This window comes from Anopheles cruzii, chromosome 3 (assembly GCF_943734635.1).
Source record: "Anopheles cruzii chromosome 3, idAnoCruzAS_RS32_06, whole genome shotgun sequence".
Lineage (NCBI taxonomy): Eukaryota > Metazoa > Arthropoda > Insecta > Diptera > Culicidae > Anopheles > Anopheles cruzii.
Window position 1 is genome coordinate 39,979,415 of NC_069145.1, and position 133,259 is coordinate 40,112,673.

At 47.7% G+C, this 133,259-nt stretch overlaps 26 protein-coding genes and 1 non-coding gene across 34 annotated transcripts in view; 15 read left to right on the top strand and 12 right to left on the bottom strand.

Moving 5' to 3' along the window:
* Positions 1-775: 775 nt before the first annotated feature.
* Positions 776-1,629, bottom strand: LOC128273665 (uncharacterized). Its single transcript, XM_053011687.1, has 2 exons — positions 1,315-1,629; positions 776-1,226 (listed from the first exon to the last, which is right to left on the bottom strand). Exons 1-2 carry the CDS (start codon positions 1,346-1,348, stop codon positions 997-999), a joined length of 264 nt encoding a protein of 87 aa, XP_052867647.1. The 5' UTR covers positions 1,349-1,629; the 3' UTR covers positions 776-996.
* A 1,515-nt stretch (positions 1,630-3,144) lies between these two features.
* On the bottom strand, positions 3,145-4,346 carry LOC128270387 (uncharacterized). Its single transcript, XM_053007786.1, has 2 exons — positions 3,530-4,346; positions 3,145-3,452 (listed from the first exon to the last, which is right to left on the bottom strand). The coding sequence occupies exons 1-2, from the start codon at positions 4,344-4,346 to the stop codon at positions 3,145-3,147; spliced, it is 1,125 nt and encodes a 374-aa protein (XP_052863746.1).
* Positions 4,347-5,787: 1,441 nt separating this feature from the next.
* LOC128274258 (protein apnoia) lies at positions 5,788-7,537 on the bottom strand. Its single transcript, XM_053012390.1, has 3 exons — positions 7,420-7,537; positions 6,856-6,989; positions 5,788-5,919 (listed from the first exon to the last, which is right to left on the bottom strand). The coding sequence occupies exons 1-3, from the start codon at positions 7,535-7,537 to the stop codon at positions 5,788-5,790; spliced, it is 384 nt and encodes a 127-aa protein (XP_052868350.1).
* A 2,979-nt stretch (positions 7,538-10,516) lies between these two features.
* On the top strand, positions 10,517-12,504 carry LOC128270388 (uncharacterized). The gene is made up of 3 exons (XM_053007787.1): positions 10,517-10,537; positions 10,620-10,836; positions 11,840-12,504. The coding sequence occupies exons 1-3, from the start codon at positions 10,517-10,519 to the stop codon at positions 12,502-12,504; spliced, it is 903 nt and encodes a 300-aa protein (XP_052863747.1).
* Positions 12,505-12,661: 157 nt separating this feature from the next.
* On the bottom strand, positions 12,662-17,471 carry LOC128272145 (acyl-CoA Delta-9 desaturase). The gene is made up of 4 exons (XM_053009895.1): positions 17,325-17,471; positions 17,085-17,250; positions 13,470-13,992; positions 12,662-13,394 (listed from the first exon to the last, which is right to left on the bottom strand). Exons 1-4 carry the CDS (start codon positions 17,469-17,471, stop codon positions 13,007-13,009), a joined length of 1,224 nt encoding a protein of 407 aa, XP_052865855.1. The 3' UTR covers positions 12,662-13,006.
* Positions 17,472-26,075: 8,604 nt separating this feature from the next.
* LOC128272587 (TBC1 domain family member 5) lies at positions 26,076-28,757 on the top strand. 2 transcript variants are annotated; one of them, XM_053010421.1, is made up of 7 exons: positions 26,076-26,158; positions 26,310-26,843; positions 26,911-26,961; positions 27,037-27,303; positions 27,375-27,517; positions 27,580-28,049; positions 28,136-28,757. In XM_053010421.1, exons 1-7 carry the CDS (start codon positions 26,076-26,078, stop codon positions 28,703-28,705), a joined length of 2,118 nt encoding a protein of 705 aa, XP_052866381.1. In that variant the 3' UTR covers positions 28,706-28,757. The 2 variants fall into 2 exon arrangements, with proteins under 2 accessions (XP_052866381.1, XP_052866382.1); XM_053010422.1 differs by having other exon boundaries at positions 26,080-26,152.
* Positions 28,758-30,772: 2,015 nt separating this feature from the next.
* LOC128273654 (probable prefoldin subunit 5) lies at positions 30,773-31,876 on the top strand. The gene is made up of 4 exons (XM_053011674.1): positions 30,773-31,027; positions 31,084-31,214; positions 31,287-31,365; positions 31,430-31,876. The coding sequence occupies exons 1-4, from the start codon at positions 30,926-30,928 to the stop codon at positions 31,607-31,609; spliced, it is 492 nt and encodes a 163-aa protein (XP_052867634.1). The 5' UTR covers positions 30,773-30,925; the 3' UTR covers positions 31,610-31,876.
* LOC128273653 (glutaredoxin 3) lies at positions 31,616-32,831 on the bottom strand. Of its 2 annotated transcripts, none has more exons than XM_053011671.1 (3): positions 32,683-32,831; positions 32,175-32,615; positions 31,616-32,101 (listed from the first exon to the last, which is right to left on the bottom strand). In XM_053011671.1, exons 1-3 carry the CDS (start codon positions 32,730-32,732, stop codon positions 31,924-31,926), a joined length of 669 nt encoding a protein of 222 aa, XP_052867631.1. In that variant the 5' UTR covers positions 32,733-32,831; the 3' UTR covers positions 31,616-31,923. The 2 variants fall into 2 exon arrangements, with proteins under 2 accessions (XP_052867631.1, XP_052867630.1); XM_053011670.1 differs by having other exon boundaries at positions 32,175-32,618.
* A 431-nt stretch (positions 32,832-33,262) lies between these two features.
* LOC128273652 (3-hydroxyacyl-CoA dehydrogenase type-2) lies at positions 33,263-34,458 on the top strand. Its single transcript, XM_053011669.1, has 2 exons — positions 33,263-33,286; positions 33,359-34,458. Exon 2 carries the CDS (start codon positions 33,431-33,433, stop codon positions 34,196-34,198), a length of 768 nt encoding a protein of 255 aa, XP_052867629.1. The 5' UTR covers positions 33,263-33,286; positions 33,359-33,430; the 3' UTR covers positions 34,199-34,458.
* LOC128273651 (alanyl-tRNA editing protein Aarsd1-A) lies at positions 34,422-35,690 on the bottom strand. Of its 2 annotated transcripts, XM_053011668.1 has the most exons (2): positions 35,344-35,690; positions 34,422-35,283 (listed from the first exon to the last, which is right to left on the bottom strand). In XM_053011668.1, the coding sequence occupies exons 1-2, from the start codon at positions 35,688-35,690 to the stop codon at positions 34,449-34,451; spliced, it is 1,182 nt and encodes a 393-aa protein (XP_052867628.1). In that variant the 3' UTR covers positions 34,422-34,448. The 2 variants fall into 2 exon arrangements, with proteins under 2 accessions (XP_052867628.1, XP_052867627.1); XM_053011667.1 differs by having other exon boundaries at positions 34,422-35,690.
* Positions 35,691-36,092: 402 nt separating this feature from the next.
* Positions 36,093-36,662, top strand: LOC128272552 (40S ribosomal protein S28). The gene is made up of 2 exons (XM_053010377.1): positions 36,093-36,420; positions 36,503-36,662. Exon 1 carries the CDS (start codon positions 36,168-36,170, stop codon positions 36,363-36,365), a length of 198 nt encoding a protein of 65 aa, XP_052866337.1. The 5' UTR covers positions 36,093-36,167; the 3' UTR covers positions 36,366-36,420; positions 36,503-36,662.
* Positions 36,663-37,433: 771 nt separating this feature from the next.
* Positions 37,434-38,711, top strand: LOC128270390 (WD repeat-containing protein 18). The gene has a single exon (XM_053007788.1). It carries the CDS (start codon positions 37,434-37,436, stop codon positions 38,709-38,711), a length of 1,278 nt encoding a protein of 425 aa, XP_052863748.1.
* A 219-nt stretch (positions 38,712-38,930) lies between these two features.
* Positions 38,931-40,226, bottom strand: LOC128273633 (nucleoporin Nup43). The gene is made up of 3 exons (XM_053011648.1): positions 39,850-40,226; positions 39,354-39,766; positions 38,931-39,286 (listed from the first exon to the last, which is right to left on the bottom strand). The coding sequence occupies exons 1-3, from the start codon at positions 40,157-40,159 to the stop codon at positions 38,942-38,944; spliced, it is 1,068 nt and encodes a 355-aa protein (XP_052867608.1). The 5' UTR covers positions 40,160-40,226; the 3' UTR covers positions 38,931-38,941.
* A 356-nt stretch (positions 40,227-40,582) lies between these two features.
* On the top strand, positions 40,583-41,632 carry LOC128273965 (uncharacterized). Its single transcript, XM_053012038.1, has 3 exons — positions 40,583-40,669; positions 40,728-41,189; positions 41,251-41,632. Exons 1-3 carry the CDS (start codon positions 40,638-40,640, stop codon positions 41,630-41,632), a joined length of 876 nt encoding a protein of 291 aa, XP_052867998.1. The 5' UTR covers positions 40,583-40,637.
* A 106-nt stretch (positions 41,633-41,738) lies between these two features.
* Positions 41,739-42,592, bottom strand: LOC128273451 (protein lin-37 homolog). Its single transcript, XM_053011418.1, has 2 exons — positions 42,488-42,592; positions 41,739-42,419 (listed from the first exon to the last, which is right to left on the bottom strand). The coding sequence occupies exons 1-2, from the start codon at positions 42,528-42,530 to the stop codon at positions 41,800-41,802; spliced, it is 663 nt and encodes a 220-aa protein (XP_052867378.1). The 5' UTR covers positions 42,531-42,592; the 3' UTR covers positions 41,739-41,799.
* A 339-nt stretch (positions 42,593-42,931) lies between these two features.
* Positions 42,932-47,932, top strand: LOC128274218 (transmembrane protein 245). Of its 3 annotated transcripts, XM_053012332.1 has the most exons (8): positions 42,932-44,588; positions 44,651-44,902; positions 44,964-45,142; positions 45,203-45,603; positions 45,670-45,831; positions 45,988-46,035; positions 46,655-46,694; positions 47,415-47,932. In XM_053012332.1, exons 1-8 carry the CDS (start codon positions 43,133-43,135, stop codon positions 47,586-47,588), a joined length of 2,712 nt encoding a protein of 903 aa, XP_052868292.1. In that variant the 5' UTR covers positions 42,932-43,132; the 3' UTR covers positions 47,589-47,932. The 3 variants fall into 3 exon arrangements, with proteins under 3 accessions (XP_052868292.1, XP_052868293.1, XP_052868294.1); XM_053012333.1 differs by lacking the exon at positions 46,655-46,694; XM_053012334.1 differs by lacking the exons at positions 45,988-46,035; positions 46,655-46,694.
* LOC128274219 (1,5-anhydro-D-fructose reductase) lies at positions 47,260-50,641 on the bottom strand. Its single transcript, XM_053012335.1, has 7 exons — positions 50,451-50,641; positions 50,185-50,365; positions 49,874-50,058; positions 48,587-48,703; positions 48,399-48,514; positions 48,061-48,312; positions 47,260-47,992 (listed from the first exon to the last, which is right to left on the bottom strand). Exons 1-7 carry the CDS (start codon positions 50,523-50,525, stop codon positions 47,962-47,964), a joined length of 957 nt encoding a protein of 318 aa, XP_052868295.1. The 5' UTR covers positions 50,526-50,641; the 3' UTR covers positions 47,260-47,961.
* A 3,391-nt stretch (positions 50,642-54,032) lies between these two features.
* On the bottom strand, positions 54,033-54,104 carry Trnaa-cgc (transfer RNA alanine (anticodon CGC)). Its single transcript has one exon. It is a non-coding gene; the product is annotated as a tRNA-Ala (tRNA).
* Positions 54,105-57,293: 3,189 nt separating this feature from the next.
* Positions 57,294-58,176, top strand: LOC128270391 (homeobox protein MSH-C). The gene is made up of 2 exons (XM_053007789.1): positions 57,294-57,657; positions 57,755-58,176. Exons 1-2 carry the CDS (start codon positions 57,294-57,296, stop codon positions 58,174-58,176), a joined length of 786 nt encoding a protein of 261 aa, XP_052863749.1.
* A 430-nt stretch (positions 58,177-58,606) lies between these two features.
* LOC128275339 (adenylosuccinate synthetase) lies at positions 58,607-67,870 on the bottom strand. 3 transcript variants are annotated; one of them, XM_053013807.1, is made up of 8 exons: positions 67,162-67,870; positions 64,862-64,964; positions 61,833-62,112; positions 61,641-61,715; positions 61,347-61,477; positions 61,087-61,241; positions 60,818-61,002; positions 58,607-60,732 (listed from the first exon to the last, which is right to left on the bottom strand). In XM_053013807.1, the coding sequence occupies exons 1-8, from the start codon at positions 67,372-67,374 to the stop codon at positions 60,489-60,491; spliced, it is 1,386 nt and encodes a 461-aa protein (XP_052869767.1). In that variant the 5' UTR covers positions 67,375-67,870; the 3' UTR covers positions 58,607-60,488. The 3 variants fall into 3 exon arrangements, with proteins under 3 accessions (XP_052869767.1, XP_052869769.1, XP_052869768.1); XM_053013809.1 differs by lacking the exon at positions 67,162-67,870 and adding an exon at positions 65,460-65,491; XM_053013808.1 differs by lacking the exon at positions 67,162-67,870 and adding an exon at positions 65,033-65,428 and having other exon boundaries at positions 64,862-64,978.
* Positions 67,871-68,444: 574 nt separating this feature from the next.
* Positions 68,445-69,279, top strand: LOC128275341 (uncharacterized). Its single transcript, XM_053013812.1, has 3 exons — positions 68,445-68,533; positions 68,594-68,721; positions 68,794-69,279. Exons 1-3 carry the CDS (start codon positions 68,524-68,526, stop codon positions 68,962-68,964), a joined length of 309 nt encoding a protein of 102 aa, XP_052869772.1. The 5' UTR covers positions 68,445-68,523; the 3' UTR covers positions 68,965-69,279.
* Positions 68,747-69,660, bottom strand: LOC128275340 (uncharacterized). Its single transcript, XM_053013811.1, has 3 exons — positions 69,280-69,660; positions 69,135-69,212; positions 68,747-69,056 (listed from the first exon to the last, which is right to left on the bottom strand). Exons 1-3 carry the CDS (start codon positions 69,658-69,660, stop codon positions 68,979-68,981), a joined length of 537 nt encoding a protein of 178 aa, XP_052869771.1. The 3' UTR covers positions 68,747-68,978.
* A 3,858-nt stretch (positions 69,661-73,518) lies between these two features.
* Positions 73,519-80,966, top strand: LOC128274835 (serine/threonine-protein phosphatase 4 regulatory subunit 3). Its single transcript, XM_053013158.1, has 9 exons — positions 73,519-73,630; positions 73,737-73,924; positions 74,002-74,943; positions 75,079-75,268; positions 75,358-75,613; positions 75,719-75,985; positions 76,072-76,217; positions 76,407-77,722; positions 77,851-80,966. Exons 1-9 carry the CDS (start codon positions 73,519-73,521, stop codon positions 77,938-77,940), a joined length of 3,507 nt encoding a protein of 1,168 aa, XP_052869118.1. The 3' UTR covers positions 77,941-80,966.
* A 528-nt stretch (positions 80,967-81,494) lies between these two features.
* On the top strand, positions 81,495-82,772 carry LOC128273813 (cilia- and flagella-associated protein 36). Its single transcript, XM_053011858.1, has 3 exons — positions 81,495-81,597; positions 81,676-82,367; positions 82,438-82,772. Exons 1-3 carry the CDS (start codon positions 81,495-81,497, stop codon positions 82,699-82,701), a joined length of 1,059 nt encoding a protein of 352 aa, XP_052867818.1. The 3' UTR covers positions 82,702-82,772.
* Positions 82,773-84,714: 1,942 nt separating this feature from the next.
* LOC128269713 (transient receptor potential cation channel protein painless) lies at positions 84,715-91,174 on the top strand. Its single transcript, XM_053007104.1, has 6 exons — positions 84,715-85,269; positions 85,351-85,536; positions 87,968-89,861; positions 90,038-90,168; positions 90,256-90,356; positions 90,450-91,174. Exons 1-6 carry the CDS (start codon positions 85,225-85,227, stop codon positions 90,877-90,879), a joined length of 2,787 nt encoding a protein of 928 aa, XP_052863064.1. The 5' UTR covers positions 84,715-85,224; the 3' UTR covers positions 90,880-91,174.
* A 13,649-nt stretch (positions 91,175-104,823) lies between these two features.
* LOC128270392 (uncharacterized) lies at positions 104,824-106,962 on the top strand (the record flags this gene model as incomplete). Its single annotated transcript, XM_053007790.1, has 1 exon — positions 104,824-106,962. A coding segment is annotated over one exon (1,983 nt), but the record flags the coding sequence as incomplete, so codon positions are not given.
* A 26,088-nt stretch (positions 106,963-133,050) lies between these two features.
* Positions 133,051-133,259, top strand: part of LOC128275578 (inositol-trisphosphate 3-kinase B-like) — an 11,771-nt gene continuing 11,562 nt past the window's right edge. Inside the window, exon 1 of the mRNA XM_053014129.1 lies at positions 133,051-133,259. This exon is cut by the window's right edge and continues 131 nt beyond it. The gene's annotated coding sequence lies outside the window, so the exon portion shown is untranslated.

The window sequence follows — 133,259 nt, forward strand, 5'->3', positions numbered from 1 at the left end:
GATTCTGTCGATTGCACAAAACGTTCCGTGCGACGTATTTGAAAATTCGAACTTTGATTTCTCTTCGAATTAACGGTTACGCTGGTGCGTCGGTTTAATTGCAGATGTAACGTAAGATGTACGAATTAAGTATTTATTCTCTTTTTGCTGACGCCTCTTCCATCAATTCTTTCATTTTGTTTGGTATATTTATTTTGTTTCAGATTGGTACTCGTTCAGGAGCTCATGCAAGTGCAGGAGGCTTTTGTAGGAGATCCCGAGGGCGTGCTTTTGGTACATGGTACACTCGAACTCCCGATTCAATCCTCGATCAAGCACAGGGCTTTGGTTTGAATTTTACCACTTCCGCCAATTTGGCTTCCGCCAGTGCTACGATGGTAGAACTCAGAATTTTGCTTTGCTGTGGGAGGAAAGCTTGCCTTGCCCGTTTTCTTGTACGGGTTTCATAGCTCGCCCCGTTGAGCTGTTCGTGCAATGCAGACATCACTTTGGGCAAATCACTCATCGACTTGATAACCTGATAACAGCCTATTAGTCACTATAAGCACGCTTAGATCGAACCATTGAGATACCATCGACGTGAATCTCCAAGTTCCGCTGCCAATAGCGGCCATGTGAGCATGAGCTACTTACTTGACTTGGTATGTGTGGCACACTTGGTCCACATACCACAGTTTGTGATTATAGCAAACGTTGCGATCTGTAGGCTAACGGAATTGGGAAGCAGCAGTTGGTTATCACCAAGATTGAACCGAACGTTGTGTTTGATGGGTCTCAAAATCGTTTGTCGTTTATTGTTCCGATTTTTTACTCCAGCGCAGTGCAACGCTTGCATCCACCGCCTCAACAGATTCACCTGACGACGAGATTTCCCCCGATCGCATGCTGCGCACGGTTCTCAACTAATTGTTAAGTTTCATAAAACAGGCACACGTATTTCGCTGTGTTCCCGCAAAATGTTACGCTGAAAGGATAAGTGTTCCCGGTTTGCAGATGTTAGCCTGATGCTGGTCCCGGTGGTGGCGCTACTGTCGTCGTAGTTTCCAAAGTAGTAGTAGTGGCCACCGTAGTCGTTGTCGCGCTCAACAGTTTGTCCAACTGTGCCCGGCACTCGTCCAAATCGGCTGCATTATTGTTGTTCGATACGGCCAACGCTATCACGGTGATCACGAACGCAAACAGGGCCACACTAAGGAATGTGACCAGCTTATTGTTCATAATCAACTCTGTAGAGAAGAAAACAATGGCCAACGTTAGTGCCATGGTCAGGATGCGGCCTGCGCAGGCTGCTCGAATTTATTGGTTTTCACTCACCGCCGACATTGCTCATACACTGGGCGCAGCTCATCTTGATGGTTTTAGTAGGTTGGAACACTGTGCAACGTTAGCTCACGGTTCCGTGTGGCGCCACCGACGTTTTGGTGACTTTTTCTTCACAGTACGGCGTTGACCACGGTTCAACCTTTTCACTCAGCTGACACACTAATGACTAGCAGCCAGCAGCATTACGGTACAGCCACGAATGCATAGCAAGTGTAGGGTGTATCATTATCGCCTTATACAAACTGATAAAACATCATATCGCACCGCGATAAGACACACTTATCGATCCGCCCCACGGGTCTTGGGTTACGCACAGAGATTTAGTAAGCGTGTCAGTACTTTGCGCCTGTAAAAGTGTTCTCTCCGCGACCAGCATAAAGTGGAATTCTTATGCGGAATGCTGCAATGTTATGGCAGTTCCCAGCTTTTAGAAGGCGTGCGATAAGCGAGTTATCGCTCACGATGCCAGCTTTCAAGGATGGCCTGGTTTTCTTTGCTTCGAGCACGCTGAGTCACCGAGTGTTGCAACACCAAGCAAGTCATTTGAAACTGTTCGAAGAAAGCGAACACTATCAATGACTGGGCCAGAGATAACGATTTTCCCTGACTCGTCCCCTTAAACCAACGGACGAAACGGGCTTTTCCTTGGCAGCCCACGTAGCCAGCTACCCGGGTAGTGCGCCTGAACGTATGCAAACCTGCAAGGCCGGGCAGAAGTCCGGGCGGTCATCGCTTTAAATGTTTCATTTTCTTTGATGTTTCGAGGCGATCTGATAACGTCCGATTGACCAATAAATTACCATATCTCAAGCGTTGTACTGTTTCCGGTGCAAATTGAACCCCAAAGGCCGACAATTCTCAATCGCAATCTGTCTGTGACAACATGAACACCATACAAGTGCCCATTGCTCTATTTCGGGGATCGCTGGAGCTGTTTTAATAGGAAGACCTTAGATTTAACACCGGAAATTGAGTACCAGTGTGATCCATCTAGTGTTTGGAGTTTACACTCTCGATTGCTTGACTTTTAAAACGTCAAACCGAAAGCTATACACTTGCAGAAAATCGGGAAAATTGGGAGAATGAATGTTGGCTGATTGGTTCTTCGGCGAAATTGAAGCTGACATCTTGGACGACATTTAGTTTCAACAGGACGGCAACTGCTATTTTGCGCCCTATCTTTGGAATCCAGACACTAGATTGACCCTATAGCAAAGCAGAACCAGAAGTTTAAAGGCAGTACTCTCGGATTAACCTGCCATTGTTTGCCCGCTGATCGATCCGCTCGTTGTTCGCAGTTTGAGACAACGACCAAACCCAATCGCCCAAACCAGGGAGTCGTCCTATCAGCAGGTGTTCTTGCAGTTGTTACCTCAACAAGATAACAACGCACGTGTTTCGGGGGCAACAGCGCACGCCTTGGACGGTGGTTGTCCCGTTTGGCCAGACGGTGATCGGGACTCTTGGAGGCACACACACATACACGAACGGTCATACCGTGCTACTAAACCCAAAAAACCGAAGAAAAACCAAGGCAAAATATGCATCATTCTCCCCCTCCCCCCCCCCCCCCCCCCCGAAGCGGTCAATTATTCTCTTCCGTTAAGTTCTTCCTCACCTGGCGGGCGCGCCATGCCATGCCGTGCCGTGCCCGGCGGTGCTTTTTATTGTTTGTACTGGCTCAGAGCCACTGTGCACCCCGGCGCTCGCTCCCTTACCATAATTATAAGATACTAAGGCTCTAACAGAATATAAGTAAACACGGCGTTCGCTCCGTTCGCTTCCCACGGTCCGCTCCGGGATGAGCTAAGCCCTCCCCTCCTAGTTAACCCAATTGCTCGGCCGGCCCTCGGACAGGTACGCGAAGCCTTCGCTCGACGGCTCGTACCGCCGGTCGGGCAGATCTTTCACGTACACATCGCGGTCCTTTTTGGTGAAGTTCTTGAACGCGCCCAGCAGCAGCAGGAAGATGGCCAGCTTGCCCGCCATCAGCGACTTGAGCAGGAACAGCTTCACGGCCGTCAGCATGAACGGTATGACGGCGGACTGGATCAGGAACGGCAGTATGAACAGCGGTAACACGTACCGCAGCATCTTCTTGCCCCCGATGCCACCGCCCTCGGCGCGCCCTGTCGAAAAGGGGAAGAAACACGAGATACGTCAGCCCGCTGGCCGTCTGGCATCTGGTGGGGGTCTGTGGTCTTACCGGTGTGCAGTATGTCCCGCACGAGCTCGTGGTTCAGCTTCACCGAAACGACGCTATTCGGTTCATCGATCGTCATGTTCAGCACCGGCGGAAACGTGTACTTCTTGACCGGTTCGTCCACATGCGGTGCTGCCTGGCCCTGGTGCTGTTGTTGCTCCTTTGCCCGCTCGTCGATCTCCTCCAGAAGATTCTCGATCAGATCTAGCTCGGTCCGGTTCTGCTGCCCGGTCGGATGCCCGTCCACACCGTGCCAAACGTCATCGTCGCCATCTTCCCCATCGTCATCGTCGTCATCCTGTACCGTCGCGTCATCCACTTGGATCTCGTCCATCCGGTGCTCCAGGTGTAACGGAACCGCCCGGTCCTGTGCTAACGGCTCTTCGGTGGTGACGGCCACCACGACCGGTGACCCGACTGGCTTGCTCCGCACTCGGCTACTGAATTGCGCGGACGCTTTGCGCACGACCGGCTCTTCCGGGCTCGCTGGAGCAGTCGTACTAGAACCCACCGCAGCCGTCGTTGAATCGAGGTTAGTGAAATCACTAGCGGGCAGCGGCGGCGACGGGAGGTGGCTGGTGAGCGTAACGGGTTCTGGGTCTGGCCGTTGGTCCGCCGCACCACGCACTTCACTAACCTCTTCGATCGCTTCCGGCGGCTTTGCACTGGGCCCTGGTTCCTCGGTCCGGCCTTCAGCCTTCAGCTGCCAGGATTTGCGCATCTCGCCCGACACCGAGACGGGACACCCCACACACACCAGCGCAACCAGCACCCACAGTAGTAGTCCGCAGCCGCAGCATCTTTTGGCCGCCATCGCCATCGTTAGCCAGGCAGATTGAGCACTGGTCCGGAGACTGGACCGAGAGAGCTGATCCCAAACCGAAAGAGCTGATCCCACCACTTCACTCAAGACGTGACCGGTGGCCGGGAAAACACTTTTCCTCCCGCAGAAGACGAGTGGTTGGTGCGCACGCGCGTGTCTCGACGGTCGTACCTCGCTCGGCGGACTGGTGGAAACCGTCCGCCCGGCGGTCGATTATATTTTATTGAAAATGTGCCCACAGTTTTCCTTTCCCTCGCGCTTTCTCTCTCCATCTCGCTCTCTCTCTTTCGCTCTTTCTCTGGTTCTCTTCCGCGCGATCCGGGGCCCACTTTTCCGCGGGGCCACCGGTCTCTTTCGCACACTCCTCATCGTTCCGGTATATTCTTTCCAGCCACACATATGTACCGAGCGCCCGACGAGTCTTGCGAACCTCGGTCTTGGCATCCCCCAAGACCGGGCCGGTTGCTGCTGTCACACTCTCGCCGGTGGCAGCGGCGGCGGATGTGGGTCGCACGCACACCTCGTCCCGGCCAAGAATCTGCATCTTCCACGCACTGCACTTGAGCCGCGTGGCGTGTTACCGTCATTTTTATGATAATTCCCTGGCCCGGCTTTCATTGCCAGTGCCGAGGAGCCGAATGACGAAAGTGAAAACCTCACCCAGAGCCCCCCCCGGGTGGGAATCCCTCCCACGGGGTTCGTTGACGTTGCGGTTGTGGACGCACAAAATTATCACGTATTCGCATTCAAAATTCACACTCTGGTAGATTTTCAAAATTTGCAGACAAAACGGCGAATTGGGGGCCAGGAGGGGTCCGTGTGTGGCGCGCGCTGCATCAAGTGACAGCGGTGGGATCGTGGCGAATGAGGCCGCCGCCCGGTCGGGTACCGGTACCGTTCCGTTCCAGATCTAGATCAGGTTCCCTTTTCTGGCGAGCTGGCTAGCCAGCCAGCCAGAGATGTCTCTTCCTCGTCGGCACCCGGAAAGACGACAACCGGGAACCGGGGGTGGCGGTGTCGTAGGAAATGGCACCGGACACTCGGGGGACACTTTCACGGTGGACCGGGCTAACCGTGATCGTGACCGGTAGGAACCTAAGGGGGCCCCAATCAGTCGGCGCCCAGCCGGCGGTGCTGAAGCGTTCTTTCGCCGAAAATAATGTGAAATTAAAGACACGACCGCGCACGTCCGACGGGACGGGACCAGAATTTGTAATTGTGGAGAAATTTATTCGGCACCAAACTTGCGGGGCTGTCTCCTCGATCGGAGGGCGCCCCGATTGGTATAGGTTTAACGATCTTTGGTGCGTGCTCGCCGGCCCATGGTCACGCCGGTCACGGCCGTATGTAAAATAAATAAATAAATAACTATCATAACGAACTAGAGCAGCGGTGCTGGCGGGCGCCACCGGGGCTCGGAGTCAGAGTCTCACACCCGTCACCAGTCCTTGTAGACGAGCGGAATGGGGGCCGGGGCGGGTGCACTGTAGGCCACCGGAAGTGGCGCGGGCAGCGGGGCAGGGAAGCTTCGGGCAATTACTTGCGAGATAGTAAGCACCAAAAGGATGACCTGTTCCGGAAAGTAGAAAGCACAGAATAAAACAAGGTACAACAAACTGGGTGACACTGCTCCGACTCTCCCTCCAGGTGTTGTGGCTTGTGTATGGCTTAATCTAAGTTAGAAGATAATCTTCAGAATAGGACTAATTGTCAACTAGTGTTTGGGTGCCGAAGAGTTAAAGTTTACAAAATATACAATATTTATTGGACGAACCTACAACTGACAGGTTCTCATACAAGTTTGACTTTGAAAGAAATCCATTATATTCTAGTTAGATGGCTGTAGTGATCGATATCTCGTAAAGGTCAAACAATTTCTAGTTTATGCTCGTTGTAAAGGGTCTACTTCACAATAAAAAGCTCAATGTTTAGGAGGCAATTGAATTTCCTTCTGCGAACGATCGTGATCTAAGCGTGGTGCAGCAGCACAAACGGTGCCCAAACTGGGACTAACGGGCCAGGAAGGTTCTACTGTGTATTTGGTGGGACTTGAAAGGAATAATTTATTATGCGTTGCTTCCACACCCTGCAAAACACTAAATTCAGATCTCCAATGTCAACTATTGGACCGTTTGAAGCGAGCGATTAACCAGAAACGGTCAGAATTGGCCAACAGAAGAGGTGTTGTGTTCCTTCAGGTCTTCTATAAGACAAGACACAGACTTCTATACCAACAAATTATGCAACAAAGCAGTCCATATTTAACGCGAATCGGACCATCGGAAACATTTTGAATAATGTTTTGAATTCTCGCAAAAATATTGCATTTCAGCCAAACTAATACTAAAGTTCTAAAAGGCAACCATAAGAAAGTATAATTTTATAAAACTAATACTAAAGTTCTAAAAGGCAACCATAGAAAAGTATATTTTTACGGTGTTTTGTGATCTTTCTATAAATCGTCTCCATATACCCAAAAAAAAACCTCTGATCTCCGAATACTTACGCCAACTCCGAGGCCCTTCATCGACACCACGGTCAGCGCGGACAGTAGCGTTGTGATGACGCCAACGATGAAAGCTGCCGGAATCATGGCGAAGCTGATGCGCTTCAGGAAGTGGTGCCCGAAGGTGCGTCCCTCTGCAAGGATGAGTTAGAGCTGGCGGTTAGTCAAACTGGCGATCGGAATCGGTTGGAGCCTAACGAGATCCGAATCCTAGTAGTTCAATTTCTTTTTCTCGGCCACGACATGACCCGGCCGCAGTTAAAAAAATTAGACCGAAAAGCTGTGGCGGCGTGTGTTTATCGACCGTTGTTGCGGCACGACCGGCAAGTCCTGCTGAGATATTGCGAACGTGCCACGTATAATGACAAGCCCCGGCGCACAATGAAGTGATAAATTTGTTCTGCCCCACCGAGCACGCGATGTGGCTGGGAAGTCGACCCATTTACGGATGAGTAGAACCGCCTGGGGTTAACTTTCGCGAACCATCCCGCAATTAACCGAACTTGCACTGCGGTCGTTGATTAGCCGTTAGCCGCGCACTGATCCGCCATGCGGCTCACTAACCTGTCAAATCACCATCGTTAAGGGCACCATCGCTCGTTTCGGCCCCGTAAGCCAGGTTCAGGATGGCACACACCAGCACAACACCAACCACGGCCGTACGGCGATCAAAGGCAACCATTTCGTTCGCGTTTTTGAAGAAGATTTGATCTCTCAACCACTGACGATCTCGCGCCGTTAGAACGTCTGTTTAATCGCGAACGGAAAACCTGCGCAAGAGGAACTGTACCGGACGGCCGCTGGAACACTGACTGTGCCGTTGAAAATCGGTTAGTTGGCATTTAAACGGTTGCCGGTCGTGGTCGTGGTCCCCAAAAAGCCAATCAACTCCCTGATGGCTGGTGGGTGGTAGGTGTCATACCTCCACATTCCAAGCACCCCAAAAAGCAAAGCAAAGACATTGGCGCACGACAACCGCACGCTGCACGATTCCATTGTGTACCGGGGACCGACTTTGATGGCGGCGCTGAAGAGTGATGTCCAGTCTGGGGTGCTCACATTCGGGCAACCACCCGTTCGTTCTCCCCATTTTGGGGGCGCGACTTCCCGCACGCGTGGCCAGCGAATCGGGAGGATCGATTTCACCCACCGCGCCATACCGAGCGATCGCGTCCGGAAAAACTCTCGCTTTCGGTCACTTTCCTCGCGAGCCCGTAAAAGGGAAAACCCTGCCCATGGACACGATGCTACCGGATGCCGGATGCAAATCGCCGATGACCCATTAGCTGGGTCGATTATGTCCGTCAATGTGAAGGTTGCGTCCGGACGGGGACGATCCAACCACGGCGGCCGTGCTGGACTGGAAACGGAGTCTCCACGGGAAAAAGGGCACAGAAAAACGCTCGGCTGGGCCATCCGCGAAATCGATAATCTGGATCGTGGCCGCGGCAATAATTGCAACACTGTGTGCGCAACCCCAGCGATTGTAGGCCCCGTGCTGCGATCGGGGTGGCCCCTTTCAAGGGCACAACTTTCCAGCGACGCCAGCTTGGTGCTAATGAGTGGGTTCTGCGGGTTTCCCTTTTCAATCCACATATTTCTCCCCGGTCGGACTCGGTCACGGGTGATGATGAACAATTTTCCATCATTACCGTGATCGATCGGCGGGGATGCTTGCGTTGTCAACTTACTGTTAAATTTGTACCTTGCTGTGTGTGTTCGCCCTGCGTTACAAATTAGATTCAATAGCCCTTTAATCTTCTCATTTAAAGAGCGCTTGAAAGGTAATTTGTTAGCCGTTGGGCCAGACATCGTATGGGGTAAATTGAATAAACTCCATGCGGCATTTGTTTGGTTTCTTGTATTATTCTTTTTATCGTGGGTCCAGTAAGAAGTCTTTGAGCATTTTGTCACCGATTGCACTTAAGTCACCATTTATCTGCCCACACTGCTTCTAATTTGATTTCTCGTTTTACCGAGAAGAGAAGCTGCTTGAACTGATTTCAAGGATATTCTTTAAATTAAATTCGTTTGGCAAACATTGTTATTCATGGTGTCCAATGTTGTATAAGTAGAAAATTGTTTGTTTTGCAGAAATTACGAAATTGAAGCCCAAACATTTGTTATAAAACATCTGAAACGCTGCGTAAATTTAGATATTTTTTTTTAATGTTATGGTTTAGATGCTGCATGCTGATAGCAGGATGCAGAAGCTTTTTCGACTGAAATTTCGATACCAAAGGTTGAACTAGGGTAGCGCACACTCTATGAGAAAGTAGCAAAAACTTCAATAATCGACCATATTATAGTCTGTAATCATAAGACTAGTGACGGTGTCTAGGAAAGTGTACTGCGTCTGATGAATTGATTGGGGCTGATCCATCGCCAGATGATACCACTTGGCCTGAGACCTAATTCTGAGGTGCACTACTCATCTACTATCACTCTCTAATCTTTACAACACTCGGAATTTATCAACAAAACACATTTTCGCTTTCTTCTGCATTACTGAATTACAGATCATGTAGAACAAAAAATAATCATATTATCATGTACCGATGTGCGCGATGCAACAAACTGTCCTTCGCTAGTGTTAACTATATTATACTATATTTTATTACATTGTATAGTATATTTTCCTATTAAGCCTGCTGGCCCGTAGGATGATTCTAATAAATAACAAATAGTGTAGATTAGTACTCTTTAAAGTATATCTCAAACGGCCTCCGAATAATCGTTTGCCTTGTTATGCTGTTTTCAAAACGGTAAAAAGCCTTGCAAACCTTTCGCAGCATAATTTACACGAAAATCGAGCGTCAAAAGTGTCATAATTGGCATCGCATCCACTATCGTCGCTCCGAATCGAAAACGGGTGCAAAGAAAGCAAATTGCTGTGTAACAGATCAGTTACCGTTAAGGTACGAGATCGCTTATCGTTCTGTCTGATCCATTTTTCCTACCCTTCCTTCGCTTCAATCTACTCTTCGATTTAACGCTGTCGCCGGCACCCGGTTCCTGCGAAGCGCATCAGCCCGCCAACGGTTAAGCTCCGACAACGGCTCCAAGTACCGTCAACCGACTCCAGCGTCACCTGGCAAGCGCATCGCAGGCGCGCTCCTCCAACGACCCCACGCGTCCCTAAGCCCCAGTCCTGTGCTCCGAAATAGACCACGGATCAGCGAGATTCCGCCCTGCCGCGCCGCCGAGTGCATCATCGAAGCCCGAAACGTCAAACCGAAGCACTCGCAGCCACCTGGAAGCGCGGCCATTAAAAAAACCTGTACAGACTTGATTGAATTAACTGTAACTGGTCATCTTCACCATTTCCCGGCAAGGGCTCGACGCGAAACTTCCCGACCCCGCTTCGTGCCTAGCCAGCGGTGGAACTTGTTTCGGCATTCGGCGTTCCGCCGCACTCAGGAGGAAATGGAACACAACGCCACGCGAAAATGCTGACCGACTGCCAAGACCTACATTTGTACCGGAAACAGGACACGTTCGGAACTCGGCTCCTTACCTTGCGAAACGGGATACGCCGTCGCGCGAAGGAAAGTGATCCACATTCTAGGCCCTCACAAATAGTCGCAAATGGAATCGGAGTCAATCGATCGATTTCACTGCCCAGCCGGCCAGCGACAAGCTTGCGAACCTCCGGATGGGCATGAGGCTGGCGCACCGGCCAGTAATAGACCGCCCAGTCTTGGCCCGGAAAAATTGCGGTACAACCAGTGGCAAGGAGTGGTTTTTCCACTTTCTTCGCACAGCCCACGGTGGCTGCCACGGAGCCGTGGACCGAGAACAAGGCCCCGGCGCTGGCCCCGGCGCTCGATCAGTCGCAATTGAGCTTCGCACCAGTCAAGAGCGCCGGCAGTTCTGCTCCGATCTGTGGCGCCGGTGCCGTATCTTTCTTCTTTGACGCGCGCGAAAACTGCGATCAGAAGCTCGTCACTCGCGGCAATAAGCTACTTCCGAAACTCGTGCGTGCGTGCTAGTGTGATAGGATTCGTTTGTTAGGGAGCCGTGTTTTTGTGAACTTCGTTGCCGGTTCCGGAAAAGCTGCGTGTTGTAGGAAAAACCGAAAATGCGTGTTCAAATTCTACTATTGCTGGTGATGGTAGCGACCTCTAGGTGTGAAACGCGCAAGCAATTTCACAGCAAATTCTCCAGCCGAGGCGCGCACCTTTTTCACCGGCCAGGTGAATCTCTTTCTCTTTTTCTCATTTCTCACTTTGACAATTGTGGCTCATTCTCACTCGCTCACTTACGAGGCCTGTTGTAAAAGTAATGATAATTTTGTGTTCTTTTCAAAAAGTATTTATTTATTTATGATTTTGTCCCCTTTAAAGAGATCCCCATCGGATATTATACACTTGTACCAGAGTTCAAAGACTCGAAGCACTTCAAAAAATCGTCGATACCGTCTCTATCTGCTCCATCGTAACGCAGCGTCGTCCTTTTATAAGCCTCTTCTGTTTCCGGAACAATATAAAGTCGTAGGATGCCAGATCTTGGGAATTTGGTGGCTGTGGCATCATTACACTGTTGTTTTGGCCAAAAAGTCTCGCAGAAGCAAGCAAAACCTAAACACTCGACAAAACTTGGCTCTTCGTTTTTTCGCATCTTCTCGGCCCTCTGAGAACATTTTGAACCACCGATAAACGCCGATTTGGACCAAAATAACTTCATCATAAGCCACAGTCAACATTTGAAATGCGTCCTCGTACTTAATTTTGTTTTTACACAAAATTTTATACAGCTTCTTTGCCATCCATTTGCTTGAGTAGAGAAAATTCGACGATGAGCCAAACCACGTCCAAGCAACCACAGCTGTCTAAAATTGTCTGATTGCTCAAAATGGCCGAACTTGTTACCGTAACTGGATGATATGAGTAGCAACATAACTAGCCACAACAAATCTAAAATCGAATATACGCAGTCCGCGTAAATACAAAATTATCATCTCGTACTTTATTACTCGCTTCAGAACTGCGAATCGAGACCGACGTCGTGTCGCGGGAATCGTACATCAAATCGATCCCACTGCGGGTGCTGAATTGCTTGGAACACGTGTCTGCCGTTGACTGCGGGAAACGGTATTTGTTGCAGAACATGGAATCGAAGAGCTACCGGTTCGCCAACACCGGCAACTTCACCCACGACGTTCAGCAGGTGCTGCTACCGGGCTACCGGTCCGCGGACAACAAGCTGTTCAGCGATCGGCTGCTCGCGCTGAACGGAAGTGACGTGAACGAGCGAATCGATCGCGGTCTGCGGTTGCTGTTCAACGAACGGATCGTCGATCTGCAGCTGGTGCCTGGGCTGGCCGTACGGTTAACACCGAGCGGCTCGGACCAGCTGGAGTTCTCCGTCAAGAAAGCCTTGGCCGTCGTGGACGGCGAAGTCGGTCGGGACAAGGCGAAGAAGGGCCTGAAAACGGTGTTGCAGCTGGGTGTACCGTTGATACTGCTACCGTCGATGCTACTGGCGGGCATCCTGCCCATGGTTTTGCCCGTCCTCAAGTTCGCTACCATTTTCTCGAGCATCGTGAACCACGCCGCCCTCGCCGCGGCAATAATGTACCTGGCGAAGCAGCACGCCGCCGAGCAGGAGAGCAAACAGACGGTGTACTTCAACGCGGGCTACAACTAGTGGCCGCGGAAAACACCCCCAGACAACGCAGAGGCTACGGGGCGTGGTGCAATAAGCGTGTGGCGCTCGGAGGAGACTCACCCAAGCCAAATACCTGCACCTGCACACCAATCCTGGCCACCAATGCCGAGACGCAACGGAACTGGTTCTGGTTTCTGGTACTTTATTTAATCCAAACTTAAGCTAGAGCTAAGGTAGAGATAGAACAATAAATAAACACGATGCGTTGTTGCGATGTGTTGCCCTCCTCTCGTCGCCATTGTGTTCTGTTCATCGTTGCCCCCGTTCCGGACGCCCTCTAGCGGGCAGTGCCGGTTGTCAGCATTGCCAGAGCTGCACTAGTGCTTAAGCCTACTACTACGGAAAGGAGTTTGCTCAAGAAGCAAGAAAGGACAGAGAGGCTCGGAGAAACTAAAAACAAACGTAACACCTTCTTTCCCGTATTTGTGTGTGTGTGTGTGTGCAAGCATCCCGCTAATGGTGTGTGTCACTTGGCCGCCGGTCAGTCGCTCCGGTTCTTGACGGTCGCGTCCAGCCGGTCCTGCTCGTTCATGTCCTGGTCGTCCCAGCCCCAGACGGCCTGCTCGGACTCGTGGTCCAACTGGTTCACGTAGTCGACCATCTTGGCCGTCAGCTCCTGCTCGCTGTAGGTGTGCGTGCCGTCGCCGGTGCGCAGGACCCGCTTCCGGATCAGGTCGTCCGACACCGACTTCAGGTCGTACGCCCAGCCGATGCGGGCGAAGAAGTCGATGGCGGCCGTCGTGAAGTTGGTGCTGTACGTGCCGAGCTCGGACGTTTTGTAGTCCCACGGGAACACGTGGTGGTAGTTGTGCCAGCCTTCACCGTACGCCGCCACCGCCACGAACGTGTTGTTCGTTGGCGAAATGTTGCTGCCGGGAGAGAGGTGAAAGAAAGGGTAGGTTAGCCGCCGGATCCTGCCGTTCCTGCTGCTCGGGATAACCTACCGATCGTACGGCTTCGTGCCCCAGATGTGCGCGGCACTGTTCACCAGCCAGGTCGCGTTCAGCGACAGCACGTACCGGAAGATGGCGACGACGTACCACGAGTTGGAGAACGTCTCGCCGAGGTAGTAGTACGCCAGGAAGGTCGGCACCACGAAGCAGAACAGCGGCATCAGCAGGGCGTAGTAGCGCTTCTGGAACATTACGATGGCGTCCTGCTCGAGGTCGCTCATGTCCACGGCCCGGCCGCGCGCCTTCACGTCCGGGTGCTTCTTCACCATCAGCCAGCCGATGTGCGAGAAGAAGAAGCCGCGGGTCGCGTTGTGCGGGTCGGCGTCGGTATCGGTGAACTTGTGGTGCACACGGTGGTCCCGCACCCACTCGAAGATGCTGTTCTGGAAGGCTAGCGTCTGCGCTAGCATCAGGAACAGGCGCAGCGGCCACTTCGCCTTGTACGCCTTGTGCGACCACAGCCGGTGCGCTCCGGCCGTGATGCCGAGGGCACCGCACGAACCCATCGCCAGTGCTGGGAAGGAAATTAGTCAGAGAAACGTCAGCACACAGAAAACCCACATGATCCATTTCACCGCAAATAATGTTTTGCAAACGATTGGTTTATGCTCATTGTAAAGGGGTCAGTTGTGAGTTACAGGTTGCTAACAATGGAAGGGAAAATTTAGTGCGTTTTACAGGTTTTCTTTGGCAATAGAGAAAATGCAAGCCAGGCCACTGAAATTTGGCTTTGTGTTTATGGATACTGTAGCCAATTCTGTAACAGCTAGTTGAGGGAAATTTTGGTTTCGTCGACCAATTCCGTCCTCCGACCAAAACCCGTCATCGAAAATGTTGATAAACTCACAGAAGTAATCAAAGTTTATCGGCATCGAATTTCCATCTGCGAACGATTGTAGTCTGATCGTGATCAACCGGTGGCCAAATTACGACTAACGACCAGGAAGGTTCTACTGTGTTTTTGGTGGGACTTGAAAGGCATAATTTATTCTGAGTTGCTTCGGTATGGACAAAAACTAAATTCAGATCTCTACTGTCAGGAATTGAAGACACGGCCCGAATCGGCCAACAAAAGGGGTATTCATCAGGACAACGCAAGGCCACACACATCTATAGTGTCTATCCAAAAACTCGGGAAACTTGGTTGGGAAGTTTTAATGCATCCAAACAATTATGACATTTTCCATACATTGCAAAACTTCCTGAGTGATGAGAAGTTGTGATCAAGAGACGATTGTAAAATAGAATGCTAAAGTCTTTCACCAATAAGGACCAAGACTGCATTATGAATCCGCCTTTAAAATAGCAACAAATTTCCAACAAAACCAGTACATGCTTGACGCAAATCAGACCATCGGAAACATTTTAAATAAAGGTTTGAAATGCACGCAAAAATAATGGTTTTCTTTTTAGCTAAACTTTTATCTCTCTCCGGCGCGTTCTCCCCCACGGCTGCCGGAGTAACGATCGGCCAAATTCACCTCGGCATATTAGCGACGATGATCCGCCACTCATCGGCGGCCATATCATTGGCATGATAGCGCCCGCGCACGATTCTTTGCGTGGTCGGCATGATCGCACAAGTTTTCGCAATTCACTGCAACTATCCCCATTTGAGCAGTGGGGACCCATCGGGTGAGAACGACCAATTTCCGCCCAAATTGCTCACTTGCGCACGGCGTCCCTCAAACACGCTCCCCGACCCCGGCGGAGGCCCAGAACCTATTAATCAATGGCGACCGGCCGACGGTAAAAAGTTAAACGAAAAGTATCGTTTGCATTAGCGCGCGCGCGCGCGTCTGCGGTATTCTAGACGAACCGATCTGCCTAATGATCTGCCATCGGTTCGCCCTTTCTTTCTACGTCAATCCCTTTTTCCCCCGTCCGTTCCACGCACCAAGTATTATTGATTTATGGCCTCGAGGCCGCCGCGCGCCCACAAAAACCGCGCGTTTCCGGCGATTAGGAAACAAAAACGAGTTAACAATTTCCACACACAGTCGGGGGGCGACATTGAGAGTGTCCTTGTCGACGGCGCGCTGACGTGTACCATCGGTGGCCATCGGTTGCGTGCGCTGCTGACTCACACGCAGCCTGTAGTACACACCCGCAACCGATATAACCCGTTGGATAATGTCATTATTGGCACCGAGTCTCGCCCAATTGGGCACTTCATTATCCCAACTAATTCCCAAGGCAATTGGCTAGTTAGTGATCAACTCTAGACCTGGAACAAGCGTGACGCACATGCGCCGGGTCCTTTGCCAGCTCGGCACCGGGACCGAAACGAACGCTCATACGTCATTAGCATGCGCCCCGACGGCGAAGACGATCCCGGCGCGCCCAATAATGGGTAACACACATTCTTAGGCCGCCGCCAAGCTGTGGCTGCCCTACTGACGTTCCGGCCGGCCGTGACGCTAACGCGACATGCGCAGAATACGGAATCACCTCCGAAACCGTTTCAACTCTCCAACTTGACTCCAAAGTTCCCGAGGGACTCTTCGCATATCGACGTATCGCGTGATGCCCGGCCATATGGTTTGGCTGGTCCCTTGCGTCACTCGCGTCGCGACAGTAATTACGACCTTAACGGCCTATCCATCCTGTCGTTTCGGGAATGGAAATTTGCCCACACATATCCCGCAAGCCGCCGCAGACAATCGATAGTTTGGCCGTCCTCCTCTGCTGCTGCGCGACGGCCTTCGCCATGTTATCTGCGCTTTCGCGAACGCGCCATTGAGGAATCGCGAACGCGCGCAACGGTGACTCGAGCCGCACGAGACGTTTGTATAAACAGCTGTGAGTGCAGGTTGCACTTTCTTTCCCGCATTTGTCCCGCACACAATGGCCGGACCCTTCGGGATGTGCACTTCAACCCTCTGCGCTCTCTGCATGTGTGTTTGGTCACTTTCCCCTTGCAGGCGGACTTGCAGAAATAGCGGACCGTACGGAGGGCTTTTGTATCGCTTCGGCATCCATCACACACACGCTGACCTTTGCCCACCAACCGGACCAACTTTCACTTTCGATCCGATCGCGCTAAGCCTTCCGGATCGGTGCAGTTTCCGGTTTGGGCCCTTCGGAAAAAGCACCCGTAACGCACGGTAACGCTGAGACCATTGACCACGGCGGTCCCGGGTCATGGGTCCCGGCTTCCCGGGCGAGCTCTACATTCGAGCACCCACCCAGAGACGGCTTTGTGCGAACGTGGGCCCGATGACACGTCCCGGTGTGGTTGATCGATCATTGTCGTCACGTCACGCCCGCGGCCCGGTGACACCCGCGGAATTAATCACGCGCGGCATCCGCCGGAGATCGTAACCGCTGTGGTGACCATTGATACCGACGATCGAAGGTTCGACGCGCGACACGGTCCTTCCAATCCTTTGAGCGTGAGCGTGTCAGGAAGTGGTCGTAAATTCCACATCAAATCACCCTTTTTGGCCGACCGATCGGTATGGCGCCGAAGGGCAATAAATCAAGAAAAGTCTCCCCCAGAAACTCGGTGCCTAGAATCCGAGTGCGGGTGTGGGCCCGGCCTTGGAATCTGCGCCGTTGGAAGAAAGGACCGGCCCGAAAGGACGCTGGACGGTTGCTACTTACCCATGCAGAAGGTAGTCCACTTGGCCGACGTCACCAGCAGATAGGCACCGTACAGGAATCCGAGATGGAGATAGATGAATGCGATAATGTTTCGCCACACGTAAACATTATTATACCGTCGCTTGGCGCTCGCTGGCTCCTTGGCTTCCTTCGTGGCACCGGTTTGCTGTGGATGTGGAGCGCAAGTGGGAAACATGAGCCTTCCGGACGATCTGCCGCTATGCTAGCTATTGTACCTACCTTTAGCTCTTCCACAATGGACGGTGGGCTCGGGGGTACGTTCAGCAGGGATTTGCTCTTGTAGAGCGGACCATTGTTGTTGCGATCTTCCGGCTCGATGCATGCTTCGGCAAGCAGCAACGAGTTGCCGAGGACGTTCGGTGCCATGGTTCGGTGACGCTGGGCGGAGCGAAGAAAAGAAACGAGAACCATCGTTACCGTGCGCGTAATTTCGATTTCGGTGAAATTCGCACGGCCCCAGGCCCTTCGGGGCCGTTGCGCAAGGATGCGATGAGAAGGCAAAGAGCAAGGATGGGCTGACCCGGACATCGACACCGGTGGAGAAAGCGTTCCGGCCGACCTCTGAACCGGTTATGCCTCCCGTTTTTTTTTTCGGCTGCTGGCGACGACTTGATCGTAGACGAACGGATGAATCCGCTTGACATGCTCGCAGCGAGCATTGATAAACAGTCTTCACAGCGTGGCGATCCTGGAATTCCGCGCGAAACGCACCGTACGTACCCTTTTCGGAGTGGGACCAAGTTAACCATTATAATCACGTCCCTTCCCGAGGGGTTTATCGTCGCGCTGCGCCATTGTGAGTACGGGGGCGATCGGTTCTCGGGGGCCTCGACAAATCGGTGCGTGTCGCCGTAGTCGAAACTCCCAAACCGGGGATCAGACCAGAACCGACTACATTAAATTTTGATTGACCGGTCCGGTCCGGCGGGAAGGGAATACCTTCATTGGTATTCTTGCGCGGGACAGTTTCCGACCCGAGGGTCTGCCCGAGTGGGTACTACACCTTCGTACGCACGGACATTTTCGCTTTATGGCCTCCCCGTCTTTTACGGCCATCGGCAAATAGTCCGAGCGCACCCGGCGTTTTTAGGCGTTCTTTTGTGCGCTCCTTTTTTTCTATTCAAACGCACATTTCCATCCCATCTCGCGATAGTGGAGTCGCCATCAGGCCCCACCCAGTTCTTGCAGTGACTTCATACGGTTACGCAATGGCTTCCCCGTGTCCTTGAGGGCACTGTTGAATGAGGAAACTGTTTGATCGATCTCATGGATCGATTCGGTGTGGTCGGCGACTACCAATCACGAATGTCGGGGGGTGTCGGTGTTCGGTGGTTTCTTCAAAACCTTGTAGCTTTTTGGTGAATTACCAGTTATCGTAGAATCAACCGTCTAATTAAAGGTTAGTACCGCTGAGTGTGGTTTTCACCGTTCCGGTGCCGAAGTTGGGTAATTCCTTTAATTAGACGAGCAACTAGCAGTCGCTAGTTGAGTTTTATGCTGGGGTTTTCATCCTGAATATTACTTAGAAACCTAGAGCCCATCTGCTGCTTTGGTGCATCGAGATTAAACGAAAGACTTCATCACAAGCGATGAACCCGAAACATGTGAAACACTACCACACGATACTTTATCAGACCACTTTTAAAAGTGTACAATAGTCGACCACCGTTTTAAACCGTCATGAAACTAGCTCTTGAACTAATTTTAAAAGGTGGCCACGAACATTTTCCGCCTGTGCAATGGCTTTGGTCCATAAAAACAACTCACCTAATGTCGTACTTGCTTGTTATTTATGGTCGTACTTCCCGTGCTTCGTTTCACGTTTTTTCCTTCCTTTCTATTGGTACCAGAAGCTTGTGATGGCTCCTACACCAAAGATGTATGCCCTACACACCGTGCTGGTGCCGTTCGTGCCAGTTTACAACCCGTACGTCAAGCGCTATGGGTGACCGTAGTTGTATGAAATGTAAAAACGAAACCTTCACTGCGCGGAACCTCAATGACAGCGGCACACACTTGATCTTGACCATCTAATGGATTTCTTTAGGGACCTGCTCGGACCGCATAGGGTCGGCAGCTTAGCTGTAGGCTTATTGGTGCCGTTGGTGGTTGGTAAAGAGCCTTCTAACGTACATACCGGAGCCCGCCGGCCGTAGCTATCAGGTGATCCGCAATGCGGCAAAGCCACCGTGAGATCCCACGTCGGGCGCGTAGGATCAACCGGTTTGGCTGAGTCTCACCGAACGAAACTGTAACGCCACCGCTGCGGCACGTGACCGCCACGCGATTCTACGGGGGGGGAGGAAAAGTGCTAGAACGGTGTGTGTCGTAACGTGGCCAACACTTTCACTCGGGGGAAAAGGTGAACGCCGCGCACCGACGGTGCGCTGTCGAAACGGTCAAGTTCACGGGACATTCCGGTAGACCGGTAAATCACCACCACATTCTTGGGCATCAAGCAAACCACCCGACCCGTTTTGGAAGGGCCATCTCTCTCTGTCTGTGCCGCCGCCCGAAAATGCAGCGTAGTTCCATGAAATAGCCGACGGGTATGACGGGCCCCCCTTGTGTGCGGCAGCCGTCACCCAGGTGAATCCGGATAGAACCACCCTTCAGATCTATTTTTAGTAAACAGATACGTGACTACCGCCACGTTAGGTTGGGCCAACATTTGTCCGGGATACTGAACTCGATCCTCGGGTTCGGGAAGTCGTCAACCCGGCTAGACAGCAAGAGTACTAATCCATACAGGGCAATTAATGTTCCTTTAAGTCTAAATTGACTCAAATTCCCATGATCCACGTGACGATCCAACGGTGCCGCAAGAAAACTTTAGTAACCTTAGGCATGTGTTGAAAATTACGCGTGGTAGTAATAATGTTAATTTATTACACAAAAGGCACCCGAATATCGTCTTGGTGTTCCTGGAATCTGGAACATCGTTTGACTCACCTACAACGTTATCGGTTACAATATAAATTGCACGGCGTTTGTGTGCAATGGTGAGGCCAAAGTAAGGCGCATTTGTTTTCCCCAGAAACAAACGGTTAGAGCGAAAAAAAGGTTGGCTGGCCACGCACGGTTATGTCAACCGGGGGAAGTTGGGTAACCTTCAGCGATGGGCCGTGGCCATTTTTTTTGTCGTAACTAATTAAAATGAAATTGCACCCGAGAGTGCCGAGAGGGCGCGCGCGTACGAAGTGCTAACAAGACCCGGACCGCCAAGACAAGGTCGCCTGCGGAAGAATCCCTAGGCCTAGCCGGGCCTGACCCCGGTCCGGACGCTGTTTTACTTGACACAGTAACGACCGGCAAGACAGGACAGGTTCAACCGGGCCGAGCTGAAGCAGAACAGACGATCCCATTCATCAGCTCCTTGTGCCAGACGCGAAGGACATGGCTCGGTGCCTCCGGTGAACAGGTTTCAGGTCCGGCCGGGCGCGCTCGATCACGGCCACCGCGTGATCCCGATCCCTGAATGATCTCTGACCCACCGCACGGCAGATGAACTGGCTGGCCTTGCGGATAGCAAAACTCCGCACACCGCGCCACACGCAGGCGGGTCAATTTCTCCAACAGACTCGCCCAATGCCGTTCGTGGTTCGTTAATTTGAGCTCGAGCTACCGAGATCCAGGCCCGGGAACGCAGGAAAACGTTCGGTCCAGGACAACTCTATATTTTTATGATTTTTTTCGCCTCCCCATCTCGCCGGGTCGCCGGAAATTTTAATGGAAGCGCGGCGTGGCAAGTTCATTGCCACTGTCGCTTCGGTTCCGGCGACGCTCCGGATTCGTGTGACACTCACGCAATGCACAATCCAAACATACCGAAGTTTGCATCAAACATGCCCGTCCGTCGGACGTGCTGAACGGCGGTGGACGTGACAAATGTTACGATACCGTTTCGCATCCCGCCATCGCCGGCGCCCCCGGGTTCGGGTTCGGATCTGGCTCTAGGCTGCGAGGCTCTACGGCTAGAGCGTTATGGCAAGATCGCGGTGCAATAAATCGCTCGCTGCTCGTTGATCCTTTTGAGTTGCCAGCGCGCCCTCCACACTACGCACCCATTGCGAAAAGGAGCAGTGGCCCAGTGGCGGTGGGCGGTGGTCACCTGCTCCAATTTAGAGCTTCTCTCGCGCCGGCCGCGCTCACCGATTGCACTGAACCTTCCTTCCGTTACCAGTGTGTGCCCTCGAAAACAAAACCGACAATAGAATCGCCTTTCGTAAAGCGTACGAACCATTCCTACGTACGGCCGCCGGAACACACACACCACACGCGCACACACACACACACACTAATATAGTGGCACCCCCGATAGCTCACCGCGCCCACCCGCGGGGGGTGCTATCGGGTGCTCATCGAACCAGACACTCTTCGACGACGACCCATCCGAAGGAAGCAGGGTGTAAAAACATAAAACTCAATGACCACACAATGTCCGTCCTCGGTTTCGGTGGGGTCCAACCGCGCGGGCGCTGTGGGCCGCTGGCCACCGCCAATTTGCTGACCAAAGGACAAATTGGTCACAGCGGCCGTACACGCACCACGCAAGCACCGCACCAATCCAATAAAGCCCACCCAAGCCAAGGTTGACATTGCCGAGGGGACACCGCAAGGGACTGAGCCCGGTTCGAGTAAATCGAGCACAGGGTACTTACGAACTGCGAGACTGCGAGACTGCGAGGGTTCCGGGTTCAAGTTTCGATTTTCACACGATTCTTCGGACCACTTGGACCTCAATAATCCACGCCCTTAACTCGCCACTAAATTGCCGATGTTCCGATGCCTCCAGACTCGCAGGCCACAACACTGTCGCGGGTCGTCACTTCACTGGAGCACCACGCCGTTAGTTCCGTTCGTTCTGCGCCGGAAGTTGGAAGAAAGGACGCGGAGCGCGTTCCGTACACCAAAGCACACCAGCGGCAAGGGGGCCGGCAAGGGGCTGCAGACTGCGTGTCCAACCTAGCCTTCGGGGCCGCACGAATTGGATGGGTCACAGATCGTCAGACGCGACGTCGACGACGATCCACTCGGTGTGCGATCAGTCAGTGTAATAAGCGGCGATCGTCGCTCGACAGGCTCTTTTATAAAACTTTTCATTTAACCCCACTTCTTCGGGCTTGACCCGGGGCCCCGTCGCCCGTCGTCCTACCTGCTGAGTGCATGGCTTTTTTCCCGCACCCCGCACGCCGTCCCGCACCACGCACACGCATAGCGTTCCTCCTTGACCGAGCCCGAGCATGCTTTCTCGCTTCGAATCGCTCCGTCCCGTGCGCACTTTGGGCCACTGGTGCTGTTTCACCCCGCGACAGGTATCGTTGCTGGTCTCTCCCGGTTTCGTCGCCACCGCCGCCACGTTCCGGGATCGCGCTTTCCACCGCGCACCGCAAAAATGGTGCGCTAGACATGTGCGACGTCATCGATCGCGATCGAAGGCAAACCATGCTGGACGGTCCGAGCGGCACGTAGAGCGACGGACGGCCACTACCACCCACCGGTGCTTCGATATTCCCCCCGGGGGGCCGATCTAACACCAGAACGATCGGGGTGTCTCCAGTTCCAGTAGTCACAGTAGAGGCCACGCGGCTTCTCTCAGCGTGGTCGTGACGCGCCGACCTACCATAATGTGGCATCGGATCGCTGCACACAATCGCAAGCATGATTGTTTCTAATGTAAACACCACCACCCACCGGCGCATAGATTTGATGAGCACACGAATTATGCATTCTGCCAATGGTCGTGGATTAATAGGAAGAAAAACCCAAGATCAAGATTGCGGGTGGTGCCGAGCGTACCGAGCAACTTTTGGGTATCGATTAATTGCTGCACTTCAATGTGTAATACCTGCCCAATATTCAGGGTATTTCCGAGTGCCGCGAAGTGTGAAAAACTAGCTTAACGCCCTCCTGAGAACCGTCGAGAGTTGGTGGGAAAAGCCGTAGGAGCACTTGGCCACCGTATGGAAACCACTCTCACCTCGCAAAACCTATACGTTTAACACTACCCACCCGGATCGGAGACATTATTTGTCGCCTTGATGATTTATTGCCTCCGGGCAAACATGTAGCTAAGTGGCGTTACTAATTCTAGCGGCAGCATTTTGAATCATCCTCGCGGACTTTTGCTCAAAACCGAGCCGCCAACGGTTATCGTATTAGTTGAAGGGCGGCCTAGCACCGCTTAATCATGGCGCGTGACGTGTGAAACTTCACACCTTCGGCCATTGAGTTGAGTTTGTATTGCACCCAAACGCAGGAAAAGCAAACCGCTCTAGGTTCTGGACACTTTCCACTCGCCGTGCAGTGCAGTGAATGACGTTTCCTTCCGATGCAACGACACTAAACACACTTCGTGGCGACCATGTGTTTCAAGCATGATCGCGCCAACAGTGGAATTAGCCAAGGCGCAACGGTCGGCCAACAAAAACCAGAATGCTACCCAAAACTTTTTCCCCCATCATTTCGTCGGGCTCGGTACTTTCTTGACGTCAGCCAACGCCTTGACGTGGAAGCGTCCGAATCGAACTGCCAGCAGCGCCGCCACCAGAGTCCTTCGTGGGCTGCGGAGAAGGAGTCCACTCAACCTTAATTGCCTCGGCGTGCAAGATGACGCAGTACTACAAACGGATGCCCCTTTTTTAATTACACGTGGTCTAACACTGTTTATTTTTTTCCAACCACAGTGACCATCTTCCGATAGACTGGGGAAGTTTGGCTGTGAAACTGTCCACCGCACGCCGGCTACTACTGCCAAGCGCGTCCGGTGCGGTGTTCGGATCAGAGTAGTGACACCCGCACTGCACTGGTTGAGATTACTCTAGTTATTAGCGATTCGTGACGACGGTGGCTACGGCTGCCAAGATTGGGTTCTATCTTTAATTTCCGCTTTTTCGTGAGTTTTCTGTTGGTACTTGCGCGAAGCTTGATCATGCGATTGATGGCGCACATGAAGGTTTACTGGCATTACCAGCCAGCGTATCGTCGAGCCCGCTGAGAACGGCCGTGAGGGCTCACGAATGCAATGTTCGTCACACACGATTCAAGACGACCTCCGCCAACCAGATTGTCACACGCTGGAAGCATTGCTGGGACCGATATCGGTCGAGAACGAATCGCTAATACGAAAACTGGCCTGCACCCTATACAGTGTCGCGTGATTAAGAGACTTAAACGAGCCGCGATCGGTGACATGCAATATCCGACGAAACTAATCGTAGCAGATTGCAAACTGTTTTCGAATTTGGTCGACGTGGGTAGAACTTTTTGTGCCAGAGTGAATAAATGCGAACAAGCGTTCGAGAAATAGAACAACAATATTCGTTCATGGAAAAAAGTTGTTTGCTATGGTAACAGTCCATCAGCGTTTTACCAATTACGGACACGTTCCCTCCACGGACAATATTTTATACTCATTCAAGGGATTCTAAGGTACGCCAGAAAAAGATTTCTCGTAAACCGATAAAAAGACAGTAGTCGTGTCTGAGAAACATGACCCAAAAAAAAAGTCATGAGAAGTATTTAGTTAGCCCTTTTTTATCGAAAACCTTCTGTGTCCACGGTTCTGGAGCAGGAACGGAGTAAACATATATTACAATTTTGTTGTTTTTTGTAGTTGTTGAAACAGCAAACCATTTACAGTTAAAAGCCTTCTAAACTCTTCACGGTACGGTAGTTCCCTGCGATAAGATTGGCACTTGTGACACGCGCCACTGTGAGGCTCGTTGTAAGAGTAAGAGCATGGTATGCATTTTACGGTCAAATTGCGTGTCGCCATCAAAACTTCAGCATCACACTCTTTACACGCTTGAGAACTAGAATGGTGGAATCGGATTTTGTGGTTAAACCTGGTTTGACATTTTTTTCGGCTTTTTGCTTATTTACAGTAATTCCACTGTAAAGAAAATTTACAGAGAGCAACGAACGATTTTGTAAGGTTTTAGTTCGCAAACGAAATGTAGTAAAAAAATGCGAATAAAACAGAATTCAGTTGCTAAATTGTACATTCAGACTAAAGGCTTTACGTCGGTCGGAAACTCATCTACTTCAACATCGTAACAAAATAAAACTTGAAAACTAAAATGTGCTACAAACTGGGTGGTTGACCAGCGTTTACTACTAAATAAACAAATTCCCAATAAACCGTCAAAAACGTTTCTAACGGCGCTCTTTTTAAATTTTCGTCTATCTGTTACTGCGCTGTCACACGGTGCATAACAGCAGATATAACAGCCTCATATAACAATTTTGACAGTACAGCGACCAGGCGTCAAAAGCGTTGTGGCTCAGCAGACCCTATAACACGACGTTATACAGGGCGCATACCAGATTTGACACTATGTTACGTGTTACGTGTTATAGTTATGCACCGTGTGGCACCGCAGTATCAAACGTTTAAATAATAGTTCACTTCGGATGGTGATTTTTTCCTCCATCAATCTTTCTATCATTGCTCCATCATCATCTTTTTTCAATCATCAACCGAGAAAAAATAATGTTATAGAATATTTTATGCTTTGCAATATATATATTTTTCGCTACAGGTTAAATTTACTACCCCTCATTTACTGCTTCCTACCCCTCACAAATCAGTGCGCGAGAAATGTCATTTTCGCATACTTCCGTGCTGTGTGTTTGTTTGTTGTTTGTTGTTAACTTGACGTTGACGTTTCTTCCAATGACAGTGACTGTGAGATTTAGTCGAGTCGCGGTTCAGCAATTGTTTGATCGCCAAGTGATCGAAAATGAGTTCATAACGAGCTGCGAGCAATTTCTAGGCCTCCTGGCGTTTAGAAGTAAAATAGGTGCATTTATGCACAATAGCGGTGTCCGTGTGAACCCCGTACAAATCCGGAAAGTGCAATTAACCTCAACAAAATCGACCGATGTTGGCTGTGTGAATACGCTTTGGAAGAGATCTGTTTTTTAAATTCTAAAACACTTCATCCCTGTTGCCACCTCCTTCGAACGATGGTGATTGACCTCGATCTCCAGGAAGCGCATCCATCCGCAGCGACAGCTGGTCACGGGCGATCGGGTGTAGTTAAGTACGAGTAAAGTATCAAATCAATATTTACCCTCGAGCTGGCTTTCTGACCAAGTGTACCTTGATAAGAGAACGCGTATAGAGGCTATTCCAACAGCACTGGTGCTGATGGTTGGCTGGCGGCCTTTGTGTATTTATTCGTATGGTTTTCTTTGCAGATTAGAATGGAACCAAATTATGAAGATCGCAGACGAAGACAACCTATTCGGCCTGCGACAGCTAGCCGTCAGTGGAGAACTGAGGGCGTCCCCATTTCGTAGCGTTTGTTGGGCCGTCTTTCTGGGCGTACTTCAAGCACCCGGTTCGAAGAGCTGGCCCGAGCAACGCCGTGGCGCCCGGGACCACTACCACCATCTGAAAAACCGCTTCGTGATGAATCCACACCTCTCGACAGACGTTGGCGACGACCCGTTGTCGCAGTCGAAACAAAGCCTCTGGAATCAGCACTTCTGTGACCAGGAACTCTGTGCTGTGATAAAACAAGACGTTGTTCGCACCTTTCCCGGTGTTGACTTTTTTCGCAAACCCGCAATACAAGAACTAATGACGAACATTCTTTTCTGCTATGCTCGCCAATTTCCTGCCATGTGCTACCGACAGGGTATGCACGAAATATTGGCTCCACTAATTTTCGTCATTCATAGCGACCAGCAAGCCTTGGCTCACATACAGGAGCTGCATCCGGATGTTAAGTAAGCTGCCTGTTGCCACTGACCGTCGAGATGTTGGCCCTAATTCTTCTTCTCATTATCATTGCAGCCGAAATCTCACAATGATCTTAAATCCTCAGTACCTGGAAGAAGATTCATAGTAAGTATCTGCGCGGATTCCGCGTGAGTATCCGGGCCCGAAATATAACCGTTTGTATTATCTTTCTTACTGCAGCGCAATCTTTGCAAAAATTATGGCCCAAATTGAGTCGTTTTATCGAATCACTGATGTCATTCCCACTGCTACCGGATACTTTCCTGCACAGTCTCCCAGTACGCCGACAGTCACCACGAGTGTAGCTGGAAACGTGTGTAAACGGAAGCCGGAAATTGAAGTCGTCGAACAACTAAATTACATAAAAGATAAGATTCTCATTAAAGAAGATCTCCACCTACACAATCATCTTCTGAAGTTGGACATCCCGTTGGCTATTTTCGGAATGTAGGTTAATTTGACTGTCTTCCCTCGTTTTTAAGCCTCATCTAAAATTGGTCAACTTTTTATATTTTTAGTCGATGGTTAAGGTTACTTTTTGGTCGTGAATTCGCTCTTCAGGACCTGCTGCTGTTATGGGACGCAATTTTTGGCGAAGGTTACGACCTGGGGTTAATAAACTTCGTCGTTGTAGCGATGCTGATACGAATCAGAGACAAATGTATGATGTGGGAGAACTTAACTTCCTTTCCCTGGAGACTAACGGCCGCTCTTTCGTTGCAGTAATATACAGCGACTATACGACCTGCCTTTCATACCTAATGCGGTATCCGACCAACATCGACATTTCTCTCGTCATTCGTCACGCGCTGCATATGAAGTCACCGAAGCTATACGAGCGCCCCATCGGTGCAATGGTTTTCCTGTCATCGCCCAAACACCATCTTACACAACCGCCGCAAACTGTAATGCGATCAAAAGCCACAGAAACAAACTCACTCAAGTATTCAACGCTACCTGCGGTGCACCAGCGTCGTGCTCAGCTAGCAGTGGACCATCCTCTTCAAAGCCGGTCCTCTCAAGCGGAAGAGCGGCAACGAACGAATTCTTTGCCACGACACAGCGCTTCCGTACGTAAAGCAACCGCAGGGGAACTGCGCCAAGCCGCTTGTTTGGCTACGAAAAAGGCTATCACGAAATCGGCCCAAACTGAAATGCGCGATCCGACGATTACCGATGGTTACCGTGAAGATGTAAGAAAACGAAAAGTACTGAAGTTATGAAATGCAACGTGGATTAGACAAAGTTAGAGCAGGCCACTTAAATTGCTTTCTTTCAGGATCCCGAGCTGCTTCAGATTGAATTGCAAAACACATACAACATCATGTCCGTTGGACGGGCGAAACTGCTACAGTATTTAACCGTACTACGGCGCCACATTCCGCAATCAAATCCGCACGACGAGGTACAGCAATCGCTGGAAGGAATTGAAGAGATCTGCTCGCTGCTAAAGCCACGCTACGACACGGTGTTCCGGGTTCCGGCACCAATTGATGCAGCAACCGAAGCAAACGAAGACCCGCAACGGAAGGCCGCACAGATGTACCGTCCGGCGTCGGCAAACGCAGGTTCGAGTACCGCCCAGCGCACGCAAACGCCTCCGAGTAGTTTGAATCTACAACGTTCCTACAACTACGACCTAGACTGCCGTAGAAACAGCGCATCACAGCCTCCCACACAGTATGAAATTCCGGAAGATCGTTATAGCAAAATAGCAACCAAAAAGCTGGCCAATCGGAAGGAGGTTGAGATGAATGTTTTTTCAAACGATTTTGCCGATCATCGACGACGAATGGACGATAAGGACCTTCCCAACGCTAACCCGCTCGGACACGAACTCTCAGAATGAGGATTCTAGAAGAAGTATTTTTGTTGTGGATAAGTATTTGTCCGTGTTTACTTGTAGACTTATAACAATAAACTAATAGTTTGAGAAAGAAATAATAATCTAAACGGATTGAAAGTCATTTCTATGTTTGATGTAAGATAATGTCGATTCCGTTTCTTCGCTGTACGGTTGTTTAAGGTTTGGGGGTCTAAAGCACAGCCAAACTTTTATTGCATTAATAGAGGGACACTTTCAGAAACAGCTGCAAGATTGAAGAAATATCTGAATTTCATTCGCCTTATATATTCATTTCCAAATATCCAATTCCCAATAACATTTCTATGTCCTCTTCTGTTGTCGGTTACACAGCAAATAGAAACAATTGTTTGCTCAATTGTTTTATTCATCTATTCGAACAGCTAATTGATATCGAAGCAATAATTACTTTACGTGAACGTTGGCATGCTTATTCGCTGAAACATAGTGCCATGCTCATCGAAATTAATTTTAATTTGTCTTCAGTTATTCGAGTTATTCTTATGTTGCTGTTGTTTGAATTCATAACATCTCAATTATAATATACTGCTTATCATATTTATTTGTATCACATTCTTCTTCGCCATTTACATTTCGTTTAACATACAATATACACATTTTAATCTTTATTCAATATAAAAAGGCAACTTTTGTTTTATTTTGGCTACCCAATAAAGGCAGAACAAACATCACAATTATCAGGAGCTTATTTATTGCGCATCATTTCAGCCCTTTTGTAAACTATTTTTTCCATCTGTTCAAAGAAGTGAAATACAACGAGTTTTTAGGAGCACCTTTACATAGATTAGAGAATTTCGGACACATCGTTAACGACATTAGCCATAACATTGTATGTTTACCAACTATTTGCATCGTACACGTATTGGCAAAATGGGTATTTCGACGGTTGGTGAACAGTATCGCAGGATTCAACTCAAACGCGTGTAATCCTGATGTTAACTCCAATGCAACAAATAGCCAAACATAGTGGGCCAGACAAATATCACCATCATGCTCGTAATAACGGAAACTTATCGCTCTACATAGAGCAATTTGTTTCGAATACATGATCTCGTCTTGTCTTCTCAATGCATTGTTTTCCTCGATTTAACTTGTTTGTTATTTTTCGGAGTTTGCGTAGAAGACTTTCGTCGGCTCTGTACCTGTAGGCTCTTAGTGAACGAAACATCACTAATAAATAGCTCTTTCAGTAGAAGCATTTTGCAGACAGGGCATTGCCGGAACATCCCAGTTTGTTGACACTTTTTAACGCAACGGCTACAGAACGCATGAGAGCAGTTAACAATTATGGGGGAAACGTAAGATTCCAGACAGATTGGACATTCGTTACCTGCAAATTGTTCAAAATTCGCGGGGCCTAGTAGAAAGTAGAACGCGAATTTCCCATTTGTAGTTTGATTCTGATTGACAAAAGATTTAGTTTGATTCTGTTTACCTCTGTTCCTGAGATTGTACCGTACGTTTGCCTCCAACGGTGCAGGTGTTGCCGGCCGCTTCGATCGGTCCAAAGCTCCCTTTTTCATGTTGGAGATGTTTGTCTAAGGTGAATCTAATAACTGATCGACTATCTTTTCAGTATTCATAAATCAATTACATCGGTTAACGATGGAGAAAATAAACACCAACAGATAGTGAAGCCAGCTGATCCAAAGAGCCGGAAAGCGGGAGTTGAAATGAAGTGTCAACAGCGTTATCAATAACAACACGGCGCGGCCGTGCTGCCAGATGGGTTTTTCTAGACAAAACCAGCAAAGCTTACAGACTAACAGACTAACAGGGTGACCGTTAATTCCGTGAGAGATGGACAGTTCACTAAATTTCGCCGTATATTTTGGTTTTATTTTGGTAATGAAAGTGTAAAAGACTGCAACAATGAAAATAAAAGGAAATATTCCTGCGTATGAAGTTTTGATTCGGAGGGAATCGAATGACCCAACCTAGTGAAAATTTTACGTAGCATCGTCAAACCATCGAAACACTTTACATCCCGCATGGATGAAATTTTGACATACAAGGGCATCGAGAAAAGCACTGTTATTGAAGTTCACTGTGAACCGCAATCGCAGCAGAGAAGGAAAACAAATTTACCTTCAACGGGTCGCATACGACATCAAAAGCATCTGTATTTCATTTATTTATCACTGCCGCATATCGTGTCCTGCACAGCCAAGATCTACCGCTACGATGGCCCAAATATCTTCTACCGAAAAGCCGCAGATGCAGCAAATCGACCTCAACACCCTGAATCTTCAGCAGCTGACACAGTTAAAGAACCAACTAGACCAGGTAGGAAGATGCCGGTGCGTGGGATTGCCAAGTTATAAAATTCCTTTTTGTTCCAGGAGCTAACACTTTTTCAGGACTCGCTCAACACTATGAAAATGGCTCGGTCGAAGTACTCTGCATCGAAGGAGGCATTAGAACATTTTAAACCTGATTGGAATGGAAAGCAAATTATGGTGCCGCTTACTGGGTGAGTATTTTTTTCTAATCCTAAAGAAGTGAAGCCAAACCCGTCCTAACGGTTCCAATCGTTTCTTCCTAGGAGCATGTACGTTCCGGGAACAATTAAGGATGCCAACAATGTCATAATCGAAGTTGGCACTGGCTATTACGTTGAAAATGTAAGAACATAACATTTGTTGCTGCAATACGTTACGCTAATTTATGTATGCACTTGCGTTACAGGACGTCGAAAGCGCCAAAGCTTTCTTCAAACGACGTGTCGAGTATGTGCAAACACAAATGGAAAAGATTGAGCATCTGGGGATGGAAAAATCCAAAATACGCGACGCTATCCGCGAAGTGATGGAGATGAAGTTGGCCCAGTTTAGCAAAGAGATGCAAAAGAAAAAGGAAACAGAGTAGTGCATCACTAGTTTCCCCGTTTATTTAAGTTGGTCCATCCGCGCTCTTCTGCAAATCCGTTCGTCATAAGCAAGGCAGACATTTAAAAGGAACTTCGTCGATTTCACCTTAGAAAGACCAAGCTTTATCTATCTGTTCGGAAGTCGATTGCGTTCTTCGTTGGCAGTCTTCTACACACGTACATCTGAGGCCGTTTGTTTAACATGCTGAAGGCTTCTTGCCGATACTGCATTTAATCAAAAATAAACCAACCAAACACATTCGTACATTGAACATGCCAGCCAAGGGATCGTTGTGTTATTGTGCTGTGCCGTTTACGGGTTGAGCGTTTCCTTTAGCTCTCCTCCCTCCAGTAGCTCTTTGATGATGTCCAGGCCGCCGATGAGTTCACCGCTAACGTAAACCTGGGGATACGTAGGCCAGTTTGAGAACGTTTTCAGGCCCTGTCTTACGGTTTCATCGCTCAGAATGTCGAATGTGTCATACTCCACTCTGCAGATAAAAATGACAAGCAGAATTAGCATAAAAACAAACTCATTACCATAAGAATGCCACCCATTCGTACCCCGTTTCGTTAACGATCGCTATCAACTGCTTGGAGAATCCACAGCGTGGTGTGTGCCGGTCTCCCTTCATGAAGATCATAACTTTTGACTGGTTAATGAGTCCTTTAAGGCGCTCCTCAAGACTAACGGAACTGCTGTTGCTAGTCGAGTTTGGAATCGGTGCCGACGTGCCGGCATACTTTCGTGCCTTTGTTGCGAGAGTACCCACGTCCACGCCATCGATTCGATCGATGGCAGTCCCGGCGCGGAAGAACAATACCGTTGGAACTGAATCGACTTGATGGTGCATCGATAGTTCCGACAAATCTTCGGCGGGAACGTCCAGGAACTGCGTCGTTTTAAATTCTGGTTGCTTGGCTAGTTCATTCATTACGTCGCTAATTTGTTTGCACTGTTCGGCCCATTCTGCTGAGAACAAAACTACTGAGACAGCCGCAGCACTGCTACGTGAAGAGGAACAGTAAAAATACACAAGAAACAAAGCCAATTCGGATTAGGTAGGCTTACCCGATAAGCTGCTTATACTGCTCCTCAGAAGTAACCTTTGTGATAACCATCTTCTTTGCCCGGGAAAGCCTGTTCACTGGACCAACGTTTCGCCCAAAAAAGCGCCTACGGAGGGAGAATGATCAACTGTTTTCTGACCGCAAAACTGTCACTGCAAAACCGATGGCTACGGAACTCACTGTTCCTATTCTCTTTTTGCGTAACTCTCCTCTCTTTCTTTCTATTGTGCTTTTCTTTCTCTTCGTATGACAATATCGCCCGGTGGTAAATCTAGTGCGATTCCTTCAACACTATTCTTCAAAAACTGATCTTAATAATTAAACCGAAACTCTTGATTGCTTAACTTACCGTGATTTCCAACCAACTGTTCTCCCAAAGATTTGTCCAAAGTCTTTATAGTTATGCACAATATTTTTATGTTAATTGTTCTGGTGTTATTTTGTTGAGCCGTTCAAAAAACACATGTCGTAAACGTCAAGTTATTATGTTTCTTTTTTACTTTTCAAAAGACAGAACGAAGAATTGTATTACTTATTATTAAATATTGTTTGTTTTGCCGATAAGTTTCCAAAGACTGTCCTTTAATTGTTTATCAACTTTGCTCGTAACCATTCCTTTTGTCGTACAATTTATCCTTCCACCATCCGTCGATTACATAATAATCCTTGGTAATCAGCAGCATCGCCCTGAGGCAGCCCACTTGGACAACTCATTGAGCAACAAACAGCGATCTTCTTTGAACTACAAAATGCTGAAAAACGCAGTTGCCTTGGTTACAGGAGGTGCATCAGGGCTCGGCCGAGCGACTGTGGAACGGTTTGCCCGGGCTGGCTATAATGTGTTGCTGTGTGATTTACCAACCTCAAAGGGTCACGATGTAGCCAAGGAGCTCGGTGAGAAGGTTTTGTACGTGCCAGTCGATGTGCTGTCGGAAAAAGATGTAACCAGTGCGCTAGAGGTGGCTAAGAGCAAGTTTGGGAGGCTGGACGTGTCGGTTAATTGCGCCGGTGTTGCCGTTGCTGTGAAGACATACAACTTCAACAAGAAGTTGGCCCACAACCTGGAAGACTTTCAGCGCGTGCTACTCGTCAACACATCCGGCACGTTCAACGTTATTCGTCTATCGGCCGGATTGATGGGTGAAAACGAACCCAATACCGATGGTCAACGTGGCGTAATAGTGAACACTGCGTCAGTAGCCGCGTACGATGGACAAATAGGGCAGGCAGCATACGCCGCATCGAAGGCTGCCGTAGTCGGAATGACCCTTCCAATTGCTCGTGATCTTAGCACGCACGGCATTCGCGTCGTCACGGTTGCACCGGGACTGTTCAACACACCCATGCTTCAGGCCCTGCCGGAAAAAGTACGCGCCTTCCTTGCCAAAACTGTACCGTTTCCGTCACGTCTTGGGGAGCCGTCGGAATACGCGCAACTCGTACAAAACATAGTCGACAATCCGATGCTTAACGGTGAGGTCATTCGTCTAGATGGTGCCCTTCGCATGATGCCTTAAGAGCTTTGCGTGAAACACTCCCATTTCAAAACAACGGATGCATTTATCTTGTACCTCGAGAAGTTTAGTGATGAAGGATGGATCTCTTCAGAATGGAGTTCGTCAAACGATCTTCCGGAATTCCAAATGAGATTTTATATTCATGTTCCATTGTTTAAAATAAAGCAGACAGAATCTAATATATCTTTTGTTTTTATTATCGTTAAATAATCACTCCTTTCGCATTAACTGTAAAAACGGCACACAATCATTATTTTTTAACATTCACACCGTTGCCCACGAAAGAAAAATGGTCGCTGACTAGCTTTTCGCAAAGAGGCAAATTTTTCAGTTTATTTACCTTTGCGTTAAATCGAGTGCCTTTGCCGTTGCCTTTCCCTTCGAGTATAGTACATATTTTCGGTCCGAGCTCAGCGATATCCTCCGGTTTGCCTTGTAAAACGATTTGCCCTTTACCAGTATTATCCGTTTCGCCGTTGCTAAGAAACACGAAGCATTCCGGTAGCTTTGCCGTTCTTAGAAATATATTAATAAAATCCGAATCAGGACCATCGCAACGGTGTTGCACGAAATATTTAGGTGGTTCTTGTAATTGATTCAACCTTTCTGCTTCTACCGTAGCTAGCTCATTAGATAATTTTTTCGTAATACGCTGAGTGCTACGTACGGTAGATTGAAGCTTTTTTACCAGATCGATGTGTGAAGCAGGTCCACCGTTTAGCAGACTATTCAATTGAACTTCTCTGCTGTAGCACTCGGTTAGTTTTCGTAATACCCGACCACCAACCAGAAAGTGCACCAGGCACTTGTTTTTCGCCTTGTCGACACCGAGTAGCTTGATTGCTTGCAGTTGGCCAAGATTACGAACGTGAGTTCCGCAGCACATATTACTCTCGACGTTCTCGATGGTTACCACTCGCAACGGACCCGCGACATCGTCCGGTAACCCTCTGGTTGCCCGGGTAACATTCGACTTCAGCGCTGGATCGTCAGCCTCGTAGACTTTGACACGCACTGGAGTGCAATCGGCGATGAGTTGATTGCATATTTTCTCAACCGTGTCCAGCTGTTCTGGTGTTACATCGCTTGTGTCCAGATCAATGTAGGAACTTTCACTACCCAGCCACCAAGATTTGGTGTTATACTTGAGCTCACGATCAAAAATAGCCGTTATTAAGTGTTGACCAGAATGCTGCGTCATGTGATCGAAGCGGCGCACCCAGTCAACGCGCTGTAGAACCTCGTCCCCTGCTGTGAATGGTGCCGTTTCTGCGTTGCTCTCGATAAAGTGAACGGCCTGAGGACCTTTACGTATCACCGATTTTACTACTTGGTCGCCCACCTGACCATGGTCGCAAGGTTGTCCGCCGCCTTCCGGGAAAAGTACGGTATCTTCGAAGACCACATTGTATCCACCCTTGCTTTTCTCGCACAAGACCACTTTGGTTTTAAACTCTTGAAGGAAACTATCCTCCTGGCATTTGAAAACCATTTTCAACACCTATTAGTCCAATGGGTTTCCTCTAAATCCAATTGTTGCTTAATTTGGTAGGCATACAAAAATAAACCTCATCCGGAATTGACAATGGTTTTGTGTCAACTAGCAACCGGCTTTCGGTGGTCTGTCACTATTGCCGGCTAAAAAATGATTCCTTGTAAATTCATAAAAAGACGTACAAACATCCTTCCTCAGAAATTAATGGTTGTATTGGTAACTAGTTGAAGTTATTTATTGAATTTATTTACTTAAAGTTCTTTAAACTTATGCAGAAAAAATAAGATAAACAATGCTAACATTTGTGTAACATTTCTATCGGGCTACTTCCCTTGTATTGTCAAACCAGACTGACAGCCGAAACTTTGATAGCTTGACAGATTTCTTCCTTTCTCGTGTTTTGCCTGAAGCAGATCGCTTGTGCGTTCAGAAAATCGGTGGAAAAATACCGAAAATCGTTCGTATAATCTAACCATGGACAAGACATTCGTACTTGCACGTGTCACGAAGGTTCTGGGTCGCACTGGATCCCAGGGACAGTGTACCCAGGTGAAGGTGGAGTTCCTGAACGAGCAGAACCGACAGATCATCCGCAACGTCAAGGGCCCCGTCCGCGAGGGTGATGTTCTGACTCTGCTGGAGTCGGAACGTGAGGCAAGAAGACTTCGGTAAATTCGCCACTGCTTCGATGTACTTTCCACCGGGAAGACGATGCTCCCGTGTCCAGGTAAGGGAACGAAGCTTTTCCATGCTTCTACCAACATTCCGGTGTTAGTTGCACTGTCAATAACGATTTGTTTCTCTTCTAGGTTATGTGTTCTCCCTGTAAACGCTGGCAAGGCGACGCGACATCCTCCGGATGAAGATGAGTTGACGAGACACGGAATTCGTTCAAAAACTCATGTAAACTGGGAAACCATTAAGTTTTGGAAGTAAATAACACGAAGTGAAAACATAAACTGTCCACGTGTTGTGATTTTTCCGAAATTGTATTGTAGCTGCCGTAAAACGATTACCATTGGTTCGATAGGCTTATTTCATTCGATTAATTTTGGTTCAGAATTATAAACATGGTGAACCACACTTTGAATAGTTGAAAAATTAATGGAACAAACTTTCATATGCCATTTTTTAATAAAAAAGGAAATAGTTTAAGCAGAACTGGATTGCCGCGATAGATATTGTTGCAGTTGAAGGAAATATATAAAGTATGTTGAAAGCATTGTTTTTCAAAGACATTTAATGGTTTATAAGGTCCTACAAGGGTTTTAGATTTGAAATACAATCCAATTTGTTCATGTTTAATTTATTTATCAACTTTTTAACATGCGAAGACTGTTTGAATAACCGGATCATTTTGGATGTGATTTACAACAAGGAATGACTGAAACTGAAATTGAAGATATGCTTTTGTGTCGATTTCAATGATTTATGACTTCTTCATCATTACTGTTCATTGGAACAGTCGTATACCTTTAAAATACGCTTTAATTGCTTAAATGTTCACTTTTCAAACGGAAATCTTTTTTGTTGTAGCACTTCTTTTTTTCATTTGCATTCAAACAGCATTTTCATTTGACGTCTCGTTTCACTCTCAGTGACGTTTGGTTAGTTTCAAACAACATTTACTTGTTCATTTCGTAAATAAGCATGTAAGTAAGTAATTAATGCGAAAAGGAACCAAGGAATTAACCATTTATATGTATCTTAGAGCTGCTGGAATTTTGGAGGCCGTTAAAAATGACTGATTCGGTGGAAATTGCCTTCACGTGTGACTCAGCTACGAGCTGCACTGCGTTTGATGTACGAACAAGCACGCGGTTGATTGCGTACCGCGACGGTGGCATTCTCGGGCCCAAAACGCTCAACATAACCAACAACCGGTATGTGGTGGCCGGCGAAAGCAACAAACCATTGCTCAGGATTTGGCGAATCAACTCTCAGGAGCCTGCTCCCGTGAAATACATACTACCGGGCTGTCCGAACTCATTGGCCGTTTCACCAGACGGTAACTATTCCGCCGTGGGCATCAAGCACAAGTTCTTCATATACGGTATGCTCACCGGAGCTAAGATGGCCACTTTGGCATATCATTACGGGGAGCTTGTGGCGCTGAAGTTTACCGACGACGGGTCGCATCTGATTTCCGCTGCCAGTGACTGTCGCATCGCCGTCTGGAACGTAGCACGCCTTATCCAAGGAAAAGAGGAGGACGCACGATTGTACCAGTTCACCGACAGCATGCTTCCAATCACGGATATTTACGTCGGAAAGGGAGGCATGAGAGCGTTACTAGGGGCAACCTCACTCGATCGGTCCTGCACACTTTATAACCTAGCATCTGGCACACTACTGCTCAAGCTAGTTTATCCGAATCCCTTATCCGTATTGACACTCAATAGCCTGGAAACGGAACTCTTCGTAGGTGATCGAAAAGGAGCGATTTACGTTTGTGATCTTCGCTCACTCCCCCGGCAAACCGAAATACATATCACACCAGAGGCGCTGAGTGTTAACACACTGCACGGCCACCAAAAGAGCGTGACGTGCCTCTCGGTGTCGGTAGACAACGAAACGCTGCTTTCTGGTGGCGACGATGGACTGGTCGTGCTGTGGCATATCCCAACACGCCAGCAGCTTAAAGTACTGCCGCACAAAGGACCCGTCACGAACGCATTCTTCTTTTCCAACCCACGTCTTATGTTTGATCAATCATTCACAAATTCTGTCCCATTCCCCCCGTTGCTGAAAGACGACAACAGCCTCAAGAATCAGGGCCGCGAGGAAGTCGTAGTAGAACACAGCGTAGCACAGAGTGCCGGACCTTTGAAAAGTGACCATTTACCGGTAGTGGGCGATATGTCCGAGAAATTGGAGGCCGTATCGGAGTGCTCTGCCGTTGAAGACTACCCGAACGAGCTGTTAAAATTACGAAAAGAGGTAGACCACCTAAAAAAGATTAACAAGATGATGTTTGATCACATCGTAGACAAGCTGCAGTTATTTGAAGAAGAATAAGCGAAATATATAAAAATAAAGTGAACAAGAATCAAAGTTAAGAAATAAATATACCAGTCATGCTAGTCATTTAATTAAAGGCCTCCCGAAATTACTGAGCTTCGGGGGAAAAGAACGAAAAGTATAAGTTTAAAATAAACCTTGGCTTCATTGCCAATGCGAGAAAGCAGAGGGAGAAAGTTTCCATTCATAATAGGTGGCTTTTTATTTATGCTTGAACTTGGTTGGTTTTATTTGCTAATAGTGTCGACAAGATAGACCATGTGACAGTCACCACCGGCCAGCAATTGCGTCCGATTTGTATCGAGGCTATTAATGGCTCGGCGTTCGTTCAACAACGGCGGTTGTTGGCGTACAATGCGCGCAAGATCCGGCTCTGAAGTTAGCACGCTATTGTTTACTGACCATTGCAAAATCTCACCGTCCTCCGAGGCGCTGAACATTATACTCGCGTCATGCTTTGCAAAAGCGATGTCGTTCACCGTGCTGCTGTGACCCTTCATGCTAATCGGCCAATGGTTCTTCATTCGTAGGTCCCAAACCTTGATCATGCCGTTGCTTAGTCCGGCAAAAACCTAAAAAGAAACAACATTTTGAGACGCCAGTCCAAAAACACGCTCATACATGCGTAACAAGACTTACAAACTGGGGCTTATTCGGATAATGGGAGATACAAGTGGCAACCACATTTTCCTTCTCTTCAGCAATATCAGTTACCAGTTCGAAGCTGGGCTTGTTCGGGGACGCTCGTATATCGTAAGACTTGATGCCACCGATACTGCTACTTGCCAGAACGTCGGTGGAACTTGTGAACTCCACACAACGGAAACTGCATTCGTTTCCCTCGTCGTACGACCGGACTAAGTCGCGACTTTTGTCTATTATGTGAAGCAGTCCATCTTCCCCGGCAGTCGCCAACAGCCTGGCACCATAAACCGACAGTCCGGTGCAGGCTGCATTTGATTCGCCGAACTTGTGGCGTGTCTCGTATTGGTGAAGCGGCTGGAGGTTGTCTCTGTCCATTTCCCGCTCTACTCCGAGTAAGTGAATGTATCCTGCAATGTTTGATATTAGGCAAAAGAAGATTATTCCAGGAAAACTCAACCTATCTAGCAATAGGGATCCAAAAGCTACTCACCTTCGGACGTGCTGCAGGCGAGCTGTTGCGGCTGTGTAGTATCTCCAACGCCTTCGTCCAGTATTTCCAGTCCGGTAACGTCTCCATAAAACGGAATTTCAGCAATCAACTCTGGTACAATCTGCATACCATCCTCACAAGACGGATCGCGACTGCACTTGAATAGTGAAACACTGTTGACGTAGTCAGCCCAGCTGCCCGCAACAAACAAGTCGGCCGCGGAATGCTCCGGAAGCCATCGCAAGCGGGAAAACATTCTCGGCACCGCCGAGCACTGTATTTGGTTTCCTATTTTTGCTTTCGAGTTCATGGCGATTTCGGTCGATGATCGTTCACTCTGAATTCCTGCACATATACCTAATTTATTTATTAGCCAAAATGCTTCACAATGGAAACAACAACTCTGTGTCGGTGGAAAATAAGCGCGAACTGTTTGCCGGTGTTTCCTTACAGGAAGCGCGGCGGTGAACACAAGGAATTTGAAGTTGTAGCTGCAACGTAACTGTCATAAAATTTGATTCATTTCTATTAGGTTAAAAATTGAGTATGTTTCGTGTGAAACTTAGTAATATAAAGTAGCAAAAAGGAGCAACTGTTTGGAGAAAACTACAATAAAAATGCACAACAAATGTACGCGTTTTTAAGAATGTGATTAACTCATTCAAACTGGCAACCATTTGGTTACTTATCTCAATGCATTTGACAATAAGCGATCCTGGTTAAATATGGCCCAAACCAAACCAAGCTTAGTTGATCATTCCTTACGCTAGACAGAAACAGTGTTTAAAATGTATCAACAAACTCGTGGCGTCGTCAAACGGTAAGTATTTTACGGATTAGCTTCGTGGGGCCATAACTTATAATTACACCATTTTCAGGCATCCCGTTGCCGCAAGTGTACGCTGCAGCTTTTGTTTGTCAAAGTCGAATTTGTTTTCGTTATTTCCCCTCGACCAATTTCCACATCCTTACATGATACATTTTATCGATAGCTATTTCGGTTTTGGACTGGCACCGGAAACTGATAAAGACTTTCAACTGTGTAAAAAATGTATCAAAACCATGGAAAATTTCGTTGCATTTCGAAATAAATGCCGTCGAAATTACTATCAGCAATATGTGTGGAGATCGATTCGCAAACCGAAGATTCTAGTGGAAGCGCAAGAAACATTGCCTTCTTCTTCCCATTGTAGCTTAACCGAGGTTACGAATCAACCGCACAACGTAATGGTCAAACTAGAGCCTACCGACTGCGTTGCCGCTTGCGATCGTCCCGGAACTTCGAAAATGAATGGTTCTTTACAGTTTATATCAAGCGGCACATTAGGTCCCAGACCAAGGTATGTTTTGTACTCATCGTGAGCGGAACCTATGCTGTACAGCTAAAATTATGTTTTGTAGTTCCCGTTCACTCAACGGAAACAATGGTGCGAAGCGGCGGTCAGCAACTGTTCAAAAGAAAGACCCAAAGAAACCCGCATTACAACAAAAGGTTAATGGCGACTCGAAAAAGGGAGCAAAACACATTCGACTCATCATGAACCGCACTCGTCCATCGGATGAAAACATGCCTTATGTAGAAGAAAAACCAACGCTGTTAAAACTGTTAAATCCAGTGGCAGCCTGTACCAATGACTGCGACTCTCGTCCTTCCAAGCTAAGCAACATAACTTTAAAGAGCAACCGCAATGAAAACGTTGATCCGTGCATACGTTCGTGTGTGGTTAAAATTGAAAAACTAAATATTCGTAAGTTTGGGAACATTTGTTACAGCGCTACTTAGGAACTATGTTTCATTGCAAAATATATAAGCATAAATATGCATTGCCAATGAACAAGACAGGTGAAATAAAACAAAAACCCTGTAGTATGTCATTACCATTTGCATTTTATTAATTAAGTTTACTTCAATTAGAATATAAAGTGTGTGAATCGGAACGCAAACTCGCCCTATTGTGAAACTTGCAACGCGTCAATCAATTTGAAGCTTGCTTCGTATCTACGTTTGTTGTACTCTGCACGGTGCGATGTCCAATCCTTGCGAAGAGATTTCCATTTACACAAATGTTCTTCCAGCAGCTCATCCTGTTCCATTATTGATCCATTGACCGCGAATTCGGTGGCCGGTAAGGCCGTCTGCTGATGGAACGGTTCCATATCACCGGCAGATTCAGGAAGCGGCATTTCGTAGATTTCTTTCACTTCACCATTTTGGAACTGCTCAACAATGTCCGGGTTGAATTCTCGTTTTACTTTAGCGGGCGTGTGTGGTTTGTCTATTTTACCACTGACAACTGTCTTCGGGTTGTTCTGAAACCATGTGCGGCACATGGAGTATAATGTCGATTTTTCGTTAAACTGGGTAAGATCAATGCTCCGATCGAAGAACCTCATAATGTACGGCTGATGGACAGCCGGTTCAGCATCTGCTCGGCCACGTTCCATAGACGTCGTCGGCGATTCATCACTATCGTCCTGTTCTTCCGATGTTTCGTCGGAAGAAGGGTTGACAGTTTTCAACGCTCCTTTCAGGCGGCCCCTGGCTAAATCAACATTTGCCACTGCTTTGCCTGAAAAAGTTAGATTGTAAAATGCATATTAGGTGGTAAGATTACAAACGCTTACGATTTCCACTTACGTTTTTCGTCGGAATGAATTAGCGACCGTCTTTTGGATAACATTCTCACCCAAACTTTGTTTCGCTGTGAACAGACTCAGAAAAACAAACCTTCTCTATGGCTACTCGAACTGAATTGAAAACAAGCTTCAGTTGCTGCATTTGCTATAATCTTGCACCACAGTGAAACCCACTAGTAGAGTCCTTTTTGGATTTTTATCGATGGAACAATTTATAAATGAGAAAACTATCGAAACAAGGCATTTCTACTCTAATTTTGTTTCAGTGCTAATCGTAGAATTAGAAATAAAACCCCTTCAAGAGCGCCATGTTCCGATAATTTTCAGGATTTTATAGCAAGCGAAACTGGTCACCCGCTCACTTTGACAGCGGTTTGTTTATGATTTCATCGCTAAAAATATCCATCTCGTCGCATCCTTCTCCTTTTCCAGCCCAACAAGGACGGTTTGGTGACGAATGTGTGCTATTGCGACGAGACCCTCGATTGCCTATTTAGTCATCACGGTAGCATCATGGAGTGAGCGGATCGAGTAAATTATTCTTCAAAAGTGTTTTGCACTTACGCCAAACTATCCGTGCCGATTCGATGCGGTTCAGCGGTCATCGATCAGTGGATGTTTCGCGTTCAGTTGGACCCAGTGCAAAATGAGTACCAGACCCAGTCCCGCTCCGTTTAAGCGATCGATCGATGGTTTGTTTAACGTGTGGCTAAATCTGCGGAACCAAGGCCATGAGAAACCGCTCCGGAACGCGCTATATAATGTGCTAGTCATCGGAGTGATGGCGGTGGTTATCGGGGTGATTTTGGTTCTAGCGCCGTTTTTCAAACCTCTACTTTGGGCGTTTCTGTTCGGAGCCGTTCTCTTCCCAGCGAAAAAGAGACTCTCCGAATCGCTGAAGCGATGGATCGAGCGGATAGAGAAGGACGACAAGTACCTGTTGCTCGGTGTGCTAAGCGCTCCGGTGTGCTGGGTGGACTCGCTGGGCGAGTTTCTTACCGGCTGGTTGAAGGAACATCTGAAAATCATCGGCATCGGCTTCGGTGGTCTGGTGCTGCTGCGCTTCATCTTGTGGTTAACACCGACGGAGGTGTTCTTCTCAATCTGGAATTTTGTCATATGGAACCATTCGCTTTTCCGGTCCTTGCTGAGCTCACTGTCCCTGCAAATGGTGGTCGTCATACTGTTAGTGTACGTTGTCAGCGTATACTTCCTTTGGACGCCAGCCCTTGAAACTCCTTTTCTGGTGATCGGACAGTTTCTATGGATGCTGATAGTTGGCTACGGTAGCAGCTTCTTGGGCGCCTTGCAAGTACCCATTTTTCTAGGATTGCTGACGTACGGGGCAGTCGGATTGGCCTATAACCTGCAGAAAGATGATCGCAACGTTCGCCTGATTGACAAGTGGCATAGTTTGCTTGATGTGACCAGTTACCGTTTGGAAGATCCAGCAACCGTCGTCAACGCGCCCGTTTCCGCCAGCTGTGAAACTTCGCGAATTGAAGATATCAAATCAAAGCTCCAGCTAGACGTCACAGCAACGCCACAGCTTTCTAGTACCATGAACGAAACACCTGCAGGCGCGAGTCAAACGTACCCGGCCAGCATACTGAACAAGGTGGAAGCGCTCGAAAGCGATGTGTACTTTCGTCTCTTGTTCTACGCCTGCGGAGCAACGTTGGTTTGGACGCACACCTGGCTGCTGTTTCTGGGAGCTATCCCGATATGCATCCACGTCGTTCGGCGGGTTGCCGAATTTCTCGGCATTGTAGCCTACGTTTCGCAGAAAGTGCAACATTACTGGACTTTGCTAAAGTTGTGGCTGTTTCCACGGCACTCCGCGTTGCTGCCGCTCTGCCTTCCCGGCATTCTACGCCTGAACACAAACTTTCATCGATACGCTTGTGCCAAAATACGCTCATATATCGATGATATCAGCTCAATAGTGATGATAGGGTTTCTTATCGTACTCGTCATGCTCATCAGCGTGTTTGCTTTCACGCAAATCTACTCCGAAGCCATCGCGGTGGCGCAACTTGGTTCAAATCTTGTCAATCGCACCCTTATCCATCGTCCAGAATTGATAGAAATGTTACCGATCGGTAAGCGGCACTTCGCGGTTAGGTAGTCTGAAGAGTTATTCCAAGTTATGCTCCAATTTTAGATATGCAATCGATGGACAACATCATCGACAACGCCCACAAATATGGACGATCGCACATCGAACAGTACGTGGACGGTATCTTCAACGATACGGATCCAACACAAGCGATTAAACTAAAGATGCAGATACTCAGCGTATGGGACCGTCTCATTCAAAGCTGGATGGATCGTAACAATGCTGAAGGAATGGTTGGGCCCAGAGTACCGGCGCAAGCCATTCGAATGACAATCGATGAGATTTTCATCAATCCAAGTAGGCACCGCAGAGGAAGAAGAAATACCTGCGCAATTAAACGCCTCGTTTCATATTTCAGTTACCAAGGCTGGTCTCATTGGGTTTATCAAGAGCAACTTTGGTATGCTCTGGGAGGTTGCAGACTCGCTGTGGATGCTCCTGAGGACTAATTTAACGCTTCTATTGTCCGCCGTTGGCACGCTCGTGTCGGCAATCCTTGGTGGCGGTCACGCGGTTTTGAAATTCTTGTTCCACACGGTAATGGATTTCGAACATTCCGCCCTGGCGCTCTCTAATTGACATTTAATGGTCTTTCAGATTATATTCTTCACTACCTTATTTTACTTACTGCAAAGCAGCCAAGATCGATACGCCCCAACTGCGGTCACCATTAACAATTCATGGGGTCCTCGTATCATACAGGCGCTGGAGGATTCAATCTCCAGCGTCGTGGTGGCCACGCTGAAGCTGGCACTCTTCCATGGCTTGTTCACTTGGCTGACTCACACCGTTTTCGGTGCACATATCGTCTATCTGCCAGCGGTTCTGGCATCCATTCTGGCCGCTGCACCCTTTCTAGAAACTTACTGGTGCAGTGTGCCCGCGTTCCTTGACTTGTGGCTGTCGCAGGATCGCTTCTGGCTCGGTGCGACACTTGTGATGATCCACTTCATCGTTCCGTCCAACTTTAATCCGATAATTCATTCGGAGATAAAGGGGTGAGTGATAGACGTGTGCGATCAGCGCTTCGTAAATTATGGTTCTATTGTCACGCTTTCTTACAGTGGAGGACACCCGTACCTGACTGGGCTGTCGATTGCAGGAGGGATGTACTTATTTGGATTGGAAGGAGCCCTGCTTGGACCGCTGTTGCTCTGTTTAATGGTGGTTTTGTTTGAAGTAACTATAAGTGCAATTCGCGATAGCCCTACCACCCCTCAAACAAGGTAAGCTCTAACTCGGTCGCAGTTATGTGCAGTCGTAGTACCTCGTCCACATTTTCCTGCATCCTTAACCAATTGGCTTCGGTCGGCACTAATCGGTGCAACACAAACATTGCCTACGCCTAAAATAATGTCAATAATTGCCTGTTTTTGCATCAGAAAATCGAGCCTCGATACGAACAACGATATCTACTCACCCGCTACGACGTAAGTAGAAGGATGTTTGAATTCAATAGTGTTTGGTAGTTATTATTATAGACTCCGTTGCGCTTGATAGTTTAGAAGTGTACTTTCGCATTCTTCCCCTGCTATACACCAAAGCACCTGATTCTAATGCACTGTATTGGTAGTGGTGTTTGCGAAGGTTGGAAAACTTAGTTTTTCGAACTACCTTTTAGATCCCTTAAACTTTACGCTAAAAGCACTTTCAAAGACCGTTCTGCTAACAGCACATATGATGTTTCTGAAAAAGCGGAAAGAAGAATTTTCTATGCCTGATACAATACTTAAGGTTGTAAATTAAAAACTGTATAAACGTTTTTATCAAGCTAAATAAATCGTTTGCCCGTACTCAGTTCCGGATTCGTTTTATAGTTTTAGCTAAGCATACTAACACGAGGTTTCTTTTGAGGCCTATATTTATGATGGCAAACAATTTTACGTAGATCAAAAAAAATTGACGTACCTTTACTACTTATTTCCTTTCTTTTTCTCAAATGATCAAAAATATATTCTTCATCAAAAATGTTCCCAAAAATCTACAAATTACGCACCACGTGATTGGTGTCGCATCTCAAACGATGATAAACTAAAAAATCATCCAAAGCTTGTGTCGCGAATGGCGACAGTTCCTTCACAACGGGGATGTAAGTAAAAGCTTAGGGTAGCTATAGCGTTCGATACACCCCCGCCCACCCCTCTTACGAACATCATTTTGCATTCCCAGTAGTAGGCTTCCTCTAAAGTATGTATTTGGATTTGATTAGTAGTTTGCCATATCTTACAAACGAGGAACGGAAGATATACTCGTTTCTCCCTAAGTGCCTCGAGAATTCTTTTCGTAACATACATTCACTCACCATTCTCGCAATTGGTCCCCGTCCACTTTAGCAAAAAACCATCGGCAGCATACATGATCCGGACTAAGGATGGCAAGTTCATCAACTCGCCCCTAGCAATGAACTGTACCGCATCTCCCACTTATCTCGCGGTCACTCGCGGCACGCCGTTGATCTAATCAAGCAATTCTCAGAATGTTGAGTTGTGCTAGGAGCTTCGCTGAATATGCAATCGTTTCTTTTCCTTTCATTTGCATCCAACTCATCCCAGCCGTCGTCAATGGTTACTTTGACGATCGGCTTTCATGGCTGTGTAACCACTCACGAGCTCAGTTAATTTCAATCGCCTATGCCACGCACCATTTATTGGCCGTTTTGTTCACTTTATGCTTAATATTTGTACGATTACTTTTACTTGCTGTACATAACTTATACAACTGTAAATCGACAATGTGCGTTTCCATTCTCATCGGTTTCGGGATGTCACTGAAAATGGCCAACCGTGTTGCGCTGTTATCGTCCCGACAGGAACCATTTCCGGTTCGCCACATTCCAGGAACAGATGGCGGCGGACGGAGCCCAAGGATCCGGAGCAACAGCATCGGCACAGGCAATGCCACCTTTCGGTCCGCTAGTTCGCTCCGCCTCGAACCTTCTGCCATCGTCTCACCATTAAAAATGTGTTACCAAAGTGGAGCTTAAACTTCTGCTTTTCCCCATTTTCTGCTTTTCTTTCTACTCCCAAAGAGGACGTAACGGATGAATAGTGTCCAACGAAGGCTAGCTAGAAAAAATCTCGATGTGATAGTATTTAAAACACAGATACTGACAAAACAATATATTTATCCTAATGCCAATACTATTAAAACGAAAGATTACCGAAGATTCGCGCAAAAGCGCGACTAAAGAGCTGGGAGCATGTAGGGGCACCGTTGCGTGTAGAAAGCGTTGGCCAGCGTTTAGCGAAACTACTAGCGTTGGATTTTTTTTAATCAACGTGCGAATTTATAGCAACTAACAAATTAGTAAAAAATATAGAAAATATTTCAAAAAATCAACGGCTTTGTTCGTCACCTTAGAAAGGGAATTCCGGATGCTTCGTGATGCTGTTACGAAAAAAAAAGCTTTGCTCAAATGGGCTTCAACGATCCGAACCTCATGCTAACCTACTTACCCGGGAAAGAATCCAAAGTCGCAGATCCGTATGTTCTGATCGAGTTCGTTCAGCTTCACCATATCGTCATCCGGAAGTTCAAAGTCGAAAAGTGCAATATTCTGGCGCAAACGTTCCGCGTTAGTGCTCTTCGGAATCGGCGCCAGTCCGCGCTGCAGTAGATGGCGCAGTACAACCTGGGCCGCAGTTTTTCCGTGCCTTTCGGCAACATGCTTCACAACCGGATTGTCCAACAGGTCGGGAACCTCACGGCTTTGGTTCACAACATGGAACGCAACAGGTGTTAGGTCGTTCGAATATCTGTTAAACTGCACAGAAATGGCGATGGATGGTCTTACTTGAGAAGCTTTTCGATTCCCTTGGAGCCGAGAGGCGAGTACGCGGTGACCGTTATGTCGTTTGCTTTGCAGAACTTTACCAGTTCCTTCTGCTGCAGATAGATGTGGTTTTCAATCTGGAAAACACGGAGCAGGGTGTGCGATGTAGGCAACCAGCGTCGACAGCAGCGGCGTCGCAATAGCCTTACCTGCAAGTTAGCCGGCTTAATTCGGCAATTATCGAGCACTCTCTGTACTTGCCGGCGGTTGAAATTCGATAGTCCTATGCTGCGTGCGAGCCCGGCATCGGCCACCGCTTCCATACTCTATTATTGGACAACCAGAACCAGAGCCGCCGACAGGAACCGGGGATGGATAATTGAAATGGAAAAGGAAAGCATGTTACATCGTTCGCACATCACACGGATAGCGGTAACGTCTTGTGGTGCGCACCCGAGCGATAGAGATCGAAACAGAGGAAGAGAGGCACGCAAGATGCGCAGAAAGGACACCACAAAGTGGCTACACTCTGTCACGATGCCGACGAGAATGGGTCGGGTTCTTTTGGGCCGCTGAAGGTTGCACTTATTGTTTGCGGTAGCGCACCCTCCTCTCTCGAGAGGCAGCGGCTGCGTTTGGGAATTAAGATCTGCACGGTCCGTTTGTCGGCTGGCAAGGGATTGACTTGTTTTCTTTTGTACACCCCGGGCGTGCTGGGCGATATGCCGGCAGTACAGTAGCGTGTAAGCACAGTAAAACGTATCATTTACTCTGCGAGTCAAATTGTTCCGGAAGTAGCGCAACAACGGATCGAACGAGTATTGAATTTGGCTCCATCGCCCTCGGGGCGAACAGGATGTAACGCCAGGCGACTAGGATCGTTTTCTATTGTGACGTTTCGCAAGATGAAACTGTGATGAGCTTTATCGATGCGTTCGATAGGTCCCGCTCGCCCGAAGCACGGACAAAACAGGGGCTCCGTGGCCCTTTTCGGCAACCTTTACATGTTTTTGTTTGTAAGTGGGCCATTTATTTGTTTTGATCACTTTTTAGGTTGTTTCGACCGAATCGGGGAAATATTGACACCCTGGGAGTAAAAACTGGCTTCGGACAATGACCGGATGCCCCCAAGATTGGATACATGGTTAACTAAAAGTTTCATTTCTATCACAATTTAAAACAAATTATGAACATTACTATCGAACGAAAATGCAACAAAGTTCCAGAATATACTTATAATGTTTACCAAATTCAAAGCATTTGATTAAAACGGACAGAAAACTCATTTTAAAAGCTTTGTGCTGAACTTTCTAGCGCAAAGGCTTTTGCCCTTTCTCGCTCAGAATGTCTACAGCCTGAACTCGTGCATCTTTAACAACGTATTGGAGAAAGCGACCAATTAGTGCGGACCATAGTCGTGGACCGGATGAAATTATGCTGTGAATAAATTACCAAAAACCGGCGCGGTGATTAAAAACGCAGATCAGCGAACCTACCTTCCACAGGGCCACATGGTCGGTCGTTGTTTCTAGCACGATCTCACCGTTGTCGTCCGTGAGAAACGGTCCGTCCACTTCTGGCACCGTGAACGGCACATGGACCAGGTAAAGATCGACATAATCGAGCTGAAGATCGGTCAACGATCGCTTAAGAAACTTCTCCACCGTCGATGGGCGCGTACCTGGCGATGATTGTTGGCGATGAGCGGCCGGTAAGAAAACCAGAAATCCGGGAAGAGTGTGAGTATGTAAATAGTCATTAAAAACACTTTGCTGACACAGCGAGCAGTGCAACGTAAGTTGCGTACCGTGCGGTGGCAGCTTTGTTACGATGAACAGCTCCTCGCGGGTCACTCGCCCACTGTCGAGCCATTTGCGTAGCACCCGACCGATTGTGGGCTCGTTCAGATAGACCGGCGCACAGTCGATGTGCCGATAGCCGGCCGTAAGGGCCTCGTCGATCGCTTTCTCCACTTCATCATCCGGAGCCTGTGGATGGGAGGACCCGGAACAGATCGGTTGAGATCCTGAAGTGGGGCTGTCTCCGGGGCCCGAAACCAGAAAAGATAATCACCCGCCAAGTGCCGAAACCAAGGGCCGGCATTTTGTAGCCATTCTCGAACGTGAGCTCAATTTTACAGGCGGCCATCACTACGACTTTTCACGTTAACGCTTCACACACAACACAGCAGTTTTTCACACTGAACCTCTCTCGGTGGTAGCGCGTCGACTGAGGTGAACTCCGGAGCCGTCGGCCGTTTTTGTGTCCCACGATCCGATGCACCGATCAACACTACGCTCCCCAAACAAACGGAACCGGGTTACTACTACGCCCTCAAAAAAACCGGTAACGATTTTGCGTACGATCGTGTGACTCGATCGAGAGTCGGTTCTCCCGGATTGTTTCTCTCTGCTCTCTACGGCGCTTACCAGTACTGCAGTTTACATTCCTGATGCACTTTTAGTTGTATTTATAATTCCAGCACGATGCAGTACAATGCCAGCTTCGTTCTCGTTGGTTGCTGTGAAAGAACACTTTTTTGTATATGAAACTAAGGAAAGGTGAACTTTTTTCTCTTAAACATACATGGGACACTGTGTAGCAATTTAATTGCGTCAAATATTTAAGCTTAGTCTGGAAGTAGAATTAAATTAACATTCGGCTAACTTTTTACAATAAACGTCGATGAATACAATTGGCTCAATCTGCAGTTTGTTAAAACTGTACCATTAAATAAAAGAACCAGCATAAACCAAAACAACGGGCACCACATTGTTCGAAGGCGCAGCTTTAGAAACGGGTAATGCTTTGCATTAATCGCTTCATGCATGTGGTGCACGCGCCATTGTCGTGGTGTTTGGCGTGCTAAAAGGTATTGCAGCATGTGAGAAAACAGTGCATGTTTGTGTAGATCACATTACAATCCATTTACGCTCGTAACGCCGTCTGGAAATAGTTCGAGGAATGCGCTACTGGCTGGGTATAGAGGAAAAATGCGTCGGCAGGAGATAATGCATTTTGCATGCCTGACCTTCGCCGGTGACTTACCGTTGCCAATGAAGGACCGAAGTAAAATAAGGCGGTTTTAATTTTTTACTGTATCAATCATTTTTGTCTACATGTATCTGCATTTTCGGTTGATGCTATTTACAGCAGCTTTTAAAGCACCCAACATATTGTTGTTGGCAGCTCTCAGCAGCTCTCAACAGCAACTATACCGTTTAATCTGTGTCCGTAACCATTTTCGGCTTATTCGGCTTGCACTGCACTGTTGTCTCAGATAACTATTATTATTTTCTTATATTATTTTGAAATAATGGTGATTTTTTTATAAATACTTAACAAAAAAGCCTCACCATAAAATAATTTGTATCTTCGTTCTTTCAATCCCCAATGATGTGAGAGCGCCGTAGAAAACTAAATCGGAACGTAAGTTTCCTTGAAACCCCCATCTCATTTAAGAATATTTGCAAACTTTCACCATAGTAGAGTCAGGTTAGATCAATCCCAATTTTGGAATAAACGGTTTATAATTGCTTTGAAATACTTTTAAATGTAGAATATTCCTAAATTCCCTCAAAAAACGGTGTAACGGATCAAAAATATTAACCATTAAAGATAACTGAAAAGAAAAAATGAATTAAAATTGTTAAAAAATTTTGAAAAAAAAAGGTTTTTATTTTGTAATAATGATTAAGAATTTTCAACAAGAACATTGTGATTTGTAATGTATTGAAAAGATTTCTTAGATGGTCTCACAATTTACTAGCTTCTCAAAAGTAGTTTGGTCAATCGCTTTTGTAGCAAGAAACAAACAGTTTGAAACACATGATGGTAAAATTACAACCAAACTTATCTGATATGAGATACATGATTCAAATATGACATGTTATTGCCAGTTCTGTTACAGTCTACAACACTAGTAACTATCTGTTGTTGTAAATTTAATGTAACGTTATCTGACCATTGACATATCTTGCACCATTAACGACGGCTCAACCTGTGTATATTGAATTGATTTTTGATTTTTGATTTTAATTGTTATTTATTTATTACATTTTATTGCTTAATCATTAGGCTTGTTGTTGGAAAGTATGGCTTTCAATAACATCCCAGCTAGTTCATTAAAGCATTGAATTTAGAATTCTATTAGATTAAGCATAAAATTCGGAAAAGAATGCTTCAAGTTGGCTAAAGAAAATAAAATGTTTGGCACACCGGCCGTTCTTGTTACCGGCCGTTTTTTAAATCCAAAAATCACCATACAATCGTGTCATTGATAAAATTTCTCATTTTTAAGATGAAGAAATGATTTCTTCTACACTATAATTACTTACTGTTCTCATCATCCTTTTCTGGCACTCAACTTTCAACGAAGCTACTCTTGAAAGGTTCGCATTCTTTTTAAACTTCGACGGCTCCTCACTTATTTTAAAATTAACTGCAGTTGCTAAAGATCAAAGCACGATACAGCTGCCATAATCGGGGAGTAACGAAACCGGAAAACGACCGCAGAGAAACGATTCGACCGCAGTTTGGCAAATTGAATCAACATCAACAACAATGGTAAACAAACCATCACAAACAGTGCGTGCGTGCATCCATTAGAGACCATGGGACAGAACTTACCGTCGGATGCAGCGTTAGGGGAAGCAACACGTTTTACCGTCAGTTTGTCTTAACATGGCCGCCAAAAATCCGACCCTCTTCGACGGTCGAAAAATTGAAAAGGGCGGTGCGTTTTGAACCGTTGGCTTGAAAATTCCCTACAACTAAATTAACAGCACCAATGGCCGCCTGTGAGTAATATGAGACGTTTTAATCAAACTTTAATGTGATAGTACTTCCATTTGCATTAGGGGAAGAATTCAAGTGGGAGCACGACTGTGTGTTCCTGACGCCAGTGACGGGTTTGTGTGTTGGTAGCAATAAATGATTCAAACAATAACCTAACTACCGCCAAGGTTTGTTGTTCGCATGGTTTTAATTAAATTTTTCCAACCCCGGCATCCGGGAGACGGTGCGCAATCGATACTTTTTACAGGGAATTCCTGTTTCAAGATGGCTTCTTCTGCTGGGGTGAGTTATTCCATTTTCAGCCTCTAGCAAGCTGGCAAAGACAGACTTGTGTATCTTTGTTCCGTACCTGGAACAGGACGAAACTAATGCGGCATCTGGATACTTAATCCTTCCGCATCTGTCTATGCTGTGAGTAGTTGCGAAGTTTGCGATTAGTTCCTTTTCGTGTTTGTCAACCAACGGTATGAGACTGTGACCGTACAGTATTAATTACACCTCTAGAGGAGGTTCAACCGATGGTCGAATTTTGACAAATGGCCACAAGACCACTTGAAAGTTTTGGCCAAACGTCGGTTGATAGAGATCTCGGTACTTTGCGGGTTGCGGTAAAGTTCAGAGGCTGATTGATCCTTCCAGATAGCTCAGCTGTACCGGCGGCACTTTCAATCATGGGCCTATTTTATGGTAAACGGTCATTTTTTCTAAGAGATGATGACAATTTTAGTATGCAAGGTTGAACACATCCGTGCGTGAAATCTGTGGAATTTTTAAACGTAGCGAAAGGAACACAATGTTAGCAAAATATTCAATTGTCCTTCGAAGGATTTGGTAAATAAAATATGCGTTCGGGTGTTCTGGAGATGCCGGGGATTGAACCCGGGACTTCTCACATGCGAAGCGAGCGCTCTACCACTGAGCTACATCCCCTTGCATTCAAAACGGATGTATTGGACAGTTTCACAGCAGTATTAATTATTAGAAAACTCGTCGAAAACGAATTTCGGTGTGTAATAAAATAATAATGTGTTGTTGCATAAAAAGTCGACGCAAAATACTCTTTCTTTATTTTCATTTGCAAATGCTTCCCGTTTCTAAACACGACATGGCTGAACGACAATAGCGCTACTAGCTCCGGGCAACAAGTGATTCAGTCACGAAAAAAAAAATTAAAAACAAATTGTGTTCACCCTCCGACAAACGGAAGAGCTCCATAAAGTGGCAAATGTTGCAAAAAACCATTCAACGGGCATTCCTGCAAGGTATAAGGAAGTGGCTCGGAACCTGTCGTCAAGCGACGCTAATGCCTAAGATGCGTACACATCCGCTTTGCCACTTCAGCGCACCAAAGACAATCTTTGCAGAATGAATGAAAAGAAGATCGTCTCTGAAGGTATCGTCTGGGTTTGCTAGTTCTTAGGACGATTTAATCTGCCATTCATCCTTCATTTGCGAGGACAATCAACCGATGATACGCTGCATCAAGCGGCTCAAACGACCAGCCGTGCAAATCTCGGTACCTTCGTTTTATGGGCCCTGTGTGCGCGTCTTACCTTAACCCAGCAAAGAACGAGCCCATCTGTTTACCGTAGACGTGGAGCAGAATTCGCCAAAGCTAGCAAAAGTAAATCAAAACAAACGTAAACAGTCGTAGCCGCGTTTGCCCAAGAAACAGGCGTGCGTAGGCACCAATGAAGTGCGCCGCTGATCTTCTACGCGCCCCGATGGCCAACGAAAAGTAAGCTGCTCGGATACCTGCTCAGAGATATTGGTCCCGAGGGTCACCTGCGCACGTCTTATCGGCGAGCCTTGAATGTTCCGCCTGGCCGGACTACCGAACATGGGTGGCAATGTTTCGAATGATTACAAGGATCGCTTGCAAAACAAACCATACTAAGTTCCACAAACAACGGCCACGAGTGGTGCGGTTTTGTGCCGAGGTGCCTGGTAGCGGATTATCCCGCTACGTGTGTGCTGGGTTCGCGCTGAGGAAATCCAACCTGGGGCTGCAGCCCAAATTTTGAGTGCACTTTATTTATTAGCCTTTTCAAGTGTGCGCCTCGGCGAACAGAAGGAATTATTCAAATTTCCTTCCATTCTCATAAGCTGGGAGACCTTCGGTCGGTAGCGCTGGCTCCGGCTTTACGAGCCTCAGATGTACATGGACGGTTCAATCGGATGTACGGCCACGGTCCAAGACCTGGGGATAATCTTTCACAAAAACCGCAACCCCGGGCATTAGGTCTCGCCGCAGGGAGCCGAGAGCTGGAAAAGATCACCCCCACGATCACGGTCTCGTGTGGTCTATTTTCTTACGGGCGAAAGAATGTCCTTTTCCCATGCGCATCCTTCGACAGTGCCGTTATCGAAAGCACACCGAGTACCATTTTGCGGCTCGTTTATGTAATATGGATTAAAATTAGTATCCTACTGGGTGTGTTGGTGGTTCGCGGTACATCAGAGGAATGGAACCCATGTGGCCAGATGTAGAAATGAGTACACAACGTCTTCCATGTCTTCACAGAACGAACGAACAGAACGAGGTAGTTCTATTTGTGGTAATTTATGGTTTCATCTGGTAATTCTACAATGTTCATCTACGGTCGACGAATATCTCGAGGTGTAAAATCGTAGATTGTTCCTCTCCGTATTACCTACAAGGTTCCACTGCATATGAAGTTGTGATTTTTTACCAATTTGTTCGGAATAAGGCATGGGCAATTGCACTATTGACTGACATTTTAACGGTGAGCACTCGTATCAAAATTTGGAAAATTTTCCGGTGAACAAAATATGCTGGAAAAGCTATCAATTTATTAGTATTAAGTTATAAATAAAGTATCTTCGCCGCTCGATAGCGTTGATCGTTGTGTGTGAACAAATTACATATGAGAGCGTTTTGCAATTTATGCAAAGATAACCTATAGACTGATAATCTGCTTTATGATATTTGGCCATCATTTAAGAATGCTAAGAATGCTAAAAAAACTCACGAAAGCCATCCCGAAAATTGTTGATCTTTGTTTTCGATTTTTGATGGAAACAAAATACTAAATTATTAAATTAAATTATTATTGAATTTGGAAATCGTTAAATGGACAAATGCAAATGGACCTTCGCAAAGTATTTTGGCAAAACAAAACATGGCAAAGTATAGCTCATTTTCATGGTTCCATTTTTGTTTGCATTTTCGCTCAAAATAAGCCTTCAATATTTATATTACGAACTAACGCGCCCTGGTGCTGTCGGTAAATGTTAATCATCCGTGAAAAGGTGGCTCACTGTAAACCGCTCGCCGCGGAACCAACCAATTTGTCGTGCCATATCTCAATTTGTCACCGCAAATTATCTAATAATACGATACTTTTATTGAGCTTCTCGGGCGACATGGTTATTATAAATTATTTCCTAATCCCAGGAAGCTAATCGGCAATTGCCCAATTTTATCAAAGAGCCACATCTGAAGCAGCGTCTTCGCTGGGTGGCCGTCATTTTATCGCCGGCTGCAATCTTTTACCCGGTGCTAATCCATTTCAAGTGTCCTCGCCGGACCGGTCGTCAGCGTTTTTTTCTATCTATTGAAGTACTTCCACTTTTTGCAGTTCTAGTTTACGAAATTGTCATTTAATTATCAATCATCGAGGGCTGTGAGCGGCATGTTTTGTTCTATCCCTTTTTCCTCCCCTTGTTCGATGAGCAGCAGGATGTTTAGCTACCGGGGATACTAGCCACCATTGCTTTACTGTTTTTCCCTCGTTTTCTGGAACCAACCGCAGAAGGACGAAAACGGCTCGAAAGGAGATCGAACGATTACGGCGAGAAAACTACGGAGAGGGAAACAGACTCCTGGCCAGCGCCATGATTGGGAAAGTGGGAGGAGTTAACGAGTCCTTTGAAATAGATCCTGTCCCCTGTACGGTAGGAGTAAATATTTGGACAGGGATTCAATCACGGCGGAGAATAGAATAATGCTGGGCTGGGCCGCAGGCATCATGGGAAAGGCGGTCAAGAATAGAGAATATACGAGGCAGTGATCCTGGACTGGCAGATGATAAAAAGGATGCGATCGGTAGCTGGTGTTGCTCAGTGTGGTGCAGGAACGGAAAGGAGCAGGTCGAGATGGCCGCCGCGTCCAGTTGCAAAAGTGTTGCTCCGTTGCGGCAAAGTGATTTCAGTATCGAACACATTCTTACGCGCGCCGGTGAGCGGTACGAAAAGCGACGAAAGATCGACCAGTGCCGCGGCTGCTGCACCGACAGCCCCGCCAGTGATCCGGACAGCGAAGTGACTGACAGTGAATCTCGGCTACGCGATGACGGCGGTATCGAAGCAGACGAAGAGATGGACCAAGAGAGCGACGTCGGGCACCAGCGACAGGAAGCCCCGGTAACGGAGTTTATTCCGGCAGTGCCCGGATGTGGTCGGGGAGTACCGTCATTCGATTGGCTGTACTACACCCGATACCATCCACCAAAATTACCTCGTAAGTAATACCAACATCAAGTTCGTCGCTGTTCCAGCGAACTCTATTGATCCTTACGAGAACCAACCGTCGTCTCATGGTTGCTTTCGTTGTGCAGGCCCACAAAAAACTGGCCCAGTAAAGCGCACACCGGGACGGTTACCGCGCGTTCCCTTCACACCCGCCCAGTTGAGTGCCCTCGAAGAGGCCTACAAAGTGTCGACGTACCTCAGCTCGGAAGAGGCCAACCAGCTGGCGTACAGTCTCGAGCTGACGAATACACGCGTAAAAATTTGGTTCCAAAATCGACGGGCCCGCGATCGCCGGGAAAAGCGGGAAGCTTCCTTGGCCAGTGGAAACGCGGTACCAGCTGGCCCGATACCGCTCTATGGGCCGCACTCGCCTTCGAAAATCTCCAGTGGCACCGTTATCGTCCAACACCGAAGCCATCCTTCGTCGCCGTCCAGTGCGGAGTGCCCCAATGAGCGGCACAGCAAAAGTCCCACCATCGTGGATCGCAGTTATTCGGGCGGCCGATAAATGTTCTTCCACCCGACGGATTGGGCATGCAAATCAGGGTTTAGGTTTCGACGGCAGCTTTGTAAATATGATATTCTAGTGACGACAGAGTCGAGGATTTGTGTTCCGCAAGCTTTAACTTTTATAGGGAGTAAGAGAAATATGGTAAATAAAACGTGTTGTACTACATTTGTACGAGTTTTCCAATCCTATGATGTGTTGTTACGCCGCAAATATACCGAAAACACTAGATCCCTATGTTTTACTGTGATTTAGTTTACTGAAACACTAACAAAAGTGTATTAGCAAACGATGTGATAATACCGAAATGGGAAATAATGTCCTTGACTAATAAACAATACCGGGAAAACACATTGAGAGATTCCATAGAAAAATAAAACACTGTAATATTTTGTTATTGTTTCTATTTTAGTTAAAATATAGTTTCCTATATGTTTTCGCATATTTTACACTTTATTGTAAAAGTAATGACAAAAATGTCGTTTGTTTAGTCACAATAAAAGAAAAAGCTTCTGGGAAGACACCTAGCCTGGTACACCTAATAGTTCAGCTGTGTTTGGTGCTAAACGTGCACTTCGCGTAGTGATGCAGTGATCGGTTTAAGAGGTTTTCTTTACATACATATTAACAGTGTCTCCTTCTGTAAGGGATATTCCCAAGCAAAGCATAAAATTATATGGCAAACTAAAGGGACGCTCCATCCTCCCGACAGCGCCACTAGAGTGACTAATCGGGACAAAAAGACAGTCTTTAAGGGACGTAGGTTATATATATAAAACAAAATATCTACCACCTTCGTTTACAGTACTTTCTAAGTGAGAGACGAATGTTAAGCTACTGCAGCTCAAAGTCTCTATAATCAATTTAAAAAACGTACTTTTTAAGTAATTGTGTAGGCTCTGCACTCTTTTTTCAGTGTTTTATTTTTCCTTCACACTGGCCTCTGATCGCTGATAATTCCGTCGGTTTCATGTTCTAAATGACCCATCCCGAAACTTCATCTCGCTTCATTATCGAACAAGAAAATTATGGTAAAAAATAATACGTAACAGTAAACCTTTCGGTTCTCTCTCTTTCTTTTTACGTACTTGAAATTTCAAGCGAATTCTTCTCATCAGGTAGTGTTCATTTTCACTTCGTTTGCAGCATCTGAAAAAAAATCAATCGACATCTTCTCTTCGGTTGGTTTGCATGTGAGATGCAGCACATCAACTAACACCTACTCTAGCTAACATCCATCATGTTCCGGGGTCACCCAAACCTATAAAGGGATATTGGACAACGTCTACCTAACTACTGGGTGCCATTGCGGTTTGCTGTTTTGTAACGTTCAACTTTTTAATGCACATTAACGTTTTGTCGTGCATGTGTGTCGATCATTTTGCACATTTATACACATTATGTTATGCACATTTATAATCTTCGCATAAAGTTTGCGTGCGGCTTCTGTTGCCAGATTTTCACCTTTTCACCCCGAACGGAGCTATTAATTACCGAGGACTGGTTAAATAAGCGTACGATACGGTTTAGACTCTTTTTCATCAATTCCAATCAAGCGTTCTGTGGCGCGTAACATCCGTATCCGTTCCTCCATAAATTGTGCGTTTGGAGCACACTTTGCCACTGTATGGCGTGTGCATCGAATTGAAGCGACAACAAGCCCTGCAAGAAACGATAGGTTGCCTATATTCACCAATAACCATTTAATGGTTAAAAGTGTATACTATTGGAAGCCTCTGGCCGGAACTTAGGGTACCTAATAGATTCATTACTTCATTTAGCGGCTGAGCCAGCGAAGGAAGCGACTGTTGGGAAACAACTAAAACTTAAGGCACACACACCGCCGACGTAAATTTCGAAACGACACGTAACATAGCGTGCAACACGTCAAAACGCGTTGTCTTGTATGGGATTGTATGCACTACACAGCACTTGTATGCACTTTTGGAGCACTTCACACCGGTTGAAATCACCGGCGTACGAAGTTGACGTTGTCGACGCCGACAACCGGTGTGAAGTGCCCCATAGAAACTCATATAAGACAAAGCGGTGTTGACGCGTTGCGCGCTACGTTACGTGTCGTTCCGAAATTTACGTCGGCGGTGTGTGAATACCTTGAAAGTAAAACTAATACACAGTCCAATCAGAAGCTAACCTAACGATTGCGAGCGTTCATGGCAATGTACTGTTTTTCTAAGACAGACGAAACGAAAATCCGCTGAATCCCATCATGGCGTACACCGGGTGATGTAATGTGTGCTGCTCAAACGGTGACTGGCTTTTCATTTTGCTTCGCAGACGGGGCGCATGGTTTATTCTTTTACGCAGATAATCGACTCCCGGCCCTTGCCGACACCGATCCACTTCACTGGCACGTCCATCTCGTTCTCGATTAGTCGAATGTAATCCTGAGCCTGCGGAGGCAGCTCGGCAAAATCGCGCACATTTTCGGTCGATTTCAACCAACCAGGCATGGTGATGTAGTTCACCTCCACCTGCCCCAGATCGGTGATCGAACCGGGGAAATAGTCGATCTTCTTGCCGTTCAAGTTGTAGCTGAAAGCCAAAAATAAACATTGTCCCATTGTGAGCAATCTGTTCATGATGGTTTCCGCCTGGGTTACTAAGCCGTCTAACTTACCTAACGGCGACCTTGATCTCGGCTAGTGTATCCAGAATATCTAACTTAGTCAAACAGACCGCAGTATAACCGTTTACCATGGAGGTGTATCGGAGCAGGGCAAGATCGAGCCAACCGCAGCGCCGAATTCGCAGCGTTGTGACACCGATTTCCCCACCGCGTTTCTGGAGAAACGATCCAATTTCCTGTAAATCAAACAGAAATCAGGGATTAAATGAACGAATCGACGACATACATTAAAGGGAACAGTTAGTCAGTCTTCTACTCACATCCTTGAGCTCCGTCGGGAACGGGCCATCACCTACACGCGTTGTGTAAGCTTTCACGACACCGACTACCTCACCGATCGATTGCGGTGGCAGACCAAGACCGGTCAGTACTCCACCGATACTACAATTGCTGCTCGTCACATACGGATAAGTGCCTACGTTTTTTATAAAACCAGGACGAAGGGAACATGGTTTACCACGGCACAAGCATTCACCCCCGGAAGCCACATTGGCCACATCCAGGATCTTATGTTACCTACCAAAGTCAATGTCCAGCATGGCGGCATTAGCTCCCTCCACCAGGACGATCTTGCCTTCCTTGAGTGACGCGTGCAGATACGACACCGAGTCGCGCACTAACGGTCTCAACCGTTCCGCGAACTCCCGATATCTAGTAACGTGGTAAAAGGCAAAGGTCCAAACACAAGTCCACCAACTGATGCGCCTCCTTCAGCGTCCATCCACCGCCGTGTAACCATCGTGCACGCAGAACAGTGCTGGGCACAGGAGCGTGCAGGTGGACAGAAGGGACGTTCGAGTGGCCCGCTACTTACCGTGCAAGCTCTGCGTTCAGATCGATCGAAAAACCGGGATACAAGCGTTTATACATTGTCGCTAGAACCTCAACTCTATACACCGTTCGGGTTCGTGAAGATACAGAAGAGCGAAAAAGGAGAAAAAAGAAAAAACCACCGTTGGCATTATGGCGCGATATTCCATTCCAGGCTGATCCGTGGAATACGTACTTTTCGCTGAACACTTTAAAGTCGCCGAGCAGATCCGACACACGGATACCGTTGCGGGTCGCTTTGCTGGAGTAGCACGGGCCGATGCCCTTTTTCGTTGTGCCGAGCGACTTTCCACCCATTTCGGCTTCCTGCAGGCCATCCACCTGCTGGTGCATGTCCAGCACCAGGTGAGCACGGTTGGAGATGATCAGTCGCTTCTCCCAGCTTTTTAGGCCTTTCGCTTCATTCTTGGCCAGCTCCTCGAACAAGCCCGGCAAGTGGACGACGACACCGTTTCCTAATTACACGTTAGGGCGAGATAAATGTAAATATTGTACTGGTTCGATTGCCCTTTCTTGATATCTATAGGATCTGATTAACCTATCTGTTAGTAAGTACTGACAGTAATACTAATAAACTTCTATAGATTGCAAATTGTTACGTTAATTCGGAAATATTGCATTCCATAAACTCGTAAACTTTCTTGATAATGTCTCGGAAGACTTCGCAATTGCCGAATCATCGTCACGCTTGATAAACGGCTAATTACATAGTCTAGCTACTAATGACGGTCCCTAATAGCAATCAATGATTGTATCAATAATGGAAGGCGGACAGGCAGAGCCCGCGCGCAATTGTAGGGCACACGTGGCATGACATTTCGTGACTGGTGCGCGATAGGCAATCGATGCCACACGGTGTTCGTCGTCCAGCAGCTGGTTTACCATTGCGCCTTCGCTGTTGGCATTCGCTGAACGGCGTGCTGAGCAATGCTTGATGGTTTGATGGCCTTTATCAGATATCTATCGTTTTTTTTACTATGTGGACAGTTGTTGACGGACGTAAAACAAACCCGTTTACCCAAAGCTTTACTAGTTTCCTTCGACGACGAATGTTTGTTGATATTAATTATCTACGCTTTGTAATTGTTGTAGAAGGATGCTAAAAATGCAGTTCGCAATATGGTCAGTTGCAAAGGGTACCCCTTAATCGGATTTCCGCAAAATATGTTTTATCATGATCATGTTTTTATTGTGGGTACTAAAAACAGCGTCTAACGCATACTGATCGTGCCGTCCGCACCAATCGCGCCAAACGATATCATTTTACTAGGAAACTTCAACCCATAAATGTATATTATATTGCTTATTTTATAACGAACTGCTATAATGGTGTTTAAACTCGAGAGTCACATTAACCGAACCTATTGATTAAACAGAGCACGCCGAAAGAGGTAAGATGTATCGTGCGTACATTTGGCCATAGCATGGGTCCAAAAGCTAGGCCAAGCTAGATTCCCCGAAAATCGCCATGGCAAATCGTTTTGACTTATACACAGAACCAGCGAGACAAAATTAGAGTTCGAGCTAACATTTGATCGATAACCATGCTTTGATTCGCTTCCTTTTGTTTTTTTAATAAATTCCCAACCAATTTGAGCAGAAAAGGTTTGGCCCCGTGTGCGATAAGCAAAAGAGGTCTCTATCGGGAAGCAAAGTTTGTTCGTGGCCAACCTTGAACACCATTAAAGCTGATGCGAAAAGCCAAGGTTCCATCCTTCTATTATAATGACCTAAACCTTCAAACTAAACCACCGGCGGATTGGCATCATCGGCCGTGGGGCGCGCGGTGCGTGTCGGGTACGGTGACATAGCAGCGCGATGACAAAGTTTTATCGTTCTGCGAATGTATGGTTGATTAATCGTTTATGCTTCTTTTACAAGCCGAGGTCCTCTGCTGGTTAAACGGAGCGAAGCGTGCGGACCCCGTTTGCCTGCCTGCCACAATCATAATAACCAAATTTGTTGCTGCACGCGCCCAGCAATAATGACAACAAGTTTATTTATTGTCACTCGGGGCTCGATGACAAAGTTCCGACGAACCACACTGTGCGGGCGGCCTCAAGGCTTCAAAAATGAGTTTATGGTTTAAATGCACGGTTGGGTGCGTGGCAAACAGTCGTGAAAACTTTCTTCGCCAAATGTAAACGATTACACTAAATGCATGCTTTGTCGTAGATAAATCAGAAAAAACTAGGGATCTCTGGGATTCCGCAGTTTTTGAGATTCGATCCACATTTTCCATGATTAATTTGGTGCATAGTTTGAATATAAATTGACCAAATAGTTAGACGGTTTACACAACAATTATTGCTTAAAAAAGAATTGGCATGAATTTTCCCATTGCTGCCGAATGTGTTTGCAAAATCATGTGATCATGATTATGAGAATAGAAGGTGTATTGGTTTTTTTTTTTTTTTTTTTGTTTTCGTCTGCCAAACGGTATCGTAGGAGGGACAAGATAGCACCTCCACTAGCGAAAAAAACATCTATTAGTAAGCAGCACTTCGGCCTTACGCTCGCGATAATGTGTTCCGCGGACAGTTAACGTCAACAAACCGCGATTCTCGTGCGAGTATTTGTCGGCGCGAACGTTGTGAGGTTGGCGGTCCTACAATTAGCTTCGGGATTCACCGTCGGTTTGCAGGCTGATAGAGCCACAAACAACAACCGTTCGTTGTTACGCGACCTCTTCGATTTCAATGGCAGAGGGTCGCGGGTAGGTTGCACTTGAGTTTTGGTCACCCAAGTGCGCCAGAGGCCACTGCTAGCCTTCGGTGGGCCAACCTTTGGTTCTAAATTTGTGCTCTCACTTGAACATTGACGTAGTTTCTGAAAGATCTGAAATGAATCCGATCGACACGTGCTTTAGTTTGTTGAAATGATCTTGAAAACGGCCTTTTCTCCCTTTTGCTGCTTCGAGCGTGCCTATCCTTCAATTGAACCTTATTTAGTGCGCATCAAGCAAACCGACAACAAACCAATTGCCAATGGCCGTCAAAGGGCGACATCTCCAAGCCAATCACAGGGAAACTACTATTACAGTCAGTGATCGTACGGAAGATCATTCATAAAATCAACTCGGTGTTTGATTCATTGCCAACTCCTGGCGAGGTGTACCGTTGGATCCTGTTCTTAGAAAATACTTTTTTTACATTTTAATGAGCTTCAAAAAGCATCCGTCAGCAGCTGTCGCGTTCTACTCACCAATAATAGATGTGCATTTATCGTGAATGATGCCGCTGGGTAGCAGGTGGAAGTCGAAATTCTTGTCTCCAACCACCACCGTGTGGCCGGCATTATTGCCACCCTGTGAACGAGAAGCTACGATTAAATATTTGCCGATCAGTTCTGCCAACGCACTGCTCGACGACGCACAGCTGATCGTTACGCAACCGCATGACGACAACACGATTCTGTTTTGCAGCATGTTTCCTTCTTCACGATGCTGATAAACATAATTCGAACAGGATACGCATAGTTGATTGTTGATAACCAAACGAAGCCCTAGCGGGAACTTTACTGGGACAAACTACCGAAGCTCAAGTACGCTTTTGATTCCTACCAACCATCCAACAGACCCCGATGTTAACGATCGGTGATAATATGTGATGATTGTGATATTTTTGGCCCACTGCCAAGTACCATTCAAGAGTTTGCAATAACACACCGATGATCGTCGGTTGGCTACAATCCCATTTCGATCCCGTTTTTTTTTTAAATGACGCGGGCGCTACAACCATCCACGCGGATGTTGCGGGTGCGATCGTCGTCAAGATTCCCTCCGGGTCTTTGTGTCTCGTACCTGACCTGCCAAGCGTGCCCGTTTCTCTCCGCGCCCATGGACCGATTAACTGGCTTTTGCCAGGGATTTCAAGTGCACACAGCTATAAAGCGGTTGCGCCTGCGCTTGGCGCCTTGTCAGCTGAACCGCGCTCTCGTTCGGATATGTGGATTTGGTAGGTAACGATTTCCTCTCTCTTCTTCATTTGAACCCCGTGGAACCGTTTCGTACAGGGTGTTTCGGCCGTGGGGCCTGGTGCCACGACGGATGATTGCGACGGTGGCGAGCACCGGTAGCTTTGCTTACGTTTTGCCGTACGTTGTGCTATTCTTATCGAATGTGTTAACACGAGCAAATATCTTCCATCGTGTAAAAGGGGCTATCGGCGGGAAGTAGGTTGGGCAGGGTTAGGCGGATTAGCCACGTGAAAACGAAAATTCATAGTGGTTGTCCAATGCGCAAGAGATCGTATACACAACCCCACCATTGAGCTGCGAAAACACGCCGTGTACATCGCCCCAATGCGTTCTATTTATTGAACAATTTTAAGTATAGCTTTGTGAACTCATACAAAACGTGTCCCTGCAGGAAAACAACGGAAGGACGAATGACGAGGACGACACAAACCAAATGGGGGTCACCACAATCGAAGAAAGTGTGACCAGGTTTTGGTAAAATATTTATAACTGGTATTACATCACATTGTAATACTCATCACTTGAAGTGACCTACGATCCCACTGGGCTGTTATTTCGTGTTATCTCCCGGGAGATAGTAAATAAAAAATGCCAATGCATTGCGCATTAGGGTACAAAATGTATGTTTTCAAAAACAAAAAATTTAGCTTTCGACTATGTTAAACAATAAACTAAACGCATTTACACATCACATGATTACATCCACCGTGTCGAGCCTCTCAGAGTGTCAGAGTGACATAACGTTGTTAGGTTCAGTAAAAGGCTGCCGCTTATCACTGTGTTCCGGGTTCATCCGCGAATTCCGTGTTGGGCGTTGGTTGGGAAAGGGTGTCGGGTGACACTAGGATACCATGCCGCACGGAGTTTTGAACTGGAACCGCAGATGGCACCGGGTCGAATATATTGTAACAAATGATAGGCGGAGAATGATGCAAAAACACAAGCAGCCAAATGTGTTTTATAACTCAAAATATGGCGAAAACAAATGTGATTGCGGTGTCCTGCAAAACTGAACGGTATTTCTCCCCAATCTTATCACACGTTCGTTATCGAATGGTACGTCTCTAGCACGCAGGTTCGATCTTGAGTCGATAGAGTGCCAACGCTTATCGAGGCTCGACACGCTAGTTATTGCAAGTAGCTCGACAGACAATCGTACCAGTAACCCACGGTTGGTTTCAACCAACAGGAGAAAACGGAATGGAACACAGTAGTCTGCCTTTAGTTGATAGCAACATGCTGCTGACTGGCAAAACTGCGAAATCATACCGTACCTCATCTCACGCACGTGGCTTCCGGGATCGAAAAATCTGAGCTGGTAATTGATAATGACAGTGGCGGAGAGTGAAAAAGGTCAAAAGGGACGCTTGGTACGTATTCGATTACGAAACACATGCGACCCGCCGAAGAGCTGCTGCGTGCGGACTCTGTCACATTGCGCACTTTGATCACATGTTGCCAAGATAGCGCGCGCGGTGATGTTGCATCTAGCTGGCGTCGAATGGCAGAGAACTTTCTACACTCACCTGACAACGGCAGACAATGTCCGCATAGGTGGCCAACATATCGACCACCTTGCCCTTGCCCTCGTCGCCCCACTGAGCTCCGAGGACCACTGTTACCTTCGAGGGGTATAGGTTGTGGCGGCGTTCGTGCATCTGTTCGTGGGTGTTGCGCACTTCGCCATTATTATGGTTCATGGTCCCGTTCACAGCTGCTTCCTGACTTTTCGACATCATGCTCGCGAATCGGGTTTGTCGAATATTCACGCTTTATACTTTATAACCGCCAAATACTAAGTCGAGTGCAAAATACCCTCGACTTCGGGGATTTGTTTCAAGTTCACCGGCTACGGATGCTGTGTCAAATGTTGTTTGGTTTGAAACCGAATCTTAGATGCTGACGGCTGAATGTTACACAACTCACTTCCGGCGGACAGTGGCAAAAAACTGAGCAGCGAAAAAGCCTCAAATCATACAGCAGACTGTAGCAGCACACTTTGATGTTTTGTGCAGCCCTCCAATCGGTTACCACGAGGAGCGAAGAAAATGTGCAAAATGAAAAACCGTGTCAATGGCCAACACTGAACAATCCCGGGCGAACCGCGCGAATCCGGTTAACTATGAGCCGGCAATCGGAAAACGAAAAATTATTAGAACACCACCAACAGTTCTCGCTGCCGAGCGCGAAACGCCGGAGGAAAAACACACGAGCCTCGTGCGCGAGCGAAAATTCGACTGTGATGAACGGGATTAAAAACACGCGCCCGGGGTTTTTGATTGCTATTTTACAGAACTCGTCCAGCAGAGCTGTCACATGGCGATAATTGGCATGCTTCTTTAATACAGTGTTGCTAGTACGACCAGTAAATACTCATTGCTCGTCAGGCGGAATATTTGCAAAGTTTTGCCCTTGGGCTGAAAGTGCTTGTGCGTAAATGATTTTGATGATGCTTGTGCGTAAATGATTTGAAGAATTTTCATTAATTTTAGCGTAGAATGCCGTCAAAATTGTTTGCCGCAAGAGATATCGGATTGTGTGTTTAGGATAAACATTAATAATAGCATTTGGCCACCCCTTTTTTGAACCGGTATTGTTATCATTCTGATATGATATCATAGCACATTTCAAGGAGACAACATTTTTTGTATCATTTTAATATTTTCAGTGAAAGAATTTGAAAATCCCATTCCAATAAACGAAGTGCTCAAGTGCACCTTTCAACTAGCAGAAGTAAACGATTGTATGATTTGATTTGACATATTCGACCGTTGACATGAAGAAAAGGACGCTTTGTTTACGGTCGCAAGTTCGTTGAATACAGAATTGCAATTTGTGTTGTTGCGGTTGTTTTCCTTTTCGGTTTTCCAAGAACGTTACATTAACAAATGAATATGCGTAAGCTTGAAATATGTATGCCCACACCAACAGTATCACCAACAGAAAGTTTCTTTTTAGGGAAAAATACGCTATCCGAGGATGATATACGTGATTTGCAAGACACAGTTGTTACTTTGCGGATAAATATTCCTCCAATGTACAAAAAACTCCTGTGGAAAGAGTGTCAAATAGAGCAAATGCAAACGGTTAGCTCGAAACAAACTGTATTTAATCGCATAGTAATTATCTAATTTTCATTGTGACCTATATTTGGTTAGGCGAAAACCGACGTTTGCGTACCAAAGCAGCCGATCGAGAAACTGGCCACAATGGAAAGGTTACAGCAACATGATTTTTCGACGGAAATCGGCACGCAGAAGACTCAGGAAGCTGTTCAGATGCTGAATATTCTCGACAAGTTTTTTCCTAGGACGCGTCAACCGAATTGAGGCTTCTTCATCGTTCAGTGATCCTCTAATTCCAATATGGAATGTAATTCTTCGAAGACAATTTTTAAGCAGGACAAACCTGGTTTAAGATGCTATTAGGATGACGAATGGACAAAGAATTTAGTTATTATTTAAAGCAATGGCGATGCTAGGAATTCGGTTTATCTTACGTGTAGGAGTGTAATGATCGGTTTTCTCCGAAATAAGTTTCCTTTCGTTAGCACTTGCAGCACGAAAATTACTTTCAACTAAAAGCAAACAAATTGATGCTTGGATATTTCGGTAGTTGGAAGTACCACAAATACAAGAACTTACGTTGTAAAATACATCGTTGATTATTATGTCCTGTATATACTCTATTGGAATCAGTGAATTGCGCACGGTGCCGTTTGCAAAAGTAATTGAGCATTGCAACGCAAAGTCTTTCACTAGGACCAGATTTTCGGATTTTATCACACTGCTGTAGAGGTAGCAACACGTAAGCGTCGGCAAGAGAAAAGCAGCGTGCAGAAAATTGAGCCGGAAAATAAACGTACAGACCGCAAAGCAAAGTAATGATGCAAGCACCAAAACGAGTAATAAGTGGCGTTCACGGTCTGCCTCCAAGTTCTCTACGGATAAGTGGAGCACGTTCGGCGATTTGTGGACAATTTTCAGGTGAATCTTTTTGCCTGCGCTGGTCCAGAAAAATCCCATTTCGTTTCAATAAGAAAATTTTGTTTGTTTTTATCTTTCGACAACAGTGCTCGACTCGTTTGACACTCATCGTCGTTGCTATGTGCTCGAATGTCGTTGCGTTTGTTTTCCCTCAATTTTAGGCATGATTTGTAAAAGCTATTTTATCGTATTACTGTTAAGATGAATCTAGGCATTTTGGATTAGTTATGTAACGCAAGTTAAAACGATAGATATGCGATAAAACCTATATTCTATCAGCACTGTAGGCGATACTAAGGTTGGTATATTTGGGTTATCGATTTTCGAACTCCGAAATCTATAAGGACCGTGGGCGCCAGGTGTATAGGGTCGGCACGACGAGCAAACGAACCAAAAAACGCAAAACGATCGGAAGTGTCTTTGCAGAGTGAAGAGAAAACGAGAAAATCCAATATGGCGGTGTAAATGTTGTGATAGCCAGGTTCACGAGTGCTCCTTAAATCGCGAAAGGAAACGGTACAACATCGAGCAACCGAAGCGAAATTAACTCCAATTGTGGCAGTCGTATAATCGATGAAGGCTCCGAAATATATGTTCGGAGCGCATATTGTGTGTTCTTCCACTAGCAATTGGTGAGGACGTTACGAGAGAAGCGGAACGAGGTTCTGTGTGTGGCAAAATCAGTTTTGGGGGTCGTTGCATTGTGTGCTTCAATCGGCCCTGTTTGTTGGTGGAAAGAAAAGTTTTAAACACTCCGACGATCCTTTGACCGAAGCGGAAAAATCACGGTCGGCCGGCTTGAGGAAGGCAGGCAACCGGGACCGCGTCCGGAGCGTTCGTGTTCCGCAATAGTGGTCGAAGTAGAGTACAGTGTGAGTTGATTATATTTTACCTAACGGTGTTGATGGGAAGGTTAAATCTAGTATATTCTAGTGCGTAGCGTCAAATGACGTTAATGAGTCGAAATTTATTGAGCAAATAATCGCAGCACCCCTACTGTGGGACGAACAATGCACCATTTTCCCCTAACAAATCTTGGATGATTAATTTTCGGCCACGTATTAGATGTCTTTTTATTGAAAAATGGTCGTTCTAAAAGAAGGCATGGAAACGAAATAACAGTGCGAATCAATTTCAGGAAAGGGTTGCATTGGGACATGAAAGAAATCGAGAAAGAAGAACAATTTGCTTGCGGTGCGAAGCGAGAGCAACTCGCTTGGGCTTCGATTTTCGTTGTTCCAACGTCTCCGGTACGTGTGAGGGAAGAGCAACAAAAAGAACATCTCGACTCGCCGATGGTGGGTTCGCGCATGTGTGCATGTGTGTGTGTAAGTTGGCGCCGCGTACGTGAAGTGTAAGAACGAGAGAGAAGGTTGACCCGTGCAGCTTCTTGGAGTAGGGCGCAAGCGAGATGGCAGGTACAGGGCGAAAGCGCGAAGTTATTGTCGGTGTCGCGGCAGTGTGCGTGTAGTAAGGTTCCAGCGAAAAAGTTTCGATAGAGCTACGCACTGGTTCAGTGTTTTCGGTATCAAAAACTAGCGTTAAATCAGCGCACCCAAGACCGCTTTTCGTAGAAAATTGAATTAATGTTCAATTCAAAGCAAATAATATGTTTTATTTCATGCTGGAAGTATCGAACCAGACGAGGGTATGCCCGTTTCATACATTTGCATCGCGAACATTAAATGGTGTCTCTGTGTGTGTGAGGAAAACTTGAAATGGGTAATTGGTTGCTGGAGCAATTCTTCAGCAATTCTGTAATCCCAAAAATTGCGGACGTAGTGTACTTGCAATGCCAACATTTCTAACATATTCTGATCCCGCAAGCAATTACCAGCCAGCAAGCGAAATGCAACATTTCCGAACACTGCTCGAGTGTGCACACCAGCACAGCACAAACACACCCAAACACCCACATAAAAACAGCGTTTCATTCTAAACACACTTGTCCACCGTTCGGAATATTGCATTTGATAAAGCTACGAAAATTCGATCTCACTGCGCTGATACTACGATGACGCGCCACGGCTCGGTGTCTCGGGGCAAGAAATATCGTATGCGTTGACATTTTTTTGCATCCAAGGAACAGCGTCACATCCAACGCTTCGTACGGCCGGGCGGTATTGGCAGGCGTGTGTTGGTGTGCATGTTTTTGGCAAAGAAATCTATCCGCGAATAAACCTCTTCGTCGCGTCACGCCACAGGGTTTCGCTACGCCGCCTGTCAACTGCCGCGTATTCGCGGGGCTGCGTTTGTGTTGTGTGTCAGCAGCTCGACACTCGTACGCTTTGTATGATTCATTCGCAGCCTCACAATACGAGCGAGGGGAGAAACGAGACGGAGCAAATAATATGCTTGCTAATAAATAGTATGACCGGAGAACAATGTGTTCGTGAGCGGTGGGTACCAAATAAACCCATTCAACGGAGACACTGAGGGTATCTGCTGAGCATGGAAGTGTTGCCATCTTGTTTTGACGGTGTTTATCTCACTGAAGGTCAGCGATTCGAAACGACGACGATCCGGCCAATGATACACCGCAAGTAGCTACCAACAGAAGGATTCCTACGTGAGGCGCGGTACTTAGTCATCTCATTGACGCGGGATGGGTGTGTGGGATGTGCTGAGGAGACAGTCGCTTCCTCGAACACAAGTACATTCAACCACAGTTGTTGCTACTTCGCATTGGTGTGTATTAGCGTCATCCTGGTCGTGGAGAGAACCTGTTTCGCTCGGAAATGGTGAAAGTTGACCAAAGTTTGTCCTTCGCTGCTAGTAAAAGCGTCAAAACAGCGTTTCTGTTTTCAACTTTCAACATCACGATGATAGAAATTACTATAAAGTTGTAGGAAAATAGTGCAATTACGTCAGACTGTTTCGTTGAAGCGCAGTTGTATCGCTGCTATCAGTGGCAATCAGTGGCCGTACAGATAAACTTCCAAGGCTGATTGTTTACAGTTTTTTGAATGAATGTCGACGGCAGACTGCCGTTGGGGATGGCGTGCGATGTGCCATCTAATGCATCTTAAATCGCGGCGTATGGTCTAGTTAAATAAAACATTTGGACAACTTTTCTTCAAATATGTTTGTTAATATGATAATCCGACAATGCCCATTGAATGTAACAGTAAATGGTGATGAATACGGCCCGGTTAGGTCTAAGATTAAAAACAAAATGGTAAAGTTAATAGAATAGAGACTTCCAATCGAAGACAGTCTTAAGCCAATAGCCAAGCCAATAAAAAATCGCAGAAAAGTTGTTGCTTTTCGGCAACCTTTTTTTTCATAAGACTCATATAGACAATATTTATTTAAAAATATTTTGTAATACCTTATAGAAGGCTGTCCTAAATGGTCTATTTTATTTCCGTTTTCAGGTTGATACAGCACCTTTGTTAACAACAACTGCGTTTGCTCCTCTGTTACTTGTATCCGTTTGGTTTGACCGTGGCTGTAAGGATCAGTAAAAAACTTAACGAACGACACAAGCCAACAGCGTTCCGAGTAGCGGCGGGTGCAAAAGCGGCAACAATTGAGCACAACGAGAGAAAAATTACTTACAAAATACTGAAGAAACGAAGGAAAAAGCATCCTTCTTCCACCCTCCCTTACGGAGGCCCATTGCCCTATCAGCAACAGGACAAATCGACACATCAACGGCGTCGATCGTTCCGTTACTATCGACAGCAGCACGTAAAGTATCGTCGTCAGCAAGCAGTGGATAGAATTGGTTCGGATTGCGGCGAAAAACACGACCCCGGGGGCTTCACTGGTAGTGCAGGAACCAGTACAAGTTGTAGTAGCAGTGCTTGTGGCTCCGGCAGTAACACCCAGCACTGTAAGAGCGGAAACAATAGTAGTGGTTCGAACGACAGTGCTTACGGCAGTCGACGCAACATGACCACCGACACGAGACGTCGTGTGAAGTTGTACGCTCTAAACGCAGATCGTCAGTGGGACGACCGAGGCACGGGCCATGTCACATCGAGTTATGTGGATCGCGTTAAAGGTATGCCTATGCCTGTAAAAGGTAAAATTCTATTAATTTGTAGTTACGGGGGAACAAAACAAAGCATTGTTAGTGATTTCATGCTATAACCTACTGTTTATTACAGGTGTGTCATTGTTGGTCCACGCAGAAAATGATGGTTCGATGTTGCTGGAGAGCAAGATTCAACCGGATACAATCTATCACAAACAGCAGGACACGTTGATCGTTTGGAGCGAAGGGGATAATTTCGATTTGGCCCTTAGCTTCCAGGAAAAGGCAGGTTGCGACGAAATATGGGAGAAGATCTGCCAGGTAATAAATATGGGTTTGGTGAATGTAGCAAAATGGGTACTAAAAAGTATATGTTATGATCCAAATTTGCTGCGCAGGTTCAAGGCAAGGACCCATCGGTGGAAATCACACAAGATGTGGTGGAGGAGTCCGAGGATGAGCGATTCGAGGATATGCCCGATTCGGCGCCACCGATCGAGCTACCTCCTTGCGAGCTGTCACGGTTGGAAGACATTTCCGAGGTTATAGCGAGTGGACTCACGTCACCTATGCGCAAGGACAAGCTGGCTCAGGCGGTTGAATCGGAAAACTATATAAAAAAACTGCTGAACTTGTTCCACATTTGCGAAGATTTGGAAAACCAAGAAGGACTGCATTATTTGTACGAGATCTTCAAAAATGTGTTTCTGTTGAACAAAAACAGTCTGTTTGAGATCATGTTCGCCGAAGACACGATCTTCGATGTGGTTGGTTGTCTTGAATATGACCCGTCCGGCAACCCACCGAAAAGCCACCGGCAGTATCTGAAGAAACTTGTGAAGTTCCGCGAGGCGATACCGATCCGTAATCCTGATCTTTTAGCAAAAATTCACCAAACGTATCGCGTACAGTACATACAGGACATCGTGCTACCGACGCCATCCGTGTTTGAGGACAACATGCTTAACTCCTTGTCTTCGTTCATATTTTTCAACAAAGTGGAAATTGTTACGATCATACAGGAGGATGAGAAGTTCCTCGATGACCTATTTACGCTGCTAACCGACCCGCAAACTCAAAAATCGAAGCGCCGCGAGTGCATCCTGTTTCTGAAGGAGTTTTGCAATTTTGCACAGTACCTTCAGCCGCAAGGCAAGGACGCGTTCTACAAAACGCTCATCAACTTGGGCGTTTTGCCAGCGCTCGAGATTACTCTGGCAATTAACGAAAAGAAAACGAAGGCCGCCTCGATAGACATATTGACTACGATCGTGGAATACTCTCCGTCAATCGTGAGGGATTTCACTCTTCAGCAGTTCACTAACTCAGACACGGAAGAGGTAAGTCGCTTACATGCTACATTTGTTCCATACTCGGTTGGTTTAGCAACGAGCATTCAGCACAAAGGATGAGTGGAAAAAATGTCCTTTTAACTAATGTGAAACAAATATTGTTCTTCCTGTTTTCATTGCTAGGATCAGACCTTGATCAATATTGCCATCGAGCAACTGTTCGATTCGGAGCCAGAGCTGGGAGGTGCTGTTCAGTTGATGAACGTTTTGCGAATCCTACTAGACCCAGAAAATATGTTAAGCTCAGCGAACAAGTCGGAGAAGTCTGATTTTCTCAACTTTTTCTATAAACGCAGCATACAGACACTCATTGGTAAGTATCGCCAGTTGAACCAATCTTTCGTTTGCCATGTTCCTTGGGTAACTGTTTGACCAACTATTTGGTTGTTGCATAATTTTCAGCTCCTCTACTGCGGCACACGCAATCGGACAAACCAACTAATGAGGACTGTAATGCAGCGCAGCTTTTGGGTGTGGTTCTGGAGTTGCTGTCGTTCTGTGTCGAGCACCACACGTACCACATTAAAAATTGCATCATCAACAAGGATTTGTTGCGGAAAATTCTGGTGCTAATGAACAGCATGCACATGTTTCTGGTCTTGGGAGCACTGCGGTTTCTCCGTAAAATAGTGGCACTGAAAGACGAATTTTACAACAGGTCCGTAGTTAAGCACTTGTTTAACTGTTGAAGTGGTTGATATCAAATCGCCAGATGGGATGTTTACTAATATGTTTTTTATTCTTGTTCTGCTTCTTGTTATAGGCACATTATCAAGGGTAATTTATTCGCACCGGTTGTGGACGCTTTCTTCCGCAATAATGGTCGATATAACCTTCTGGAATCGGCCATATTGGACATGTTCGAGTTCATCAAACAGGAAGACATTAAATCCCTCTACACATATTTCGTGGAAAACTTTGGCAAACGCTTCGACGGTGTGCAGTACGTGCAGACGTTCAAAACACTCAAAACCAAGTACGATCAGCAGCAGGATCGATTGAAAGAGAAAGAAAAGGGCACCTTGGACAGGTAAGCTAAGCCGTTTGTCGATTAGATTTGGCAATGAAATAACTGAGCCATGTTGTGTTTCGATTTCCATATTGTGCACTGTCCAGCGTCCCATCCATTTTGCGCAACAGCAATCGTTATCGAAGGGACCAAAGACAGATGGATGAAGAGGAAGAGATTTGGTTCAACGAAGACGAGGATTATTCTGACACGGCGGGAAAGGCCGTTCCGACCGAGTTGGACTCGACGATTGGTAAATATTTTCTCAGATCTTCTTTACTAGCAAAGGGATTTGGTCTTGTTAAACATCGTAGCTTCGCCAACAGTCTAATGGGCAAAAGAATCGGCTTTATTCAAATTATCCCGAGAAAATAAAAAATTTAGGATGCATTTGCTTTTAGTATAATGAACTAAAAAATTTTTAAAATGTGTCTTGTCACAGGTAAAATGTTTGACAAGAAAACGGTTGATAATGGACCGAAATACGGTACGAGCGGTGCTTCGGCCCAGACACATCAGCTAGCACAGCACACAGCCGTCACAGCTACGGCTACCTCGGCCGATGACTCTCCTGCGACGGGTGCACCGTCAACTTTATTGACAATATCAACGAACATCAATACAAATGAACAAATGAACATCAACAATGGAGAGGACAGTAACAGTGGCACCGAAGCACCGGTTACGTCTACATCCATCGTTGTACAACATGAAGTGGAACAGCAGTTGCACACTGCGCAGCTTGACCCAAACAGTCTTTCACATGCGGTTGCTGCAGTGGCGGCGGCAGTAGCAAACAATGGCCTTCAGTCGTCAACATCGACGGCGACAGAGAGCATTATTAGTAATCACTGTGGTAGCGAAAGCTCCTTGGAAGGGACACACCAGCAACAGCAACATCATCTGTTGAGTGACGGTGGTGAAACCACAAACGCCAATCTGTCTCCGGCCGATGAGTCCGCTCTCGAAGATGCAAACAGCCTGGTAGTGAGCGCGTTAGGCGACAGTGAACTTTCGGCGTATCAGTTGCAGTCTTCGGCGACCGCGACAACATCCAATGCTGGACCTACGACGCTGGCAGAGGATGCGAACTGTTCGGCCACTACCGTCGATGTTGTGAGTGGCAGTGCTTCTAGAATCACCGATCAATGCGAAGCTGAAGATCCTGCCGCCAACACGTCGTCCGTTCCGGTTACCGATGTTGCTGCGTCCAGCAATGTTGCCCACAGGAGCACCAGCTGTGACGATGATGGGTGCAATAGCAAAACCATTTCCACTGCCTCTGTGACCGAACCCGTTCTCGACAAAACCCAAACCTCATCCGATCGACTAGTGACTATGGAGGCTAACACAGCGAATACAGCGTCCAAGTCTTCGACGGGTGGAGTTCTAACTTCCTCGGAAGTTATGGACATTGATATTACTGCAACTGTCGGTCGCAGCAACAAGGTTGCCGAAGTGGAAGATGTTTCTAGAAGGTCTGCGGTGGACGATTCTAGCAGCACTGACGGGAACACTGGAAGCAATGACCGAGTTGTGGAAACTTGCATTGAAGCTAAGGATGAACTAGTGAACACGGCAGCTTCGTTTTTGGTAGCTCCAGTTCTTGACTCGGCCCCGGCCGTCGAAGAACCTGGCCATTCATCAGTACAGAATTTGGCCACCCAAATCAACATGGGCGGCTCTTCCACTTCGTCGTTGGTTGCTGGTTTTGGTAGTGCCACCTCGTCACTTTCTGCTGCAAGTGCTCTCTCGAAGGTAAGCTTTTCGTATGGTATGCATCTAATATTGAATGAACCTCTTCCTTGTGTAGAAGGAACTTTAATTTATTATTTTGCGTTGACGATTGCCAGAATTTGTACGTGTATTTTGTTTTCTTTACCCAGGGACTCGTCGACTACGAGGGCGATTCTGAAGACGAAGACGACGATGATGATAATGGCAGTCCAGCCCAGAAGAAAGCTAGAATAGCATAGCCTCATTCTTCTTCCTCCTACACAGAGCGTCGTTCGTATCAGTATCGCCAACATCAACGCCATGAATCAGAAGCTGCTGCAACAGCTTGCGCACTAGAAGAGAAAGTAAGTGATGGTAGCAGTTCATTTTCTACCGTTGTACTATCATCGAAGCACCTGCCAGAGGAAATTTTGCCCGCTAAAGCTGCTAACGAAACTTCAAGCGCAGAAAATGCGCCTGTTCATTGTTTTACCTTACTGAGCATTGAAACTTCCACCAGCGGAGCTCTAACTGCCGCGAAGAGTAAAGAAGCGGAGCAGCACAACAACGACTCCTTCTTCTCTCATACATAAATAACATTTAGATACGATCGCAGAACGAGTGGATGCTTCATGTCTTGAGCGTGATGATGCAGCACAGAGAAGTTTTTAGCACCATGCAGGGCGATCCAAGCGGAAGAAGCGTATGTGTAAGTGTTTTGCTTAATGAAATAGTATGATTGATTGCTTAATGAAATAGTATGACGCGATAGGAGATAAGTAGAAATGGCGTAACGGAGCGTTTCTATTTGATACGATGAAGTATCTGGTACGGCGTAAAATAGCCTCATATGTACAGCTATCCTCATTTTTGCACTTAAAATTTCGATGGAACCGAAAAAAGCACACACCAAACTTGGCTGGTTGGTGGGTATCGTTTTTTTCGTGCTTCGATGGTCACCTATTATCCTCTTTTAAAGGATATCACGGCGGCCAATGTTTAAGCAAGGCATCCTGTCACTGGGATTGATAGAAGATTTATCACTCATCAAATATTATTCTATTGGACTAGATTGGTTTTGGCGGTCCGCACCATTCGTTCGCAGAACACTAACCGAACATGTTGATGAAAGTTGAATCGAAGAACCGTGTGCTACGAAACAAACAGGGGGATACTGTATCTACCCTAAGCCAAGTCTAAATATCATCTCTAACGAACATGGGATTTTGCGAAAAAGCTGTATAAAGAATAAGCGAATGGTCGGAAAGTCAAACACGAAGGAAGATAAAATATCCCATTATACTGTAAATTAATATAATAATAAACCGAAATCATTTTAGGTTGCAGTATAGGTGTAGATGTGATAGATGTTAGGCAGTTTGTATTTGTGTTTGGTGCTTCGGTAAGGCATCAGACTAATTGTAGTGTAAAAGATACTAAATATGGAAGAAAAGTAGGGGTAAAACGTGGTGGATCATAAGGAACCATGCAGAAGGGGCGATGAAAGCCATCCGGAATCGTTTGGGCCTTGTGTTGTTCCTCTACTATGAACATGGTCCCATGGATCACACTTTCCTGACTTTTTGTGACTTCAATGTAATCATGTGATTTTTTTAATCCTTAATTCGAGGGCAAGTTTCGATGGACGATTCACTTTTCACAATCAATAGCGCCCTCAATCCCGGCATCGTATTGTATCGCATGGTAGAAGGTAATTTTGTTTCTGCAATTTGTAAGACTTGCTCCATCGCATTTGCTCCTCGAGGCCATGGCTGTTAGTGTGGCTTTCGAGGTTGTTACCGAAGTGGATTTCTTTTACTCATTGATGCATTCTTTATGATAAGCTTTTGATTGAATGCTGCAATAAAACATCGTTGATTAAACAATGGTGTCTTTGTTGAGAGTACACCAAAAATTGATTGATCATCGTATATTGATTTTGGGTTGGAAATAAAATTTCTCAAATTGTAATGTATTTTTTCCTAACTGAAGAGCTGCTAATGTAAACGCAAAAAGCCTATATTGTCTCGTTTGATGTTTTTAAGTGTTTTAGTGGTATCTTTAGTTCGATCGACTTGGCATCTTAGGACCAAACTTCACACTATCTATTTTTTGCTTTGATTAGCTCTTCATTCACGAAAAATATAAAGCAGCTGAATATGAAGGTTTGTAAATATATTTTTCATTTATTTATAGACAGCTATGTAGAACTTCGAAAGTAAGACACGAAAGTAAGGAAACGTAGTGAATTGTTTGCTAAATAGAATACTGTTTGCAAACAAGTGAGCTGCTGTTTACGAATGTAAAAGAAATGTAAAGGACCCCATTTCGGTAATTTAATTCTGGAAATTCCAAAAATGAACTAAATCTGTCTAGATGCACAAATGCAAAAATGGGAAAATAAACTCTACCATACTCCATGCCGTACGGATGCCGTTGGATGAGGGATAAAATGTAGCCTTTAGCAGTCGTCGAAGAATTATCGACCATTGTTAAAAAAATATGTCAGTTGCAGACCGAGGAAACAAACCAACCATATTTGGGGTTGAACGATTGAACATTCTGTAGACACAAAATGATTGAGAAAAGATTTCCAGTTCGAACTGGCCTGTAAGGACCTACAGGACGAGAGAAAATATCGAAAATTACCCGTACCAGGAAGAAACACTATAAACAAGCTAATGGGAGTAAGTAATTTAAGTTCTCGGAAGCGAGATGTCCGAGGGACCGAGCGCCTGCTGCGGGTGTTGTGAATTGCAGGGTGAAATGAACTGAGGAACGGCAAAAAATAAAATTTTTTGATCGTCACGAGTTATCAAAGAAGTTTGGAGAATGATGAATGAAATCGAAATAAACATTAACGAAGCCAACATTATATGCATGTATGATGTGTAAAAAGCAGTTTAAAAGTTTCAAATATCTCAGAACAATACACACAAATATTGTTGATGTGTTGTGTGCCGTGGCGATGGATTAGCTACAGATCGCCCCAGGCGAGCCCCCTTGGCAGGTTGCGGTAAGCTGCTTGCATATCGAGCACGATGACTCTGATACAAGTGCAACGCTGTAGGTGACGATACTAGACGTTCAGAGAGGGTAATGTTGTGTGGCGTCGTACTGACGCGCTGTAATCGACGTTTCACAGCAGTGAAGTGAGACGATGGATAAAAATAAGGTAGCAGTAGTATTGGATAGAGCGAAAAGGTCGTAATTAATCGACCTTGACTAAAACAAATAACACGAGAAAGGTTTAAAGTAAAAAGAGGAAAAATACAGAAAAAATATTACAAACAGCGAAAAAATGAATAAGAAATATGTGTTCCTGTTATTTCGCACATTCCTAACTAAATTGAAAGAAAACGGAAGGAAATCGAATCGATTCATGTCTTCTCTGTTCTCGTTATGCACTATTGCACTACTATTCTATTTCATCGACTATTTCATCATTTTACTAAGGCAAGAATTATGTAGAACTGTCCACTGAAAACAAAAGGATTTTCTAATGTGATTGCTATACAATGCAGCACAACAATAAACCACTCATTTCGTATGCAACAATGAGCTCAAAACAGCCCTACTCGTAGACAATCGTTCAAACTGTAGAATCTTGCCATCGTGACGGATACGTTCCAACACGTAACTACGCACCCGCAGTGGATCCAAATAGCTAACCTATGGCCCTGTTTCCATGGCGCCCGGACGAGGGAAACAAATAGAAATTCATTCTCGAAGTACCTTCAGGGACCGGATTCTTTCTGCACCCTTCGGTAAAAGGTGTTTTCGGTTTTGTAGTGCCCTGCCGAGCTGAAGTAAAATGACTGAGGACAATTCGTGGGTATTCGATTCACTCGTGTGCTTTCTTCACGGACCCGTTTGGAATGCCCCGTTGCAGACGTTTATAGAAGATAAATCGATCAGTAAGTTACGGCTCTGTGTCGGACAATACGATGCGGTTCGGCGGTGCATCTGTTTCTTTTCAACCTTCCTGTTACCAGTTTTCGATCCTAGTCTCCAACCGGACGAGACTAATCCCGAGTTCCGGAAGGTGTATGATGAGTATAAGAATTTGGTTGATTGGATGCTTGGATCGTTCATGGAGGAAATGCAGATCACACCAGAACAGTTTGAGTTTGCTTGCTTGGAGGGACGTCACGTGGCCAACTTAACGGCATCGGCATCCGCTTCAACGATCGAGGATACATCGGCATCGGCCGATGATCGGGCCGGCGCTAGTACGTTTTCCTTTCACCAGGGACTGTTCCAGCAAATATGGGCCGCGAATGATATTCGCATCTTCATTCGTATGATGGTCCAACGGAACGTGGAACTACAGTTGCAGGCACTAGATTTGATTGAACGGCGTTCGCAAGGCTCCAGCGTAGGGCATGACACTCACGCTCAAAGCGGTGGATCGCTCGACGGTGAAACATCGGATGCAGGTCCAAGCCATTCTCGTATGTTGAATAACTCCGAGCTAGAGGAAACGGAGGGCACGCACTCGGAGGGCGAACTGGAGCGTGACATTATCAAATCCATGGAAAATGAGCTAAACAAGCCGGACGGAGCGACTACCAATGTACTGCCACTGCTCGCAGAACAGGTAAAGAACTCGGTGTCGTCGCTCAAAGAGGTGCCTGAAGAAACGGACAAATTTCAAAGGTTGAATTTATTCTTCGACCAAGAGAAGGTATATGCATTTTGTGGCGGAGGAATAAGAACAGAATGAACAGCAACAGGCGCTTCGCGCTTCTTTGCAGATCAATGCCGAAGACATGAAGTCACGCCAGGAGTATCTGCGGGCGCAGCGTGATAAGATACTTCACATAAAGAAGAAGGCACGGGCACGCCAGCTGAACGAAACGATCCGGAAGAACGACCGGCCCAACTCGGCACAGGTGGCGCAGAAGATCCTCGACGGTGACACCGAAACGGTTCCCGTTGAGCCACCGGAAGGCTCGTTACAGCTGCGCAAAATGCTTGCCCAACGACTCCGAGATGAGATTGCTGGGGAAAAGGAGTAAAAAGCACTAATGTTGAACTCGCCTTGCGGAATCCTCTTCTAAAGGAGAATATTAAAGATTTCATTTTACTTTCGCTCTGCGCGCTGAAGTAAGCAGTTGTAGCCTATAGTAAGCTAACAGTTGAATTGATTCTTTTCAGCAAATGTGAAGCATTGTTAATTGTGTGTTTTTCGTGGAGTGGAAACATTTCGCACGAGGTGTGTTAATATATGGCAAGAAAGGAGAAGGATAAATAAGAAGGAAATACACGAATCAAACTAATTTCGTTTGGTTTTACGACTTTTTTGCCCTTAAGCTTCTTTTCCTTAAATATGGGCAATCGAAATAGGTCATTACGTTGTATTGTTGTCGTAGCGTGAGTTAACAAGAATGTTATCAACCAAACTGAGGCTATTTAACAAATCTTTATTCATCATCATCATCATCATCATTTGTCTAAATTTTTGCGAAAAAATGTTGAGCATAATTTCTAGTCATTGCATACAATATATTGTTCAACCGGGCAATGTGCAACAAATTCCATACCTTCAGGAGACATAGTTCTTTCGAGGGTAAGTGCCTTGCAATTCGAAAGCATGTTCCGCCGTCTACGTTCGAATCGCGTAACCGTCAAAAATCGAGTTACTTTAAATTGTGATTTTTGAAAGGACAAGATTAAAGTTCTCTTAGCGGGTGACTATACGCACATAGAGGATTACAGAGTGATGATGATGCTTAATCCAGTTCGATAAGATGCTGCGGTTCGTTTGCGCTTTGAATAATTTGCGCACGGCGTTCCGTTTTTTCTTTCAAAATCAAAATTCATATCATACTAATTATTCATTTATATCATTCATTCATTCTTACGTCTCGCTTGCTTCCTAGTGTCAATTAGATCTTGAAATTTAAGTTTTACCCGTTGCTTGTTTCTGCGTTGCTCTTTTTCTAAGGATCTTAAGTCACATTATTTTGCGAAAGAAACAAACTGTTGTCCAAAATGCATCGAAGAGTAATCGTTTGGATGCTTCTAAATTCCAATTATTTATGCGATAACGAAAGCCTAAAATTAAATTTCGGTTAAAAAACCACTGGAACATAGTAGTACAAAGTAAAATATCACTCGAAAAACAAACGATCACTGAGCAACAAGTGGACCTTTCGAGCAACAAGTGATCGTTGGTGACATTTTGATCGGATGCTGTGTGTGAGTGGGGATAAAACTGCTTCTTTAGTCGCTGCACTGGAGTGAAAGGGTCTCATCCGGACTTACGACATAAAAGCAATACATAAACATATGATATCGGTAGCGCTGGTAACGTGGCAGGAGAGAGAAAGAGATAGAGGGAGTGAAAAGATAAATAAAAAAAACTGGGAAACAGAACCAGTTGTCGGTACAAATCGTCGGACGTCACCAGCCAGCGAGCCGTTGTTCGTTGTGTTAGTTTCATCTCCGAGGGCCGAACAGGGCAGGTTCCAACGCCATGATGCAGCATCCAGTGATTCACAATCATTGAGAAGCCGAGTCCTCTAGCCCCCACTTCTCCCGACCTCACTGTAGCCACTCCAGCCCAACAGCTCCATGACAGACATTCAATACGCCGTCGACTGATGGGCCTTTTTCCCGTTCAATACCTTCGATGCTCGATTCGGTTGCTCATTTGGATGCGCGATGGCTTTGGGTCACCTTTGGGTCGAGGCGTTTTTATAAGTTCCTTGGTTCCTGCTGAAACTGCCCAGATTTGGAGACCGTCCACTAATACCCGTTACGAGCGTCGCGAAGCTTGCAAACTTACACAGGCACGGAGCGACTATGTCGCGGCGCGGTTCATATGTCGGAGTTGCCCCCTCGCAAACGCGCCACAAGCGACAGTTTAGCGTGGGTTTCCTGCTGCGCTGGTCCGGCGCGGTTAGTATCGGCAAAGCCGTTCATATGGTCGGTTGCCTGGAAAAAAGGCACTTCTTCCATTGGAACCGGTTGTAAGGCCAGTGGCTTAATTGTGCTGGATTAGCGTTATTTCGGTGACACAGGTTACACTTCCCGGAACGGCCGTTCGACCGCTCTGCCCAATGCAATTGTGGAATCATTGTGAGCTCTGTTAGAGGAAAGTGCGTTAGTTCCGATCTGCCACGCGATGTACGTGGGGCGGATAGAATTGGAAACCCCTCGAGGCATTCCCCGGCCATAAGCGGTCTACAGTGTCGATCGTCAACCGTGGTGTTAGTCTGGGTGCGCGATCGACGCATTAAGCTGACTGGACCGTGTCCACATATGGAACACAGTGGCTACTCGTTTCCTGTCGCATCTCCACCTCCGTTGCCGTACTGCAGTGCTCACCCATCGCGCCTCATCGTGCCGTTGCCACGAATCCACCGTGATCAATTAAAACCCCAAATCGTGCAGTATATAGAGTCGGTTCCGGTGTCGTGCGTTGTGCTTTGTGCTAACTAAAAGAGGGTATACTTTCGGTTCGGAGTATTGGTTGATGGTGAAAAGTGCGTTTATTGTTCGTTCCTGGGACTGGGTTTCAGTCATCCTTCAGCAACATGAGCTCCCAAAAGTTTCTACACTTGAACCTGAGCAGCCCGCAAGTAATGAGAGGACGGCACGATCAGCAATTTGCATTTGCTTAAGGCGATCGCTAACGAAGTTGAAATGGTTCCACTTTGCAGCACGCCCTCAGCGCTAGCTTCGAGGCAAACAATCTGGCGGAGTTTAACCGGGCGCTTCGCAACGGGGCCAACGTGAACGTGCGCGATCGGGACGCTGAGTATTCGCTGTTCGAGACGGCGTGCCTAACGCCTGGAAAAAAGGACTTCATAAGGGCGTGCCTCAAACATGGGGCCAGCATCTCGGAGGTACGTATCTATCTAGCGTCCAATAGTGTAGTGGATAGAAGGAAGTAGCTTGAGCAAGAGTCTGCGAGGCCACACTATCCAGGGCTGCGATGATGCTTCGACAGAGCACAAGGCGTGGCGCATGGCGTCAATATTCGGCAGCTGAATATTGAACAAATTAGGTTTTTTCTTCGCCTCCCCGAGTGGCGCGGAAAGCAGTCGAAAGTAAACATTACTATCTAAACTACGGCCGGGTTATGAGAACAGCTGCAAACATTTGTTTAGCTACTCAAGTGCCCAGGGCCGGTATTTTCGTCCGGATGGCAAGAGCACGCGAAATTATTACATTAATAAACCGATGGAGATGAGAGTGGAACGGTTTTCTATCTATTTGCTGTTCACGATACGCTTCAAGATTTGCCGCTCACAGAAAGAATACACATTTCTGTGCTAATTATTCATTCACCTTAAGAAATCAGTATGATGGATAGTAGTGTAGCTTATGGTGTGGCCGTGGTACACGAAGACCAGTTCCACATAGCTTGAGTTGTTTGGAAACGATTATCAATTCCGATATTTGATTTTCTTACGTTTGTTCATAAGATTTTTTGGACGGCAAACTTGTACGGTGAAGCGGAAACATACTGAGGCTGTGGATTTGTTTATATTTGCTCGTTTGTTCATTAATTCACAGTGAGTTTAAACAATAGATTCTTTGTTTGAATTTCACATCCAATACCCCGTTCTGTATTCATCAACCGCCGTATAAATTTTAGCGGATAAAAAAAATTTGCAACTTTTATGAGCAGCACAATTTTTTATGTAAGGTTTTGTCCAAAGTGTGCTCCACGTATTGAACGTTTCAGAAATAGTTCTTTTTCATACGTGAAGGTGTGGTGTTTGGTTTAAGTAAAATTAGGAAATTATTTAGAATCAGTTTCGCTGCTGTTAAACTAGACATTACCAGTTAATGCATGATCAGGAATATATGTTTGCTTCGTCAGTTGTGTCCATATTGATCGTGAACCAACCAACCAACCATTAGTTGCTGAACCAATTTGACTAGATTTGGCTGTGGCAGTACTTGATCTAGTATCGATGAATGTTGGGCCTGACAGGTGGTTTTTAGGCCATTCTTACCTTGGGTTGGCTGTATTGTGCATTAGGGTGTGTTACTGTTTAGTTTTGGGGAGCTTCGAAGCTTTTGTAGAATGGCGTACCCAATAAGTATGGTTGAGCGTAAGGTTATGAAACGGCGGAGGGCATCCCAAAACTGCGTAGTGTTTTCTCAATTGGGAATTATAATGAATTGCCCCTATGCTATGTGTCTTTGTTTCATGAAGCTTTGTTTTCGTGAAATGTGTTAATTGACCATGCGGAAAACGAATATATACATAATTTTTTGGCCATTCCATTATGAAGATGAGTCTATATGTAAACCTGTTTGTGGCCACGTGAATGGGTAGACGACACATGACTGATTTGAAACCTAAAGCGCTTGGTACCCATTACTAGGCAGCGTCTATAGGAAAATAAAGCTGGTTTTGGTGATAAAAATAACATTCTAGAGCACGACAGGACCTCCAGACGAATTACTTTTGATGTAGTGGCATGGTTATGTGCTGTAGCTTGACGTGCCCCGTTCACGGTTCAGCAGTAAAGAACCTTTGACTTAATGGAATGATTTATGATTCTGTACACCAGTATTCTCCAACTCATCATGATTGTGGACGCTTTGCACATCATGCGTGACATTGTGAATGGAGGCATTGGGTTTCCTGTTGCCAAGCGAGAACTACTGGTCCTTCCGTGTGCCTGTTTTCATGAAAATAGAACGCCTAAAGCGAAAACCAAACTTTGCGCCGGTGTGTATGCAATCGTTGTTGCACACTTGAATGCCGAAGATCGAATGAATTAATCCACGAAGGCCACGATGTGAGTAAATTCGCGATCGCAAGCGCCACCGTGTAAAAGGGTCACATAAAATCACTCTTCCGCGACTGCCACCATCGAATGAACCGACCAGATGCGTAGGTGTAGTGGTGTAGCGACGGTTCAAACATCGCGGTGCCAGTGGCAACCGGCGGGGGTCATCGCGGGTGAGTTTAATGGGGTTTTTTTTTACAAACAAAACAAACCCTCGGCCGCCGCAGGTTCCGATTCTGTGCGTGTTTGTGTTGGAAGTGCGTGCAATATACGGCCGGAGAGCGCCCGGGTTATTGTAGCCGCGCCATGGCAGTTTCTCCCGAACGACCATCCGCGTTGGATGCGGTGCTTTGTTTGGGGTTATAAAATGTTATTCGTCTGCGAAAAAATTATTTATAGTGAAATTTCGGACCATCTCAGTCACTGCTAGCGGGTGGCGTAGGATGCTGACGAGTTCATAGTGCGGTTTTTTCGCAGTTCAGCGATAAGCACGGTGTAATAATGTGTGAATTGGTTTCCGTTTCAGAGCAATCCTGTTACCAAAGAGTACCCGGTTCATCTGGCAGCGCTGTCCGAGGACAGTGATAATCTATCGGTGCTGCTCGAGAACCATCGACTGTTCGTGGACCAAAAGTTTGAAGATCGGACCGCACTGTATCTTCTGTTCGAGCGCATCTCAAGCGATAACTGGGTACGAGTGTTTGAGTGCATCAAGCTGTTACTTAAACATCATGCCAACGTGAACGCAACGAACGAAGACAACGTGTCGCCGGTGTCGCTGCTGGTGACGGGGAACGAAAGTTGGCGAAAAGAAATTTTGACCTATTGCCTCAACAACTACAGTGTGAACGTGGACTTTCGCCGCAAACAGGCCCGCAAAGCGATCGAAAAGTACTTCCCGGACGTAACGATTCCCATCTACGACATGGAGACCGTCACGGTGGAGCAGCTGAGAAGTAAACTGTCCGCCGGTACGGAGGAAGAATTCCTTAGGGCGTACGCCAAATACGGCACCCAGCACAAAAGTCAGCCCCTGCGAGATGACGAGCTAAGGGAGCTGCTGGCCGTGGCAGTGTACCGGGCGAAGCTGGAAGCCGCGAAGAAGTTGGTGGAACCGAAGCTCGTCAACGGTAGTTTGGCGGCCGGTGCTCAGTCGCTTCTGTCCGGGCTGCTGGCCAAATGCTGCAACCGCGGCAGTGTGGCATTGCTGGAGTGGTTGCTGCGTATCATACCGAAAGAGGACGCGGCGCTGGTGAACGAGGATCCGCTGCTATCGCTGCTGGTGAAGCAGATCGATGTGTACAAGGACAAGAACAAATGTCCGTTCTTCAGAAGCATGATCATGCTTTTGAATGACCCTCGAATCGAGATCGATAAACCGGACAGTGTGACCAAGCGGACTGCACTGCATTTCGCGGTGAAGTACAAGATCGACCACGCCCAGGAACTGCTACTGTCGAAGGGCGCCTATCTCGGCGGGGAAGACATGTTCGGGGAGCTTCCGGTTTGCGAGATGGATCCCTTCTTGCTGGAAAAACATCTTGATTCGTGCGTTTCGTCCAACGACCGGAAGCCCGGGGACGAGGACTACGAAGTGAAGATCGATTTCTCCAACTTGACCCCACCGGTTCACAAACCGAACCATTCGGATCAGACGCGGGCCCAGCTGGCGAAGGCCTATGCTATGCCCTACGAGGACGAAATGTTGCCCATCGTGCGCCTGGCGCAATCGTCTGACACCAAACGGCTGCTGCGGCATCCCGTGGTTTCCAGCATACTGCTGCTGAAGTGGCTCAAGCTGAGTATCTTCTTCTACATCAATCTGCTGATTTGTACGATATTTTTCGTATCGTTTACGCTCTTCGTGGTTTTCTGTTACGGACGGGACGAGGCCCGTTTCAAGCTGTTCCTTCACGCCCTGTCATTGGCCGGGCTGGCGTATCTGGTCATCCGAGAGCTCGTTCAGTTCTTGCTAAACATGCGCGTCTACATACGGTCGGTGGAAAACTACATGGAGATACTGCTGATTCTGGCCTCCAGCACGGTGCTGCTGCACGAGTTTGGCGAAGAAACACGGCGCGTTGCATCGGCGTGCGTCATCCTGCTGTCGGCGTTCGAGTTTACGCTGCTGGTGGGCACCCTGCCGTTGCTGTCCATCTCGACGCACATGGTCATGCTTAAGACGGTGTCGAAAAATTTCCTCAAATGCTTGGTACTGTACTCCATCATCTTGCTCGCGTTTGCATTCAGTTTCTACACCCTGTTCCGGGTGGACGGTTCGAAACGAGCGGACAGCCCACCGGCGGCGGCGACGGATTCACAAGCCAGCGGCCAGAAAAACGACGCCGATGACGACGATCAGTTCAATCAGTTTGGTGAAATACCGCTGGCTCTCATGAAGACGGCTGTTATGTTGACCGGTAAGTCCGTGGGAATGGGATTCCCTTCAATCGCGGCATGCATGACTCATCGTCGGTGCATACAATGGATCTTTGTATGGCGTATTCATTAGCATGCATCTCGCCGGCGATCATCTGTTTGCAAGCAGTGAGCGAACCGTTCATAAAACAGGGTTTGTTTCTGTTTCTGATTTCAGGCGAATTCGAAGCAGCCAACATCAAGTTCAACCAATCAAGCATAAGCTATTTCGTGTTTGCACTGTTTTTGTTTTTCGTGTCCATCGTGCTGTTTAATCTGATGAATGGCTTAGCAGTCAGTGATACAACGGTAGGTCGGAAATTGAATGAAACGCATTGATCTTCACGACATCGTGTCCCGCGACTTTTATTTATGTTTCTCTTTTTTCATTGGCAGACTATTAAGGCCGAATCGGAACTGATCGGCATCACACAAAAGGTGTTTGTGATTTACAAATATGAAAATGCTCTAAAAACTTCCAAGCCGATTCGATGCATGTAAGTAGCGCAGCAATCGACGCACGAAACCGTTCGCCCCGTTTCCTTTGAACATCCCTTTTTTAACACATGTACTTTGGCTTTCCTTTCCAGCACTGACCACTTGTCGTGGTTGTACCCTGCCAACAGTTTGCAGCTATTTCCAAACATTGTGCCTCTTCGGCACATTTTGATTAAACCGAACCAATCGAACGCCATTTTAATACCGTCGCTCGTCAACCGGGCCGGTCAGCAGGACCCGGAAAAGGGCGCGATGGAGCTGGAGAAAAAGTCCGAAAACGATCAGCTGCTGCAGCAGACGGACAAATTCGGTACCCAGTGTTGCATGCCTTGCTTCAACCGGAACATGGATGGCAAAATTGTGAAATATGCGCTGGAAATTTTGCACTCGCGCCAAGAAAACGTGGGCTCGATCGAGTACAGAGTTTCGCGCATCGAGCAGAGCATCGAAAGGGTGGCACAGGAGCAGGCAGAGTTGAAACGGATGTTAGAATCACTGATCACGACACTATCTACGAAATGAGTGTTCATGCGACGGAGACGAGTGCTAGCCATTTAAGTGCAACGTACTGGAGCCAGTTATTTATCGAGCGTGTTATGTACGCAGGGTTCGATGTTTTTAAAACGGATTAGCACTTCCTCGTAATTTTGTACCACTTAACGATACTTACCTCACAGAAAGTAGTACGCGCAGGCCATTATTTTTAGTGAACATGTTTAGGCGAAGAGTACGTGCGTACCAGTTGTTTTTATCTGAAATCACAAGTATCGAAAATAAATTATTGCTTCTGTTAACAAATAAAGTATTTTTATCGCTGAAATACACATTTAAACATACAAAACGTGCACTGATCATTAAACAATATCACGGGCTTGTATGGTTAGTAGGTGGAAATTGTGCACGAGAAAGCACCACTAATACTACTGGGTTGGAAAACAGCGAGGAGATTGATTTTTTTTTGGAAGGTTTCAAAGCAAAGGAAATTTATGAACGAATGTTGAAAGTGTATAAGGACTCTTCGCCTTCAATTAAAGGGTTTAGAGGAGGATTTCTGAGTTTAAACGCGTTCATACAAAATCGTTACATCGCTAAAATCGTTACAAAATCGACGTTGTGTGCAAAATGGGTACCGCATTTGCTAATAATGGAACAATGCACCCGGTAAGCACCCGGAAAGCATTTTGAAAATGGCAAAAATCCACGAATTAAAGTTTGAATTGTTTGAGTATCCACCGTATTCACCAGATTTGGCCCCTATCGCCTTCCATCTGTTTTCAGACCTACAAAGAATTCATGCGTTGTAAGCGCTTTCCATCAAATGGTCAGGTTATAACAGCTGCGAAAGCGTATTTGGAAGGCCTTCCAGATTATCACTTCAGGGATGGAATTTATAAATTGGAGTCTCCTTGGAACAAATGATGTTCAGGAAGGCCATATTGAATAATAAAGTGTATTTCAAACCATAAAAATGTGTTTTTCTTATCGAGGCTCCGAATTTAATTAACAACCCAGTATAAATTAGGTTTATAACATTAGTTACATTTATTATATTTTTTAAAATTTGTATCAGAATAAATAGTTGTGGTATGTTTGTCTCAGTCGATTTGAACGCTTTGATCTTGACATAGGATATGGAACATAAACGCATACGTGACTAATTTTCTTATGTCGTTTTATGATAACTTTTCATTGTCCCTCAACTCAAGCCATGTTGAAATAAACTTGAAAGAGACTTCCATAGTTTAGTAGCGAGTACAACAAAAAGCCGGACATGTAAACGAAAACAGGTGACACAAATTTTGCTACCTTTTCAGTAAATTAACTACCATGATCACTATTTGTTAACCAAACAAAGCAGTTTTTTGTGGTATTTTCCAGTTTATAAACCCTGCAGCTTTAGTACCTGAAATTGAAAAAAAACCGGCGGATTACTGCGATGGTATCGATTAAAGCTGCAGAACGCGCGTTCACGCGCTCAGACGTAACTCACAAGATCTCGCGAATGCGAGAGCGCAACCCTAGCGCTCTCCAAGAAACCGCGATGATCGCGTCGGAACCGCTGGAAAAGCCGCCCGCGATCGACTCGATCGCGGTCGGGTTGAAACAGTTGCTCGCTGGCCTCAGTCGGTCGCCCTCGTGCTCTGGAGCGTGGTGCATGCCGCGCACACGTTACGCGTTTTATAGTGCGCTTGTTAGCGTCCCCAAAAGGCGGTGGCCTTTAATTAGATCGTTGGTGAAACCGTGGCTGCCACCTACGAACGATGCAGCATCCAATTAATCGCCTTTCGGTCGAGTAACTTTCGCGACCGATTTTCCCGTACCATGTTGGCAGCTCATTTCGTCGCAAAAAGGTGTTCCAAGTGTGTGTCCAAATCTCTAGTGGTCTCTAGTGTATCAGCTGTCAAAGTTCGAGTGTGCCCGTTTTACGCTTAAAGCCACGTTCGCTGTGGTCGGTGGTTTATGTGGCGCGAATTCCCGTTCTGTTTTGCTGTTTCGTGTGGATGGTAATGATCCGTGAAGAATCGTCACGAGGGGAGCCACGCTAGATGCTCCCACAGTGCCCATCTCTGGTGGTGGAGCTGCCAAGTCAGCCAATCGGATGGGCCATAAAGTTGCCCAATCTGTTACGGAAAAGAGTTACGGTGCGAGGAGTGTAGCGCAGCATCGTCAAGGCGCGAAGCGGTGTGTGACTGTGTTTACTGGCGTAAATTAGAATGTGCAGTGAGCACTTGTGGCCCCTCGGATAGCACAAGTGTTTCTTTCATGGCCTGAAGAGCACACAAGCACGCGCGAGACATACCCGGGGCCGGGCCAGGTTGAGGATTTATTTGAACAGCCTGCGCAAGACGGCCAGTCAGCCAGTCAGCCAGCGAGGAAACCATCTGTCTGTACACCACGACGGGGTAGGTAGCAGCACGGACAATCGATTGATAATGGCCGGGACCGGTTGTTGTGAAATAATGAGCCACGAAGCATAACACGCTGCCCCGGGGGCGATATGAACAAAAATAAACACGCAATCGCGGTCTACGCGGATTATTTCGGAGTGACCGCAGAGCGAGTGATGCGTGCGTGGTTTTGGTGGGTCCTTTTGCATCGCAAAACAACGCCAGATTATTAATACAAACATCCCGATTGCCGGCCGGTGCTGAAAAAGTGTCGATGAAACGGTCGAAAAACGGGCGTCAGATGCGCGGCGCGTCTTCGTCGCGTAGTCGCTGATAAACTGATTTTTCGCAGTAAACATTCCGGTTTTCTGCAACATGTCGGCCTCGGTGGCGGGTGCACTCAAAGCGAACCGTGTTCGCCGATTAGTACACTCTTGAGGGACCGCAAAACCAGCCAGATCGGATCGGTGTTGTCGGGGATCAGTAATCTCCCCCACCGAAAACCCCAATTATTGACGATGACGAGGAGTAGCAACGGTTCAATTACGTTCAAACTGGCCCGGGCTATAAGTTTAGTAAACACACAGTTGTTGCGGTATGATACGCGCATGATGTTTGTAAACTTGGCGTGCACCACTTGGACTTTCAAAGGATTGGCGCGTCTGGCAGCTCCTTATGTGGCGCAAAGCTTGCGGTGCACGGTCCTAATCATAAACAGTAAGCACCTTCGCTTGGGTCACATTTTACGTTCCTTTCTGGGGGGTTTTTAGGGAGTACAAGTAATTACACTAAAACTGATCAAAAGTGATTAATTGGACGCCATTAGGCTAGGTGGCTTTATCGTGTGAATAATTGATTGTGCACCGCGCGCACCGTAAGCCGTTCGCGAGATCCTTGCCGCGAGGCGGTCTGTGCAGTTAATGATCTTGCTTTGGAGTATGTGATGTAAAACAGTCAAGACCGGGGGCCGGTCGCGGACTCGATCGCTTCAGCAACCAGCAACCTTTAGCATCGCGCACATGGCAATAATAATGATTCGTTGTTTTCGTTTTCTTCTAGATGTAAAGATAATTAAAATCACGTGCTGCGTTCAGACCGCTCGGGGCCTCGGCTTATCAAAGATGCTCTTTCCCGGCCGTAACCTTTCTTGGTGGTGGCCGCTGCCCGGCTGGCTGGTTGGTCCTCCTTCCAGCCCTTCCGGGCGACCTTTGCGCGGTTCGGTGGTGTGGTTTTCGGGAACGCGAAGGATTGTCCTGGTTTTTGCCACCGTTTTCAGTGCTTCGCGCTCAGATATGGGTGAGAGCCTCGGACTACCTCGGTGGGCCTCGGTACTGCTACTCGGTGGTGCCGCCTCCCGCACCCACCCATCGATTGCGGCCCGTTGAGCGCGTTAATCATATTCGAGTCACCGAGGGCTCCGTAAAAGGACATACGCACGATCGGGCCCCGTCGCGCCCGGGCGGTGCGCGCGCGACACACGCGAACGCCTCGAACGCCTGATCAATGTCACCGGTTTTGGAACCCCCCGCCACGCCTCCGTCGAGCTCCTAACGGCGGCGGCGGCGGCCCGTCCTCCTTCGGCGGACTCGTATCCGATTTCGTATCGGCACACTCGCGACGGTTTTGTGGTTGTCCCGGCGCGGTGTTGTTGACGTGGTGGTGTTCGCCAGCCCACTGCACTGCCTCTCCGATCGGCACGGCACGGCCCGGTGGTGGTGGTGGTGGTGGTAAGGTGACAGCCCCGTTCAGCTAGACTTGAATTACTTCGATCGTGCTTGGGGCCACCGTTCTCTGAAGTATCTCCGATCGACCGTACGATCGATTGCGAATTTATGTGGGAATCGATCAGCGTATCCAGCACCACCACCTGTCAGTGTGTATGTGTGTGTGTGTGCAGACGGGCCGTACCCCGGCCGGAACGTCTGGGGATCCTTGAGTCTTCGCCACCCAGCCTTACGCAGGCCTCCGGGCGAAAGGCAGCGCTACAAACGTCACTGCCGCGGACTCACACACACACAGTGTGTGATTTACGGTGCAGTTGTGGTGTCAAACGAAACCCAAACAAAAAGAAAAACCTGTTAATTTACTGCAGGAGGTTAAAATCATCAACTAGTTAGCGGGCAGCAGTTTCCGCGCACGTATTTCGAGCGATTTTGCAACTTAATAACCGATGGCCTTGCGCAAATCAACCCGGGACCAGAGATGGACCGGAAGATGCTGCACGCCCAGGTTCTCGAGCTCCGAAGTGGGACCAAAGTTCGGGGACTCGGCCCGTTTTTGCCGACTCGGCGGGACCTTGACGACTGACGGTTGATGGATCGCGGATCGAACGTTTGGACTTCGATTTGTCGGCGATCGGAGAGAACAACCCAGTTTCGGACCCAGTCCCAGCAGAGAGCGAAGCAGTCCAACGCTAGGACGGGCACCTCGGCGGACACTCGGCGGCCTGGCGACGACGCGAACGGATTGGGTGTCTTGTCGTGAGCTTCCTGTCTCGCGGCGCAAGGTGTGGCGAACGATTAGCAAGACATTTAAAACCGCCCCGGAGGAGTCGTGTTGGTGTCACGCTGTGCGTGTGTGTGTGTTTTGTTGTGGGGCTCATTAATGCATCCATTGAACGGAAAAGGTAGAGGTGGCCCAAGTTCACACGTGACCCCACGTACGACGCGTGCGAGCGCGACACTCTGACGTCCGCGCTGTCAGAGCCAAAGTGAGGCGCACGGGCGCGCTCCCATTAGGTGGTCTCGCACGGGTCTGCGCGGCCGATCTTGGCGCACACTCTCTAGAAGGGCAGCATGTTTTGGGGGGCGCGAGAGTGTCCCCTTCGCCACCACCTGACCGCAAACCTCCGACCCGGCAGAGCACTTTGCTGGCGGCGCAGGTGTCGCGAAATAAATCGCCAATTGATATGTAAATCGAGGTACCACATTGCTGCGGCTTTCGGGTGTCACAATGTCGCACGCCACCACCACTGCCGTGTCCCGTGACGTTCGGCGGCCGGCAATGCCGGTAATGCGCTGTTTGCATACGGGTCCAGCTAATTGAGTGTCAGCGACGCGATGGGCCACCCCTGACGTTGGAAGCTCCGGTCGGTGGCGGGCGTTTTGGGAGCCATTTAATGGCCGGCGGCGGCTGCTGCTGGGTTGTGTGCTTCTCGCGAAATGTTTGAGCGATCTGAGAAGCTGAAATGTGCCAGAGCGGAGATTACTTGAACGATTGAGTTTTGAAATCTTTCGGTTTCGGGTTCTGGTTTGGACGAAGAACTGTCGAAGGGAATAGATAATATATTGACTATTTAAGAATTGCCCCCCACAACACGAATGAGAGAAACGTGTACGTAAAGTTGTGCAGCTGAAAAGGCTTGCATTTTGATAATATAAGCTAGTCTGAAAAGTAATCCATTATATCTTCGGTAGATGCCTTTAGTGATCGAAATCTCGTGAAGTATCGATCGTACAGTTTTAAGTTTAGGCTCGTTTTAAAGCTGATACTTTACACTAAAAAAATGCGCTTCATAATTTTTTGTTTGTTCCATTCGTTTGTGAGTTACAGGGTTTTAGCAATGTAGGTCAACGAAGAGAAAATTCGGTATATTTTACAGTTTTTGTCCGATAAAGGCGAACATTCAAGCTAGGCCGCTGAAATTGTGCATGGTGTTTATGGTCCCGATACTTTAAAAGCTAGTATCGTGTAATTTTGGTTTCGTTGACACGTGTCGGTTATTTTTTATGTTAAAAATGCATCTCACACAGGCAGACCTGTCATCGAAAATGTCGATAAAACCACAGAAATATATAATAAAGGTGATGAACATTTTAATAACCAGAGCGTCGACAAGGAGCTAAAGATTAACCATCAAAAAGTTTCAAGTCATTTGCACAAAGTTGGATTCACAAAGAAGCTCGATGTTTGGGCGCCACACCAATTAACACCGAAAAACATGATGGATCGAGAATTGCAATCTGCGAAGTTTTGGCCAAGCGGAACGAAATCGACACATTCCTTAAACTGGGGATGATAAATGGGATACATGGGAATGGGTGGTCTAAGCGTGCTGAAGCAGCTCAACCGGTGGTCAAACCAGCACTCACGCCCAGGAAGGTGCAGGAATTGACTTGAAAGGAATCGTTTATTATGAGTAGCTTTCGTGTGGCTGAATACTAAATTCAGATCTCTACTGTAACTAACTGCACCGTTCGAAGCAGGCAATTGAACAGAACGGACCAGAATCGGCCAACGGAAGAGGTTTTGTGTTCGATCAGGATAACGAAATGTTACGCACGTCTTTAACGACTCGCCAGAAAGTTCGGGAGCTTGGTTGGGAAGTTTTAATACATCCACCGTATAGTCCGGAGCTTGCACCAAGCGATTGTCTTCTTCTTCGGAAACAACCGTTGAGCGGTCTTTATCCTGCACCAGAGACAATGTTAATCTCTGGATGCTTTCTGTAACAGTTCGTTTTTACGGGCGGGGTTGTTGGTCCCACGCCAACCCCCCTGTCATGCCGGTATCGGGAATCGAAACCATGGCCGGCTGCGTGACAACCGATCCAGGGATTCGAACCCAGGCCAGCATTATCTCTGTTGCAATCCACGACCACTCGGCGGTTGTTATTACCGGATAAGAAGGATGAATCACTTTTATCACGGCAGATGGTCAAAGAAGAAGAAAGACAACGGATGGGTCTTTTTTTCTAGGAAAATAAGAACCTCTAGTACTCGGGTAGCGTTCATCTGCCCGGTTGCGATGCTTCGCAGAGCACTGCATGTGGTGTGTGCAACGGATTGATGTGAGTGATAGCAGCCAATCTAGAGAGGACATCATAGCTGGCACCTTCGAGACGACCATTTGCGGCATCAATTTAACTGCACCGCGCACTCGTCGCCGTCTAGCAAAACGGACGTACCAGAGTCAGAGTCAGTTGATCAGCGCAGCGCCCCACCGAGGCCCGCAGATACTATCACACACGGTTCTCGGACGTGGTTTAACGAATAAATTCCAATTAGGCGTAAAGATCGTGCGCAATAGATAAATTGCCGGCTTTGCTGAGCCGCGGGCAGCGATGTCACCGATCGTCGCCGGCGACAGTCGTCGACCAGAGTCTGCGGGTGCAGGGTCGAATTTCATACACTGCGTCCTCGTATCGTATCGAAGAAGCAGAGTCAAGCGAAACGGCGATCTACTTAAGAAGCCGGCAGCGGGATCGTTTGTCGTGCCGTCTATATCTTCATCGCAAACAAGTGCGTAAGCCGTGTCCACGGTCGTTGTGTCTTGGGCTTCCTGCTCTGCTTCTGTCGGCCCGGTTCGTGGATCGGTTCGAAAATGGTACCGAAAAGCTTAACGTTTCGATTTGTCCTGTCCCTGCGCTGCCACGGGCGGTTGTTGGTCAACTGATATTGACTTGAACCGAAAGGGGCAAGTGCCGCGGTGGGGTGAGGATATGTAATCGGTACCACCGTCCCGAACGGTGCACATGCACTTGGCAGCGATGCAAATGCGTGTTCTCCGTGATCCAGCGGACTGCAGACGGTTGCAGCAGCACACATGACCGGTGCTCGCCGATACCATGTTCGCGTCGTGCTTCCACAATGTCGGACACCACACCGCAGCCCCACCGGAACATGGTCACCCTGCCAGGCCCCGAGGGTGAACCGATCGGCATTGACCTATTTGCATGCTGGACCGAAACGGGGAAACGCATTGTTCGGCGGATTTGCCCGCTCTCGACATGCATCGTCGGTCGCTGTGCGGCGGTGCCTTTGGTGTCTGGAGCAATGCATCCTGAGAGATGATACCATTCTTCGACTGCCCCGTCCGTCCGTCCGGTCGGCTTTTTTGATGTCGGACGGACGGAGCATGGTCGTTGCGTGTTTGCAAAGCGTTAAGGGAAAAAGCAACTCGATAAAACAATGTTTAAGCTGTTTCCGAACAGTTACAATGGGTGACGAAGGTGTTGTCCATGATGATCGACCAGGAGGCAGAGTTGGATGTGGCACATAGTTGTACTGTAACAGCGGTTTTTTTACGGCCAAGGGTAGTTGTAAAATGTTACGAGGAAAGCACCGTGTAGCAAGCTTCACAAATGACTGCCTATGAAGCCTATTGTTCTATCGGTCATCCTGTGGTTAATGAACGTTGATAGTTGAGAAGTGTTACTTAGTACCGAATGACGGATTTTACGGTGTCTGTCAGAGACTGAAACGTGACATATTCTGCAGATAAGTTTGTGCTGTGCAGTTTATGAGTATGCCTTTTCTTACAAACTTGCGTCTGTTTCGTTTTTGCACATTTATGAAGCGCAATTTCACGCAAATCGTGTGATCTTGGGAGATCTTCACTACAATTTCGCTGATATTGTCATGAGAAATGGAATCGCAGCGATTCGAATCCGAAGATCGTGACCTGGACGTCACCGATGGTCGAATTATTTGAATGTTTTTTTATATGCAACTTTTTTTATATTTACAACTTTTCTTCGGGGTCCTTGGGACACATTTTGCACATTTCGACTCTAATAAATTCTTTAACAATAGATATACCACCATTTTCAACAGGGTGAGCCGTATATGATACACTTTTTTATTTGGTTATTAAAAACAAACGGTTTAATATTTTTCGATGTTTGAATTTTTATTTGAAAGGTGCATCCAAGACATTTTTTTAATGAAAAACTATTTTGATCAAATGTTCTTCACAGCTGGGTTAATAGTAGCCCATTAAATCGACCTATTTTTAAGTACAATTTCGATTGTCTCTGACCCTATCTCGGCAATAGCAATTCGAATCGAATGTGTATAGAGGTGGTCATTGATTGCTGGTTTGTTCGCGTAACTATTACGTAACTAATAACATAACCACCGAGGTGGAAATGAGCTACAATGGAATGAGATTTTCAAATATCGCACCGCTTGAGTTGAAGACCTACCAATTTCCAATTTTCTGCAATCAAAATTGTATTTTATACATAAATATCTTGAATGAACCTTTCAAATGAAAGTTCAAGAATCGTAAAATATTAAGCCGATGGTTTTTTATAGCCAAATAAAAAACAAGTATCATATATGGCTCACCCTTGTACCAGACCGGTCAAAATAATCGGTTAATGTCATTGTTACAGTTTTATTTTATGGAGAGATCCTGCCAGAAATGTACGACGTATTGATTTGAATAAACATTTTCACACCAAAAATCGTTGCTGCAGAAGTTGTACAACATCACTTGCGGTGACGTCTGACCCTTAAGACAACTGAGCAATGTAATGTGCAACTTTGTGTTGCACTTTGCTTCCCATTCCTATGCCTGACAAGTACTACCAACCATGGCGCGGAGATGTGTTTCTGAACTCTTGAGCTACTACGAACACACATGATAAGTCTTTCCACATGCTCTTTCCCGTGTGTTGAGATGTCACGTTTGCTCCTGTGACTGAAGTAACAGGTTTGTCACATTAAGCGTTTGGCAAATATTGTCCATGTACATAACCTGGCTGGCAAACAAAAATAGTATGTTTGCTACTTCGAGTTAGTATCCGCCGTGTTTCGTTTATGATCGCTCCCGAATCCCGAAGGTCCGCGCCGCGCTGTTTGCACCGATCGTAAACTGTTGTTTGCCTTCCGTGAAGTGGACGTTTTCGGTGCAACGCGGTTTGGGCCGCGAATATGGCATTGCGACGTCGTTTGCAAGACTAATTCCCACCAAAAATGGTTCTGCAGCAAGCAAAAAAAACCCAGGACGGCATGCGAACCGACCCAAGTGTTGTTGGGGAGCCAAGAGAGAAAAAACAACCTCAGCCAATGTTCGTACTTCGCTCGAATTGCCTCGGGAGGCCGATCTCCATTTGGAGCGCCGAATGGTGGCCGAATGGTTCGGTTGCGATTGGCCAATAAAATTGAATTTAAATGCCAATATGCTTTCCATTTGGCCTACGGCAGGTGAATGTTTGTGCGCACCCCGGTGGCCCCGGGTGGGGGGTGCGTGCTCGTTACGCAGCCGGGGGCCCAGGATCCGTGGGGAGCGGTCGTTTATTTTCAATTTCATTAGCCAGCAACGCAACGCAACGCGGCGGCCCATGCGTCGATTGGCGCGTTCCATCGATTGGTCGTAAATATTGTGACGGCGGCGCGAAAATGGGATCTCCAAGGTGCGCTTTCTTTCGCGCTGTCGGTTTCTGCGTCGCTGCCGATCGCTGCCGCGTCTTAAATCATATAAACAATGGTGATTTATGGATGGGTATTCGATGGGCCGCGAAGCTATTATACCGCTTTGCCGTAAACAAAGGTGAGATCGGAGATTTATGGTAGAAGCCAAGTGATGCGGACGGACGACAATGTTTTATCGTAATTTAGCCAAGTTAGTCAAACGGCTTTTTCCCATCTCATCAAGAGATAGGCCCAGGTTGTTCTTTTAAGGTGTGCGATAGATTCTCTTTGAACTTTCGGTCTGGTGTTAAAAATCTTCGGACTACATTCGGCTACATCTGACGGAGTAATCGAAAAGCGTAATAAGTCTGGTCTGGTAGAGAAACATTTGGCAAACAAATCAAATCGGAATGCCTGGTGGGACTTCTGAATCCCAGGGTCCGGTCAATGCTATAGATGCTGATTGCTTCGATTCCGAGTCTGAGTTGCTAAACAATTCTATCAATAGAGTTAGCCATGTGGAACCCCCTCAAGCTTCCCCCCGGAGCCTGTTGTAACGTAATTCGTCAACCTTTTTTACGTATGTTTTTTGCCACGTACCTCGTGTATTCGGTCTGCGCAAAACATTGACCTACATTGTAGGTGCACATGATCGCAGTATTTTGCAGCAGCCCCGCAGCGTGTTTGAGCCTGCGGTGGCTGCGAATGTGTTGTTTGCTGGTGATTTTTCTTTTTTATTCGCTCACCCATCCGGTCTAAGCCGCGATCGCGCAGCCAGCGGATGCGTACGCCTTGCGATATACGCACCACTGCCCACACATGCCGCTGCCACGCATCGCTGCGCTTGGCGATTGACGCCAAACGCTGCTGGAACTCACTCTCTGAGTGGACAACAAAACACGCCAGAGAGAGAGAGAGAGATGAAGAGAGAGAGAGGGAGAGATTCGGAGGAATGTGAGGTAAGATCGCGAGCGATCGGAGGCTGGTACGCGGAGTATCCATCAAAACGGATGTTCATTAGGCGCAAGAATGAATCGCAACGTGGCGCAACTTGAAACGGATTAGAAAACAAATCTCGGCCACAGAAGTCGATGTCTACTGTAGCACCCGGGGGTCTAAAACCGTTCGTTGCCTCGTGTTTCACCCCACCGATGGTGGGAGGCTGAATAGGACCTCCACCTTCTCATCACAACTCATTTGCTGCCGTGCATTCAACTCTTGGGGCTTTGTTCCGTTAGATTTCGACTGTTAAAGAAACAGTGAAGAAGATGAACGGCACAACGCATAGTGGGTGAAAAACGTGCACCGTGAACTACGATTGGTTCCAACGGCACGCGAAGTTGAACGAATGACGTTCTTGCGGATTGCTCGACCGGTAAGCAGGAAACGACACGTCACGAATTTTGAAAATAAATTAACGCATTTTACACTGCACAATGCTTCAAATTTAAATGATGGTCTGATGGTAGATTTATGGGTAACATTTCTAAAAGAAAAAAATATGTGAGGTTAATTAAAACTACTTTCATCCACGGATTTGCTTCAAAATTTATGCTCTGGCAAGAGGGTAATAAAACGACGGACAAAAAGATCAAATTTTACTTAAAAGTCATCAAAGCTCGCAAAGAACGTGTTCTTCTTGTTCTTCTTTTTGTTCTTCTTGGCGAGACTTGACATGACTCTCGTTCCATCTACAAAATTGTCTCCAACATTGTCTCACCCATCGGGTGATTTTGAGATGTTACGAAACGGGAAACAATGAGTTGGGAAAATGGGCTCTAAAAATGGGCATACATTTTTTTTAACAATCCCATAAAGTACCGTTCTTTGTAGTGCGAAACGGTTCCATTAACGAAACGCCGCGGTTCCATTAACGAAACGTGCGACAGAAATCATCATGTCAACTTTTGTGCCATTTTATTCTGCATTTTCCTGAAAATTACAAAGAAAATCAGTGATAACGGCACTGAAGAAGTCACTTCCCAACTCATCAAGGAGAATCCAGAATTCAAAGAAGGATCAAGTACATGAGAGATTGTTGTTGTTGATGAGCTGAGCTGTTAGTGTGCTTGTCCCATCATGCTGACGCGCTCCAATTCATATTGCTTAGGGTATAAGGAGAGAGATAAAGGGTGGTTAATTTATGATCTGTATTTTTATTTGATTTAAAAAAAACCGGTTGAGTATTTGTCGATGGTTGAACATTTATTTAAAAGGTTCATTCATAACATTTATGTATAAAATACAATTTTGGTTGCCAAAAATTGGGAAGTATGAAAAACTTATTTCCAAAGTGGTAGGTCTTCAACTCAAATGGTACGATACTTGAAAAGCTCATTTCATTTAAGCTCGTTTTCACCTCGGTGGGGGATTTAGGGGTTAAGAAAACGCAAGAGAAGCCAATGCACCCAAAACGAGTGAGCGGATTTTGGTCTGGCGGCATTATCGGTCGCTGTTTGAATGAATGAAGAAGGAGCCGCCAGAACCGTCGAAGGCATAAGCTACCGAGAAATGTTGGTTGATGGTTGGTTGGCGAAACTGAAGCTTAGAAATTAGCCGATAATTGGTTTCAACAGGATGGCATCATCTGCCATAGAGAGCCAGCCACGATCGGTTATTTGCGTCGCTTCTTCGGACAGCAAATAATCAGCATAAATGGTGCTGTGAATTGGCCTCCGAGTAGTTGTGATTTGACACCATTGGACTATTATCTTTGGGCTGCGGTGAAAGATAAATGTTATGCGAACAAACCAGCAACCAGTGAAGACCGCAAGACCGAAATTCAGGACCAGATACAACTTAAAATATACTCAAAAATAGGTCGTCCGAATCGGCTACTGCCAAGCCACTCGTGGTGGACATTTGACCAAAATTGTTGTTCCATAAAAAATGTCTTGAATGAGCCTTTCAAATAAATGTTCAACCATCGAAAAATATTAAGCCCTTTTTTCAATAACCAAATGAAAAAAAAACAGATTATAAATGAACGACCCTTTATTAAGACTCCTTACGCGTGGCGCAATAGCAAATAAAAGAAAAAAACCATGCCGTAACTAACTGCTTTGTTATCTTGTGTTTCTTTCCTGGACCTCTGTAGGTGCCGTGGCGATTCCCCGAACTGCGATCGGTTGACGTACTTGCCGGGGTGGAGTGTTGCGACTCATCGATGATTGACAGTGAAACAGCTTAATGTGCAGTGCAGTGTCGTGCCCGATACACTCCGGCTTCGCCACTAGCAGATAGCGACTAAAGTTCATCCCCTGGGGCCTTAGGTGAAGGTTTTTTTAGTGACCAGCGCCCGGCGGTTTCGGACCGGGCACCCCCCGGAGGATGAATCCCGGTATGGGCCGGGCAGCGATAAGCGGAGTGTGAAGCTGCTGTAGCTCCGGGCGATGGCCCACAGGGGCCCACGTTCACCAGCACCAACCCCAGCACCACCACCACCACCACCACCATCGTCATCGTCAGTTGCATCGCTAGCAGAGACACCGAGTGCATCTCCGTCGTGGTCGTCGGCAGGTGCCTCATCGTCCGCAAGTCACAGCGGCCTCGCAAGGCCAAATCAGTCGTCGGTTTCGAGACGGGTCGGCGGTGGTGTGGTTTGTGGCTTGATAGGAAAGTTTGAGTGCACCCAGCCCTCCGACTCCGGCGCTGACGTCAAAGTGACAGTGAACGGTGGCCACCGCGGTGATAGCGCCCGTCTTATCGCCGGAACGAGCCCGGCGGTCCCGGGTATCGGAGGCGACGTGCTGTGCCGGGGCTGTGCCGATAAGACGTCCGCCATGGGTGGTAGTGCGCGCAGTAGTGTGGAGGGCAGTAGTGCGGGGGGTGCGGGTCATGCGGGTGGTGTCGTGACGGTGAGCAAAGAACGGGACGAGCTGGCAAACGTTGGCCGCGGGCCTGGCCAGCGTCAGCGCAAGACTGTGGTCTACAGTCGCCTCTGTTTGGATGGCGCAATGCTTGAGGCACTCTGCCCATCGGAAGGAGAGGAGGGGGCGGCGGCGACGACGGTGACGGACCACCACCCAGGGCCGCCACCGGAAGTGATTCGATTTCCGTGCGTCGAGCGACTGATCGCACTGTACGCGAGTATCATCCGCGAGAAGGAGGCTGAAATGCAAAGATTTATGAGCAGTATTGTGAGGGACGGCGATAAACGTCGATTAGATAAGGGCGTGTCGTCTTTGTCGTCGTTGGGTACGGTGCGAAGCGAGAAGCAAGTTGGAGACATACGCACGGCAACGGCGCAACCTGCCTCGCCAGTGACGCTCGGAACGCCGCCTTACACGGAGCGACCGCTGGAAAGCCACAGAGAACCGAGTGTGACGCTGCCTACCAACGAGGTGGTACGAGGTGCGGGTGCACGCAGTAAAGAGAGTCCCAGTCCTGCATCGGATGAAGGTTGGCGCAGCACGCAGCCAAGTCCGTACGGTTCGAGCGACGAAGAAGAGCGTCCCCGGCACGGGTCCAACGCTGAAGGCGGTAACGAGGAGGAGGAAGAGCACCCAGAGAATATGAAGCACCGCGACAAGGTGACCCGGTCGGCCAGCTCCGACTCGGCGCTCGGTCTGGACGAGGAACTCAGCCCGCAGGAACAGCAGCAGATGATGGCGACCGTCGGGAAGGTGCGCCGCCTGACGCTGGGCGTATCGGATATTCCGCTCCGCGCGGCACTGCTCCCCGTGCCCGAGCCGAGCCTGCTGCCGACGACCACCGACCACAGTCTGGCAGCGCAGACCGGCGGCACCGCGGACCACTGCCCGTGTCCGACCGTCGTGCGCAGCAAGATGATCCTGGAAGCTCAGCTCATCGAGCTTCCGGTTCTGCCCGTGGACAGCGGACCCAGCACGGAGCAACTCGGCTGCCCATCCAGCTCGGCGTCACGCCGGGAGTCCGCCCAAAGCTACATCAGTGATACGGGGGAGGGGGTGCGCTATGTCCGCACGCCGTCGGTCGTCGTGTCCGACTACTCGGACGACACGATCTGCGGCATCACGCTCGAGGAGATCGAGTACTTCCGGCGCCACCGGCTACGCCGCCGGTCGGCCGACTGCGAGTCGGACCTGAGCGCGGCGTCGTCCTGCAGCAACCTCAACTACTGCGGCTCGTCCATCAGTGCGCTCGAGGGCTGCGAGTACCAGAGCGGTCTGCGGACGCCCGAGCGCAAGGTGTCCGACTGTTCCACCTGCTCCACCGTCAGCTGTGATGAGGACGAAGGTTACTCCGTCGTCCGTGCCAAACTCGCCAACCTCTGCCCACCGATGACGGCGGCGGGGGTCGTCGTTTCCGGAAGTGGCACCTCGGTGCCTTCGGTCTCGGCAGCGCAGGAAGCCCCGGCACGTGAGCCGGACGTGAGCCGGATCTGCAGCAAACAGTCCAAGGTTAGTCCTGCACCCGAGTCCTCCGTGCAGAGGCCCGCCTAACTGCCGCCACTCTAGTCCATAAGTGTTCGCGACGTGTCGCGTCTGTATCGCCGCTATAGTGCGCTAGATCTCTAGACCTCAACACGTTAGTCTAGGTTTGTAGGCTCGTAGATACGTCATTCCTATTTAATCCCGTTTTAATAAAACTGAAAGCGAAAGCGTTGAAACTATACGTCCTGCGACTTCTCAGGATTCGGACGCTGCGGTGAGGTCAACAACCTCCGAACCGGAGAAAAAGGCGAGGTGGGTTCGAGGGAAGAACTGACCGCACCGGTTCCAGTGCTCTTTTCCACATCGGGCCTCAGCGCTGCGCTTCGTTCGGTCGCGGTTCGTCAAGCGCTACCTAATCAGCAGATCGTCCACCGTCCGCCGATTGACGTCAGAGCGCGGAACGCAAACAGGCAGGGTAGGCAGGGCAGAGCAGGGCAGGGCACGGTCCGCGTATCAGGTCCGCGGGCCCCCAGGCCGCCGATTGGTGCCGCGACCATTGGCTGGCGGTGTGCGGTCGGCAATATTTGTGCCAATTAAACGCTTCATTTGGGGAAGTAAGTTTCCCTGTTACAGCGGAGCGGTCCACGGCCGGGTGGGGGCCACGCTAAGTAGGTGATGAGCGCGGTGGCGGTGATTTTATTTTCACAGGCGTCTTCTAAACATCGTTAGCCGCTCCATTCTCAATCACGTCGTCTCGGTGATGAACCGCATTGACACCGATCGCAGCTCTACGGACCTGGGCGGGCCTATAACTCGCCCCGCGCCTGCCGCCTATTTGACTGGGCTGGATTATGACGGGCCTCACATGCTCTACCCTTCTTGACTTCTCAATCTAAGCAAACGGTTATTTATAAAACTGAAGCAAACAGCTTATAAATATTTTATATTTTAATTAAAAGTTCTCGATTGTCCGACTGCTTGTTGATAGAAGCAAAAGTCTTTCGTATAAATAATAACCGAAAGGTTTCCGTCGGTTTGCCAGTTGTTGAGATTTGATTGTGATTTTGCAACTTAACACATGGGGTGAAAAGTCCCGAGCCCAAGAAGGAAAACGCGTTGTTTATGTTCAAAATTGGCTTTATTCACCAACGTCAAGTTCGATTGAAGTAGTTTTGCAATTGTTTTGATTGACTTTTGATACGGTGAGTTGTATTGATAAAACAGATAACAGATTGTATCTTTGCCATATGCGGTCGTTTTTTTGCAATTTCGGCCTTCAAATGCTCCAATAATGCTGTATGATATTCATTGTTGATGGTATTTGGTTCTCAAGATAGTCGATGAATATTCCCTTACGAGTTTTGCCTGTTGCTTTCCACTCAGATGACGTTGACGTTTTGATTCCGGGGTGAAGTTAGGGATCCACATTTCATCCATTGTTACATATGACCAAAAACATTTCGGTTTGTTACGTTTAAACATGGCCAAACACTGCTCAGGATCATCAACACGTTCTTGTTTCTGGTCGAACATGGCTAACATTTGATATAGAGCTTTCTCACAGTCAAATGCTCATGCAATCTGCAGTCAACATGTTTTTTTTATTTCTCTACCATGTCAGCTTACTCACGCAACTTCACTTTTCGATCTTTCAAATCGATTTTGTGGATTTAATCTATGTTTTCTGGTATGCCACTGCCTCGACCATGTTGGAAGTCACAACGCTTAATTGTTGGATTGGAGTCCTTATAACGGTCGCTTGAACGGTATCTTTTCCCATCAAGAAGCATTGTAACATTAAAACACGAAATTGTGTTTGTTCCTTTGTTTGGAAAATATTAAAGATGGGGTTAGTCTTAGCAAAATAGCTCAAAACCTAATGATTCGGCATTTCTGCGGATGATAGCGGGATTTATGTGTTAGGCTCGGAACTTTTCAGCCCATGTGTTATTTCCGCTTGAAAACCACAGTCGTAAATTTCTTCGCTGGGGATCGTCAATGTTTTGACCGATTGTAATTCTTTCGGACACCGCTTTGTCCAGAACATCCTGTTTCTATGAATAGCGAAGTTCGCCGGGACGGGTTGGAGGATCATAATGATGTGAAGAGAAGGTGCCCGTTATCACACAACGCGGCTCTGCGCTGTAGTGCCATACGATCGGTGCGAAACGCTGATCACCTCACCGATAGCCCGTTTAAATGCTATAAATATAGCCCTACTCGGCGATGGGGCACTAAGGAAGCAGCAGATGATTGTACCGTGGGTAGTGGCTAATGGCGTAATGGCCAGTGGAAGCTTGTACCATTGAGGGTCAATCCACCAACACACACGCACACACACACGGGCCGCTACGAACCCCAGGAGGAGGCGTCCCATATTTCGTGGGAAAGTCCTTGAGAAGTGTTTTTGTTTGAGCTCACCCTCGGCTCAGCTCCAAATTGCAGCGGCAAGAACCTTTTAAACATGATTACGAAGATTGCCGAAGTGCCCACGGAGTTGCTCCATAACTGCTGAGCAACGAGCGGCTGCTAATTGTAATGCTCGGTCCCGGTGGGCACTCGCCGTTGGCATCATCAACCTTTTTGCTTACACTTTCAAGAGTAAATTATGACCACTTGCGCCACATGTGTCGACAGACAGCCGCGTTATATAGCTGGCGTTCCTGTGGGAGGCTGTGTGCCGTCGGCGGGCTGTAATGATACGCTGCCGACGGTAGCGTTCTAGCGAAAGAAAACCTGCGCTGTCATAATGTTTGCACAACAGACGTAAAGTGCAAGCGAATGGCCGGCCCGATCTATGCCGCCGCCCGTTCCTGCGCACGGCCCAGTCGTCTGGACTGCCCAGACCCAGTCGGTCGAGGCGGCCACGGCCACGGTCATGCTACGTTGCTAAGAGACCACACTGTGATTTAGAACGGGCTTTCGATCAGCGGACCTTTGACGATTGTAGACATCGGACAACATCGGAACGGAATCAGTACGTGACGAATGCAGGCCAAGACCCGCAACGCAGGCAACTCGTGTACTGGCTATAGCTTCTGAGGTCTGCCGAAAGCCCTCACCAGAACGTCAGGACGGTAGCGACAGACAAAGGCCCTAAACCCAGGTGCTCCCCCGGTCACGTCGTCGTCGCTACCGTTGGACCAAGAGATGATGGACCGCGGCTTACCCACAAACCGGTGCAATGACGTCAATGGTCCGCGATAGTCGGTGCTGCAGAAGGTTTTCAAACATTCGCTCACCATATCAAGTGGCATTTGATTGGAGCCACTCGACAGAGACCTCCGCTCTGGACGGACGGACGGCCGAACGGAGCTTATGGCTCTCGTGCCGTGGCGTAATAGCTTAATGACCGATCCGGTCGTGTCGTGCCGGTAGAACCGGAGAGGTACCCGCCGTGGAACATAGCGGGGGCACGGCTTTGTCCACGGCTCTGACTCTGCTCTGGTCCCGGTCTAGTTCCCGGGGCTTAACGAGAACGGTGTCTGGCTCGTCCTGGCGCATCGTCAACGCGCAGTGGGGAGTTTCCATGATCCCACCAACTTCGTTGTGTTGTTGTGGAAGGCCGTTTGTTGAGAGTGTGCGGCACCAAATATCGCAGGGCACGGCCATCCGATTCTGGTAGGAAGCGGTTAGTTATCTCGATGAAAATAGAACCCGGGTTGTATGTTTTTGGCTGTGTCGGACGCATAACAACAACAACCGTGGAATCTGTTGCTTGATAAAGGGACACACTGCTGCTGCTGCTGCCGATGGTGGTGTGTGAGTGTCCCGAATTAGACGGCACACCATTGCAGCGTTTCTCGGTCAACCTGGACTTTATCTTTTTATTTGCTATTGCGTTCCCTGGTTTATCACCAAATTCTAAGTTATCTACCCCTTAGAAAATGCTGACGATAAACTGTGCGTGTCTAGACTTCGAAGCAGTAAAATCGGAAACAAACCCTTCGGCTCAAGGATCACGCAACATGCACCGAATGGTGACTGTGTGACGACCCAAACTCATACTTTGGCTTTTGGGAAAGAGAACACTGCACCAGCGATGACGCAAAAACAAAGGCATAACCCAGAAAGATAATAAAACAGGATTGCAATCAACCTACGACAAGGTTTGATCGTCAAAGTTTGATTGCGATCGAATTTCGCTGTTAACGTCGGCAGGTGAGCGTATTTCTTTCTCCGCCGCTGCGTAGTGTTGCAGCTAAGTGGTTTAAATGTTGTATTTTACTTGAATTTAAGTTATTAATAGAGTTACTGAGAGAAAAAAAAATCAATCGTGTACGACTAAAGGGTGTTACGGACAAAAATTGGTGAAACAAAAAAATGTGTAAATCAGTCAAAAGTTTTACTAAAAAATCAAGTAATGTTCCTTTTGAAAGCTTATTAATATAAAATATGTAAAAAATATCATTCAACAATTTCGCTAACTTGGCGTACGAGTAGTTCAGATTTTCTCTCTGACGGTGCATGATCTTGATACTTTGCTTCTCTTGTTTCGACGCCATTTCGACAATTGAAGGGTAAATGTTAAAATCGAATAATATGTATGATACTACACACACACATCTTTAAAATGACAGGTGTACCGGATTTTTTCATGCTTTGTGAAAAATAATGCTTCATGTTTAAGTTGCCTAACATTTGTCCGTCCCTTACCATAGTGCTACATTTTAGACAGGTACTGCCGCCATAAATACGCCATCGTACCCAAGGAAAACAATATTGCACAAATAACGAGCCCAAACAGTTGTCCCCATGCTGGTTAACGTAAAATTGTAATTGAGAAATGGTTTGATTTTAACACACGCTAATGAAAAGACATAACTAATGCAGCAAATAACTAGTGCTAAACAAATTCCGTCCAATACTGTGGCCGGTAAACCGGTGTGACAAAGCGGGGGTCATACCGAATGCATACTTTCAGGAGTTTTCGACGAGCTTTCGTTGTGCTTCCGAGCAACACGAAACCCATTTGAGTTTGAGCTCGGTCGACCAGTCTACTGTTACTGATTATTCTGCAATGAGAACGGCGTCTGCTAATAGTGAATGTGTGATGTTTCGTACTAGACTGGGATTTGTAAGAAAGCGAATAAACGTAACGACGCTGTAGTTTACAGGCTGATAAACGGTGCGGCAAATAAGTACCTTTATAAGTAATGAAATCGATATCGAAAAGGCATCGCAAATCATCTTTTGTCTTTTCCTTCCCCTTTCCTTTCAGGTTCGTACCAATCTACAGGGTTGCTGGAGAGACCGGAGTGTGACAATCAAAGGTTCGTGGCTTATATTACGCTTGTCGCTCATTCAAGTCTTTTGTTTGCCGGTTTAACGTTAACAAAAAGCTGACTCACCGATAGGCTGGGCCATGCCTATACATCGGGCCGATATGAAAGCTCTCCGTTGTGCGCGCTACATTATAAAGGGTTTGTTTGGGAAACGTGGCCTTGACGTGCCCCAAAAATGCTGCCAAAAAACGAGCAGAAAAACACGACACCATATAACAGCCATTGTGTCGCTGGCTGCGTGCGAATATAGGGCCGAGTTAGGAGTGTAAGTGCGGCTCAGAATGCCTGCCGGAGCGGGGAGTTCCCCTTTGCCCAACCCTGTCCGACTGCCACCGGTGAATGAGCAAAACATTTATCATGCCGCAGATTTGTGACGTTTATTAGCATGTTAGAAAAATGGTGTATGTTTTCGGCTGTGACCGCCACACAGCGGGGATCCGTTATAGATAGCGGGGGGTGAAAAGAAAAAAAAACAAACAAACAAACCACCACCCCTAGGACCACGAGGGTGGGGGGCTGGTCCGCGGTCAGTGCGGAAAAACATGAGCAATTTCTTTCTAGGCGTGATTTTGTGCTCCGAAGTTCCGAAATGATAAATCGTTCTCGTTCGCGCGTTCGGCGGCGACGGCGCCGTGTGTTGGGCGAGAAGTGCGGTGCGGCATGCGGGTTTTTTGCCTAATTTTGGAACAAGAAAAACATCAAAAACCTGATATTTGGATCGGGGCGGGCGACGACGCGACCGTCGGTCGGTTACGATTACGGGGCTACAGAGGTTAAGTGATTTATGAAATGTGAGTCCACCCGGGGGGGTGCGTATGCCAATCAAGTGGACTTGATTTGTTTCAAATGATCCCGCAACGCCTCCCACTGGATGCCTAGCGATTCCTTAATTTGACGGTGACGGATTTCTGCGGGCTGCGCGAGGTCGCGGCTTTCAAAAGTATCACTTGCGGGCCACTCATTTGCGTGATCCCGTCGGCGATCCCCTGCGGAGTACAAACATCACGGGCGAGATGGCGATTGATCGTGATCACTAATGAAACACCTCCCACCGGAGCCAGTCAAAAACTAAACACGTGTCCGCTTCCTGGCGTGCTGTGCGTGGCCATATCAGTAACCATTTTTTGGTGTACCATGTCAGCAGAATTCCCAATAAAAGTAAAGCATTGTTAAGACGAGGTTGGACTCGCTCTGGAGCGAATCAAGGATCGCCATCGCGTGCTGCGATCAAACATTGTCCAAAACCATCTCTCCGCAAGAGAAGCGTGAGAGCAAAATTCGGTCCAAAAGTTCTTCACTACCGAAGGAGACAATCACTGGCAGAGCTAGAGAGAGCAAGAGAGAGTGAGCGAGAGCACTGGTAGTGAGCGAGATAGGATTAAGTACATCTCGTGCTCGTTCGGTCGGTTGATCGGTCGGATGCTGGATCGGGCGCCGCTCAGTTGCTTTCGAGCTGTCGTGTATCTTTGACGTGCCCAGGTGTCCTCGCCACAGTCTCTCGGATGACAATTCGCTTGTTGTGATCTCGCTCGATCGCGGTTCTCGGTGTGTCAACGTTTGCGCGGTGCGTCCACTGTTCCGAGGTGTACGACCTTTCGAACCGAAAAAAACGATCCTTTGGCCTTTTCGGGTGTCCGTGTGTTTTCCGTGTCTTTCCGGAGTGTCTTTGTGTCAATTGGCGTTGTCAACTGGCGGCGATCAATGTGTGGCCGGCTAACCCGGGGACCGGGAATGCCATGCTGCCCGCCGGCCATCGCCACCGTGACGTAACGGTGGACAAATTGAAACAGATTTAGTGATTAGCTGCGAGCGGAAAAAAGCGCAGCCATTGCTCTGGCTTGGGCTTTCTCCCCGGTCCTGCTGCGCTCCGAGTCCGAGCAAAAACCGAGTGCCTGTTGTTGTTGTTGATGTGAGATTATGTGCGTCCATCAGACACTGCACCACACCACACCAGCAGACCTGCGGGTCCGCGGGTTCACCGTGGTCCCCGCCCCGACCCCGACGCGAGCCTCCCTCCCGAACCTGTCGATCGTGTGTGATCGTAATAATCAATTTACATTTATGAAATATATCAACCAGTTTTTTTCTGCTTTTTCCGCACCAACCTTCTGATTGATTTCACTCCCCAGCGCGCGCGTGTGAGCTGCTCGCATCGTTTGACGACGAGAGTGGGCAGGCCGTGGCCGCGACGCCACTTGCAGTAACGCGGAGAGGGGTCTGGAACGAGGCCCGCCGGTGATCCGTGCGCTGGCGAGATTCCTAAAACGGTTCCACGGACGAATGCTACAAATTGTTGACATGCCTGGTGCGTTGCATTCCCTGGCTCCGATCGAAAGATCGAACGAGATGGAGAAAGAGAGCGAAAGCGTAGTGGAGAATGAGAGAGTGAGGGACAGAGACAGAGAGTGAGGGCTGAAGGGAGTGCGGCGTTGAGCGTTGATAAAGTATTTGTTGCCGCGCGTTGTCCGTGAAGACTTTTCCCGCTCGAGCAGCTAATTGAGCCAAGAGAGGTGACGTTTGCTCTTCAGCCGTGTGTCAGGGACATGCAGGGACAGATATGTATGTGAGTCGGTCCGACCGAGCAGGACAGTCGACCAGCCATCATCCTTTGGGTCTGTGAACGATCACTTTGGCAAGACGTCTCAAGTGTCGTCATGGTTTTCTGCTTTCAAAAGTTCCAGTTGATTCCTACACTCTTCCTGATCACTAGTCCTGCTTACTGCACAGATATGGCGTACTAGTTCATGGTCGTCACATAATTCAAATGGTATCTTTCTGGCTTCGATCGATCACTCAACAATCGATGCAATCCCAACCCCGTGTGCCCGTCCATGAAACCTACTTTAGTAAATTTACGGTTAGGGCCAACCGCAGAACTGCGTCACAGACTGGGCTTTGAAATGGCTAGGCGTGTGTGTGTGTGTGTGAATTCTAGACGACCTTTTCCACCATGACCTCTCTGCGGTTTAAGTGGTGGTTTCGTGGCCGCTTCCATCCGGCAGGCAGTGGCCATTCTCCATAACAAAAAGCGTAACAAACAATGCAAACAACCAGTGCGTCATCCGCCGCGTTCTTCGGTCGCCGCCGAAGACACCAACCGCGAGCTAGCGAGCGAGTAAACAATGAACCGAGACCACCAGAGCGCTGGAAGGGGTTTTGTGGAGCGAGGTGTCGCGTTTTCTGCGATTTAAATTTGTTTTGACAGAGCCTGTCAAGCGGTGCGAAGGCACCTACCATCCATTGGCAACCGTTGCCGTTGCGTACCGGAAGGTACATGAAGATAAGGTCCGAAGGGCCTCGAGCGTCATGTTTGGATCGCTGGAGCCCTGCTGCCGACAGACAGATGGGGAAGATTTCCGTTTACTGATGGTATCGTTGCCGAATACTGAATCACTCCACGCAGACTACGAGGCTAGCTCAAGAACGACGGCGCTTGGACCAGCGATAGCTCAAGGGTTAGGATCTTCAGATGTGCATACTTGGGCCGACTCGACCCGGAGTGCGTCTCCGGGCCACTCGTGAATGGGTTGACTTGAAGGAGCCCATAGTAGCGCCACGTTCGCTGGTTGATCACTAAGTCAACGGCGCATAACGCGACAAGGTGCAGCGCAGCCATCGTGGCGTCGTGAGATGTGTCGATACGACCCAAGGGCGGCCCACGATGGATTAACCGCTCGAACCAGCAGCTCGTGACGAATGCCTACGTAACGGCCGGTGAGCTCGGCGATTGGAGAGCTCGCAGTTCGCTCCTTCCCGCAGGACAGACTCCAAAGGCGGGGCGCAACGCTCAGAGAAAGGCGCGGCTATGAGTGAGGGCTTATTGTCTTTTTTGCTTCCTTGCTATAAGCCCGAAAGTACGATTTCTCCTTGTTGATTGATTGTGGGCCATTTGCATCTGATCGGCGATCGGATCGGCCAGCGGTTCCAGCGACACCACAGTTGACAATCACTTTCATCGCATCGCACCGCGCTTGTGGTGTAAAGTTAATCCAAAGTAAACGTGATTGATTCACCGCAGCAACCTCTGCGGTCGAAAGGTGGGCGCCCTTTTCTTATACGCGGCCCAATCGAAACCGTGCGAAACTTTCGACCCATCCGATCCGTTGTCATCCGGCCCAAACTCCCAAAGTGGCGTTTAATGAGCGATCAAAACGATGAGCCGACAGTTGCTGTCGGTGTAAAATTGGCTATCCTAAACTCGTCGACGTCCGCCTTTGACCATTAATTCCTAACATCGAACCGATCTGCGGTCCACGCAGCCATACTTAAGATATCATCGTCAAACGCTTGGCCGCCCGTTGGTCTAGAGTGTCAAGTCGGTGAAATGACAACCGAAAGGCATTACAATTGCAGAGAACGGTGAAGTGATGGCTCTCCGACCGACGCTGTCGGCCGCCATTCCTTATGCGACTCCAGAGGCTGGAGGCTAATGGGTGGACATTGATTTAGGCTTTAATTTCTGGAATGCCCATATCGGGTGTCCACGACGATCACTTCTCGGCCGGCCGACCGTCTACTAAATCTCCAGCGGAGGGCCGAGATTAGGCCGCTAATGGAGTCGGTTGCCTTCGGGGAAGCTGTAATTTGGGCGCATAATTGCTCACACCTTCAAACGGCGATGTGTCGGACGGATGGAGAAATTGAGTGGGGCACCTTTTTGGCATCGGCGTCGGCGTCGGCGGCATCAATTAAAACAGTCACCGTCGGCGGGAAAACAGCTTTACGATCTTAGCGCCGCTACGGAACACCCGTGCTCCAAAAACAGAGAACTTCGCTGTGGCACGCTTTCGGAGCCGCTAATTACCATTCTGGCCGTCAGTCAGCCTTTTGGCCTTTTGGCGGGTTTTAGTCCGCGACGTCCCGATGCCAGCACCAAGTCCTTTTCGCACCAATTTTGGGCCGACCGACAGTTGGCGCGGACCGTTTCGCTCGCGCCTTTACAAACCCAAACCTTTGCGGTGCACTTATTTAATCCTAATTTGGTCAACAGGGCCGCGCGCTGGAGTTGGACTGAGTTTTGTTTCGGTGTTGTTGGTTTTTTTGGGGTTTGTGCCGTTTGTAAGTTTAGGTCTCGCAGTTTGTGGAACGTCTTCGAGTTCCTTGGGCTTCGAGTTGGGCTTCGAAGCTACCGGATGACCGAAACGGGAGGCTTTTATTGATGCTACCGGCAATGCTAGCAACATTTATAGACTACGTGGCATTCGTAGAATACGGTGAAGAAGTCGGGTGGCTGGCGTGTCTAAAAATAAACCCTTCGTCCTGCAGGCTGGTCCTGCAGGCTGTGGAGTATCGACTGGGGAGCGTTGTCCTCAGCTGGAGCCCGGCAGCAGTTTACGCAATTTACAACGCTGGAAGGTTTTTCTACCACTTTTATTTGGTGATTAACATTTTATGGCTTCCATTACTGCATGGCTCGTGCTGTGCGTTCGGAATGCCGCAAACCGCAGCGCGCTGGCAGCATAAACGGCAACATCAATTGTGGCAACCGATTTGACGAATGTCGCCATCCGACCAAACGGTTCGACGGGCGAAAAAGTGGCGAATCGGGGAAACGATTTCATTTGGGTTTGTTGGCCGGGTTTGCTGCGTTGCATTCCACGCCGGTCCCCGGGTTCATTTGCGATGGGCATCAATCAGCGGATTGAATGACAACTTACCCGGTTTTCGCTGGTTTTTTTTTTCGGTTCCGTTGTTCCGTCTCCTGGGGGCCGATTTCGCGCACAGCAGCCGGCCGGCAGTCAACGATAAACGGCAACCAAATTAATTCATTTACGAGCCGCGCCGCGCGGACCGTTTACCGGAATTTTGATTGATTTATTCGTTTAATTTTAAGCCACGCTTCCGGCGATGGGCCATTAAAAAATATATGCATTCCGTTCATTGCATTACACCCAAATGATACGGTGCGCGGGCTGCGTTCGTGGCCCCAGCCCCATTGGTCTGGGGATCTTCAATTAAGTTGGGGATCGCAGATCGGAAAACGTAATTACCAGGGTGACCGGGCGCTGTACGCTCGTCAATGTAAACATTGGCGATTAAGTGGTGCTAATAATCGTTATTATTGAGATGCCCAGCAGACGACGGGAGCGACGGATGGCTGATCACTGAAGGCGGCGGTAAGATTTTCAAAAGTGTGCCCCATGACGAGCCGGGAATTTCTCCGGTCGGATCGCGACTAATGATCGGCCCTCCGCAGCAGATCAGTGACATTCGCCGAAGTATGCTGGCAAAATAGCAATTAGCGGGAAAAGGCGATTCCGTCCCAAGGAGCTGCTATGCCCTTCGCCCATGACGATCTACAGCGAGGATTGCGCGACTCCGACTTGCGTTCTTTTGGTGATCGCAAAACTGCAGTTCCGATAAACCCGACTTTGTGGGCTGATCGATCGATCGTGTGTTAAAGGATCGCCGGTTGCCCTTCGTAGCGCAGCAAAACAAAAACCTAAAAACGATGGCGTTGATTAATGGCTTTTTGATGAATTTGACATTTTGCAGCTGTCAACAGTGATTTTCGCTCCGTTTACTGGCGATCACTTGACGGCTCCATTCACTTTACGGTCGCACGGTCCACGGTCCGGAGACATCGTTGCGGACAGGGGACGAGCGAGGGGGAGGGTGGAGGGGACGCATTCATTTTTCCCCCGGGAGAGCTCCCCGGCGGACCGAACATTAGCCAGCAAGTAAACCTCTCCGGGCTCCGGGTCCAGGTACACGATGTCGATCGACATCGACCCAAAATTGGCCGTTCCGAGGCTATCCTGTTTGGTACCGCTTTCCCCATGCCCCCGTGCCCTGCCATCGTTTTCGCCCTCTGCCCGTCGGGGACGCGCGTCCCTCCCGGTCCGGCAGCTTCCGTTTCGGAGCGAGTTGTGGGGTTCGATAGTTTTGTTTTCTTTTTGCTGTTTTTCCACCGGGAGAACCGGGCGTGCGTGATTAATGCACTGTCCGCAAAGCTCGGCCGAGAGTTCAGGTTGATGGTGCAAGCCGAATATAAAACGGGAGGGTTTATTTATTTAATTAAATTCCTCTACTACGGCGAACGGGTGTTTTTGGGGCGAACTTTGAACTACCGTCGGTCACGGCACATTCCAGCTAGTGGAAAGTCTTTCGCCGAACCTGGCTGGGAGGATCCATAAACGTGTGGAACCTCGGAGGCCGAGTGGCCGTCTCCGATCATGTTTCGTTTGGAATGCGCGTAATCGATGGTCGTAAATTACGATGAAAATGCATAAAATGTATATAATTTTGCTCTATAGTACCGGATACACACCGTTTGCGGCCCGCCAGGATTCGCCTCATTATGAATTTTTGGGTTTCCCCCCCTTCACGAACTCTCCCACAGAATGTTCTCTCTCTCTCTCGGTGTCAGGCTCAGTGTCGATGTCTTGTCGATGTTGCACCACCGCCACCGCCGTCCGGGCCGGTGCTGGGTTTCTTAAAAAGGACAAACAACCCCGTTATGTGCTGGACGGTGCAGTTCAATATGATAATCAAGACATTTACGCGATGGGCTCGCGGCGGCGGCCGAACGTTTCTCGCTCCCACTGGTCGATCCTTCGGACTGGGCGGAACCTGACGGACGACCCCCGAACTCCGTGACCCGTGGGGTGGGAGGTCGCCCGGGCCCCGAACCGCGGATGCGGTGGTATGATTTATTTTTCGTTTCCTCATCCATATCTCGACGCTTCGACAGCCATTTATCACGCATTGCGGGCGGGAAGGTACACGATCGACAGTCGCCACAATGACGCCACAATGGTTGGCCGTTTAAAATTGTTTCGGCTTCCTCCCATCTTCGGGTTTCAACCTACTTTGGGTCGCACTGAACAGTACCCGACCGACCGACCGAGCGCTGCCAACAACTTTCAATACGGGGCCGGTCACGGTGGGCAAAGTGCACGGCACTTGCGGGGCCGGCACTGATGGATGGAATCCTAGCTCGCTTCGCCGCCCCCCCGGGGGAAAGGACACGGACCCTGGGGTCCCTGGAATGGAATGTAATGGATCACATCTGATAGCGATTCTGTCATAAGTGAGCGTAATTTTTGCGTCCCTAGATCACCAACGAGGGCGCGAGACGCGCGCCCCGAGTCCTTGGGGGCCCCCTTTTGGTGGCCCTTTTTGCGCCAAGCTTTTTTGGCCACTTTACAAAACCGCGGCCGACCGTGGGCGAGCGCGACGAGCGATCCGCCAGAACCGCCGGGGATGCTGTTTGCTTTTCTGCTGGAGAGCAACTTTCGCGCGGTGGTGGCGAAAAGGCGACCCAAGCGACGTGTGCCGATGGCCGATCGTCACGTGAGTCGCGCGAGGTCGTAAATTACATCAGTCAATTAAGTTAAAATAAACGAGTTAATTTAAAATACGACCATACGGTCCGGGTTGTGGCCGCTGCGGGACGCATCCGTGTGGCCAGCCGGCAGGGTGAACAAATTATGGGCAAATCGTTGTTGGCGATGGAATATTTATTGCATTTGCCCCGTGTCCTTAGATGTGCCCCGGGAGGCGCTCCGCGGAGAGGATGTCAGGTGTCGGACGGGCGGATAATTTGCCGGTGGAGGCCTATGGCCCAATCCCGAGAGGCCTCGTTGGGCTCGTGGATGCGTGGCCCGAACTTTTGGCACAGCCGATCGACGGGTCAATTGATCGTCGATAATTTGGGCTTTTTTCTGGTAGGGCAATGGAAAGAAATGGGAACGCGCACCGTACGCAACTTTCGTAGCGTCTCGTAGGTTGGATCTCTACGCAAAGAGGCACGCAGGTGACGCAGTGGAACTCATCAAACGAAATTTTCACAGCATGGTGCTTTATCGCTGTCAATCTTAAGTAGGGTTCGGTACAGAAGTCTTCTATAGTGTTCTTGTCCAAGTGTCAAGTCGTAACTTTTACTCGTTCACAGAATCCCATTAGCGGACGGAGCGATTAAGGAATCTTGGTTCACTTCTCCTTCTCCGAGATCATCTAATATCCAAAACTGTCGACGGAATTTCAATGATCCGATACGTATTCAATCTTTCTACTGGATTCCCTGGGGCCATTGATGGGTTGTCTGGGGTCCTACCTCTGCACTTCTTGGCATACGTCGCGGTTGGTTCCTTGTATTAGCTGTAGGACCTAATTCTTGCCGTTTTTATTAGACATTTGTGACCTAACTACAACAACAAAACGTATGACTACTTTAATGGAAGTATTTTCCGTGGTAGAATAAATAGTAGTCTGAAAGAGCAACATCTGGTGAATACAACGTGGGGGTTAACAGTTCCCATCCGACATTTTCGAGATAGGTTTTGCGATGCGATGGGTCGAGCGTTGTCATTTTGAAAAATCAGCTTATCATGTCTTTTATCCTATTCTCGTCGTTTTATGGCGAAAGCTTGCTTTAAACACATTACTTGTTGTTGATGGGATTGTCCTTCAACAATGCCATAAGGTTTTAAAAGCTCAAAGTACACCCCACACCTTCCATATCCCATCATATGCACAGCATAACCGTTGCGCACTGAATATTCTGCTTTGGTTGCGATGGACCTGGTTCACCAAGGTGTATCCAGGGCTTTTTGCATTTAGGATTCTTGTAATAACTCCTCTTTTTATCACCAGTGACGATTCGGTACAAGAATCCCTTTTTTCTGCCGTGCAAACAGAAATTCGCAAATGGTTTTCCTTCTTTCAATGTCTTGTTTAGCAATTCTTGTGGAACCTAGCGAGACATTTTTCCCACGGCACTCAGACGATGGGGAATTGTCGTGTGGTCAACTCCTAACATTTCTGCAAGTTCTTTTTGCATCTGACATGCATTCCGATTGAACAATGCTATCAATTCTTCATCATCAACCTTTTCGGAGTGCTCAGGTCGCTCTTGGTCTTGTAAGCCAAAAACACCACTTTTTAATCGTGCAAACCACATCGAACACGTTCTGTCAGTAAGAGTAAGTTCACCATAAACTTCCATTAAAATTTGATGACTTTCGGTAGCAGTTTTCTTCATATTGAAATAATGAAAAAGTACTTCCCGCAAAAACACTCTACCAGGAACAAAACTCGACATTTTCTTAAGCATCTGAGGTGTTTTTTACACTTTGACCAAACAATCTATACTGCGTTAGATGCGTAATGACAGTAGCTGTCAAATACATATTTCTTTAAAAAAAATCTAACATTCAGTGAGTAATGCCATCTATTGTAAAACGGCAAGAATTAAGTCCTACACCTAATAGTAACCACAACTCTATGTGTCTGGAACTGACTCTTTAAAAACCTGCGGACATTAGAAAACGTCCTGTTTTGCAGTACATTAAGCCCCGCTGTCGTCGAATGCTTAAGGGCAGATAATTCCTCTGATAACCGATTACGGCAAGTTTCACAACTTTAGCTACTCGATTTTCTCACGTCCAAGCTAATCCAAACGCTTGCCCAATCCGCGTCACAGCTGAGTGTAATCGCCGGATGGGCCGATGAATTATTCAGTGTGGAAATTTACTGCGCTTCCTTCCTGTGTCTTCCTACCGCCGGAAGAGCCGGGTCAGTAGCTGGATCGTACCGAGAAAAGATCCGATACCACTTGCACAAGGCTTAGTTACGCGGTTCCGATTCGATATCGCGCTCATCTGACACGTTGGAAAAATGCACTCTCGCCAAGATCTCGAGCCGTCCGAGTTGCGGATGCGGTGTATTGATGAATTAATTCAGACCTGACTTCAGACCAGAGACCGAGGCGACCAAGTGAACCTTAAAATGGGTACCCGGGGGAATGGCAGCCGAGCTTGGAGCCGGACTTGGAGCAGATCGATTATGCTGTCAACCGGCGAAGAAGGCCGAACCGAAGACCCGCGGATTCTTTTGCGACTGTCCCTACGCATCGTGGCTCGTCACGAGCGCAATCGGCCGGTGTTTTTGGGGGGTGCCGTCCTAACGGTTGGTGCGCGCGTGGTCCTAGTGGCGAGAGGTCGAAGCTTGGCACTTGGTAATGGTGCGCAGAGAGAATCATGGCCAGGTCGTCGACCGAAGGGTTGAAACCCGCGTGCGGGGTGCTTGCGTGCAGTGCGCCAATTGATGAGCCAACACATGTCGACATCGGCTTTTTATGGCCAACTTGCGCCCTCCGACCGATCGAGATGGGCTTGATTACGTCTGGGCTTCGCGCGCATGATCGATGCTCCTCCTCGGGGCTGTTTATGCAAACACAGACACCGTTTTTCTCTTCGGCGCCACGAATTGCAATGCGGGAGTGTGGGAATGGGGCCAGCCCGGTGCATCGGGCCTCCGCGCCCCGCTCGACCTGATTGATGGGGGGCCCGGCCAACAGTCCCATGGTGGATTGTTTGCATTTTACGATCGAAACGTGCTAACGAATTGGCTTCGAGTCGGCGTGAAATATTGGCCCATCGACGGGGCGGCGGCGGTCGTAACTCGTCACACCTACCCGTGCCCGTAACACGGATGTCATCGACATGATCGAGCGATCAGAAACGATCAGAATCACGTTCATAAATTAAGCTCTGCTCGCCACCGGAGTTACGGGGTGCCTTAACGAGCACCAGAACTCCTCCCCGTGGCCGGACCGTGGCGTCAACGACTTCGATCGGCGAGAGAAGCGTTGGCTCGCTGGCGCTGAATATTAATTCCCTTGTGGGATGGGCAGGGCCGTACCACCGATTATGACCCAGTTAGCCCTCCTCCCGCTCGAATGGTACATCTTCATCGCCATCGCCGCTGGCCCGATCGTTGCCGTTGCCGTAGGTGGTAATTAAAAATAATTATTATCATTTGCGTTATAGTAAAACACTGATCGCCGGCGCGATACGGCACCCTATCATCTTCCCCGGATGCCACACCCCCCGCGGGGGGCACCGGGTATGATTAATCGGGAGCTCGGGAGGTGCGTTCGGTTGTCGCGCACTTCGTCATCTCGGCCAAGATTGTGGCCGGGCGATAAGATATGATACGCACGACACGACACGCTCCGCAGCAATAAAACTGAAGCAGATCGCGCCCTAGGGCCTTGGGTAGCTTCAGTGTGGAGACTGGACGTTAGAGGCGTCCCCGTCGACACTAGTAGCTCGGGGTGTTCATAAATATTCAATAAATGAAAGATATGAAATGGTCCCGCTGTCCCGAGTAGGTACTTCTGTGCATCGAAAGCCTATCAGCCTATCGAAAGCAGGATGGAGTCGTAGCGAGTCCTCTGGATGCTCCTCTTGCCGCTGTCACACGCGATCGAACACGTGTTTACCGATGTTCTAGCGCGCGCCGGAAAGATTGTTCTACAACCGCTACTTGGCGTGGCTCTCGAGGAGTGCGAGTTCCGTGTAAGTGCCGTGAACGAAGCTGTACACGAGAAACACATTTATGCAGCATGTTCCAGCGTGGCTCGTGGGACACCCGGCGCGGTAAAGAACCGCTGTACAACATGGACCGTTCGATGTCGATCGTACCCCACCCGGACGGGAATGTTTATCGGCCGGCTTACACCGTCATTATGGCTGATCTCACATAAATCTTGCGCCCGTATCAGGTGCGCTGCTAGAGCCGGGTTTTAGTGTCCAGCCATCCAGCCGGGAGCCACGGATGCCGTGGAACCACCGTGACAACGACCGTCTGTGTCCTGACATCGGTTGTAGCAATCAATCAATGGTGCCAGCGCTGTTGCTTCGTAGTCGTCCTTTCTTTCCGGAACGGAACGGAGACAGGATTATGTGCTGGAATCACGCCGAACCCTGGACCGGTGAAAGCACCCGGAAAGTGTACTTTCCAATGCCGCGCGGTACCTTTCGAATTGTTCGCGCAGGATCGCAGTGTAATAAGTTGCGATTTGGCGAACCCGGAGAAGCACCCGGTCGGGTGACAAGCCGAATCTTCACCCGCCAGGTCCAATTGCGAGGCCCACCGTTAAGTGTCCGAAGTGACTAATTTTAATTGAGGCGTTTTTCGGCCTTTTCGGCGTGCAGAAATCGTCGAGGATCGCACTTTTGTGGCACTTTTTGTGGCCCTACACGCTATTATCACCTGACGACCTGACGACAGCCTGGTCCGGGACTGGTCGTGAACGTCGTCAAAAAGTAGCCATAACGCCAAAAAGACCGCGAAGGTATCGGCTTCAAGTAGCACTCAGCGAGCTTAACCGAGGCGATAAAGTAGGGGAAAATATGGCCACCGCAATTTGATGCCACCACCGCGCAAGCGGCCATCGACTCTGTCGGGATGGCGATCAGCCAGGGGTCACTATCGCGCACCAGGTAATAGGGATCAGCCGCAGTGGCCGTAACTTCTGTTTCGCCTTTCTTCAGCGGCCGCTGCTGCTGCTGCTCCACAAACATCCTCGGGGAGAGCTTAACACGAGCCTGCCACTTAGCTCGATATTTGTTTATCGGCTATCGATTGTCAGCGGGGAAACCTGCGGGCGGGTCCGAGGCTACCGTTACGCGCTTGATCCGGGCGGCTAATCATTAATTAAATATGTATCGCTTGACGTCGATTGTGTCACGGGGACCGTGCCACGTTTGGAACGCGGAAATAGTCCGTCAACTTTTATCCAAACTCTGCTCCGACTTGGCTTCGCCTTTCAATCGGGACTAGTGGTCCCGCCCGGGGGGGAGTCACTAACAACCCGGCCTAGATCGGCGCTAGTGTGCGGGAGAGCCTGACTGAAATCGATCAATTTATGCAAATATGACAAGCTCGCGAGCTCGGCCAGCCAGCGTCGTGAGCAGCGAAAAGCTCTTAAGGGCCCGTCCTAACCGTCGCCGCCGCCGCCGCCACCGATGGCGCTGTTAACAAGCTGTGAAGTGAGTTTGTGAAGTGGCCGGGCCGGGTCCGACTAGCTGTCACTGAACCGCCGTTGCGGTTTCTTCTTCGCTACTAGCAACTGATATCTACCGACCTATTTGGAAGAAGCGACATATCCTTCCAGTCACATACACTAAGTGTCCAGTGATACGCCGCACAATTTCCCAGTGCTCCATCAAGGTGTCTGACGGACCCTGCAGAGAGCCAGGAGCCCATGGGCATCTATCGCTTCGGTGAGATGGACAGACTTGCGGATAGATTTCACAGTTCTCACCGTTTCTGTTGCCGCACACCGTTGTTTTTGCCGATGGCTTGACATTTCCACCTCTTATCGGCGTTCGTAAAACGTTTTTGCTCATTTACTGTCAAGTTGTCAATTGTTGTGAAAGGATCTCGCTACCGTTACCGCTCGTATTGGTACCGGTTATTGACCGGGGCAGGGTGAGATAGGTTTCTCCTGGCCACTCCAGGCATTTTGCTCGAGACGTTAGGCTAGCGATTGACCTTCGCGAAGCTTTGATTTTCCCTGAGGCTGTCGCGAGATCCCCGCGTGTACCAAGGGAAATTGGGGTTTTTGTATTACAATGACCCATTGAACCTTTTCGAGCCATCAACGGTTGATTATAATTTATTATCTGTTTTCGCGCTTGCTGCTCTCCTCTTAGCCCGAAGGCCCGAAGGGTTATCCTTAAATGCGGTGCGCTTCATTTTGAGCCACCGCTAGGCTCGGCGGTCGTGTTCGTGGACGTGTTTTTATGCTCGAGCATTTCGTAAAAAGTTATTTCATCAGTCAGTTAGTCATTGCCATTTTTTGTCCTTTGGCGCAGTCGCTTAGTGACGCCATTTTAGCGCTCGAACCTTCGACATAAATAAGCTTTCGAAGCCGTTAATGAGTGTGTAAATGGGACGGGGCGTAAGATTGAAGCTCCTGTTGGTGGTCCAGCCCCCCAAAACAATGCCTTTATAATTGTGTTCGGGATTGAAAACCCCGATAGATGATGAAAGGAAAAATGGCGATTTAATTTATTTCGATTTTATGGGGCAGCAAAAAAATGGGTTGTACGACCTTTCACGTTAACCTTTCGCTGTTTATTCAGCCCGTTCCGGCGTTTACAGTAAATCATTCCATTCGGCTAGACCATAAAACTGCTATCGACCGGTAATGTGGGAATCACTTTCGCAGATGCAGCCGCAGCACGATCGTAAAGCGATGTTTATGAGCTTAATCGTTATATTGCGATCATATTTACGATTCTGGGCAAATCGCGGATGGCGGGGTTAAATTCTTTTCGGGAAACTCGGAACGGGCATCTAAATAATTGAAGCAGCGGACCTCGAGCTCCTTACAATGTTTGAGCTGTTCTCTTCGCGTCTGTTGACGTTCTCTTCTTCGAGCCGAAGGTGACAACAGCTCGGCAACACTACATCCAATTTCGGCACGTGTTATTTACCGAAATGATTGCTGTGGGTTGGCTGGCGGCATCATAAAATAACTGCCAGCCAAGCCAAGAACAGTCTCTTGAGCCTCGAGCCCCAAAAGGCCAAACGGCCGCCGGGATCATTGCGGGGTGTGATGCGTTCGCAGGAATGAATGAGTGCAGAGGGTTTCATTTTCGGCCATTTGAATGCATAACGCCCTGCATCGTTAACCGACCGATGGATCGTTGTTCAGATTTGTCAAACGGTGCCATAAAGCGATGCTGTTCGGTGGTTGTGACTTTCGCGGTTCCAATTAGCGTGCCCTGCCGGCAAAATATTGGCATTGTTTCTTGCTTCGTTTTTTGGTGGTTAGTGCTTGAAGCTCATGGTGATTTGACACAATAAAACGTGTTTTCACGTGTTATGGTTTCAATTTGGCGCGCCATTATTATGTCAGCAGGACCCGCATGGACTTTCGGCATTTCTTTCGACCGTTCGTCTGCTCATTTGTGATGGAATTTGCTGGGCGTTGAAACGGTGGTTGGAACTTGGGGACCAATTTGGGGACAAGATTATTCCACAAACTCACTATTCTTTCATCGTGCTGATTTTCAAACAACTTGAGTCTGGAATGAGTTATACGATTCCTAAAGCACTGCAGCATTACGTGCAAGCAATATTACTGGGTGGGTGGGTGATTGAAGTGGAATTTCGCTGGATATCACATTGCTAACCACACCCAGTGGAAGTGAACCCGTCAGAGAACCCAGCAAGTAACACCCCTGCGTCGGCTTAACCACGCGGGTGAGACACGATGATTTCCGTGCTCCGATGGCGACAGAAGATCGCGCCTCAGTAATGGTTTGCATGCATCACCGCAATGACTCCCGGCGGAGAAAGAAACAATGGATGGAGCGGAACGGCAAACGACCACAATAAAAATAACCAGCCACGACGCTGGGTGCGCTAATCCTTGTGATCAAGAAGTTATTACATCACACACAACATCGCGTTTGCGAAAGCCGATGTAACGACAACCGTGGCTTGTGGCTGCAATCCGATGCCCTGCGTTATCCAATTACCGAAATCTGGCGGGTCCCGGACACCTTCTGTGGATCGGGATGTGGGACCGACCGTTTTGTCGTTGTGCGTCACGCGTGACTTCAAGTTGTGACTTCAAGTAGTGACTTCAAGTGTGCTACGTGCTGGCGTGCGTGCCGGGCTGTCGCGAGAAAGACATCAAGAATCACTCATTTTCACCCGGGCCCTAATTCATCTGATTTCATCTTACCGCTAGGATGCCCGGCAATTACCGGGACCGACCGTCGATTAGCCCCTTTGCGCAACCGATGGCCGATGGCCCAAGCGCTAATTATGCAACGATGGCCCAACGATTACAATTTAATTAATTGCTTGTGATGAGTGAGCTCGCCTATCCACGATTGGACGCGGCGGTTTGTGTGCACCTGTGTGTTTGTGAGTGACAGTTGTTTATGAAGATTTGCCACTTTTCCGCTTCCGCTCCGGAGGCGAACGACGACGGAAACTGATCGTGATCGGAGCAGAACAAGTGGAGGACTTTAGTGCTTTGGTCGTGGTGAGTTTTTGGTGCAAGTGAGTGCAACGAGATCCCTCCCGCGGTGATGGGGCTATGAAGCCCCAAGAGATCTACTGAAGCAGTGCGACACATCAACACCGGTGAATACTGATAAATTCGTGTCGAAGGGCATCATGTCATTGTTCACGTCCAACAACAATCGGCCGCGGTCGCTGATGGAGGCGCTGCTGGCCAAGAAGATTGAAGCGGCTTCGCAGCAGCAGGGCCCCGGTGGCTCGCGGCTCATCCGGACGGATTCGATGGATTCGAGCAGCAGCATCGGCTCGCTGATACTGGGGGACGACGTTTGCCGCTGCGACGACTGTTTGCTGGGCATTGTCGATTTGTATACCATCGGCCCGAAGGAAACGGCCAGCAGCATCAAAAAGGTAGGCCTGGCCGACGCCATGATGTGCAAATTTGTAGCGAGTACGCACATCTGCAAGGGAGTGGCAGAAAAAATGGGACATCTTTGACCGTGGGAATATGGCATTTGCATGGTGGCTGCGAAAATTGAACAGAGAAGTGAAAGTATTTCCATAGCTAAAAAGTGTTGTGTTCTCGAAAGACGAAATTGTATCCATCGTGAGGTATACATATTTTAAATTTATTCAAACGACCTTTCATGATCATTTCTCAATTGTAAAAATTATGTATCAATGATAAAATGCATACTCTCGATCTTCTGACGCTTATTCTGGGGTTTTTCGACGACGTGGCAATAAATGTGTACGAGACACCGCAGTTTCAGAAATACAGCTGAAATCTCAGCCTTTCGGTTGGCCATTTTCAGCAAAATTAATCAAAAGAGAGAGAGAGAATAGAAAAAACTGATTAATCGCGAAGGTGCCGTAAACTCTCCCAAGTGACGAACCATCGTTACAAGAGTTCCTTTTTTGACGGACAGGTGGCGCTCGCAACACTTTAATAGTCGATCGCGCGGTCTGCCAAATTCAAACATTGCTTTGATTGCCTTTTATTAAAATCTTCAACATTAAGCGCACAATCTATTTTTAGAATATAAAAAATGAATAATAAGCAGAGCAGAATCATCAATTGTTATCATCAATTGTTGCATCAATCAATTGTTAATAATATTATTTTATATAGCGAAATTTGCTAAACTGTTTTAGAGCGTCGATAGTTTATCTGAAGAATGTTCGAAAGATGCGGACTGGCGCACATCAAAACTTCTTAATTTTTCTAACAAATCAATTCACACGTCCAAGCTCTAGGCCCGATACGTATAAGTTGTGCCCAAGCTTCCGAAAATATTTATTTTACAAACATATTAACACGCTGACGTGCGCGAGATACGTCCGCATTGACGCATTTCCTGTCCGCCTGCGCAGATCGTTCGGGTTTCGATGCGCTGCGAGCATACTTTCAGTGGAGCGGGCCGATTCGAGTGTATTTTTGGTTTTCGAACAATTCGGTCGGGACTCGAATCGAATCCGCTGCCACTGATGCGCAAACGTGATGCACGAATTTTCTGTTTCCATTTCTTTTATTCCCATTTGGGGGCCTCATGCGGGGCTCTTATGGCTGCTGAGCCGCTTGCTTTTGTTGTACTCACATGTCAGGGTGGGTCAGTGTTTGCAGAATTAATTGGAAGTAGGTCGTCACGTCGTCAAGTCACAATTATCAAAGAGATGATAGGGGCCGATCGCGGGGCAGGTAACAAAAGGAACATGTTGGTATTCGTCGGCAGGCTTGATGAAGATGACAAGAGGTTTTGTTCTCTCTTGATTGAAATACCTGATTGAGTCTCAGCAGGAACAAATTACTTGGAATAAACCGTTGAATTTCACTTCGCTACGTTAAGAAAGTAGCTGCTTGCAACATAATTTAGCACATATTCATTTCGGTTAATCGTAGTATCAAAAATAGCGCATTTTAAAGATATATCAATTAACTTGCTGACTCTAATGTGTTAATGATCCTGATCACGGTAGCTCGAGTCCAACATTGCAGTCCAATGTTCCAACAGTCCTTGCAGTACAATGTTATTAAGTAGTCATGTTTTTTGTTAATGGATGGAACATTGGCTATCCCTTTATACTCGTGAAATAATAGCATTCGTATGAAGCTCCGACGTCGTGTCAAAATATTTATGATACATCGGCTCAGTCGATTTACACACGAAGAAACGGAATTAAAGTGTTTCATAAAGATAGTTTATTTCATTGCTCTATTGCGGTTGCGATGACAGCGATTGCGGCCATTTGTAAAGATCATCCTTCACGGTGTGCCGGTGGGATGCTGCACGGTGGCTGCGGTGAATTCTGGTGTTTAGTGTGCAACCTTCGATGTAGATATGATTTTCTTCCAATACATCGCCGAAGCACTTTACACGTCTGCCAGTCATTATCGCATTCAGTGATAAAAGTGCTTCTGGCTTCTTAACACATTTCGACGGGCGCTGTAAAGCCGAAGAATGCAGTCTGCAGCGCCCGCCCAAAAATCGCGATCGTCGTGAGAATGAGAATGCTGATTTCTATTGTCTGAAGCACTCTGCGTGTTCGCATGTGTACTTTTGTGCCGAACTTTAAGCCATCGTTGCCATCGTTTGGCCATTTTACAAATTGATTAATGGTGGAATAAATAAATAACAACTACGTTAAGCTTAAGCCGCAATGCGAAAAAGAGTTAGAAACATGCGAAAGCCTCTCGAAAATCTGTATAGAAAATGACTCGATAAACGAATAAAGTAATAAATAAAGTTATTAAAGTGAGGTTAGAGCATCAATTTGCAGCCTAGCAAAGCTTTCTCTAAATGTACTCTAGATAAGCAAAACAAAACATAAATACAACAATATTCGTATCAACAGCAATGCACCCCTAGAGTACAGGGTGCCTATTCACGACAAGAGTTATTTAAATGATAGATAACTCCGCCACCTGTCAATCGATTTTCACACAGCAGCCAGATTCTGAAACGTTAGTCTATGCCATTTCAGTTATGGAACCATTTACGGCACAACAGAGGGCTGAAATTGAACCGTTTTACATTGAAAATAATCGTTCAACTATACTGTTCAACTGTTTGTGCTTATTGCTACCGAATATCTTCTGACTTCTTTCTGTGGGTCTATTTGAAGAGTAAGGTTTATGCCAGCCTACCGTAGACCATCGAAGAACTGAATGCTAACATCACAGCGGAAATTGCTGCTACTACGTTGTCTATTACCGAAATGTTGTCAAATACAATGAAAAATGCCCCAAAAAGGGACGCTTTTTGTGTGTTTAACGGAGGCGGTCATTCGATCGTTATTGTATTTTGAGTGAATTGATAATAAACGGCATTCTATACTCTAAATAAATCTTGTTCACTTGTCAAAATCGACTGACAAATAGCAAAGTTATTAAACATTTCATTAGTATGGGTCGTGATGGAACAATCTATATGTAAAGAAAGTGTCTCGAATCGAAACGAATAAATTAGTAGCTAAAGTTGTTAAATTAAGGTTGGAGCATCAATTTGCTACCTATCAAGGTTTTCTCTAAATGTACCCTAGATAAGCCAAATAAAACATAAACAGTACGACATTCGAATCAACAGCAACCCATCCCGAGAATAGCTCTTAAGTCGATTAAATGATCACAGCACATTCAATTCACTTATCGCATTCACCGCATAAGCTTCTCGTGAGCTTTTTCGGTAAGCATGTGCCCACACACACACACAGACACACACGCGGGCGCGCACACAGCGATCAACCCCTTTGGAAGCTTTTCACACCACAGCGGAACCGCGAAGCCCGCGAACCGGCGAGACTAGTGATTGTGCGTACGCGATCGCGTACGTATACAGTTTCCGATCGCCGCGCGCGTGCACCAACACACACACGCACACACCGCGGCTGGCACCGTTTCGCGGCTATCACTGATAATGCGTCGTCGTCGTCGTCGCCGCCGCGCAGTGCGAAGCAAAAGCGACGATCAGCGTCACAAGGCCCGACCGCGCGGTCGTCGAGCGATCGCGCTATTGTTGATATTTCAGTCTAATTCCGAACGTCGACCGCACCGGATGTGCGTCGCGCACGAGTGTAGAGTTTGTGTGTAGCTGTATTGCGAAGGTGATGAAAAGGCACCCTCGGTGCTCCCCATCGAGGCGAGAAGAACGTGAAATCTCGAAGCCAATCTAACGTTGCCGCTCCCCGTGGCGGCGGTCGGCACAGCATCCCAGCCGGGGTGTCGGGTTTACGTTGGCGTTGGTGACCGCGGCACGGAGTGAGAGTGTCTCGGAGTGCGCACGGTGTGTGAATTGGGAGCCGACCAAGTTGTCGGTGGGCGTCGAGCCCCGTTTTTGGGAGCGCAAAACTTTCACTTTGGCCGCCACCGGCCACCGAGCGCAGGAAGCGCGCCAGACAGGACAGGAAAGGCTTTTGGACTTTTGGACTCTCGGTGACTACCGGTTTGTGAGAAGAAGTTGAAGA

Bases quoted from the DNA above. Each gene is read 5' to 3' on its own strand.
- LOC128273665 (XM_053011687.1), bottom strand. From the start codon at position 1,348: ATGAGCTGCGCCCAGTGTATGAGCAATGTCGGCG. The intron at 1,227-1,314 runs GTGAGTGAAAAC...TCTTCTCTACAG, and splicing joins GTGTATGAGCAATGTCGGCG to AGTTGATTATGAACAATAAG.
- LOC128270387 (XM_053007786.1), bottom strand. From the start codon at position 4,346: ATGGCGATGGCGGCCAAAAGATGCTGCGGCTGCGGACTACTACTGTGG. The intron at 3,453-3,529 runs GTAAGACCACAG...CCTTTTCGACAG, and splicing joins GCGGGACATACTGCACACCG to GGCGCGCCGAGGGCGGTGGC.
- LOC128274258 (XM_053012390.1), bottom strand. From the start codon at position 7,537: ATGGTTGCCTTTGATCGCCGTACGGCCGTGGTTGGTGTTGTGCTGGTG. The intron at 6,990-7,419 runs GTTAGTGAGCCG...TCATCCTTGCAG, and splicing joins TAACGATGGTGATTTGACAG to AGGGACGCACCTTCGGGCAC. The intron at 5,920-6,855 runs GTAAGTATTCGG...TTTCCGGAACAG, and splicing joins TGAAGGGCCTCGGAGTTGGC to GTCATCCTTTTGGTGCTTAC.
- LOC128270388 (XM_053007787.1), top strand. From the start codon at position 10,517: ATGAGGCTGGCGCACCGGCCA. The intron at 10,538-10,619 runs GTAATAGACCGC...TTCTTCGCACAG, and splicing joins TGAGGCTGGCGCACCGGCCA to CCCACGGTGGCTGCCACGGA. The intron at 10,837-11,839 runs GTGCGTGCTAGT...TACTCGCTTCAG, and splicing joins GCTACTTCCGAAACTCGTGC to AACTGCGAATCGAGACCGAC.
- LOC128272145 (XM_053009895.1), bottom strand. From the start codon at position 17,471: ATGGCACCGAACGTCCTCGGCAACTCGTTGCTGCTTGCCGAAGCATGC. The intron at 17,251-17,324 runs GTAGGTACAATA...CCACATCCACAG, and splicing joins CCATTGTGGAAGAGCTAAAG to CAAACCGGTGCCACGAAGGA. The intron at 13,395-13,469 runs GTAGGTTATCCC...CTCTCCCGGCAG, and splicing joins GGCACGAAGCCGTACGATCG to CAACATTTCGCCAACGAACA.
- LOC128272587 (XM_053010421.1), top strand. From the start codon at position 26,076: ATGGTGATTGACCTCGATCTCCAGGAAGCGCATCCATCCGCAGCGACA. The intron at 26,159-26,309 runs GTAAAGTATCAA...TTTTCTTTGCAG, and splicing joins TCGGGTGTAGTTAAGTACGA to ATTAGAATGGAACCAAATTA. The intron at 27,304-27,374 runs GTAGGTTAATTT...TTATATTTTTAG, and splicing joins CCGTTGGCTATTTTCGGAAT to TCGATGGTTAAGGTTACTTT.
- LOC128273654 (XM_053011674.1), top strand. From the start codon at position 30,926: ATGGCCCAAATATCTTCTACCGAAAAGCCGCAGATGCAGCAAATCGAC. The intron at 31,028-31,083 runs GTAGGAAGATGC...TTTTTGTTCCAG, and splicing joins TAAAGAACCAACTAGACCAG to GAGCTAACACTTTTTCAGGA. The intron at 31,366-31,429 runs GTAAGAACATAA...CTTGCGTTACAG, and splicing joins CTGGCTATTACGTTGAAAAT to GACGTCGAAAGCGCCAAAGC.
- LOC128273653 (XM_053011670.1), bottom strand. From the start codon at position 32,732: ATGGTTATCACAAAGGTTACTTCTGAGGAGCAGTATAAGCAGCTTATC. The intron at 32,619-32,682 runs GTAAGCCTACCT...CTCTTCACGTAG, and splicing joins CAGTATAAGCAGCTTATCGG to CAGTGCTGCGGCTGTCTCAG. The intron at 32,102-32,174 runs GTACGAATGGGT...TTTTATCTGCAG, and splicing joins GCGATCGTTAACGAAACGGG to AGTGGAGTATGACACATTCG.
- LOC128273652 (XM_053011669.1), top strand. From the start codon at position 33,431: ATGCTGAAAAACGCAGTTGCCTTGGTTACAGGAGGTGCATCAGGGCTC.
- LOC128273651 (XM_053011667.1), bottom strand. From the start codon at position 35,690: ATGGTTTTCAAATGCCAGGAGGATAGTTTCCTTCAAGAGTTTAAAACC.
- LOC128272552 (XM_053010377.1), top strand. From the start codon at position 36,168: ATGGACAAGACATTCGTACTTGCACGTGTCACGAAGGTTCTGGGTCGC.
- LOC128270390 (XM_053007788.1), top strand. From the start codon at position 37,434: ATGACTGATTCGGTGGAAATTGCCTTCACGTGTGACTCAGCTACGAGC.
- LOC128273633 (XM_053011648.1), bottom strand. From the start codon at position 40,159: ATGAACTCGAAAGCAAAAATAGGAAACCAAATACAGTGCTCGGCGGTG. The intron at 39,767-39,849 runs GTGAGTAGCTTT...CAAACATTGCAG, and splicing joins CGCCTGCAGCACGTCCGAAG to GATACATTCACTTACTCGGA. The intron at 39,287-39,353 runs GTAAGTCTTGTT...GTTTCTTTTTAG, and splicing joins ATCCGAATAAGCCCCAGTTT to GTTTTTGCCGGACTAAGCAA.
- LOC128273965 (XM_053012038.1), top strand. From the start codon at position 40,638: ATGTATCAACAAACTCGTGGCGTCGTCAAACG. The intron at 40,670-40,727 runs GTAAGTATTTTA...CACCATTTTCAG, and splicing joins ACTCGTGGCGTCGTCAAACG to GCATCCCGTTGCCGCAAGTG. The intron at 41,190-41,250 runs GTATGTTTTGTA...TATGTTTTGTAG, and splicing joins ACATTAGGTCCCAGACCAAG to TTCCCGTTCACTCAACGGAA.
- LOC128273451 (XM_053011418.1), bottom strand. From the start codon at position 42,530: ATGTTATCCAAAAGACGGTCGCTAATTCATTCCGACGAAAAAC. The intron at 42,420-42,487 runs GTAAGTGGAAAT...TAACTTTTTCAG, and splicing joins AATTCATTCCGACGAAAAAC to GCAAAGCAGTGGCAAATGTT.
- LOC128274218 (XM_053012332.1), top strand. From the start codon at position 43,133: ATGAGTACCAGACCCAGTCCCGCTCCGTTTAAGCGATCGATCGATGGT. The intron at 44,589-44,650 runs GTAAGCGGCACT...CTCCAATTTTAG, and splicing joins GATAGAAATGTTACCGATCG to ATATGCAATCGATGGACAAC. The intron at 45,832-45,987 runs GTAAGCTCTAAC...TTTTTGCATCAG, and splicing joins CCTACCACCCCTCAAACAAG to AAAATCGAGCCTCGATACGA.
- LOC128274219 (XM_053012335.1), bottom strand. From the start codon at position 50,525: ATGGCCGCCTGTAAAATTGAGCTCACGTTCGAGAATGGCTACAAAATG. The intron at 50,366-50,450 runs GTGATTATCTTT...TCCCATCCACAG, and splicing joins TTGGTTTCGGCACTTGGCGG to GCTCCGGATGATGAAGTGGA. The intron at 50,059-50,184 runs GTACGCAACTTA...AATCATCGCCAG, and splicing joins AACAAAGCTGCCACCGCACG to GTACGCGCCCATCGACGGTG.
- LOC128270391 (XM_053007789.1), top strand. From the start codon at position 57,294: ATGGCCGCCGCGTCCAGTTGCAAAAGTGTTGCTCCGTTGCGGCAAAGT. The intron at 57,658-57,754 runs GTAAGTAATACC...TTCGTTGTGCAG, and splicing joins CCATCCACCAAAATTACCTC to GCCCACAAAAAACTGGCCCA.
- LOC128275339 (XM_053013807.1), bottom strand. From the start codon at position 67,374: ATGATGTCGAAAAGTCAGGAAGCAGCTGTGAACGGGACCATGAACCAT. The intron at 61,716-61,832 runs GTACGTATTCCA...AACGGTGTATAG, and splicing joins TTTAAAGTGTTCAGCGAAAA to AGTTGAGGTTCTAGCGACAA. The intron at 61,242-61,346 runs GTAGGTAACATA...TAAAAAACGTAG, and splicing joins CATGCTGGACATTGACTTTG to GCACTTATCCGTATGTGACG.
- LOC128275341 (XM_053013812.1), top strand. The intron at 68,722-68,793 runs GTTAGCTCGAAA...ATATTTGGTTAG, and splicing joins AAATAGAGCAAATGCAAACG to GCGAAAACCGACGTTTGCGT.
- LOC128275340 (XM_053013811.1), bottom strand. From the start codon at position 69,660: ATGGGATTTTTCTGGACCAGCGCAGGCAAAAAGATTCACCTGAAAATT. The intron at 69,213-69,279 runs GTAAGTTCTTGT...GTTTGCTTTTAG, and splicing joins TCAACGATGTATTTTACAAC to TTGAAAGTAATTTTCGTGCT. The intron at 69,057-69,134 runs GTAAGATAAACC...TCATCCTAATAG, and splicing joins CGATCATTACACTCCTACAC to CATCTTAAACCAGGTTTGTC.
- LOC128274835 (XM_053013158.1), top strand. From the start codon at position 73,519: ATGACCACCGACACGAGACGTCGTGTGAAGTTGTACGCTCTAAACGCA. The intron at 74,944-75,078 runs GTAAGTCGCTTA...TTTCATTGCTAG, and splicing joins CTAACTCAGACACGGAAGAG to GATCAGACCTTGATCAATAT. The intron at 77,723-77,850 runs GTAAGCTTTTCG...TTCTTTACCCAG, and splicing joins CTGCAAGTGCTCTCTCGAAG to GGACTCGTCGACTACGAGGG.
- LOC128273813 (XM_053011858.1), top strand. From the start codon at position 81,495: ATGACTGAGGACAATTCGTGGGTATTCGATTCACTCGTGTGCTTTCTT. The intron at 81,598-81,675 runs GTAAGTTACGGC...TCCTGTTACCAG, and splicing joins TATAGAAGATAAATCGATCA to TTTTCGATCCTAGTCTCCAA. The intron at 82,368-82,437 runs GTATATGCATTT...GCTTCTTTGCAG, and splicing joins TATTCTTCGACCAAGAGAAG to ATCAATGCCGAAGACATGAA.
- LOC128269713 (XM_053007104.1), top strand. From the start codon at position 85,225: ATGAGCTCCCAAAAGTTTCTACACTTGAACCTGAGCAGCCCGCAA. The intron at 85,537-87,967 runs GTACGTATCTAT...TTTCCGTTTCAG, and splicing joins ATGGGGCCAGCATCTCGGAG to AGCAATCCTGTTACCAAAGA. The intron at 90,357-90,449 runs GTAAGTAGCGCA...TTTCCTTTCCAG, and splicing joins TCCAAGCCGATTCGATGCAT to CACTGACCACTTGTCGTGGT.